The sequence below is a fragment of the Manis pentadactyla genome, chromosome 10 (assembly GCF_030020395.1).
Source record: "Manis pentadactyla isolate mManPen7 chromosome 10, mManPen7.hap1, whole genome shotgun sequence".
Lineage (NCBI taxonomy): Eukaryota > Metazoa > Chordata > Mammalia > Pholidota > Manidae > Manis > Manis pentadactyla.
In genome coordinates, this window is record NC_080028.1 from 105827351 (window position 1) to 105971529 (window position 144179).

The 144179-nt window shown below is 40.5% G+C and overlaps 2 protein-coding genes across 3 annotated transcripts; both read left to right on the forward strand.

Moving 5' to 3' along the window:
* Positions 1–2959: 2959 nt before the first annotated feature.
* Positions 2960–32632, forward strand: RPAP3 (RNA polymerase II associated protein 3). 2 transcript variants are annotated; one of them, XM_057487511.1, is made up of 17 exons: positions 2960–3014; positions 5344–5510; positions 6274–6414; positions 9698–9820; positions 10615–10742; positions 14299–14420; positions 15118–15188; positions 16180–16305; positions 17300–17427; positions 20972–21093; positions 23241–23311; positions 23428–23529; positions 27217–27449; positions 28397–28583; positions 29363–29460; positions 29926–30026; positions 32298–32632. In XM_057487511.1, the coding sequence occupies exons 2-17, from the start codon at positions 5358–5360 to the stop codon at positions 32381–32383; spliced, it is 1992 nt and encodes a 663-aa protein (XP_057343494.1). In that variant the 5' UTR covers positions 2960–3014; positions 5344–5357; the 3' UTR covers positions 32384–32632. The 2 variants fall into 2 exon arrangements, with proteins under 2 accessions (XP_057343494.1, XP_057343495.1); XM_057487512.1 differs by having other exon boundaries at positions 2997–3014; positions 5352–5510.
* A 5834-nt stretch (positions 32633–38466) lies between these two features.
* On the forward strand, positions 38467–79391 carry LOC130679396 (putative nuclear envelope pore membrane protein POM 121B). Its single transcript, XM_057488010.1, is given in 17 exon segments — positions 38467–38485; positions 38539–38626; positions 52684–52893; positions 53216–53356; positions 54657–54828; positions 56250–56341; positions 56959–57029; positions 57507–57631; positions 57758–57971; positions 58101–58286; positions 59740–60212; positions 60215–60913; positions 62284–62632; positions 64214–64336; positions 67853–68179; positions 69761–69883; positions 78946–79391. Coding segments are annotated over 17 exon segments (3858 nt in total).
* Positions 79392–144179: the final 64788 nt, after the last annotated feature.

Consider the following 144179-nt stretch of genomic DNA (forward strand, 5'->3'; position numbering starts at 1 on the left):
CAGACTGCCCAGAAGCCTTGCCAGTCTCTGTCACTTGCTGGCTATATGGGCAAATTTCTTAGTTATCCAGATCCATTTCCCCATTGGTAAAATGAGGATAATGTTTCCATTGTTGTAAGATAAGGAGTGTAAAATAATATGCTTATTTCTTATAATAATTCTTACCTGTCTCATTTATTATACAGATTTTATTTTGCACTAGGAGAGGCAGTTCACCTTTCCTTCTATTAACCTTCACTTTCACTTTCACCTACTGGTGCCTAGTACTTGTGCTCCTTGCAGACTTTTTCAAAGCTCTCCCAGCCAGTCAAGCAAAGGACAGAGACAGAAATGTTGGAGTTACCATGTCCCAGGGTCTGTACCTTAGCTATGCAGGAAGGTGGAGCAGGAACTAATATTTTTTTAAGATCTCACCATGTCCCAGGCTGTGCTAGGTAGGCTTTTTACATACATTTTCTCACACCAGTAGGTATTTTTATCTTCACCATTTTAATTTTACCTAGACAACTGAGGCTTAAATTAAGCCACATTCTCAGTAAGTAGTAAAATCAGGATTATAAAATTCCACCTTTCTCCTTGGGCTGTAGTAAGCCTGGACTTCTAGTAGTATCAAATCATTCATTATTTCATTATTCTCTCAAAGAATACTTATGAAGTCCTGTGATAGAGGTTACTGTTTGTCCCGCAATATCAGCTGTTCTTCTCTCTTTCCTTAATCATTGAATTCCCAGTTTTTAGATGAGCACATGACTGCCAAGGGTAAAATCTCTCAACCTTCCTTGCAGCCAGAAGTGGCCATGTGTCTAAGTCCCGGCCAAGGGCATGCAAGAGGAAGTGTTCTTAGAGGCCGGGGAGTACCACTATTCTCACTCTTGCCCCTTCCCATGGACTGGATTTCAGACAAGATAGCTGGAGGTTGAGCATCCTTCTGGAACCACAAGGGAAACCATGTGCTGACAATGATGGAGCAGTAGGTAGAAGGCACTTGGGTCGGACACTGGGATTATCATCCCAACCCTGGATTGCTTATAGTTAGCCCTCTTTTATTTAAGAAATACTATTCTCTCATGTTTAAGACACTCTATTAGGTTTTCTTTCACGCTAAACCAAACCTCATATAGTTTGTAACAGGAAGCCCCAAGGTTCATAAATATTCTTAATATAGTAACTTAGCTAATGTTGCTTTTCTTAAGATTCTTATTAACTGTTTGAATGTTTCCTTATTTAACTCTCTGAAAGATCTCAATAATTGTTTTGGACATTAACATCTTTCACAAAATTAACACCATTCATAAGCATTGCAGCATTTTACTCTTGCAATAAGAAGCATTCATATATATATATATATATATATAGCCACTGACCATGAGAATTTCAACATATACAACACATTGAGATGTTTCTTTGAAAATGACTATTCAGATATTAATAATAAATTCAACTGAGATGACAGGTTTATTCTTAGTAAAAATACATGAATAAAAGAAACATAAAATAAAGGCATAGTTTACCAATCTTGTTGAAAGCTATTTGAAGACAAGAGTCAACTGAAGTGGAGAGATCTAAAAATCTAGGTAAGAATTTAAGATGGCTCATGTCTGAGCTCACAGAAGGCTGCCATTATAGGCAGTTTTTTGTAGGACAAGAGGAGCTTAAGAATTAGGTGCTGATGGCCATCAAGCCACTTGACTAATTCCTCTTACTTTGATTCTGTATTCACTGAGCAACTGTCTGCTTATATGTGACCAGAGAGTAAGAGAAAGGAGAGAGGGTTTACCCAAGGGTCTATGAGGTTTTACTAGAGCAGCCAGCTGGCTCCCTTCTCTCTCATTTCAATTGACTCTGCCAGAATTATTTATTAATTTTAAAAGACAAAAATGAAAAAAAATTATCTCCCTAACACAAAAAACGTAAGAATCATTCCATCAGTAAATATTTTGATACACTTAAGGATTTGACTACTACGAATTTAAAATACAGAGATACCATGTAATTACTCAGTGGGAGATACATGCTAATGGTATGACCCTGTGAGGGAGGACCCTAGGGTGGTTTTTCATTGCTATTACCTGGATTAGTGATTCCAAGCCTCAGCTGCATAGCTATATTCTGTGGTTTAAAAAATCGTGATGCCTGGGTTGCACTAATTAAATTAGAAACTCTGGGGATAGGGCCTAGGAATCAGTTTTGTTTTTTAATGCTCCAGAGTGATTCCAAAGTTTCAAGCTTGAGAGTCACTGACCTGAATTTTTGGGCTAATGTTTGACGTTATAGAGCTGTTTCAAATTGAAAGATTTCTTTGTTTCTTTTTGTTTTAGTGGACTTTTAAATTATTTTTGTTTTACAATTTTAGAGTTGTCAAGAAAATGAAAGAAAGCTCACTCATCCAGGAAGCAGAAGCAAGGGATGTTAAAAGCTTCATATTCTTTGTAAACTAAGGTACATCTAAAGACAGACCTTAATACTGAACATGGCTACGGCACACTTAGAAAAGGGGAGTTTACTTGCAAAGGTGCAAGGGTGCCAGACTGAAGAACAGGTTTGCTAAAGACAAGTACTTAAAGGGGAAAAAACCCTGTGAAATCGCCAGTTACCAATTTACAGAGTCTATTCTACTCATGGGGGAGTAACAGGTACTTTCTCACGGGATTATCATACAAAGGTCGTGAGGCATGGATACTAGTAAGGCAAATAACTGGGATAAAACTGAGGGGAATCCAAGAAAATATTCAAGACATCATTGGTTTGAGACTCAGAACAAATCAGGGAGGCCCCAAGGTTTCCGAGTCGCTTGCCGGGATGCTCAGTCACACCGGAAGCATGCACGCCGCCAGACCGGCTTTAGCACACCTGCCGACTGTAGAAGCCGGCCCTCCCGGGGGAGCGGGCGCGCAGCACCTGACCTTCTGCGCACGCTCGGTGGAGTCTGGGGCGGGGCGACGGCGCGCGCGGTCTTGTGGGGAAGCCGGGAGGGCGGGGCGGCTGAGTCGGCGGCGCGCGAGCGGCCTGGGGAGGTGAGCCGGCCGGCGGTCTGCCGGGTCCCCGGCGGGAGAGCTGACGCTGCTGGGGCTCGAGTCCGGGTCCTGGCCCGGGCGGGGCGGGAGGGCCGGCGGCGGAGCCCGGGGGGCGGCAGCGGCAGCGCCGACGCTGGACGGGGCGCGGGGTCGGGCCGCAGGCCTGCGCCCCCCCGATGTGCGGTCCGCCGCCCGGGTGAGCGCGGTGCCTGAGGCGCTTAAGTTGCTGAGGGCTGCTCGGACTCCAGCGCCGCCGGGCCGCGGGAGCGGCAGGGGTGGAGGAAATGAGTTCCCACTCCCCACGGCATCCCGGGTGTATTCGTAGTTTTGCGTCCCTTGCAGAACAGTGTGCTAGTTTTGTTTTTTTACTGAGATAACACATACGTGATCAGACATGGGCTCTGACAAGCTTACGCCCAGTGTAAGTTCTGAGGCCAGGACAGGTGTCGAGAACTACGTGCATTGGCAACCGTCTCTTCTAAACAGCTCCCTTTCTGATTCCTTCTCTCTCTCTCTCCCATCCTACTGCCCTCCTCCCCTCGAGCTTTGAATCCGCTGCCATCCTTTTTGGGACCTTGCCCCAGCACTTGTCTCTTTACTGTGTCTTCTTTCACCTTGTTCCTCCCGGCTCTTCCACCAGGCTATACTTGTGAGCCATCTTAACTGTATTAAAGAAAAAATTATGCTAATCCCCATATACTCTAATTTATTCCGTTGTTTATTTCCATTCTTTAAAAAAAAAATCTCTTAAAAACTCAATTTTTATGTGACTAAATGGAATGCACTCTTTTTCCTCCTATATTATCATTTGGCAGTGCTAACCTCTCCCACCCTCTTGAACTCTTTCTTGTAAACTCTTCTGTGACTGTAGTCTCCAGGTTTTTCTCCCAGCTTTCTAGATGCTACTGCCTAGTCCTATGTTGGCATATTTTCCTTTAAATATTAGTGTTCTCTAGATTAGTAACCTAAATATTAGTTCCCTCAATATTAGTGTTCTGCAGCCCTCCCTACCTCAGTAGTCGCAGTGACTTACGTGCATATCCCATGACTGTAGCTTCCATCTTTATGCTGGAGACACCCATATTTTTATACCGAGCCCTTTGCATCTACTTACTGGGTATGTTCTGATGTCCCATAAGCACTCAAATTCATCATATCCCAAACTGAAATAATTTTCCTTCTCCATACCCTCAAATCCTGAAACTCTTTTCCTTTTAAAATTGTGATCCTGACTGAAAATAGCCGAACTTATCTTACCTTTTTGTAGTCAGAAATCTGAAACAGAGTCCTCTCCTCCCCACCTACTCAATGTAATCAGTCTATCAAGTCCCTTTTATCTCATTGCTGTAATACTTTCACATGTTTAGACCTCATGGCCTGGCATTTCAAGGTTTCATGCCCACCTCCTTAGTCTTCTCTTCTTCCTTCTTCCTTCTCACTTCATTCTTCCTTATCACTCCTCAGTCTGCCTGCCCACTCCTCCATTTTAAACACTTGGTTGGCCCCTTTAAAATTTGGCTAAAGTTGTAGTACTTCTGGGTCCTCTTTCCTTGACCGTGGCACTCTGCCATCTGATTTATGCCTGCCCTTTGTGCCTGAACACCGGTATATACCTCTAGCTCATTGATTCTCTTCCAGGGAATATTATGCTTCCCAGGGGACATTGACAATGTCTGGAGACACTTTTGATTGTTACAGTCTGGAGGAGAGGGTAAACTGTCACCTAGTTGGGAGAGACCAGGGACATTGCCAACCATCTTATAACGCATGGGGCCAGCTGTTCCCTCCCTGCCTCAAGGATTACTGGTCCACAATGTCAGCAGCCCCAAAGTTGAGAAGCAACTGCATAGCATAATATTTTGTTACTCAGTACTTTGATTGTTTTTTCTTCTCCACTAGACAAGGGACCTTGGCTTACTTGTTTTTGCATCCCTATACCTTGATATAGGGCCTGTTACAGAACAGAAATTCAGTAACTGTTGAAGGAAAAAGGGGTAAAGGAGGATCAACTTCTAAATTCTGGATATGAGCAGCCAGTCTGCTGCATAGGCTGCTTGCTGATTGCAGTGATTTCCTCATTGCCTTTCATTCGTATTGCATTGCAGGGGTGCCTACAGTGTCTCTTTATTTTTCATTTGTTTATTCAGCCCATGTTGATTGACTCATTTAAAAAAAATAATAAACTGATGTTTTTTTCTTCAGCGTCACTTTAGGCTCTCTTCTATCCATGTATCTTGGCCATTTATGAAGTGGTTAAAAAGTGATTAATTGGCTAGGTTTTAAAAAAGTAAACTAAATTTAATTCTTATCAGAAGTTCATTGGTTAAAACTCTGCAGGTCATCATGACTTCAACAAATAAAGCAATTGAATTACAACTACAAGTGAAACAAAATGCAGAAGAATTACAAGATTTTATGAGGGATTTAGAAAACTGGGAAAAAGATATTAAACAAAAGGATATGGAACTGAGAAGACAGAATGGTGTTCCTGAAGAGGTATATTTCTTAATTAAATTCCTACTTTAGCATCCAGAAAAACTATTTATTTTAAAATAAAGCATGACCTTTTAAAATGTTTTGTGAAACACTGAAACTGAAATGATTTGCTTCCTGCCAACATTTTGAAAATTCTGCTTTTTAAAGTCTTTGTAATAGTTATATTAACTATATTAAGCTATTTTAAAGTTTAGTGAATAAATACTGAAAGGACAGCTATGTGATAATTCCTGAGGTAAATGAATAGCATCATAAAATATGTCAGTGTGTATATGTTGTGTACACTGTGTATAATTTTATGTTTAGTGATATATTAACATATGGTAATACCATAAAAATGTAGATAGAATCTAGGTTCAAACAAACATTTTTTCAAAAGACTGTGCATTTAAGTATGGATAGCTTTTTCATGTGTGCATAGTGGTTTGGAAGCAGGTCAGTTTGCCATCATGCCATTGTGGATTCATTGTAAGACTGAAGAATGGGGTGTTTTTGAAGTTAGAATTCAGGATTAAAAATTAAATGTATAATTAAAATTTCTAGGTAATATTTTTCTTGTTACTGAACAATGTTCAACATTTGTCAAAGGATGAATTAAACTTTTCAGGCATGAATTATCGTAAGTGAAGATAGTAAGTTGGTGTTTTTTAACACTTGAAAATTAAATAAAAAAATTCTTTCTTGAAAATATAAGTGAGAATTTTAAACATTGCTAGTTATACAAAAGAGCAGTGCTTAAAACACTGTTATATTTTCTCCCTAGAATTTACCTCCTATTCGAAATGGGAATTTTAGGAAAAAGAAGAAGGGCAAAACTAAAGAGTCTTCTAAAAGAAACAAAGATGAAAGCACAAAAAGCAGGATAAAGTCTTATGATTATGAGGCATGGGCAAAATTTGATGTGGTAAGTTAATCTGGTTATGTGCTGCTTAGTATTGAAGTGAAATTTTCTTAGAGTTATCTAAGAGTCATGGATTAAACAAAAAATAATGGAGTTCTTACAACCTGCAAATTTCTCTTAAGGACTATTTTATGTGGAATAAAAATTTATTACATAGCTCTTCAATTAACTAACCTATTTTTGATCCGGTGGTCCTCTTTCAGTGAATAGTGGTTAAAACAGCCAGGATTCTTTTCTTTTTCCCTATTTTTTCTTTACTTCTTTCTTCTTTTGCAGAGTAGTACATGGAGGATGCAGTGTACTATTGACCCAGTTTCCCCCAGTGGCTACATCTCACTTAACTGTAGTAATAGTATCGAAACCAGGAAATTGACATTGGAACAATGCCTGTCTAGTTCTATGCCATTTTATCATATGTGTAGATTTGGGTAACCATCATTGCAATTAAGATTCAAAAATACTGCATCACCATAAAGATCTTCCTTGTGCTACCCATTTATAGTTTGCACCCACCACTGTTCTCCCCTCTCTAACTTCTCAAAAGCCAGAATTCTAAGAGAATTGTCTCAGAAAAAAATGGCTCTGCCAATAACATTTTTATGGGCAGAAGCACCTGTTGAATACTGGCTAAAAGGGAATGTCTAGTCTTGGGGGCAGAGACCATGTGACAATAAAAGCAGGCCTATCTTGATCCCAGGAAAGTGAGCTTCATCCTTCCATAACAGGGATAGGAAACGTGGTGCATGCAACTCATCTCCCACATGTGGCACATAGTGTGATGGAGAATTAACTACTCTGCTTCAGAACCTTCCACCCTGTGCTCCAAGCAGCCACTGTCAGGGTCAGCCTGTGAAACGTTCCTGTTGGTCAGCCTTATTCTAGACTTTGACAGACCTTAAGGGTTGATATGGAATGCACATTCCTTTTTAGTCTTCAATTTTTTCTGTAGTATTTGTTTCATACAAAAGAGTAAGTGGAGATACATGTTCTAAGGCATAATAATAAAATGAATATGTGAATCCACCATCTAACTTAAAGAGAATTTTTCCAGTCCTATTGCAGCTGCGAGTGTGCTGCTTTGCTACCCCATCTTCTTTTCTCCCTTCAATCCTAGGAAGTAAACACTATTCTAATTTTTGTATTTATTTTATTTGCACTTTTCTGTTTAACATTTTATTGAGATTATGATAAAGTCCAAAATCTTAGGTGTACAACTTCCTGAAATTTTACTCACATATACACCTGAGAAACCACCCTCCAAATCAAGATAGAGGACATTTCCGGCATCCCAGAAGCCTCCCTTTTCATGATTACTTCCCAAAGGAAGCTGCTGCTGTGATCTCTGCTACTGAGAATCAGTTTTGCCCATTTGGGGATTTCCTGTGAATGTGTTGTATGGTTCACGCTCTTGTTCTTGGCTGCTTTTGCTAGTGATGTCTGGGACTGATCTGTAGCAGATCATGTTGGTAGCAGCAGTTTGTTCCATTCTTTTGCTGATCAGAATTCCATTGTGTAAATATCACATTTTGTGTAGCCATTCTTCTACTGACATACATTTGGGTTGTTTGCAGTTTGGCACTTCTATGAATAAATCTGCTATGAACATTATATATGTCTTGATGAATATATATAAACAGCTGGAAGGGATTTGCCAGGTCATAGTTTATATGTACCTTTAGCTTTAGGACATACCGTCAAGTGGTTTTACAAATCAGTTGTATTTTTCTTAATGAAATCAAGGCTAAATTGACTCAAGAGAGGGCTGGCATTATTATTTAAACAGTTTGCCATCTGCTTCAGTATTGTCCTGATGTAAGAGAAGTATGATACTGGGTTTGAATATACTGTTGTCGGAAATGATACTTCCTGAACATAGGATTTGTTCTCTGCTTTGTATTTTATAGTCTAGTTGCATTTTTTTGTGACCTTACCCCTTGTATATATAGCCTTTTCCTTTTCATAAGTCGATATCTTTATAATGCCCTTTCCTGAGTGTGTGCCCATCTCAGGATTTCTTAGAGGGGTGCTTTCTACTCAGTCATTTACTCATTCAGCAGATGCTGGTCTAACTGCTTTGTGTGGCCAGTGCCATAATGTATGGTGTTGCTCGGCATGGCCATTTTAGTACCTGTACAAGATACACATTCCATTCTGGCTCACCTCTGAGCAGCTGCTGTAGTGTCTGATGCCTTAAGTGTTCTGCACATGTCAGCAGAGCAGGGTTGGACAGTCTCAGCTTTAATGTTGGTAAGCTCGTGGTATTTCTAGAATTTGCATGCTAAAGTACATAGCTAAATTTCATTCCATCTTTTAGTGTTCACTCAGTGAAACTAAGCATAGGTTTTTTTAAATTCATCAACAATTTTGGCATAATTTAAAATATGCTATTTGTTGAATGCAAAAAGGTTTTTGCTTAAATGATTAAAGTTTTAGTCTAAATGAGATTTAATGAACTCTTTAATGCTTACTGATTTAAAATCTCTTACTAAAAATAAAAAACATTATTTTATCAGATATGGTTAAAAATTGGGATTAAAAAAAATTCTGATGGGGTCCATGGCATTTATTACCATGAAAGGAATGTGTGAGTCAAAAGGGATGGGGAATTGCTGGACTAGCATATTACCTATTTTTGTTGGTAGAATCAGCTGTATTTTGGAATACACTAAGGGAGAGTATAACATAGTCATTGAGAGCTCTCTGGAGGAGGCTAACTGCCTGGGTTCAAATCCTGACTTGGCCACTTACTAGTGAGTGACTTTGAGTAAGTTAACTAACATCTGTGTTTCAGTTCCTTCAAGTGAAAAATATGGGTAGTTATTACTTGCCTCACAGGTTTTTGTGAGGATTAATTGTTCTGCAAGCAGTTTTGTTACCTTATTTTAAAAATAAGGAAGAAAAAGGTTTTTAGAAGAAACCCTTTCTATTGTTGGTTGCTTATTACATTAGATTGGGGTTATTTGCAAACTTCTCTTAGTCAAACCATAGTACCTCACTGTTACTGGCTTGTGATTAAGGGGTAGTTTGTAGACTCTGTTGACTTAGCTTATGGTATGAGTTTAAAGTCAGATTTTTTAAATGGCTTGGATCTTGGTTTTCTAAACACGAGTACTTTTCTCAGGATGTACACTTAACAATGAGAGGTTATTTGGATCACTTTTATAGACCTTTAGGTCTTTAGGTCATAACACTGAAATTCTGTTAAATGTACTTTGTGTTGTGTATGTTGTTATCTTTTTTTACTGGGCATGTAATTGTGAGCACTGTTTTCCCACTTACGTTTCAGGACAGTATTCTTGATGAGCTAGACAAGGAAGAGAGTACCCTTGATTCTGTGTCCCAGGAATCAGAGTCAGAAGAAGATGGGATTCATGTAGATTCACAAAAGGCTCTTGCTCTAAAAGAAAAGGTACTCTTTGGGTAGCTTTAAGTTCCTTCAGATAAGTACGGTATGTAGAAAATCACATAGATCTCATGATTTCTTCAACATAATTTAGGAGGTGTTCAGACTTTGAGAAGTTATTGGCTATATCCCTGTCAGGAGTCAATATAGCATGTTTGTAAGGAATATATGATCTGAAATCAGATTGACATGGTCATTTTAGTGTATCAAATTCTGTGATAAGTTCTTTAAATTGCCTCTATCTCAGTTTTCTCAGCTGTAAAATAAGATTATTATTATTATTACTAAAACTCAGTAGGTTGTTGGAGTATTATTGAATGAATTATGATATATAAAGTACTTGGACCATACAGAGTTCTTCCAGGGTTTTTAGTAGTAGACCAAAGTAACTTAAAATCAATGTGTGATTCTTGACATAAATATTAAATTACGCTCCTCCATTTCACAGGCCATCTTTGGTTACTTTCTGAAGCATTCAACAGCTCTCTGAGGAATGACTCATTACAAAATTAGCTATGTTGCTTTTCAAAAAGGTGGAATTCTTCAGATTAAACTTCATCTTGATGCTTTTGTTACATTTCTCTGGTTAATTGTCAATAAAAGCTGTATATTACTGAGTATTTTACCCATTTTTCTACCAGGACTCTTGGATTGTGCCCATAATAACTATATAGTGATTTTTAGCTCTTATAGAAAGATCTGATCTCACAATTACTGAATTAGAAAGAGATACATAATATTGAAAGAAAATGGTTATAGAATTTTTTGCCAGTTTATATCTGACTCATATACTTTTTCAGGGCAATAGATACTTCAAACAAGGAAAATACGATGAGGCAATTGAATGCTACACCAAAGGCATGAATGCTGATCCGTATAATCCTGTTTTGCCAACAAACAGAGCATCAGCATACTTTAGACTGAAAAAGTAAGGAATTTCCATAATGTGTGTGAATGTTTTGTGTGTATGGTGACTGATTTTATGAAAGTTTTCATAATAAGGTTTCTGTGAAAGATTGAAAATGTATTACATTTCTTTTCAACTGCAATCGTTTATTCACTATTTAACAGAGAAGCTTCATTATGGTAAACTTAAAATATGTACCAACATTTGTTTATCTCTAAGTCATGCTGACCCTTTAAATCCATAATGTTGAAGAACATAAATGTGTTTTGGTCTTATTATAAGCAGAAAACTGACCTATCATAAGATTTTTGAAAAGACAAATATCATCAAGGAAGACATTGATGTTTTTAACTTAAAATTATTTGGAAATACAAATTATATTGGTGTCTGAGATTTTAATATTTAAGTATAACATGTTTAAGTCTTTGAAAGTTATTAATATCCTGACAAATTAGGGGACTATTTACACTGTATAATGTATGTTATGAAGAATAATTTTTAATAAAACTACATGAATCCACCACCCAACATAAGAACTAGAACGTTACTATTATTTTTAGAGCTATCTTGATACTCCTTTCTGTATCTTGACCCTTGCTTCCCTCCTACTTAACTGTTATCTTGAGTTGTGTATCATTCTTTGATTAAAAAAAAAATTCATGGTGTTATGTACATATCCCTAAAATATATTGTGTAACTTGTTTATTTTTCAGTTTTAAAAGTATATCGTACTGAATGTATTCTATGTAACTTGCCTATTTCTCTGAATATTATATTTCTAAGATTTGTTCATGTTTTGCATATAGCTGTAATCTCATTTTCACTGTCATATGTAATTCCTTTTTGGTGATATTACCCTTATGTATCCATTCTGCTGTTGCTGGGGGATGGGTTAGTTCCTTTTTTCTTCTTACTTTCCTTCTCTCCTTTGCACACTCCTACCTCCCACCCTATTTTTTTCCTTATTTAAAACAGTGATACTATGAACATTTCTGTACATGGTTCTTTGTGCTGCGTCATAGGATGTACATATGTTCAGCTGTACATGGCGATGACCAGTTTTTACAGAGATAGTTGCACAAGTCTACATTCCCATTAGCAGTATGTAAGAAGCCTGTTAAATACCTTTATTGACAATGGTATAATTGAGCTTCTTTGTTGTTTTCAATCTAGTGGGTGTGAAATGGTAATTTACTGTTGTCTTAGTTTGCATTTCCACAATTTCTAATGAGGTTGAACACCTTATGTATGTATTTAACAATACTACATTTTTTTTTCCTGTGAAATGCCTATTTTTGTCTTTTGGCTATTTTTTTATATTGATTTTTTTTTTAATTGAAGTATAGTTGATATACAATATTAGTCTCAGGAGTACAACACAGTGATTCAACAATTACATACATTTTGCAGTGTTCACTACCATAAGTGTATTTATGGTCTGTCATCATATGAAATTACTACAATATTACTATATTCTCTTTGCTGTACACGTTTCATCCCTGTGACTTATTTATTTCATAATTGGGAGTTTGTACCTCTATGTCCTCTTCACCATTTCATTCATTACTTCATTCTCCTTCTCTGTGGCAACCACAAGTTTGTTCTCTGTATTTATGAGTTAATTTCTGTTTTGTTCTTTTTTTTAAAAATTCCACTTAATAAGTGAAATCATACTGTATTTGTCTTTGACTTACTTCATTTAGCATGATACCTTTTAGGTCCATCCATGTTGTCACAAATGGCAAAATTTCATTAATTTTTATGGCTGAGTAGTACTCCATTGTTTGAATGTACCACATCTTTTTTATCCATTCATTTGTTGTACACTTCATACCTTGGCTGTTGTAAATAATGCTGCAGTAAACATAGGGTGCATATATCTCTTTGAGTCAGTGTTTTTGTTTTCTTTGGAAAATTCCAAAGAAATTCCACCCAGAAGTGGAATTACTGGGTTGTTTGGATTTCTATTTCTAATTTTTTGAGGAACCACCATACTGTTTTCCATAGTGGCTGCACCTTTTATATTCCCACCAATAGTGCACAGAGGTTTCCCTTTCTCTATATCCTCACCAACACTTGTTATTTCTTATCTTTTTGATAATAGCCATTCCAACTGGGGTGATAGATATTTAGGGGCACCAAAATACACATTTTTTCAAAGAAGACATACAGATGACTAATGGACACATAAAAAAATTCTCAACACCACTAATGAGGGAAATGCAAATCAAAACCACAAGATTTCACCTGACATCAGTCAGAATGGCTATTACCAAAAAGACAAGAAGAAATAAGTGTTGATGAAGATGTGGAAAAAAGGGACCCTGTATTGATTTTTAAGAGTTCTTCATTCTGGACACTAACCCATTAGTGTTTATTTATAATTATCTTCTCCCAATTTGTAACTTCTTTTCTTATGGAGTCTTAATAAGCAGAATTCTTAATATATTTGAATTTATTGGGTTTTTTTAAAGGTTAACATTTTAAAAGATACAGTTTGTTAGAAAAATTACTTTCCCTCCCTAAATTCATAATGGTCTTCTATATTTTCTTATAAAAATTTTTTTTACTTGTCACATTTGAGAAGTCTTTTTATATGTGCTAAATGTAGAATTCCATTTTCATATCTTTCCATATGAGTATCCCAGTTGTTCCAGCTATGTTTATTGACTATCCATGCTTTCCCCATGGATTCCCATAGCATCTGCAGTGCTACCGTATCATGTGTTAAGTTTGCATGGATCTCTTTCTCATCTTCCTGTTTACATTGATCTGTTGCCTATCCCATACCCGTTCCACACCATCTTAATTACTAAAGCATTATAATAAGTCTTGATATTTGGCATAGGGATTCTCCTTCCATATTGTTTTTGAGGAATCTCAGGTATTCTTGTACTTCTACTTGTCAATGTAAACTTTAGAATTATCTTGTCAAATGCCTTGAAAAATTCTGTTGGCATTTTAATTACAGTTGCATTAGATTTATAGGTTAGTTTTGGGGAAAATTATATTGTTAGGTTTTTGTGCCTTATTATAGATCATGAATGTGAACTAAGTCGTCTTTAATGTCTTTAAAGATAGTCTTCACATTTTCTGCATATGGGTCATGTATATCTTTTGTTAGATTTATTTCTGTTTTTTGTTGCTGATCTCTAGTAAAGCAGCCACCTTGCTAAACTTTCACTATTTCTAATTATGTCCCTAGATTGTTGTTTTCACTTTTCCAGATAGACCATCGTATCATCTAAGGCTGTCAGTTTTGTTCTTTCAGGTTTTTTTAGTTGTATCTCTTTCTTGCGGAACTCTTTCTGCACTGTCTAGGATTGCCAGTACAGTACTGACAGAAAGCAGCGATTGTGGACATTCTGGTTCCTTGATTTAAAGGGAATGCTACTTACATCTCACCATCAAGAATTAATGCTTTCAGGAGGCTTAACTACATAAAAGGAGTGGGGAAACATCCCTTTCAATTGGGAAGTAAATCCCTTATTTGGGGAATTCAGAAACAGATTTTGAAGTTTGGTTTAATGAATTATTTTCATTAGCTCTACTTTATTTTAATTTTTTTAAATTACAGATTTGCTGTTGCTGAGTCTGATTGTAATTTAGCAATTGCCTTGGACAGAAGTTATGCAAAGGCTTATGGAAGACGAGGTGCTGCTCGATTTGTTTTGCAAAAATTAGAGGATGCCAGAAAAGGTATTAACATTTTCCAGGTCATCGTACCTAAAAAATTCTTTAACAGTTCAGTGTAATAGACAATATACAAAGAATACTAGATAATCACAGTTTTTGCCTTTCAGAGAACTTTCTATGTTTGAATAAAGCTCATTTTTGTAATTTAAGTGGTATCTTGATATTCTGGAAAAGAGTGCATTATTTGCCACTATCAGATTTTGGTTCAAATTCTCATTCCACCATTTGTTAGCTGTGTGACTGGGGAAAGGGTAGTTTCTGATTTTGAGTTTCTAATATGCAGAATAGGAAATAAAACATCCTGTTGGCTATTGTGAGGCTAGAGGTAATGCATGTAAAGCTCCTAAAATGTTTTTATTCATTTTTAAATTCTGAGCCTTTTATTCCATAAAATAGGTTTGTGATATATAAATTACAAATTCTGGTTAAAGCTGATAATCTAGTAGGCCCCTGCTGCTTCCTGGTTTTATGATGTACAATTTATGATAGCCAGTATTCTTCCTGGGGCTGGTGGAAGACGGCAATATGTCACAGGGGGAGAGTGGAGAAAGTCCAGTAGCCTAATGCTAGCATTTCTTAGTGACTCTTTTATTTTGCAGTAGGACAGTTGCCTGTGTGTCTCATGTGCATAATTATTGTTTCATACAGCTTTTCAAATACCAAATACTTCCAAATATTCTTTATTGTCTGTTTTCCTCAGATTATGAAAAAGTATTAGAACTGGAGCCAAATAACTTTGAAGCAATGAATGAACTCAGGAAAATCAATCAGGTAAATTGTGATTATTCAAATTAAGTGTATTATTACTTTTACTTGAGGAAGTAAAGGTTTTTTGCATAGATTTGTACTATGAAATAGTTAATATGGACATTTTTCTAATTTTAATTATTTGTGCTATGGAGTTTCACTAAACAAATTTTCAGGAGGTATAATGGTATTTAAAGGTTCTCAATGAATCATCTTGAAAAGTCATCTAAGATTTTTAGAACTACTGCTACTTTACTTTTTCCCAGATGTCAGAATTATTTTTCTTCATCCCGCTGATTTTTGTTTTTTGGCTTGTGCTTTGATTTCTGTCCTAAACTTTGATTTTCTTATTTTTAAAGTTACCTCATTTTTATAGTTCATATCTCAGCAAAAACAATACTGATTTTTCAACAGTGAGAAAATAGTTATTACTTAAATGTAAAATTTGCCATCAGAGGATACTAAACAGTTACATATCCTTTCATTTTCCTGTTGAATCAAAGTTATAATTATTTTGTCATCCAGTAACACTTTGAGAAACAAGTGACAACGGTTGGGGAAAGTCTTAAATGTTGCTATTATTTACTGTACATAAAGTCTATTGATAAACATATCAACTTTATTATAATTGTGAACTGTATTACATGGTTGTATGTTTTGTCCTAGGTCAATAAGCCTATGGATATTAAATTTGAGAAATACGGTGATGTAGTCTTAGCTACCTGTTTATTTCTGAAAATAGTTCCTAGAATGGTGCTTGCTCCCTATAGAAATTCAGTAAATATTTGTTGAGTAAATAAATAAAAAACTACTGTTAATGGATAATAATTAAATGCACATTAAATTTATTGGTTTTTTTTTTTTGCTATTAAGTAGAAAAACTTTAGAGTAAAAAAATTATTTTAATTATTTGAAATGTGCAAAAATTCTAATACATTTGACTAATTAGTATTTTAATGTCAAATATGTATGCATCTTACATTGTTTTATGTTAGTTGACTGCTATGTCTCCTAGGCTTTACCATCTAAAGAAAACTCCTATCCAAAGGAAGCTTTTGCAAAGATTACATCAGCTGAAGGAGAGAGAAGACAAATTGAAGAACAACAGAATAAGCAGCAGGCTGTTTCAGAGAAAGATCGGGTAATCCAGAGGAATTTCAGTTTACAAATGTTTTGTAACAAGTATCTCAAAATACTGTTTATGCTCACCGTTAATACTATTTATGCTTGTCTAATGTTACATTAAAATTATTCAGTAGGAATTGAAAATTAAATATATGAAAAGCCTCTGGAGCATACTAATTCAAAATTTCAGTAATGGAAGACTTAATATATAATTAAAAAATGCATTTAAGTTTAGGGAGCAAATGACTTTTGAATATTTTAACATTTACATATAGATATGTATTTAACATAGAAATAAATTACAATTCATTCTTATTTATATATTTTTTCTTTAATTCACACTGGACTATTTCTGATAGAAATTCCTTTAGAAATACTTAGTTGAGATTTAAAATTATGTTTATAGCCTTCATGGGCCCACAGTGGATTCCTAATAAATACTTAGGAATGATGATCGATTGTGATATATCTGACTTTGATTATAAATAAATGCTACATTGAAATCTAGTATACAGATTCCAGTATGGTTTAATTTATCCGATGTCTAGGCATATTAATGTTACCAAAAAGTGAGCTCTATACTTCTTAACTCTTTTAACAAACATTATTTAAATTATGAAATTGTTTTGTACAGCTTCTAATGTAACTAAAGAGTATAATATTTGAAACTATATTTGTTAAAATGTGCTTTGAAATTTAAGCTTTTTATTAAATATTAAGCTTTGTATTATAATGTTTAATTAGTAAAGTAATGGTAAATGTTGAAAGTGATATAGTAGTAAACATTTTTTCCTTTTTAGTGTTGAAAAGAGAATAATACTATTATAAAAAATAACCCAAGCTAAAGATTCTAAAACGTGTATCATGGGCTAGATGTTTAACAATTAAAATATACTTCATTACTTATATGATATTGATGAGTGTTCTTGTAGTGTTTCTGAACATTTTAATTCATCTAACTTTTTAACGTATTTTTTCATTCCCCTGCATACTTCTCTCCAAAATGATAGGGAAATGGATTTTTCAAAGAGGGGAAATATGAAAGAGCAATTGAATGCTATACTAAAGGGATAGCAGCAGATGGCACTAATGCTCTTCTTCCAGCGAACAGAGCCATGGCCTATCTGAAGATGCAGAAGTAAGTACTGGTTACAGTTAATGCTTTTCAGGATGAAAATGAAATTTTCTGTAAATTGGCCTAATTATTTAACAATAAATGGCAGTGTAATTTATTCTTGAGCATTAAAGTTAAAAAAGTGTAGTACATAGTCAGTAAATATTAGCTCCTGTTAATATTTTCCCACTTCTAATAGTCTGGCATTTGACAATTTAACACTTCTCTAATTGCTTCATGTATGTTATTCTGAATTAGTGATTTAGAAACTATTTTTAGCCTTAAAATATTTTGGGCAAAATCTTATCTGGGAGTGTTTTATATATATATATAAATATATATATTATATGCACACACACACACACACACACAAACACGCAAAAGGAACTGCTGTCATTGAAACTGCTGATTGACTGCTTATACAAATAACACTCGGTCCTGTGATACTCCCCAGCTGTTTACAGATATACTCACAGGCTCTAGGTTGGGCAATCAGCAGGATCATATCTGAGACAGAAACTGTGACTTACCCTTCTGTGTATCTGTTGCAATAATTCTTTACACACTAGTGATGGAACTAAAACAGAAAGAAAACCAATAAATATTATATAGAGAGTTTCTAAACGTTTTTGGTTCCATGGTTGCATGGTGAATCTTTCTCAGAAAAATATTTTTAAATTCATTGTACATTTGAGATTACAAAAAGGAAACCAGCTATAACTCAAATACAGTTACAAATGTATTAAAATTTTTGATATAATGGTGTATATATACTTTTTTAATTAAAATAAAACACTGCAAAAAGAAACTGCATTTAAAATTCAAGGAAGTTTAAAGTTGAAACTTTTTTTAAAGACACAGTATGAAAGTTTGAATAAGGACATTAGCAGTAGGTTGATCTTTGATACATCTTCTATTGACTGCTAACAAGTGTGGACAGGGCACACCCATAAGGCAATGCAGGTGAGCGTATTTTCAGTGTGGTGATGTGAGTTTGCTGGGGGCAGAGTTGCATGGTAGTTGGTCAGCTGTGCCATGGGAGCATCTATGGACAGGGATGCTGTGGTCCATGCGAACAAGCAGGTTAAATTACTACTGTAATTCTGAAATAATGGTGCGCATAAACAGTATTAATGGTGAGCATAAACAGTATTTTGAGATACTTGTAACAATCTTAATGTAATAGGAAAATAACCGATTTTTATTGGGGACAAAGTCAGAATTTCCTACTGTGGTTTATTGTCTGCAGTTACACTTGAAAGAAAAGCCAAAGGTCATTTAAAAGTTAATGAAAACAAGGTTTCTAGAAGTGGTCGTCTGTCTACCCCAGCCGGCGTCAGGGAGAGCCGCAAGAAGTCCGAGTGGTAGTAGCAGAGTGTCTGTGAGCTGGCAGGTACAGGCGGGGCTCGGCAGGCGGTTAGATCCGGAAGATCTGAAGGAGGAGTAAGGTGCCAGTAATGGGTCAGGAGTCTGGGGCAGGCCTCTGGTCCTTTGGTAGAGAACAAATCTGGGTTCCATTCTTAGATGGAGTAAAACACAGATACAAGGATAGAATGACAAGAAAAAGTTCCAATAGTAGTAGATATTAGATCTGGGAAACAGGGTCTTGAGGGTTGAATGAGAGAACGAGCTAGGGCAAGCGGCCCTAACAGAGTTGGCAGAGGGTCGGGCTACAGAGCCAGGCGAGCAGTGTGCTCTTTGCTCTACTAACAGTCTTTATTATTTGTATTTTTGAGTAGTTTGTCTTTTTTCTCCCACCATCTAAAAGGAGTTTATCGGTTGGATTTTTCTAACTGTAACTTTGCATACACAAAGGTCATTGAATGATTTTAAAGGATTTAACATGAGCCAATTGTCAAAAAATTCTTACACCTTGTGTGGAAACTTCAGATATTTAGAATAGTTACTGAGTTTTATTCAGATGTACAATGGAACATACTTTTTGATTATGTAATTAGAATGGTTTCCTAAACATTCATCTTCTAAATTTTCTTAGAATTAGCATGTTTGGAAGTTCTCTGATCTGCTTATTCAGCAAACATTTATTGAGTTAAACAGTGCCAGGTCTTCTGAATAGGCACTGTGACAGGTACATTAAGTGTACAAATATTAAAGGTACAGTTGTGTTAAAGAAACTTGAAATTTGGGGGAAGAGACAAAAAAGGAGATGAGTAATTATTAAAATATGTTGTGATGATGCTTTAAGGGACATATGCTGTGGAAGTACATACAGGGTGGGAAGAACACTGTTGCAGACTGAGTCTAGGTTGGAGAATTCATGGAAGGCATCTTGAAGGAGTTCAGACAACTGAGATCTGAAAGGGTAATTACATGTTCGTGAGGTGAACAACAGGCCCAATATCCCAATGCAGGTTCAAAGGCATAGGAGTGGAAAAGTGCATGGGAACTCCCAGAAAGGGCAGTGTCCATACTGGCTCTTAGGAGATAGTGGCAGAGATAAGGCTGGAAAGTCAGGCAAGCCCTTGATTTTGTGCTCTACACCTTATCTTGGAAACGAGTGGGGGCTATACAGGTATCTTGAATGAGAGAATGATATAATCAGCCAAGTATTGGTGGGGGCGTGGACACGCACACATATGCAACACACAGACATATTCTTTCTCTCGTTGAAAAGTGAATCAAAGAATTCAAAGATGTTTAAGTTCATTAGAAATTCATATTTTGTTCATATGAGATTTTGTTTTGAGGGTAGGATGGCATTCTAGGCCTTGGAAAGAATGTAATCATAGATTCTCTTTTTAAACAATATTTTTTTTGCAGCTTTTATGAAAGTAATATAATAAACCCTGTATATGAAATCATCTAGTTTTAACAAGCCATATCTTTTTTGTCATATTTGTTTCAGCTTTTTTCCCCTCTGAATTATTGTAAAGCAGATCACAGACATTGGCATTTCATCTAGTATTTCATATATATAGGCACAGTATCATTATCATGCCACATAAATTCACAATAGTTCATTAATGTCTTTCTAATACGGAGGAGGGTTTCAAGTTTTTTTGTTTTTTTTTAACTCTCAGCTCTTTGTTATCATGGTGCAGGACTCAGATTGAATTGATTGCTGGCTGCATGGTTGAATAGAATTTATGAAAAGTGTCAGAGGATATGCCAGCACATAATGTAATGAGTCCTGAGTTTTGTGTAGGTTGGTTTTCTTTAGGTGATGTATACTGTGGGTAAATACTTAAGAAGTTGTATTGGAAAATTGTGAGTTATAATTGTTAATTTAGTACCTATGTATATTGAATGTTAAAGGGAGGTAGATTGCCAGCAGTGGTATTCTTCTGTCCTCTCTACTCATATTTTACCATCATTAATTCCATCCTTCCAGCAGGCTCTTCCCGACTTGACTTTAATCTGTTACCTTTTCCCTCCTTACCAGATGATTCCAAGATTTGGTGAGAATGAAAAAAATAGTCTTTTCCCTCACACACAGAATTGGTAGTTGGTGATTGAAATGGTGTGCATCCTTTTTACATAAGAAACTCAGTTTATGTGTGTTATTCTATAAGCTGCATTTTCCAGTCAGTAATTTTATGTTTAATAGATATGAAGAAGCTGAAAAAGACTGCACACAAGCTGTTTTATTAGATGGCTCATATTCTAAAGCTTTTGCCAGAAGAGGAGCTGCAAGGACATTTTTGGGGAAGTTAAATGAGGCCAAACAAGGTATGATTATTTCTATAACAACTATCACTCACTCATCCTGATGAGATTCCCAAGTTACAGAAGCAGAGATTTGCATAGCTTTCCTGTGGTTTAAGGATGTAGAACTTAAGGAAGTATATTTTGTGTCACAGGTTAGGTCATGAGTAGGTTTAGAGATTTGGAGGAATGCAGCTTCTATAATAGACATGATTATCTTTTACTTTAATAGCGTACAGTACAATCTCGTTAATTGCCAATTGAAATTAATGAATAATTTTTATTGTAGGTGAGAAGGAAAGGGCAAGAATGAGAAGAGGAGGAAGGGGATCAGCAGCTAGGGGCTGGGGGATAATGTGAGACTGGTAGTAATGACCCTTTGTATTTTTGAGACTAGTTATTATCTTTTTTTTCCATGATCTGTTTTTTAAGTATTTATTCTGTTAGTCTTTTTGAAGAACCAGCTTGGTTCTGTTACATGTTTTTTCTGTTTCATTTCTTTCTGCTTTTCATTTCCTTTCTTTAGGTTTACTCTGCTGTTTTTCTAACTTTTTTACATCAATACTTAGATTAATTGATTTTCATATTTTCTCTTTTTTCTGGTATATGTATTTAACTTTGACAGTTTCTCTTTATGCCTGGCTTCATCTGCAGCCCGTGCATTTTTTAAATTGTAAAGTATACACAACATTTGCCATTCTAACCGTTTTTAAGTGTATAGTACAGTGATATTAAGTGCATTCACTTTGTTGTGCATTTATTATCACATTATTTGTTGTCGATCTCCAGAAATTTTTCATCATCCCATTTTGAAACTATACCCATTAAACTAATAATTCCCAGCTCCCCACTCCTTCAAGCCCCTGGTAATCACCATTCTACTTTCTTATCTATGAATTTGACTACATTAGGTGCCCCATATAAGTAGAGTCATCCAATATTTCTCCTTTTGTATCTGGCTTATTTCACTTAGCACAATGTTTTCAGATCCATCCATGTTGTAGCATATATAAGAATTTGGTTCTTTTTAGGGCTGAAGAGTATTCCATTATCCAAAATTCTCCTAGATTTGGTCTTAGATATGGTGTGTTACCCTGTTTGTGAATAGTGTGAGCTTTGGTGGGTTAGAGGACATCCTCTCTAGGCCTCAGTCGCATCATCTGTAAAGTGGGGTTATGCAGTGAAGGTTACATGGGAGTTTGTATAAACCAACTAGAATAGCACTCAATAAATCCTAACTTATTTTTGCTCGCCTGTTTCCTGGCATCTTGAGTAAGACTTCTTTAGGTAAACTTTTTTTTTATTTATTTTTATTTTTTATTGAAGGGTAGTTGACAACAGTATTGCATTACGTTAGTTTCAGGTGTACAACACAGTGATTCAACATTTATATACATGATAATTCTAGGTACCAGGTATCACCATACCAAGTTGTTACAATATTTTGACTATATTCCTTATGCTATACATTACATCCCGGTTACTTATTTATTTTACAATTGGAAGTGTGTTTAAATATATATATATATATATATATATATACATATATATATTTTTTTGTGAGGGCATCTCTCATATTTATTGATCAAATAGTTGTTAACCACAATAAATTTCTGTATAGGGGGGTCAATACTCAATGCACAATCATTAATCCACCCCAAGCCTAATTTTCGTCAGTCTCCAATCTTCTGATGCATAATGAACAAATTCTTACATAGAGTACAAATTCTTACATAGTGAATAAGTTACATGGTGAACAGTGCAAGGGCAGTCATCACAGAAGCTTTCGGTTTTGTTCATGCATTATGAACTATACACAGTCAGTTCAAATATGACTATTCATTTGATTTTTAAACTTGATTTATATGTGGATACCACATTTCTCTATTATTATTATTTTTAATAAAATGCTGAAGTGGTAGGTAGATACGAGATAAAGGTAGAAAACAGAGTTTAGTGTTGTAAGAGAGCAAATGTAGATGATCAGGTGTGTGCCTGTAGACTATGTGTTAATCCGAGCTAGACGAGGGCAATAAACATCCATGTATGCAGAAGATTTCTCTCAGAACATGAGGGGGGATTCTTTAGGTAAACTTACTAAATGTATCATGTCTTCAACTCCATAAAATATTTTCACTGATTCATTGTATTTTTTTAAAAATTTGCTTTAGATTTTGAAACTGTTTTACTTCTGGAACCTGGAAATAAGCAGGCAGTAACTGAACTTTCCAAAATTAAAAAGGTAATATATTCTTTTCACCAAAATATGGTCTTATTTTCTGAAACATAAACACATCTATCTGTTGCATAATAAAGTTGATAATATTTTGAAGTCATGGTTACAAATTTATTTTCAAGGAATTAATTGAGAAAGGACACTGGGATGATGTCTTTCTTGATTCTACACAAAGGCAAAACGTGGTAAAATCTATTGATAACCCACCTCATTTTGTATCAACTGTAAGTAAAGCACTTTTCTTTTACTTTTTCTTGCTCCTTAAATATCAGTGTTGTATTAATAAGAGTTGGAAACAGACTTGAATTAACAACTCTTAAATGTTGGAAGTTCTAAGGGCCATTTTTAGAATACTAAAAAAAAAATACTTCTTTGGATTACTGATACAATAAAATTGGGGGAAATGGGCTGTTTAGAGTTCTGGAATAACTTTTTGAAGTGACTTTTAATTTAGCGTTATAAATTTATATATTTCTATATATTTTCTGCTACTAAGGAAATGAAGTAGTTTTACATTCCATAATAATTAAATATTTTGACTTTCTATTACTATTCTTATTTGGGATTGGGATTTTATTGCAGTAGCCTTGCATCTTTTATGGGATTAGATCTAAAATCACCCAAGGCAAAAATCTGGTATGGGCAAACAGTATACATTGCACATTGCCCTTGGTATACAGTGCAGCTTTTCATGAAGTCCAGCAAAGGCAGTTTTTTCATGTGATATTAGAACACAAAGAATAGCTGGCATGAGTGTAGCATTTAATTTGTGCTGAATTTTTAATATTGATTCTCTTAAGATAAATATGTATACATATGTCTGATACAACAATGGTAATTTCTAACATTTATTTAGTGAAATACATATACATATATATCAGAAATATAACATACAGAAAAATATACAAGACAGATTAAGATTTAAAAGAATAATTATAAAGCAACACCCATGAAACCACCAACTAGGTCAAAAATTAAAAGATGTCAGCCCCCAAAAATCTCCTTGTGTGCCCCTCACTGATCATGATCCTCTCCAGGCCCCCTGGAAGTAACTGTTAGGCATGGTTGATACTTTGAGAGAAATAACTTTATAGGGAAGTCAAAGCAGGTATTTTCATCCTTCTCAAAGGAAGAAAATAAGCCAAAGAAAGGTAGTGTTTTGTCAAATTCACATTTCATGTTTGTAGCAGATAAAGGAATCTTTAGTTTCATACTTTTCAGTGTTCTTATTGTGACTTTGTTCTTGGATTTACTGAGGTAATACTTGTTTCATGTGCCAGGCATAAATCTAGTTGCTTTCATAGTTCTATTTATTTTCATGCATTATGTTCATTTGCTATTGTTCTGTTCTTTTTAATAAAGGTGATTAAATGTTTAAATGTAATTTAAACTTTCATTTCCTTGTAAGACTTCACAAAAATTAATTCACAAGTTTAAAAAAAGCCTTTGTCAGACTTTGCTTCCCCTAATTATAAAAACATTGCCCACTGGTAAATCAAATATCTGCGTATGTAATGTCCCATGCGCAGTATGCCCTAAGCAGTTTTTGTAAATTTGTTGGACTCTCTTTTCTTCACTTTTGAAATCAATTTATGCTTATAGTTGTGCAAATGCAACATGTATTTAAATCTTTTGTGGCAAGAACTCAAAACAAATCACTTCCATAAGATGAGAGATCTGGGGTAAAACATTCTATAAATGATCCAACATAAACAAAATTAGTATTCTATTGGAAAAGGGAAAGAAATGCTGTTTATTTTATAATAGGTCTTCATAACAAAAATGTGGGATTAAAAAAAAAATGGAAGATGCAGTTTTGTATAATGTTTTTAAGACTTGATTTGAGCCCCACTTTATAAACTTTGAAATCTTGGGCAGTCACCTAACCCCTGCGTGATCCTTACTTTTTCTCCTTGAGAATAACTCACAGGTTAGTTTAAATCAAAGGAAATAATGTCTGTTTCTAAGGTAGTCTCAAGTGAAATGCATGCTAATTTCCTTTTCAGTCACGTATTTGTGAGACCACTTGGTCACTGGGGAAAGTGGTCAGGAAAGAAATGAAGGCCCAGGAAGCGGAGAGGTCCTAGGATGACCTTATGGCCGTGAGAGTCGAGGTCGGCCACACTGCCCTGCGAGGGCTGGCGGCTTGGGAGTGTTTCTGGCAGCCCTTCTCCAGGCCGAGTAGGGGAGCAGTGTGTAGATTAGCTGGGGCCTGGGGTTCTCAGGTGGTGGGAAGTGAGATTTTTCTGATGTAGTACTCTCTGCCAAAATACTTTATTTTGTTTTATTTTCATTTTTGTTTGCCCATATCAAAACTTCATCTCTCTACTTGGTCCTTCCCCTTCTCTTTCTCCTTTTCTGCTTATTCCTATATTTCTCTTATTTTTCTTGAAATGACCATAATATAGCATGCATAATATGCATCTAAATTTTAATTTTAAAAGTGAACCTTCCATATATTTTTAGATCTCTGTAGTGGTGTTTTGTGTTTTGCTTCTGTTACCAGGATACTGTCATCCCTTCCTCCCTCCCAGTCCTCATCAGTAGCCCTCAGCAGCTCTCAGTTACCCACTGGCTTACACTTTACAGAGGCCACCTATTAGGAAATGCATTAGTTAGGATTATATTTACATGTCTGTTGTCAGTGAAGGGATTTGGTTTTAAATGGGGCATTGATTTAATTCAATAATTATTGCTTGTCAGAAGTTAATAGTCCATTTTTTAACACTAATATGTGTCCATTCTTGGTCAATATCTTGATAGAAAAACTGTTTCTGATGATAATTCTCAGCAAAGTGAAGGCCTTAGTTTAATATGATTATCCTTTAAAATAGAGGTAACAGGGTCTTTTAACAAATTTACTAATAGCTTTTTTAATTATGTGCATTCATCTAGTAACACTGGGGCTGTTACCATCAGGTCTTGCCTTAGCTATGTTAATATACTGTCTGGTTTTAACATTGAGCTCAACATGCATGTCAAAAGTGTTTATATTTACAACTCTGATTTAAAATTCAACTATATAGTTGAAACAAACATCAGTATACTGAAGAATGTTTTTTATTAGAAGTATATTGTAAATAAAGCAGTTGAAAATGTTTGACTCTTGTAATGATTGCAGTAAGCAGTGAATGCTAGTTATTTTAGTAAATTGAAAACCATTATAGCCAAGTCTTACTAACTGTAAATATTACTTGTCAGACCTTCAGTCCTGGGTTAATTTTGTCAGGCTGCTCTGCGTTTAGGTGATTTGCTTAGGTTCCCACGTCAGTCGGTTTCATACAGAATGCTGGTGACTGCCTGGCCTTGCTCTGCTTGCCTTCAGGTAGCCTGCCCAGCACTGCTGTTGGCTCGGTTGTGTGTTCTTGGCTTTGTTGCCTTTAGGATAAAGTGCACACATCTTGACATGGCACGCAAGTCTCCTTATAAGCTGTCTTCAAGCAGACTTTTAGGCTTTGTCTCCACCGTTCCTCCCCTTGCACCATCCCATTGGACGCCTCACCTGTCCGTCAGCCATGCCACATGGCCCTTCTGCATTGTCATTCCTGTGTACTTTTTCTATGAAGGCTCCCCCTGCCAGTGTTTTATCTTCCTTCCCTGTGCTCTCTTAGTGTTTTGTGCTTTCACTTTTTATAGTTATATCCCATTGCCCTGTAATTATTTATATATACATCTACTTTCCCATACTTAGACCTCCAGGCAGTAGGTATGATTCCTAAGTCTGTCTAGCCATCAAATAGAATTTCTTTATAATTATTAGTCTATGAAATGGACTGACATTAAAAGTTAAGTGCATTCTCTAAATAGGTAGCAGATACTAGCTGTAAAAACACTGCACCCTTTTAAGCATATGACTCTAAAACAGAAAACCTTTATATGTTGATTTTAAAAATTGCTTTTAATTATTTTAGAAACCTCTTAAGAAGGTTCTTATTGAAGAAACTGGTAATTTGATACAGACTGTTGATCTGCCAGAGAGCACTGCTGCTCCAGAGAGTAATCCTGTTGATAAGACAGGTACGATAGCAGCTACAGGCACCACAAGCAAGCAGAATGCAAGCCAGGATGACCATCTGCCCACAAATGATATGCCAAAAGCAAAACTATTGAAAATAGAAGAAATCGGTGATACTTCACCACTGCCGTGAGTAGATACTCATTTGGTACTCATCTAGAATGGTAATAATCCCACTGGAAAATTGTTATTACTGATTAGACTTGTGCTTTGTACTTAACACCATTATTTTTGTATTGCTCAAGTTCATGGTCTAGTTTTTTTTTGGATTTAACTGTAAGAGAGGTTTTGCTTAAGGTGTGATTCCTTTACCATTGCTGGGAATTTAGAGGTGATGAGAAGGTATCTTGAACAAACTGATTTTGTGCATTTTCCTTTCTAGACCTTCAGTATTTATATTTCACTTTTTAATTCAGCAAAAATCTTTAATTTTTTGAAAGGAAGCTTCATAAAAAATGCAGAATTTAGGCATCATTATTCTGGCCATTAATATTTAAGGTTATTTGTGAGCTCTTTAAATTTTGTCTCCTTAAATATGAGAATATGAAGGATATAAACTAGTTCCACTTTGGTGTGTTCATAAATTTTTGCATTGCCACTCAGTCCAATTAAAAGTTTTTTTAACTTTGAATTTTTGTAGTAGTATTGTGATATTATAGATTATGGGAAAATATGAAATAGGAAGATTTTTTTTTAAGGAGGAACCATTTCTTCCATGTTGGAATGTCTTCCTTGAAACTGTGATAGTTCCTGTCTAAAAAGCTGAGGTTTGAGTGTATATGATGCAGAATTGTAGAAGTAAAATAGAAGTGGTGTGCTTCATAAGGTGGCCAGGCCAAGAGCCCAACAGATGAGAATAGTCATTACATAGCCAGAACGTGAAATTCGCAAAGACAATCTGTTTTGCCAAAAACATACATATATTATCAGCTGAAAGAATTTACTACTTACGGAATATGAAACAATATTAATTTAAGTTAGACATTTAAAAATCTCTATTGACGATTCACTATATAAGCTTTGACTACTTGTGATTCTTTTCTAATTGTTTGACTGGTGCTTCTGAAATATTTCAGACCTCACGACAACTTGAAGCAGGATGTATGTCAATTTTTCAGTGAGAAGATTTCCATAGGCTTGAACCAAGTACCTGCTCAGTTTATTACAACTGTTCTTCCTCCAGTTCCTGCAAACTCATTCCAGCTTGAATCTGATTTCAGACAACTAAAAAATTCTCCAGATGTGTTGTACCAGTATTTGAAGGTAAGAAAGAGGAAGCTAGTAGTTCTATTTGTAAGTAAAAGGTCAAAGAATTTCTCTTTTCACTGTATGATAATAGTGCTATATTTTCTTTTTGTATAATGTAGATAATCCTCTTATCCCATACCTGATACATATGTTACCCTGGCCAGACCATTTTAAATATTGGCAACCAGGAAGCCTTTGGAAATAGGTTCTATGTTAAACTCTATTGTCTAAAAATAATTTAATTTCCTATATCATAACTTAAACTTAATTCTTCATCCTTCAAGATGGGGAAAGAAGCTAAAAATACTATGAGTGCCTTTTTTGTGCCAAGCATTGCTTACAGTATTTAGGCAATCATATTCCTGAAAATGAGCTTTTGTTTGCTCTAAGAAAAATAATCAATCTTAGGAAATTTACCAAATAATGGATTTTAGCATTGTCTTTTTCAAGTGTAACTAGAGTTACAATCCCTTGTAGTGATGGAATATAATACAGTTACTTCCAAATACATTATCTTCTGTAATTCTGTTTTTCAAACCCTCCAGTTAATTTTTACTGCTGTGTGAGAGCACTCTCGTTTCCTATCTCTTAGGGTGGTGTGTCTCTCTCTGTTCATGAGATTTGCTCTGAAAGAGTTCCTCTTTCATTCATAACTACATTTCATTGTTACTGTTACTATTCATTAAGTACTAATGCATAGTAATTATTTACTATATTCACTTAAGCAATTATTTTATAAATAATTTGTGATATGTGAATGTTGCCATAATTTTTCTCTTTTTGTTTTTCCCAAGCAAATTGAACCACCCTTGTATTCTAAGTTGTTTCAGAAAAATCTAGATCCAGATGTATTCAACCAAATCATTAAAATTCTGCATGACTTTTACATTGAGTAAGTTGAATTTTTTTAGCTGTAACTGCAATTGTAACCCTATGCTTTGTCTAGTGATTTGGGAAATTCATTCTCTCTGATATTATATTTGCTATCTTCTATTTAGCAAGATTAGGCAATACATTTCAGAGATGTTGTAAAGAGATGACAAGTGCAAGCAGTAAAAAGGGAAATGAGTAGGTAGGAGGAAAAAGGACTTCAAAAACTTCATGACAGAAGGGCAGGTATGGAAGCGACAAATGTTTTAATAAATTAATAGTTTGTGCTAAACCTCACATTTAAGAATATTGTAATTTCAGTTGACTTGATAAATCTCTTCATTTGGGCACTTAAAATACAGACAGTATCCAGAGAAAAAAGGTAAATGAGGACCGTACTCATATATGTGATTAGAAATACCGTGCTACGAAAAAACAATTAAATGAGCTACTTTTACTTGATCATTTCATACTTGGATTCTTTCAGAAGAGAAGAGCCATCACTCATGTTTGAAATCTTACAAAGACTTTCTGAACTAAAAAGGTTTGATATGGCAGTGATGTTTATGTCTGACCCTGAGAAAAAAAGTAAGTTTCTTGAAGAAAGTTTTTCCATATCTTTATTCTGGCTTGTTCCTTTACTCAACAAATGATAGGCAATGTTTATTGATGTTTACTATGTACAAGGTACATACAATGAAATTTAAGTTAATCACAATTAAATTGAATTACAATGAAGTAAACTAATTTTTAAAATTCTGACAATATTATGAGATGTATGTATGATTATCATTCTTTTACAAAAGGAGGAAACTGAGTCACAGAGAGTTAAGGATCTTGACCAAGGTCCTGTACTTGGTAGCCACACCCTAGATTTAAACTCAGGCAGTCTGGCTTCGTAGGCTGAGTTGTTCTATTTGAAAATGCTGTAATAGCATAATGACTGATTCCTGCTGTTGAGGAACATGTAAAGGGGCTGCCTACCCCAGGAACCTCTCACTGGGCCTGGGAAATGGGAAAAGCTTTAGACTGAAGGAATGATGTGCGCAGAGGTTCTGAGGCAGGAAAGAGCAAATTAAGTTTAGAAAATTAGAAGCAGTGCAGCATGGCAAGATTAGAGAGTTTGGGGAAAATTGGCAGGTAGTGAATTATATCCTGAAGAATTATTTCCCTTATTTATTTCTGCATCTCAGTCTTTGGCACAAAGTGCCAGTTTTGGGAAGCCTTAATTTAAGTAAAATCAAAGTATGCAGATACTTCAGTTACTTAGAGTTTTGAGCGTTAGTTTTAGGAAAAAGAAAAATCACTAGAATACAGGAGTACCAGTTTTTTAGTTTTAAAAATAGCAAAAACTAAGTACCATTTTCAGATGCCCCCTGAACTAAATACTTCAGGCTCCTTGTTTTTTCTTTATGTTTCTAGCAGTCACGTTCAATGAGTCTGAATTACTAAGAAGAATACTCCTTACATTGTACTTGGAGAAGAGAACATGTAGTCTTACATGATATTTTTTTAATAGGGCTTAAACCAAAAGAAGTTTCTGCTTTATCTTTCATCAAAAACAGTTCCCTGAAAGTCCTTAAAAAATATTACTCTTATTACTATTCTGACTCCTACCACTTCTTTTTAATTATGTGGTCCTCTTTTATTCATTTTTCACTCTGCCCCACCACACTGAGTCTATTTTTTCAATATACTAAACTGGCAAATTAATTTTGGCCTCAGGGGCTTTGCGTATGGCTGACCCCTCAGCCTGGAATATCTTCCCACATATCTTCACTTTGCCTGCTTCCTCACTCGATTCTGTTTACATCTAACAGTCCTACCTCACAGACATCTTTCCGCAGACGTACTCAGTAACTGCCTGCCTTCCCTCCGTCATCCGTTTCTGTCTTCTTATATTGCTTTGTTTTTCTTCATGACACATAACTAGTTGACTGCGTCATGTATTTGGTTATTATTTCTCTCTCCCTAATAGAATGAAAGCTCCAGGCGAACAGGAACTTTGTATCTTTGCTCTCTAGGCTTCACAGTACAGAACAGTGCTTAATACATAATAATCTCTCAGTATAAATGCATTGAAGCAGTGAACTTTTTGCCTGTATAATGTACTCTAAGCATGTGAGTTTGTTCTTCAGACTGGCCCACAGCCCTGTCATTAAATGTGGGGAGCACTAGAATAGTTCCAGGCATGTGACTAAGCATTCAGCAAATATTAGCTGTTGTTACCTTTTATTGTTATCATTATCATTAACAACTGTTAGCTGGTTTTAATGTTGAGAAACATACGAACTATTTCACAGTATTCTCCAAAGTGTCATTCAGTGGTATGAAGGGTAATTTTAGATCACTCATAGGCAAATCTTTCTTTAACTTTTAATAGCTATATATTTTATTTTATTATATCTTATAAAAATACATAACTAGCCCATTATCATGATTTCATAGATATTTTTGCTAATTTTCAGTTTACAATAGTGGTAGAAAATTTTCTTTACAGGAATGATTTAAGGTTGAAAACAGTTAATTGAAATATTAAGTAAATAGAAGTACTTGGTACGCAGGGCAAAAATACAGGATAAATTTAATCTTCAAGATTAATGTCATTGAGAATGAGGGGAAGTTTTGTACTGCTGAAGCAAAATAGTGTGGTTAGAAACGTCTTTGTATTGCTGTGTGATTTTCTGTCCTCAGGTTGCCTTTTTAAAATATCTGAATAAAATTCATAAATAATTCTAATGATTATTACTTTGAAATTTCATAAATTTTTATTTGACAAATCAGATTATTCCCTTTAGTTTTTGTTTCACTAAGTATAAAAAAATGGGGAGTAAAATGAATTTTTCTTTTCTTTTTCAGTTGTGCATGTATTATTCAATCACTTAGACAAATCAGGATTGAAGGGTGATTCTGCTGAAGAACTCAGAAAACGATATGATGGTTGATTTCCATGTCCAGTAATTCCATTCCAGTAATTTTACTGAAATTATAGTCTTTGACTTTTGTATGTAAATTTTTTGTACTGAAAATAAAGTGTTTTGCTTTTTAAGAAAAGGAAGTACAGGAAAGGACTGTCCTTAGATGAGTGTCAATTAACTGTAAAGTGAATTGAGATTTAACTAAAGAGAAATATATGTAAGTAAACTATTTATAAGTCATGTTCTGAAAATAAAAATGAGGTATCCATGTAAAAATCAGCATTTTATAAGTCATTTTAAATACTGAATTTAAATACATTCTTCAGTGCTCCATAAGCATAACATTGTTTTTATATTCATGAGTTTTTATAACTACATGATAAGGTTCCTTTGTTAGCATATGAATACAATTATATAAAGGGAGTTAAGTAAACAGATTATTCTTTATAAAATCTTTTAATATTATGCCAATTCACTAACATAAAATTACTTAGTTGCAGGATATATATATATATGTATTTTTCTTGAGGTATAGTTGATACACAATCTTATATTAGTTTCAAGTATACAACACAGTGGTACAACAGTTATGCACATTATTAAATCCTCACCCCCGCTATTGCAGTTACTATCTGTCAACATAGGAAGACGTTACAGAACCACTGAATATATTCTCCATGCTGTACTACCATCCCCATGACAAATTTATATTTGTGATTGAGATTTCTTATGCCCCTTTATCCCCCTCACCTTCCTCACCTTTATCCCCCCACCCACCGCACCCCTCCTCCATTGTAACCACTAGTCACTTCTCAGTATCTGTGAGTTTACTGCTATTTTGTTCATTTTGTTTTGTTTTTAGATTCCACAAATGTGTGAACTCATTTGGCACTTGTCTTTCTCTGCCTGGCTTATTTCAATGAGCATAATACCCTCTAGGTCCATCCGTACTGTCACAAATGGCAGGATTTCTTTCTTTTTAATGGCTGAATAATATTCCATTGTGTAAATGTACCACACCTTGTTTATCTGTTCATCTATTGATGGGTACTTGGGTTGCTTCCATGTCTTGGCTCTTGTAAATAATGCAGTGATAAGCATAGGGGTGCATATTATCTTTTCAAATCAGGGATTTTGTCTTTTTTGGGTAAATTCCTAATAGTGGAATTACTGGGTCATACGGTATTTCTATTTTTTTTTTTCTGATGAACCTCCATACTGCTTTCCACAGTGGTGACACCAATTTACATTCCCACCAAGTGTAGGAGGATTCCCTTTTTTCTGCATCTTCTCCCACACTTTTTAGTTCTTGTGTTTTTGAGAGTAGTCATCCTGACTGGTGTGAGGTGATATCTCATTGTGGTGCTGATTTGCATTTTCCTGATTATAAGCGATGTGGAGCATCTTTTCATGTGCCTGCTGGCCATCTGCATTTCTTCTTTGGAAAAATGTCTGTTCAGGTCCTCTGCCCATTTTTTAGTCAGGTCATTGGTGTTGAGGTGTATGAGCTGTTTATATATATGTTGGATGTTAACCCCTCATTACATAAATCATTTGCAAATATATTCTCCCATACTGTAGGATGCCTTTTTGTTCTGCTGATGGTGTCTTTTGCTATACAGAAGCTTTTGAGTTTGATGTAGTCCCACTTGTTCATTTTTTATTTTGTTTACCTCGCCTGAGTGGATGTGTCCAGGAAAATATTGCTCATGCTTATGTTCAAGAGATATTTGCGTATATTCTAAAAATTTTATGGTTTCATGTCTCACATTCAGGTCTTTGATCCATTTTGATTTCTTTTGTGTATGGGGTTAGACAGTAATCCACTTTCACCTTTTGCATGTAGCTTTCCAGTTTTCCCACCACCAGTTGCTGAAGAGGCTTTTCCCCATTGTATATGCGTGGCTCCTTTATCGTATATTAGTTGGTCATATATCTGTGGGTTTTTATGTGGATTCTGTTGTGTCCCATTGATCTATGTGTCTGTCCTTGTGCCAGTACCAGATTGTTTTGATTTCTGTGGCTTTGTAGTAGAGCTTGAAGTTAGGGAGTGTAATCCTCCCAGCTTTGTTCTTCTCAGAATTGCTTTGGCTAATTGGGGTCTGTTGTAGTTCCATATAAATTTTAGGATTATTTGCTGTAGTTCAGTGGTACTTTGATATGGATTGCATTGCATCTGTAAATTGCTTTGGGCAGGATGGCCATTTTGAGAATATTTATTCTTCCTATGCATGAGCACAGGATAGATTTCCATTTACTCTTGTCTTCTTTAATTTCTCTCATATGTGTCTTAACCGATTGTACCATTCTTGCATGCCTGGAATAAGTCCCACCTGGTCATAGTGGATGATCCTTTTGATGTATTTTTGAATTCGGTTTGCTAATATTTTGTTGAAGATTTTTGCATCCATGTTGATTAGGGATATTAGTCTATAAGCTTCTTTTCTTGTAGTGTCTGTCTGGTTTTGGTAATAGGGTGATGTCTCATAGAATGAGTTTGGAAGTATACCCTGTTAAACTTTTTGGGATATCTTAAGAAGGATGGGTGTTAGCTCTTCTTTAAATATTTGGTAGAATTCAGCTGTGAGGCCATTTGGTCCTGGCACTTTGTTGGGAGATTTTTGAGTACCAATTCAGTTTCATTATTGGTAATTGGTCTGTTCAGATTTTCTGCTTCTTCCTGGGTCAGTCTTGGAAGGTGTACTTCTCTAGTTATTTCCAGTTTATTGACATATAATTTTTCATAGAATTGTCTAATAATCTTTTGAATTTCTGTCGTGTCAGTTGTAACTATTCCTTTTTTGTTTCTGATTCTGTGTCCTCTTTTTTTTCTCAGTAAGTCTGGCTAGGGGTTTGTGTTTTATCTTCTTAAGGAACCAGATGTTGGTTTCATTAATTTTTTTCTATTATTTCATTCTTCTCTAATTTATTTCTGCTTTGATCTTTATTATGTCACTCTGTCTACTAACTTTGGGATTCATTTGTTCTTTTTCTAATGTATTTGTGGGTTTAGATTGTTTATTTGGGATTGTTCTTCTTGTTTCTTGAGCTAGATTTGTATTACTATGTACTTGCTTTTTAGAACTGCCTTTGCTGCATCCCACAGATTTTGAACTGTCATATTTTTGTTTCCATTTATCTCCATGTATTGCTTGGTTTCTTCTTTGATTTATTGATTATTTAGGAGGATGTTGTTTAGCCTGCATGTGTTTGCAGGTTTTTTGCTTTCTTTGTGTAATTGATTTTTAGTTTCATAACATTGTGCTCTAAAAAGATGCTTGGTACAATTTCAGTCTTTTTGAATTTATTGAGGCTCTCTTTGTGGCCTAGTATGTGATCTATTCTGGAAAACGGTACATGTACACTTGAGGAAAATGTATCCTGTTGCTTTTGGGTGGAGAGTTCTGTAGATATCTGTTAGGTCCATCTGATCCAATGTGTTGTTCAGTGTGTCTATTTCCTTATGTGTTTTCTGTCTGGTAGCTCTGTCTCTTGATCTGAGTGGTGCATTAAAGTCCCCTAATTGGTAGAGTTGCAGTCTATTTTTCTGTAAAGCAATGTGTAGATTCAATGCAATCCTTTTCAAAATACCAACAGCATTCTTCAAGAACTAGAACAAATAGTTCTAAAATTCAAATGGAACCACAAAGACCCCAAATAGCCAAATCAATCCTGAGAAGGAAGAACAAAGCTGGGAGGATTACACTCCCTAAATTCAAGCTCTACTACAAAACCACAGTAATCAAGACAATTTGGTACTGGCATAAGAACAGACCCATAGATCAAGGGAACACAATAGAAAGCCCAGATATAAATCCACACATATATGGTCAATTAATATATGATAAAGGAGACATGAATATATAATGCAGAAAAGACAGCCTCTTCAACAAATGGTGTAGGGAAAACTGGACAACTACGTTAAGAGAATGAAACTGGATTACCGTCTAACTCTATATACAAAAGTAAACTCAAAATGGATAAAAGACCTGAATGTAAGTCATGAAACCATAAAACTCTTAGAAGAAAATATAGGCGAAAACCTCTTGAATATAAACATAAGCAACTTTTTCCAGAACATATCTTCTTGGTCAAGGGAAACAAAAAATGAACCAGTGGTACTACATCAAACTAAAAAGCTGCTGTGCAGCAATGGACACCATCAGTAAAACAAAAAGGAATCCTACACATGGGAGAATATGTTTGTAAATGACATATCCGACAAGGGGTTAACATCCAAAATATATAAAGAACTCACATGCCTCAACACCCAAAAAGCAAATAACCCAATTAAAAAATTGGCAAAGGATCTGAACAGACACTTCCCCAAAGAAGAAATTCATATGGCCAACAGTCACATGAAAAGATGCTCCACATGGCTAATCATCAGGTAAATGTAAATTAAAACCACAATCAGACATCGCCTCATACCAGTTGGAATGGCCAACATACAAAAGACAAGAAACAACTTATGCTGGTGAAGATGCAGAGAAAAGGGAACTATTGGGACTGTAAATCAGTTTAACCATTGTGGAAAGCATTCTGGAGGTTCCTCAGAAAACTAAAAGTAGAAATACCATTTGACCCAGGAATTCCACTCTTAGGAATTTACCCAAAGAAAATAAGAAAACAGATTAAAAAAGACATATGCACCCCTATGTTTATCGCAGCACTATTTACAATAGCCAAGATATGGAAGCGACCTCAGTGTCCATCAGTAGATGAATGGATAAAGAAGAGGTCATTCATACACACAATGGAATATTATTCAGCCATCAGAAGAAAACAAATCATACCATTTGCAACAACATGGATGGAGCTAGAGGGTAAGCAAAACTGAAGGAACAAAACAGCAGCAGACTCACGGACTCCAAGAAGGGAGTAGCAGTTACCAAAGAGAAGGCTCATGTGAAACCTTCATAAGATTGTATATCAATGATACCTTAATAAAACAAAAAAAAAGGACTCCTAAAATATTGGAATAGTAAAGGAAAATTTTATGTTGTTTTTGCATTTTGTTAGTGCTTTGATTTTCATTAGTTGCTGTAGGTATCTGTGGAGCAGTCAGGTTGACTATCCTTGAAGACTTTCTCTAGGTCTTAGAAATCACATTTCATAGAGAAGTTTGTATGAAAAATGAGGGTGGGAATAAGGTATTGTATACATTTGTCTGCAATTTGTCATATCACATTACACATAAAATCATTGTAGACCCACCTGGTCAGGAGATGTGGTCTTACATGTATCCATAATATCCCATAAAGGAGCTCATGACACATGATATGATCTAATTCCACTGTCATTTCAGCAGTGTTGGAGGAACATCTTTGCTGTAATCTAATAGACTGTGTTAGTTTGCCACATCTGCCTAAGGACCACAGATGGCCCTGATGCCTACTGGCCTGGTCCCGGGCTCTGTCTTTGCAGATCTCTGAAGACCTGTTCCATGGGTCCAATTACTCCATACCCAGGTGCACGTGGCAGGTGTCCCAGGACAGCAACACCATCCATTGCTGGGTCGAGGTGAGGGCAGGAGCACAGAGGTCTCCAAGTCTCAGGCCCCGAGATGACTGGGTGGGCCCAGGTCCCAGGCTGGAGGATTCCCTACAGCCCACACAGGAATGTGGCTCCATAGATCCCCCTGCCCCATTTAAGGAGCCATCCACGCCTCACATGGTTTAGAGGGGATGTCACTTCCCTTGGGGCAGCTCATGCTACTGACCTATGTGATCCTGAGAAGCCATTTGAAATTCATATCCCTCTTTCCCAATATCCACAGTGGAGAAATTTAATGATGACTACTGGAAATGATTAAATTCAGGCTATTTATACATGAAGGTGCTATTATTCTTTGGCTAACCAAGAGCCTCGAAGGTACCAATGGTTTGTCATTCCCCCCAAAATCGAATTTACTTTTAGAGCCTTGAAGGTTTTCCTGTGTGGGCTCCTGTTCCTCCTCTGGCACAAGTTCCTGAGGTTCTGGGAGTCTGGGAGTTTCTGAGATATAGACCCTATCCTCATGGTGGCTTTTGGTAATATCACTGACTCTATCTCCCTCCTGTCCACTGAGTGTAAAGGAGTCAACACCATCTCTGGATAAATCCTGCATGATGTGCAACCTCCAGGCAGGTACGCTGAGCACTTTTGTAGAGTCCCTGGGTCCCTGGTACGATTCTTCTCAGACAAAAACACCTTTTACATCACCACCTTCCTGTATGGCTACCAGGCCTTCACCTCCACCCACCAGGTCCTGGAGAAGACGTTCCATAGGCTAGTGCTTGCTCCTCACAGCACTGTGGGGAGTCTCTTGCCTGCTACCTGCATGTCTGCAGAATGTCCTACACCTCTCTGAGCTTCATTTCCCTTTAATGAAAAGGTGGTACTTCAATGAAAACTAGGAGGTAATAGAATAAACCTCATTGGGTTGTAGGAAATCGTGGGATAAAACATGGCAGGTGCTTGCCTGGGGCTGGTTGTGAAGAAAGAGCTGCTGCATGTGCTGTGTGTTTTTGTGGTTACTGTTTCTCCCTCCCCAATATGAAGAAGCTCTTTGCCTCACCGCTCACTGGTGTGGCCTTTCTTGAGTTTGGAAAAACACATGGAAAGCATACTCTTTTTCCTTTTGCATAGGAGTTCTGGGATGCCATCCAGCTGCTCCTGGTCCTTGTCCTTAGTGTGGCCAGATCAGGGATCTTTGGAGGCAGAGGGGCCCCAGCCCCACTCATACATCTAGGAATGATCTGATTGGGGCTTGTTCATTCAACACTTCATATCAAACACACACTACATTGAGGCACTTTTCTAGACAATGAATGAAGTGGACGTGATCCCCAGATCTCAATTCTAGTCTGTGAGTCAGAGACACTCTAGAGGCATAGTACGCAGTCATGTCCACAGCCCATTAGATGTGACACCCTCATGTCCTCCTCTAGATATGGAGGCAACTTCCTCTATTCTGACCAAGGTGACAGACCATAGGAGCAAGTTAACATGTGAGTAGACTTTGGGTCCAGAAGGAGGGCCTCTTGTCTCCAGAGAATAGGGTGGGAAAAGTGTGGGGACTGTGGCTTGGGGTGGGGGCTTGCTGAATGCTGATCTCACAATCTCACATGTTTGGTTCCCATGGGAAGGTGGAGGGCAGGGGGCTTCCTGTGCAGGAGGAAATGAGTCACAGAGCACAACGGATGGGGACCCAGGCTGCTGGGAGTCAGGGGACACTGGGCTGAATTGGAAATTGGCCCTTGAGACACCCCCCTTGCCCACAGTACCAGCTCTCTCTGACTACCCTTTCTACATCCCCCTCTCCTGACTACCAGCATGTTATGGACCCTAACAGGAGGTGTGGTGAGCAGCCTGTGTACAAATCTATCTCAAACCTCAGTCCTGAGGGTAGGGAAGGCTGCACTCAATTTCTTCAGGAGCAGAGTATAGTGGGAATGGGAGACTCACAGGCTGCGTTAGAACAGCTTGGTGTCCAGGCCTCACCTGCAAGGACAGCCACAGAGCTGGGAGTGGACTGGGCCTGTCCTCTGGGGCCGACCCAGAGCAGGGTGCTGTGGGAGTGCAATGTGGAATAAAAGGCCAGGCCCCTGACTCTGCCCACATACAGCTCCCCACAGTACAGTCTCTCCCATCTTGGGACACCTGGGCACACCACTACTTGCAACATGCCTGGAAGCCTCTGCATTGTCTGTTTCAAGCAGATGGTGTCCTACCTGCAGTTCAGCTTAACATGCCATGACTCCCTTATTCTGATGCAGCTCAAACATCTAGAGCTATGGAGGCAAAGCCAGAGGGCAAGGGGGACTACAGTCTTGGAAGATTCTCTGAGGTGGGGTTCAGGGTGGGTATTCCTTTAAAGTCTATGGAAAGCCACATAGAAAGTGAGTTCTGGGGTGAACCTTTCCCTTTATCTTGCTCCAGCCCCAGGGTGCCTTCCAGTGACAGAGCCAGAATGAGGGCTAGTGGGGGAGATGGTAAATGAAATAGAAACAGAGAACAGGAAAACAAAGAAGCTAAGGAGCAGAGAGAAAAAAAGGGTCTTCAGGAATGAAAGAATGATAAGAGAGCTATGTGACCAATCCAAATGAAACAATATTTGCATAATAGGGGTACCAGAAGGAGAAGAGAAAGACAAAGGGATAGAATGTCTCTTTGAGAAAATAATTGTTGAAAACGTCCCCAATCTGGGGAAGGAAACAGACACTCAGGTCATGAAAGCACAAAGATCCCCTAACAAAAGGAACCCTAGGAAGACAACACAAAGATATTGTAATTAAAATGGCAAAGATCAAGGAGAAGGAGAATGTGTTGAAAGAAGCAGAGAGAGAAAAAAGATTACTCATGAAGAAAATCCCATCAGGTTATCAGCAGCCTTCTCAACTGAGACTCTTCAGGCCAGCAGGGAATGGCGTGATATATTTAATGTACTGAAAAAGAAGGACCTCCAACCAAGAATCCTCTACGCAGAGGGATTATCATTTAAATTTGAAGCAGGAATTAAACAACTTGCAGATAAACAAAAGTTGAAGGAATTCACCACCACTAAGCCATTCTTACATGATATGTTAGAGAGATTTCTGGAGATGGAAATGACCAAAAGGTTTTATATTTTGCCTACAGGAGACTCATTTCAGACCCAAAGACATACACAGACTGAAAGCAAAGGGATGGAAAAAGATATTCTATGCAAATAATTGGGAGAAGGAAGCAGGTGTTGCAATACTTGTAACAGATAAAATATATTTCAAAACAAAGAAAGTAACAATAGACAAGGACATTTCATAATGACAAAGGGGTCAGTCCAACAAGAGGATATAACCATTATAAATATCTGTGCACCCAACATAGGAGCACTTACATATGTGAAACAAATACTAACAGAATTAAAGGAGGAAATAGACTTGCAATGCATTCATTCTAGGAGACTTAAGCACACAACTCACATCAGAGGAACCCAGACAGAAAATAAGTAAGGAGACAGAGACACTGAGCAATACATTAAATCAAATGTACTTAACAGATATCTACAGAACACTCTATCCAAAAGCAGTAGGATACATATTTTTCTCACATGTACATAGAATGTTATTCAGAATATATCATATACTAGGCCACGAGAACCTAAATAAATTTTAAAAGATTGAAATTATATCAAGCAGCTTCTGAGACCACAATGGCATGAAACTAGAAATAAATTCCACAAAGAAAACAAAAACACAAACACATGGAGACTAAACAACATGCTTTTATTTATTTATTATTATTATTTAAAATTTTTATTAAAGTATTATTAATATACACTCTTATGAAGGTTTCACATGAAAAAACAATGTGGTTATTACATTTACCCATATTATCAAGTCCCCCATACCCCAATGCAGTCACTGTCCATCAGTGTAGTAAGATACCACAAATTCACTATTTGCCTTCTCTGTGCTACACTATTTCCCCGTGACCCCCCACACCATGTGTACTAAACATAATAACCCTCAATAACCTTCTCCCTCCCTCCCCACCCACCTTCCCACACCCCTCCCCTTTGGTAACCACTAGTTCATTCTTGGAGTCTCTGAGTCTGCTGCTATGTTGTTCCTTCAGTTTTGCTTTGTTGTTATACTCCACAAATGAGGGAAATCATTTGGCACTTGTCTTTCTCTGCCTGGTTTATTTCACTGAGCATAATATCCTCCAGCTCCATCCATGTTGTTGCAAATGGTAGGATTGTTTCTTTCTTATGGCTGAATAGTATTCCGTTGTGTATATGTACCACCTCTTCTTTATCCATTCATCTACTGATGGACAGGTTGCTTCCATATCTTGGCTATTGTAAAAAGTGCTGTGATAAACATAGGGGTGCATATGTCTTTTTGAATCTGAGAAGTTGTATTCTTTGGGTAAATTCCAAGGAGTGGGATTCCTGGGTCAAATGGTATTTCTATTTTTAGTTTTTTGAGGAACCTCCATATTGCTTTCCACAATGGTTGAACTAGCTTACATTCCCACCAGAATAAACAACAAGCTTTTAAATAATCAATGGATCAGTGAACAAATTAAAACAGAAATCAAGCAATACATGGAGAAAAATGAAAACAAAAACACATCAGCTCAAAATCTGTGAGACATGGCAAAGGTGGTTCTAAGAGGAAAGTACAGAGCAGTACAGGCCTACCTCAATAAACAAGAACAATCCCAAATAAACAGTCTAAAATCACAATTAATGAAACTAGAAAAAGAAGAACAATTGAAAACCAAAGTTAATAGAAGGAGGTACATAATAAAATCAGAGCAGAAATAAACAAAATAGAGAGAAATAAAACAAAAGAAAAAAAAATCAATGAAACCAGGTGCTGGTTCTTTGAGAAAATAAATAAATGAGATAAACCCCTAACCAGACTTATCAAGAAAAAAGAGAATCTACACATATAAACAGAAGCAGAAATGAAGGAATAATCACAATGGGTACCATAGAAATAAAAATAATTATTATAGAATACTATGAAAAATTATATGCCAATAAATTGGACAACTTTGAAGAAATGGACAACTTCCTAGAAAAATGCAACTTTCCAAGACTGACTCAGGAAGAAACAGAAAATCTGAACAGACTAATTACCAGCAAAGAAATCAAGTGGGTAATAAAAAAACTCCTCCAAAACAAAACTCCAGGCCCAGATGGCTTACAGATGAATTCTACCAAATATTTAAAGAAAAGCTAAGGCTCATTCTTCTTAAAGCATTCCAAAGAGTGGAAGAGGAGGGAAAGTTTCCAAACTCATTCTACGAGGCCAGCATCACTCTAATACCAAAACCAGAAAAGACATGACAAAGAAAATTATAGACCAATATCCCTCATGAACATGGATGCAAAAATCCTAAACAAAATATTAGCAAACCAAAATCAAAAATACATAAAAAGTATCATCCATCATGACCAAGGGGGACTTATTCCAGAGATGCAACAATGGTACAATATTCATAAATCAATAAATATCACACACCACATGAACCAAAAGAAAGATAAAAATTCATCATCTCCATAGATGCTGAAAAAGTATTTGACAAAATTCAACATCCATTCATGATAAAAACTAAACAAAATGAGTACAGACGGTATGTACCTCAACATAATAAAGGCCATATATGACAAATCCACAGCCAACATCATACTTAATCGCAAAAAGCTGAAAGCTTTTCCCTTAAGATCAGGATCAAGACAAGGATGCCCACTCTCCCCACTTTCACTGAACATAGTATTGGAGGTCCTAGCCAAAGCAATCAGACAATACAAAGAGATAAAAGGCATAGAAATTGGTAAGGAAGAAGTTAAACGATCAGTATTTGCAGATGACATGATATAAATAAAAAACCCTAAAGAATCCACCAGAAAACTACTAGATCTAATTAACTGAATTCAGCAAAGTTGCAGGATATAAATTAATACACAAAAATCGGTTGCATTGCTATATACTAACAATTAACTAGCAAAAAGGGAAATCGGGAAAACAACTCCATTTACAATTGCATCAAAAATAATAAAATACCTAGGAATAAATCTACCCAAGGAGGTGAAAGATCTTTACTCTGAAAACTACAAGACACTCATGAGAGAAATTAAAGAGGACACTGATAAATGGAAATCTATCTCATGCTCATAGACAGAAAGAATTAATATTATCAAAATGACAATCTTGCCTTAAGCAATTTACAGATTCAACACAATCCCTTTGAAAATACCGACAACATTCTTTAACGAACTAGAATAGTTCTAAAATTCATATGGAACTACAAAATACCCTGAATAGCCAAAGCAATCCTGAGAAGGAAGAATAAAGCTGGGGGTATTACATGCCTCACTTCAACCTCTACACAAAGCCACAATAATCAAAACAATTTGGTACTAACACAAGAACAGACTGATAGGTCAATGGAGCAGAATAGAGAGCCCAGATAAAAGCCCTTGCATATATGGTCAATTAATATATGATAAAGGAGCCATGGATATACAATGGGGGAAATGACAGCCTCTTCAACAGCTGGTGTTGGCAAAACTGGACAGTTACATGTAAGAGATTGAAACTGGATCATTATCTAACTCCATACACAAAAGTAAACTCAAAATGGATCAAAGAGTTGAATGTAACTCATGAAACCATAAAACTCTTAGAAGAAAACATTGGCAAAAATCTCTTGAATATAAACATGAGCAACTTTTTCCTGAACACATATCCTGAAACAAAAAAAAAAATGAACAAGTGGGACTAAATGAAATTTAAAAGCTTCTGTACTGCAAAGGATACCATCAGCAGAAGAAAAAGGCATCCTATAGTATGGGAGAACATATTCAAAAATAGCTCATCTGATAAGGGGTTTACATAGAAAATATATAAAGACTTCACATGCATCAACACCCAATAAAAAATAACCCAATCAAAAACTTGGTGGAAGACCTGAACAGACACTTCTCCAGAGAAGAAATATAGATGGCCAACAGGCACATGAAAAGATTCTCCATTTGACTAATCATCAGGGAAATGCAAATTAAAACCACAATGAGGTATCACCTCACACTAGTTGGGATGGCCACTACCCAAAAGACAAGAAATAACAAATGCTGACTAGAATGCAGGGAAATAGGAGCCCTCCTACATTGTTGGTGGGACTGCAAATTGATGCAACTGCTGTGGAAAGCAGATGGAGTTTCCTCAAAAAACTAAAAATAGAAATACCATTTGACCCAGTATTTCTAGTCCTAAGAATTTACCCAAATGAAACAAAATCTCTGATTTGAAAAAATATATGGACACCTATGTTCATTTCAGCATTATTTATAATAGCCAAGATAGGAAAGCAACCCAAGTGCCCATAAATCAATGAGTGGATAAAGAAGAGGTGGTACATATACAATGGAATACTACTCAAAAACAAAAAGAAAAGAAATTCTGCCATTGGCAACAACATGGATGGATCTAGAGGGGATTATGCTCAGTGAAATAAGCCAGGCAGAGAAAGCCAAATACCATATGATTTCACTTATTTGTGGAATATAAAAACAAAGCAGGAGGTGCTCAAGATGGCGGCATGAGTAGGGTGACGGAAATCTCCTCCCAAAGCCATATATATTTTTGAAAATACAGCAAATACAACTATTCCTAAAAGAGAGACCAGAAGATACAGTACAACAGCCAGGCTACATCTACATCTGTGAGAACTCAGCATCTCATGAAAAGGGTAAGATACAAAGCTGTGACCCGGCATGAGCCGAGAACTCCCCACACCCCAGGTCACTGGTGGGAGGAAAAGAATCAGGGTGGGTAGGGAGTGGAAGCACAGGACTGCTAAATAATCAGCCTTAGTAATCTGCACTGGGAGCACAGACACACATTGTATGGTGTGCTCAATATTAGGGAAACGAAAAAAGTAAAAATCTGAGATGGAGACTGCCAGCAGGTCCCCACAGCCAGCTCTCTTGGGACAAAAGAAAAGCCAGTGCTTTAAAAGTCTTAAACGGACAAGGGTTTAACAGGTGGACAAAATCGTCTCGGCGCGCTCAGCCCAGAAGGCTGGGAATCTTGAGGAACTTCAGGCACCCTAACCCCCTGGGTGGCAAAGCAGCTTCGAAGCCTCTCATGGTGACAAGCAGCCTGCCATTCATTCCCCCCTTCACTGGCGCTGCAAGCAAACCGGCTGACCCGCCACTGCTGCGGAGCAGCCCCACCCACAGCAACCACACAGAGTCTTCTCCCAGCCTGCAGCGAACTGGCACAGACCCAGAGGCTGCTGCCAGTGTGCAGCTGCCCGGCACAGGCAGAGGAAGCTGGCGCAAGGTCCGGCAGGTACGAAGGGTAGCCACTCTCACAGGAGAACACACCTGGCGCATCTGCAAGCCCCTGCAGTGCCCTAGGCTATCCTGAGAGCAGCCCTGCCCACAGCAGCTCAGAGATTAACCCAGAGACTACTCCCTGTGTGTGGCTAACCGGCACAGGCAGCAGAGAAGGGCAAGGTGACCAGCAAGCAGGAAGGGACTTTGTTCTCCCAGCTGACACACGTGCCACCTGCCGATGATCACTTCTATCACCATGAAAAGGCAGAAGAATCTGGTCTAGTGAAAAATCACTCAAATAACCCCAGAGAGAGGGCCTGGTGAGATAGATATAACCAATATTCCCGAAAAAGAATTCAAAACAAAAGTCATAACCATGCTGATGGAGCTGCAGAGCAATATGCAAGAGCTAAGGGATGGAGTCTGGAGTGAGATAACAGAAATGAAACAATCAATAGAAGGACTTAAGAGCAGACTGGATGAGGTGCAAGAGACTGTTAATGGAATAGAAATCAGAGAACAGATATATAGAGAAGCTGAGGCCGAGAGAGATAAAAGGATCTCTAAGAATGATGAAAGAATATTAAGAGAACTATGTGACCAATCCAAACGGAACAATATTTGCATTATAGGGGTATCAGAAGAAGAAGAGAGAAAAAGGGATAGAAAGTATCTCTGAAGAAATAATTGCTGAAAACTTCCCGAATCTGGGAAAGGAAATAGGCTCTCAGGCCATAAAAGTGCACAGATCTCCCAACACAAGGGACCCAAGGAAGACAACACCAAGACATACAATAATTAAAATGGCAAAGATCAAGGATAAGGACAGACTATTAAAAGCAGCCAGAGAGAGAAAAAAGATCACCTACAAAGGAAAATCCATCAGGCTGTTATCAGATTTGTCAGCAGAACCTTACAGGCCAGAAGAGAATGGCATGATATATTTAATGCAATGAAACACAAGGGCCTTGAACCAACAATACTGCATCCAGCAAGATTATCATTTAAATTTGAAGGAGGGATTAAACAATTTTCAGATAAGCAAAAGTTGAGGGAATTTGCCTCCCACAAACCACCTCTACAGGGTATTTTAACGGGACTGCTCTAGGTGGAAGCACTCCTAAGGCTAAATAGATGTCACCAGAGAAAATAAAATCACAGCCAAGAAAGCAGACCAACCAAATACTAACTAAAGGCAAAAAGTAAAGTCAACTATCCACAAAAGCAGCCAAAAGAAACACAAAAGAGTACAGAATAAAACACCTAACATACAGAGTTGAGGAGGAAGAATAAGAAGGGAGAGAAATAAAGAATCATCAGACTGTGTTTATAATAGCATAATAAGTGAGTTAAAGTTAGACAGTTAGATAGTGAAGAAGTTACCCTTGAACCTCTGGTAACCACAAATCCAAACATGCAATGGCAGTAAGTACATATCTATCGATAATCACCCTAAATGTAAATGGACTGAATATACCAATCAAAAGATACACAGTAAAGAATGGATAAAAAAGCAAGACCTGTCTATATGTTGCTTACAAGAGACTCACCTCAAACCCAAAGACATACACACACTTAAAGTGAAGGGATGGAAAAAGATATTTTATGCAAATAATAGGGAGAAATAAGCAGGTGTTGCAGTACCTGTATCAGACAAAACATACTTCAAAAGAAAGAAACAAGAGATAAAGAAGAACATTACATAATGATAAAGGGCTCAGTCCAACAAGAGGATATAACCATTATAAATATATATGCACCCAATGCAGGAGCACCAACATAAGTGAAACAAATACTAACAGAATTAAAGGAGGAAATAGAATGCAATGCATTCATTTTAGGAAACTTCAACACACCACTCACTCCAAAGGACAGATCCACCAGACAGAAAATAAGTAAGGACACAGAGGCACTGAACAACACACTAAAACAGATGGACTTAACAGACAACTACAGAACTCTTTACCCAAAAGCAGCAGGATACACATTCTTCTCAAGTGCACATGGAACATTTTCCTGAATAGACCACATACTAGGCCACAAAAAGAGCCTCAGTAAATTCAAAAAGATTGAAATTCTACCAACCAACTTCTCAGATCACAAAGGTACAGAACTAGAAATAAATTGTACAAAGAAAACAAAAGGATCACAAACACATGGAGGCTTAACAACATAGGTCAATATGACTAAATAACAAAAGCAATTAATCTAAAAATTAGTTAAGAAAAATATTTAATGAAAAGGTATAAAAGAAGATATTATATACAATAAATGAAGAAGAGAGGGAGTAAAAAATGTAGTGATATTAGAATGTGTTTGAATTTACGTGACCATCAGCTTGTTATAGATCGTTATATTCATAGGATGTCATACAAGAACCCTCTGGTAACCGCACACCAAAAACTTATAATAGATACACAAAAAGGAAAGGGGAGGGAGAGATCCTAACCACAGCACTAAAGAATGTCCCCAAAGACACAAGAGAAGAGAGCAAGAGAAGAAGAAAGGATCAGAGAAGAGCAACCAAAACAACCAGGAAACATTGAACAAAATGGCAATAAGTACATACACATCAATAACTATTTTAAGTGTAAATGGTCTAAGAGCTCCAATTAAAAGACATAGCATGACTGAATGGATAATTAAAAAAAACAAGACTCTCTATTTGCTGCCTATAAGGTACTCATTTCAGACTTAAGGACACACACAGACTGCAACTGAAGGGATGAACCAGATATACTATGCAAATAGCAATTAAAAGAAAGCTGAAGTTGCAATACTTACATCAGAAAGAAAGACTGAAATAAAGACAGTAACAAGAGACAAAGAAAGACATTACATAATGATAAGGGATCAGTCAAACAAGAGGGTATAGCAGTCATAAATGTGCACCCAACATAGGAGCACCTAAATTTATAAAACAAATACTAACAGGCCTAAAGGGAGAAATAGACAGCAACATAATCATATTATGTGATTATAACACCACACTTACATCAATGGACAGATCATCCAGGCAGAATATTAATAAGGAAACACAGGGCTTGAACAACCCATCAGACAAGTTGGACCCAATAGATAGATACAGGAAATTCCACCCAAAGAAGCAGGATGCACATTTTTCACAAGTGTGCATGGAACATTCTCCAGAATAAATCTCCAGCATCAATATATTCAAATAGGTTGAAATCGTATCAAGTATCATTTCAGATCACAGTGGTATTAAGTAAGAAATCAATTACATGAAAGAAACAACATAAAAAACCCACAAAGGAGGCAACACAACAAGCTTCTGGGTGACCAGTGGGCCCACAAACAAATCAGAGGAAATGAAGCAATATGTGGAAACAAGTGAAACAGAAACATAGCGCTTCAAAGTAAGTGGGATGCAGCAAAAGCTTCTAAGAGGGAAATACATGGCAATACAGGCCTACCTCAAGAAATAAAAACAATCCCAAATAAATAGTCTAAACTTACAACTAAAGAAACTAGTAAAAGAAGAACAAATGAAACCCAAAGTTTGTAGGAAGGATAAATAAAAGATCAGAGCAGAAATAAATAAAATAGATAATAATAAGTTAATAGAAAAAAACCAATGAAACTAAGAGCTGGTTCTTTGAGAACATAAGCAAAATAGACAAATCCTTAGCCAGATTTATCAAGAAAAAAAGAGAGGACAGAAATAAACAAAATCAGAAATGAAAACGAAGTTACAATGACAGCACAGAAATACAAATAATTATTAGAGAATTCCATGGAAAATTATAAGCCAACCTAGAAGAAGTAGACAAATTCCTAGAAAAGTACAACCTACTAAGACTGACCCGGAAACAGAAAATCTGAACCGACAAATTATCATAACAATATTGAATTGGTAATCAAAAGACTCCCAACAAACAAAAGCCCCACGCAAGATGGCTTCACATCTGAATTCTACCAAACATTTAAGGAAGAGCTAATAATACCCATCCTTCTTAAAGTATTCCAAACAGTAAAAGAGGAGAGAATACTTACAAACTCACTCTATGAGGCCAGTATCACTCTAATACCAAAACCATGCAAAACACTACAAAAAACTTTTATAAACCAATACCCCTGATGAACATAGATACAAAAATCCTCAACAAAATATAGCAAACTGAATTCAAAAATACATCAGAAGGACCATACATTATGACCAAGCAGGATTTATTTCAGGGATTCCAGGGTGGTAAAATATTTGTAAAATCAGTATGATACAGCACATTAAAAAAGGAAAGCTAAAAACCATATGATCATGTCAATAGATGCTGAAAAAGCATTTGATAAAAGCCAACATCAATTCATGATCTACAAAGTGAATATTGAGAGTCCTAGCCAGAGCAATGAGACAAGAAAAAGAGAGAAGAGTCATCTAAATTGGTAAGGAAGAAGTAAACTGTTGCTATTTGAAGATGACATGATACTATATATAGAAAGCCCTAAAGATTCCACCAGAAAACTATTAGTATTAATAACGACTCAGCAAAGTTGCAGGATACAAAATCAATACACAGAAATCTGTGGCATTCCTATATGCTAACAATCAACTAGCAGAAAGAGTAATCAGGAAAATGCTTTTCTTTTCCTTTTTCTTTTTTGCTGTCTCGCCAACGGGTCTAGTGCTGAGAACCTGGTGCTCGCGGCGGCCGCGCAGGCCGAGCTGGCTGGGGGTCACCGCGGCCTGGGGGGGCCCTGAGCTGCGAGCCCCAAGCTGCCTGCCATTCGCGCGCCGTCTCCCGGCAACTTGTGAGCGCGCGCCGCCAGCGCACAATGCCCGCCAGCGCACAATGCCCGCCAGCGCACAATGCCCGCCCGCCTCTAGTTCAGGCGCACTAGCGAAGGCAGGCAGTCTGGCAGAGAGAGCCGCGGAAGCCGCTCGCCCGCCGGACAGAGCTCGCTCGTCGCTCCCAATGGGAGGATTTCTGAGCAAGCTCCGCCCCCCGCAGCCCGCCCCCGATCCGGAGGCCAGGCGCCGCGCGCGCCCGGCCTTCCTCGCAAGCCCCGCCCCGCCGGCTCCCTCGGCCCGCCCCGATCCCATTCAGCCCTCAGTCCCCACTCGTTTCCTCGGGTCCCCTCGGAGGCCTTCCCACCGGTAAGACACGCTGACCCTCCCCAGACCGAGGACTTGACTTTGACAGTTTTTTTTTTCTGAAGTCCTAAGTGGGTTCTGTGCCCTTTCACCTCTTCAAACACCTTGGTGCGCGTCCACCGTGTCCTGCCTCCCTTTTGCCTTTGCTAAGAGATGCGCTGCCAGAACTCTTCCCTTCTTTCAATTCTTTTTTTTGGGGGTCATTTTTCTATTCCTTTTATTTTTACTTTTTAATTATTTTTGGTATCATTAGTGTTCAATTGTATGAGAAATATTGTGGTTACTAGACTCCCCCCATTATCAAGTCCCCCCCTCATACCCCATTACAGTCACTGTCCATCAGCGTAGGGAGATGCTATAGAGTCACTACTTGTCTTCTCTGCGTGCTATACTGCCCTCCGCGTGCCCACCCCCCCTACATCATGTATGCTGATCCTAATGCCCCTTGTTCCCCTTTTCCTTCCCTTCCCAGCCACCCTCCCCAGTCCCTTTCCCTTTGGTATCTGTTAGTCCATTCTCGGTTTCGTGAGTCTGCTGCTGTTTGGGGCCTTCAGTTTTTTCTTTGTTCCTATGCTCCACAGATGAGTGAAATCATTTGATACTTGTCTTTCTCTGCCTGGCTCATTTCACTGAGCATAATACCCTCTAGCCCCATCCACGTTGTTGCGAATCCTTCTTTCAGTTCTAATAGCTCTGAACTTTAATACAGTATGGGTTTAGCAGAATACTTGGTAAATCACTTAAAATATCCCTGCTTCACTTGAGAATACCATCTGTCTGTAAAGTATAGTAGTATAATAGGTTTTGTTACTTTTTTATCTTTGGACCAATGCATTGTATCAGCCGAGCTCAAAGAAGAAACCTCCTGGATGGATATAACTTGGCTGATAAAGATGATTGGATTAAAAAGACTTGTGTTCTCCTTTAGTCCCAGTAGCTGAGTGATAACAACAGAATTCAAAACTTTGGTGACAACCCTAGATCCTTGATAAGTACATTTATTTGAAAATGTGAGCATTCAGGTTTTTAAAATGTTTGACTTTGTGTGTATATTTCTGAAGACTTAGCATAAGAGATTGAAGGATTCTTGTAAACTTTGTCCCTGCATGTCCTTATGCACACTTTTCTTCCACTGTAGTTTTACTTGTATGAGCAGTTTTTCAATTTCCCCCTCAAAGTTGTTGAATCCATTGCAGGGACAGCTGTTAAGTACCTGCCACTTTCTGCCCTTAGGTGGAATGGGGAAAGTTGCCATAAAAATGCTGTGTTTTGTGTTACTTAGAGGCTTAAGCTCTCTGGAAAATAACTGAACCCACATGGTTCTTAAGGAATTTAAATTTTCTGTTATTTTTCTAAGCTGCTTTGATTCCATAATGTGTCTCCCATTCTCCACAGGGACTGTGGGACTTCATCACACCCGTTTGGCATAACACCTCGAAGACGATACCCAATCCAGCAGGCCCCGTATTCCCGTGTGCTTCCCACGCTGCGCTGGAATGGCGGTCACGGGAAGCGTGTGCTGTCTCCTGGTAATTCCAGAGTGGTGTGCAGGCCTTGGACAGTGAGGATTGCTCCTCCCGGGAGCAACCTGGCTCGTTTGCCAATGTGAGCATTGCTAGAGGAAAAAACTCCCAGTGTGTCCACTTTATTCTCTTGCAGTTGTTCATCTGACAGAGTAACTGTAACTCAGAGGAAAGGAAAAAGCTCCTTATGTGAAGTAGAAATTTCAAGTTCTAGTTATTGAGCAGTTTTTTATTTTCTGAGTTTTTCCCAAGACTGTACCTTTAACAGCTAAGGGCCATTTGTGTGAGTGTATAAATTACCCTTTTGCTTGTTGGATAGCTTCTGATTTCCAGCGCCTGAAGTTCATGCTATGGAGCATGATAATGAGAATATCTTAAAGCTAGAATCCTGTTTTCTGTTACAGAGCAGCGCAGTTCCCTAAGGCCCCAGACCCGTGGTCAAAGGAGGCTGTTCTGCTTGCCCTCGAATGTTGGAAGAGGAAGAAAAGGACAGTGGAGGAGGAGGAAGACCAAACATCTGCTGCTGGTCAGGAGGATAAAAGAAGGTAACACGCCCTGCAGAGTACTCAACGTGCCTCCCACACGGGCTCCTGGGATTTATTGAAAGAGAGATCACTCCCCAAAAGAATCAGAGGCCACCTCCTGTGTGTGAACAGCAGGTCGCCTTCTTCGGCTTTCATGGAAGAGCTTGGTAACAAGAGCTTTAATGCTATGCCTTTAATTAGGCACAGGTTACATGCATTTTGTAATATGCCTTTTCCATAAGTACTAGAGAAAAGCCATCAGTGGTGGTCCTGAATGCCTTAGTCCTGTTGTCCACAGAGTGCTGTTGGTTGGCTGTGCTGCCCTGCAAGAGGAGGCAGACACCAACGGAAATTCACTGCAAGAGAGTGAAGCAACTCAAGATGTCATGGGGTGGTGGTGGGTGAGGGGGTTCTAAAGGTACATAAGCACTAGCCCAGAGGAGGAAAACCTCAGGGGCATAAGGAAATGAGGGAGGGAAGGATAATGGCCTGCGAAAATCTGAAGTACTATCACATGAAAGGAGGACAATTGGCTTGGCTTGGCTCCAGGTGGGATCCATAGGTGAAGTAAGTGAAAGAGGAAGTATGATTGCATCTAGTGTACGGATAAACTGGTCTGTGGTTGACATTCATCAGCCAGGAGACAGTGAGCCGTCTGTGCTGTCACAACGGTTGGATGACTATTTCACAGGAAAGATGTTTAGGGAATTTGTTTCAGTTTGAATCTTAGAAAAAGTGGTTGGTTCCTCCTAAATTTTTTTTAACACTTTTACTGAGGTATAATTGACAAAAATAAACTGTGCCTCTTTGAAGTGTACAATTTGATCAATTTTGACATGTATCCTTATCAGAATTATTGTTCTATAAATTTTCCTCTTTGAAATCAGAGAGGAACATTTTGAGTAACTTGCCACAATAAATATTTTGTCTAAATTTCACACCCACGAAACCATCCCCACAGTCAAGTTAATGAACATCACCATCACTGCCAGAAGTTTCCCTGTGCCCTTTGGTGAAGCCTTCAAACCTCCCTCTCATCCTGCCCCTGTTGCCAGGCATCCATTGGTTCCCATTCTGTCACTATAGATTTGTGTGCATTTCCTAGAGTATACGTAAGTAGAATCATACGTTTAATTTTTAAAATACTGAGGTTTCCCTTTCTGACTTTGTGAGACATGTTTAGCTGAATTAACAGTAAAATTAACAACATTATCCTTTTCCATTACGTTAGAATGATTTTGTGACCGTGGATGAAGCCTTAAAACAATGTTGGTGTCTTTCAGTAGCACATCTATGTTTTCCCATTTTATTTCCCTGTTAGGTGTGGGCCTCTGAAGAGCAGCCTCAGTTCCCAGAGCTCAGATGGTGAGTTGCACGAGAGACCCTCCACCTCTGCTGTGAGCTGCTTGAAGGGCACGTGCACATGTGGCATCCATATGTCCAGCCGCAATGCCATTTCCAGTTCCTACAGCTCCACCAGAGGCATCTCTCAGGTACACGCACCTGGTGGTGTGGAAAAAGTGGGTTCTTTGCATTTATTAGTTGATTATGCAGTGTTTACTAGCCACCTTCTGTCAGATGCTGAGATCTCCTCTAAGCTAACAGCCGTTACCAACCCTTGAATGATCGCTATGGACCAGTGGAACAAACTAGAAAGCCCAGAATGCCTATGTGGAAAGCTGATACAAGACAGAGCCATTATTATAGATAAATGGACAGAGGATGAATAATTCAAAATATGGTACTAATTTGATTAAAAAGGTAGATTGAATCTGAATTGTATTGAGTCATAAATTCATCCTGTAGGCACTGGGAATTTAATGAAAGTTTTAAAAATATGTGGTTATAATTCTTTTTAGAAAGGATGTAGTGTAGACTGGAGAACAGATCAAGTTTTGCTACCAGAATGACTTGGGTCCAAATCTTGACTTTGGCACTTAGTAGCTATAGACTCTTGGGCAGGTAAATGACTTAAACTCTGTTTTTCTCATCTCTAAAGGATTGTTGTAAAGATTAAAGGGAATGTTTGAAAAGCACCCATTACAGTGCTTGTCAGTAAGCAGGCACCCAATATACAGGAGCTAGAAAAAAAGTAACGCATGCATGAAGGAGGTTTTTGAGAGGAGAAAGAATTTGACATAAGTTTTCATCTGTACAGAAGGATCTTAGAGTAATATAAATGACACATTAATGATAAATGACAAATATAGGAGATGAAGGCCCTGGCCGAGCAGTTATGGCAATGCAGAGGATAACAGTACGAAGTTCTACCTGGATCTATTCTGCACTAGGCCCTCTGCTGAGCACTGTACACACATTTCCTCAATCAGTGATCACAACAGACCTGACATACAGTCACTGCCCCTTCTCACAATTTTACGTCAAATGTCATACATACACAAAAGGAAGGAAAAATATCATGATGAACCTCCATGTAGCTCCAGCAGTTAACAGTGTTTGGTCAGTCCTGATCCATCAACACCCCCACCTCAAATTGGTTTTCCTCTTGTGTTTTAAAGTACAAACATGTTGTTTCACCTGTAGGTACTTCAGTGTATTTTTAAAACTTTTTGAACATTAATGACCACAATGCCTCTATTCCTCTGAATAATAACGACTTAGTGTTAGTTATTATCGCTCCAATTTGCCCTTCTTACCCTCCCTGTCTTATTAGTTACTTTGAATCAGCTGCTCTTTCTGATGCAACTTTTCCATCTTTGGCCAATGACGGCCCTTTTAAATATTGGCAATGGACTCACTTTTCAGAAGCCCCACTTCACAAAGAAATATTTTTTTAGTCACTTGAAAAGGAGAGTTTATATACAGTGTTGGATTAGAGCCACAGAATTATGTTGAAGGTCAGATCCTATTTTAGTCCTTAGGGTCAGTCACGTGACTTGTGTTTGGCTTTTAGCTCTGGAAGAGGCGGCGTCCCAGTGCCTCACCCTTCTCCAGCCCAGCCTCATCCCGCTCGCAGACACCAGAGAGGCCAGAAAAGAAAACAAGGTAATCGGTGATTTGCTGTGTGGATTAATGAGAGGGTGGGAAAGGAGGGAAATTTACTTGGCTCTTAGGCTTTCTGAGACTCCGATTTGGAGAATCAAAATGGTTCACATCTAAAGGGCAGAGACGGTGCCACCCTGAATTGCTCTCGTCTTTTGCAGTCATCACACAGTGACCACACCAGCCTCTGCTCCACCTCATGCTGCAGTGTGAGGGACTGCGGCATAAGGGGAAGGGCTTGCATGGGACAGAGTGAACAGAGTGACTGATGGGAGTGGGCAGCAGGCTTCACGTTCTAGACCCCAGCTGACCCCCTAGGTGCCTGACTAGAATGCCGCTTTCTGAGATATAGAGGTGTGCTAGGACTCTCAGAAACTTGGCAGGTTGTATGTAAGGTTCTGAAGATTGTTTTCTGCTTGTTTTAAGACAAAGGCGTCTCTGTGGCTACTGTGAACTGCCTCCCTTCGTTTATTTAGGAATTTTCTTTGCTTCTTTTTGTTGCCTTGACACACTGAGATCTTAGTCATGGTTGTTCTAGACTTTGGTCAGTTGGTAGTTAGGAGGGTGTAAGAAGTTATCCAGTACTTTTCTAAACTTAATTGTGCCTCTTCTCCCTACAGAGAAGAGGACGTTTCTCAGGAAGCTGGCTCTTCTGCTCTGCCGGTAGACAAGGAGTCCCAGGGAGAACAGGGTACGTTGATGAACGCATGGCATGTGTTGGCGGTAGTGTGTGTGGTGGGCGCATGGAACACGACCCACTGGACACACGTACTGACCCTTGATTTGTGTGGTGTCTGGTAGTTACACAGAGAGACGTTCCTGTCCTTCAGGCTTTATGGTCTGGTAAGGGAGAAAGGTGCCCCAGACTCATACAGCATAACCCAGGCCACCTGCGGGGTTCGGGGTAAGGTAAGCCTAGGTGGGGAATCTGAGCAGTCCAGGCAATTTCTGTCCAGTAAGCAACCATGTGCATGCATTTGGAGCAATGACCACTTCACGTCGTCTTGACTGTTAGAAATAATCTTGCCAACACCATCCAAGAGCCCAAACCATGGAAGATAGTATTTCAGAGACACCTAGTGAAAGTTCAGTATTAAAAACTAGGCTGGATAGACAAATCTCTCCATTTCTGGAAGAGAGGAGAAAGAAAGTCAGTCTGTTACTTTAGTTGCAGATACGACCACATGCAGGGAGCAGAACTCCTGCGATTCTGCAGCGACACCCAGCACCTCCCGGCCACGCAGACGGAAGTTTCAACTGGTGCCTTCCAGGAAAGGGATCCCGCTGATCTTGGTATGGTCTGGCGACCGCCGCTGGCCACCCCAGCCTGGCTCCCCTGTGTCTCAGGAATTGAAGGGTCAGGACAGGTTTCTTTCACTGCCTTCTGACTGTCTTGGCTTTTCCTTTTTCCCTTGGTAGCCTCCAGCTCCCAAGCTCGCTGGCCCGATCACGGTCGAAGAGTATTACCAGGAGGGGCAAGATCGGTTACGGTGGCTGATGAGCGTCTTCGAGGATAAGGCTGGTAAGGAATATGTGTTAATTTCACACTCCAGAGATGGTTCCCGTTGGTTTTCTTTTGGTCTTTCTCCTCTGAGAAATCCACCTCTTGGGTTCTCAGTGGACTCTGAGCACAGTGAGCACTGAGATTGAGAGGAAGCATTTCCACATGAGTTCCCCCGAGTCCCTGAGCCTCCCCGTGCTCTGTGACGCCCCTGGAAATAATTCTCCTGCCAGGGAGGACAGTCCTTTCTTTTTTCCTTAGAAACGGCCTCGAGCTCCATCACGGAGAGCCCCCCTGCCACTCCACCGGCTTCTACTCTCGCTGTGCCTGCTGCTTGGACTGCTGCTTCCTCGGCCTCCCCGCCAGCCCCACTGACTAACCCGCAGTTTCTCAAGAACAACATCTTCCTGAAGAACCTGAACCCCCTGGGCCTACCATCTTTCCCAGGTGAGCGGGAGAGCTTTCTGTGGAGCACACAGGGCCATCAGCCTCTGCTTAGGCTAACGTGAAAGCAGCATGCCAGTCAGTCGCTAAAATGGTTGAACCTGCTCTGGCTTAGCACAGCTGAGCTGGTGCAGGCCTGACGGCTTCAGAACTGTCTCATCAGGAGCAGATTGTAGGGAAGGGCCTGCGGCCCTTAAAGCTGGAGAAGGCAGCCTCCTTTTGGTAGTCAGATGGCTGTTGCTTTGCAGCCCCATTCCTTAGCTGTTCTGAGCCACGCTTGGGTTCAGATGATTAGATTTTCCTTGGTGTCTGTCTATACATTTAACCCTTGCTAGGCCAAGTTTTATCCCCTGCTGACTGTCTGATGATCTGTGTAGGGTAGAAATAAGGAGCACTTCCTTGATTTTGAGGAATGATTATGTTAAGAACAGGTGGTATCGATTAGTAATATTTGTTGACTCCTGAATCCCTGGCCCAGCAAGGCTTCTAGAGCACCAAATACCATCACGTTTGAGGTACCATAGTTTACATTTCCTGTTCTTCTTCCTAGAATCTGCAGTGGCAAGGTTGGGGGGGAGGCATTGTGTATTTTCCTCTGTTCTTGTCCCCATCGTGACAAAGAATTGAAGGGCAGAGACACAGTAGTGAAGCAGAGTAAAAGTTTTATTTAAAGTTACTTCGTGAGAAAGAAGTGCAGGTGACCTCAGTGAGGGAGGAGCGCCCTGAAAGGTTGGAGAGAAAGAGTTTAAGAGTAAAAGGTCACACACTTAGAAAGTGTGGGTGACTTCAGAGAGCGGAGCACCCTGAAAGGTTGGGAAGAGTTGAAGTTATGCACTTAGGAAGTGCAGGCGACCTCAGAAAGAGGAGCGCAGCACCCTGAAAGGTTGTAAAGAGGGAGTTTAGAGTTAAAAGGTTACGCAGTGAAAGATTGGGGTTCCCCCTTTTAAGGATTTTTCAGGAATGTGACAGAGGGCTCGGGTGTGGGCTTGTTAAGTGGTCTCAGGTATCTTTGATGAGACATTAAGTTACTCATCAGTCCTCTAGGTAATTCTGCAAAATTAGCTTATCAAGACTGTCTGCCTTTCCTCCAAGGTGGACAGAGTTATTTGTTTGCTAAAGGGTATGTTAAGAATCTTCTGAAACTTCCTGGTTTTTTTTCAAAATACAATTTTGGCTTTAAGGTGGCATCTTCCTGTCTTTACTTTGCTGTTTACAGTGGGCCTTTTAGCAGGCTAGAGTAAATCTTACAAGGATCTAATGGACACAATGAAGACATCGGCTGTGCTCAGATACTTTTATCTGGGGAACACTCAAACCTTCAAGGCCAAGTTTCTCTTGACCTTCTGAGCTTTAACGGATTAACTCACTAACTCTGAGTCTTTTCTGGATTTCTAGTTTTAACTGGTTAACCTTTCTAGGGGGCTTTACTGACCCTGTTCTCTTTCCTCCCCGCTCATATGTATTTTCCTGCCTGACAGCCACCCCCAATGCCCGTTCGCCCCTGACGACACCAGGTCTTCTGGGCCCTCTTGGCTCTTCACAGCCAGGGTCCCTCCCCAGCCCTCGTCAGACTCCAGGTCCACAGAAACTTTCTCGGGGCTGACCCCTGCCTCTCCCGCAATACCAGCCTGTGATGCCACCAAGTCACCTCTGGCCTCTCAGGCTGAGACATCTGCCAAACCCCAGGCCCCGCCTGCCCCAGGCCCCACCCTGAAGCCCAGTGTTCCATTTAGAACACCGAGCAGCCCACCTGCTAACCCTTCTGCCTCGGCAGCTCTTGCTGTGTCTTCAGCACATCCCATGTTCAAGCCCATCTTTGTGGCTCCACCTAGAAGTGGGAATGAGGGTCCTGTGCCATTCAGCCGTTCCCATGTCGCAACGGTGGCATCTTCCAGCTCTGTCCCCACCCCGACTACCAGCAGCCTCCCCTCACTTTCAGTCCTGTTTTTAGCAGCACAGGGCTACCTACATCTTTGCCCTTGTCAACTCCTTTCTCCTTCAGTCAGAATACTTCAGGCACTAGCACGAATGCCCCTCTGTTTCCTGGCCAGGCCAGTGTCAGTGTCCCCTCAGCAGCGGCTTGGGGGACCACCACCGGCACAGCCGCGGACTCCACCCAGAAGCCTGTCTTTGGCTTTGGTGCGAGCAGTGTGACCAGCACTGCGAGCAGCATGACCAGCTCCACTGCTTCCACTGCCCAGCCTGTTCTCTTTGGTGCCCCTCTTGCCCCTGGGGCCAGCTCTACCCCAGCCATGGGCTCCATACTCCAGTTTGGCAAGGCGCTGGCCACACCTGCTCCAACAACAGCCATGACATTCGGCCAGTCCCTGCCTGGTGCCGTCCAGACAGCTGCTGGCAGCAGCACCGCCAGTTTTGGTGGCTTTGGTGGCACCCTCACGACCTTCACACCCGTCGCTCCGAGCCAGCCTGCACTGACATTCAGCAGCACTGCCACCCCAGCCTTCAACATTCCCTTTGGTTCTGGCACCAGGCCCCCCATTCCTTCCTATCCTGGAGTCACCCCACAGCCCATGTTCGGGGCCACTGACAGACAGCAGATGGGGGCCGCCAAGCCAGCCCTGGCCCCCAGCTTCGGCAGCTCCGTTCCTTTTGGAAGATCAGCAGCTCTGGCCCCACCGTAGCCAGGCTTTGGCAGTGCTGTGTGGTCAGGATTTTGTGGGTTGAAACCCGCAGCCTCTCTTTGGCACCCCATCCTGCACCAAGGAGCTATGTTTACTAGACCCTCCCTTCACCAAGTTCCCCCCACATACCCCATTAGTCACTGTCCATCAGTGTAGTAAGATGCTGCAAAATCACTACTTGTGTTCTCTGTGATGCACAGGCCTCCCCATGCCCAACCCTCCATTATACATGTTAATTGTAAGGCCCGCTCTCTTCTCCCCCCCTTATCCCTCCCTTCCCACCCATCCTCCCCAGTCCCTTTCCCTTTGGTAACTGTTAGTCCCTTGTTGGGTTCTGTGATTCTGCTGCAGTTTTGTTCCTTCAGTTTTTCCTTAGTTCTTATACTCCACATATGAGTGAAATCATCTGGTACTTGTCTTACTCTGCCTCGCTTATTTCACTGAGCATAACACCCTCTAGCTCCATCCATGTTGTTGCAAATGGTAGGATTTGTTTTCTTCTATGGCTGAATAATATTCCATTGTGTATATGTACCACATCTTCTTTATCCATTCATCTACTGATGGACACTTAGGTTGCTTCCGTTTCTTGGCTATTGTAAATAGTGCAGCAATAAACGCAGGGGTGCATCTGTCTTTTTCAAACTGGGCTGCTGTATTCTTAGGATAAATTCCTAGAAGAGGAATTACTGTGTCAAATGGTATTTCTATTTTGAGCTTTTTGAGGAACCTCCATATTCATTTCCACAATGGCTAAACTAATTTACATTTCCACCAACAGTGTAGGATGGTTTCCCTTTCTCCACAACCTCACCGACATACGTTGTTTGTCTTTTGGATGGTGGTGATCCTTACTGGTGTGAGGTGATATCTCATTGTGGTTTTAATTTGCATTTCTCTGATGACAAGTGATGTGGAGCATATTTTCACGTGTCTATTGGCCGCCTGAGTTCCTTCTTTGGAGAAGTGTCTGTTCCGCTCCTCTGCCCATTTTTTTAGTTGGATTATTTGCTTTTTGTTTGTTGAGGTGTGTGAGCTCTTTATATATTTTGGATGTCAAGCCTTTATCGGGTCTGTCATTCATGAATATATTCTCCCATACAGTAGGATGCCTATTTGTTCTATTGATGGTGTCCTTTGCTGTACAAAAGCTTTTCAGCTTGGTATAGTCCCATTTTTTTCATTTTTGCTTTTGTTTCCCTTGCCTGGGGAGATATGTTCATGAAGAAGTTGCTCATGTTTATGTCCAAGAGATTATTGCCTATGTTTTTTTCTCAGAGTTTTTTGTTTTCATGGCTTACATTCAGGTCTTTGATCCATTTTGAATTTACTTTTGTGTATGGGGTTAGACAATGATCCATGTTTCCTCCTTTTTTGCAGCCACCACCTCGGGCTTTGGAGCTACAACTCAGACCAACAGCAGCGGGACCAGTAGCTCAGTGTTTGGCAGCATCCCGTCATCGCCCTTCATGTCCGGGTTGTTAGCAGGCCCCGCTGGCAGTGGGGGCTTTGGGATGAGCGTGCCTGCCCCCCACAGCATTTCCACCACTGGGGTGTTCGGCTTTGGCGCAGGACAGAGTGGGAGCACCGGCAGCACGGCTCCTTTCTTGGGAGGCTTGAGTCAGAACTCCCTGGCTGCAGCTGGCCAGAGCACACCCTTTCCCTTCCACATGGCTGGCACACCTCAGAACATGTCTGTGTTTGCAGGTGAGATTTGGAATGGGCTCGGTCTGCAGTGCCAGGTGCTGTTTTAAGTGGCGACACGGTCTCTGCTCTCAGAGCTGTACGCTGTGGTGAAGAGACAGATATTATCACAGATGTTATCTGTAAGCAGTGTCAGGTAGCCATGTAACTCATGACCGGAGGAGCTATTTAGGTAGACAGCAGCCGCCTTTCTGAGGCAATAGGAAACCGAGGCCATAGCCGTAGTTCCAGAGTTGGGAGCAGGGACAGCGGCTGGTGGTGAGGGCGTTGCAGGCACAGGGGCAAAGGCACAAAGGTGGACAGGAGCCTAATGTTTTCATGAGCAGACAAAAGCCAGGTGCGGCTAGAGGTTTAAAAAGGAAAGTGGGATAAAATGACACTAAGAGATAGGCAGAAAGAAATTCATTGATGGCCTTTTAAAATGTTTTTGTTAAAGTACTAAGGGAAGTCACCATAGAATTTCAGGCAGAAGGAAGTGATTTTATTTGCCATGTGGAAGATGCATGATAAGGAGTTTGGGCCCAGGTAGCTTCCGTTTTCTTCACTGTATATAAGAGCTCCTTGGAGCACATTAGGGGGTGATGTGTACCAAGGAGGGCCTCTCTCAGTAGTCATTTTGGAGATGGGGAGAAAACGACATGGGAGAGCCGTGCCGGGCAGTTGTGAAGTCTGGGAAATTGTGGTTAGGAATTTGAAGCAAGGCCGGTCAGCACAGTTGTGTGTGTCTGCCCAGCAACAGTCAGGCTTGAGGTGTGGATCTAAAATAAGTGGATAGAGAGTGAACCCAACCTGGTTAAATGGTACAGGGAGCAGGAGGTGCAGGGGACTGACTACAGGCCCTGATGAGGCAGAGGATCTGGAGTGGGTGTGATTGGCACGGTAGCAGGGAGAGCACTGTGCTCACATCTGAGATCTTGGGCAGGATCACTTCCTGATTGCAATAAGGTGTGACCCCCAGAGGCCAGGTGGGGGGGAAGATTACATGCAAGGTCAGCACCTTGGCAGGCACCCACCGCACCTCAGGCCTAGACAGATACAGATACATGTGAGAGGATCTTCCCATAGAGCCACTGTGGAGGATAGCCCAGCACTGGGCAGGAGGCGTCATGAGGGCAAGCGTGTGCAAGAGATCAAGTTCGAGTGGGCCTGTGGGAGGATGGGGGCTGACTGTGGTGTGGGGCTACAATGAATTAGAGGAGAAGGAGCAGGCAAACAGGGAAGAGACATAACATTAGTCATGAGAGAAGGGAGGTCTACTCAGTGTCCCCCTCAGCTGTGCTGTGGTGGCCAAGGGAGTGCAAAGGTTCTCCTCCTCAGGTGGCCAAAGGGCAGGTAAGGGGCTTGTGCTCTGCTGCAGCTGGTGGTGGTGGTGGGTGAGCTCCGGCTCACGTGGAGCACAGGGGTTAGGACCCAGTCACCCCACGTGCTTCCTTACTGAGGGGTGAGCCGGACAGTGGTGCGGGCTAAGGGATCCTGTGGGGATGCATTTGCAAGCAGACCTCCCCCCAGTTCATTACTGCCTGCTTTGACACCTTCTTCTTGTGGGCCTAGTTGTCACAGTTCTTTGCGGTCTCTCCATTCCAGGCACATCCACACCCACCTTTGGTCAGAACACCCCTGCCCCTGTATTGGGTACATCAGGCAGCAGCCTCTCCTCTGGGGCATCCTCAGCACCTGCCCAGGGCTTTGCTGGACCTGGAACCTCTGGTAAGTTGCAAGTCTCTCTAGTCAGGGTGACCTGCGTATTCCTTGAAGATGGGGTGGGGTTGTTGGGGGAGTGTTGTGTATTTTCCTTGGCCCTTGGCCCCACTGCAAAAAAGAATTGAAAGGCAGAGACACAGTAGTGAAGCAGAGTAAAAGTTTTATTTAAAGTTACTTCGTGAGAAAGAAGTGCAGGTGACCTCAGTGAGGGAGGAGCGCCCTGAAAGGTTGGAGAGAAAGAGTTTAAGAGTAAAAGGTCACACACTTAGAAAGTGTGGGTGACTTCAGAGAGCGGAGCACCCTGAAAGGTTGGGAAGAGTTGAAGTTATGCACTTAGGAAGTGCAGGCGACCTCAGAAAGAGGAGCGCAGCACCCTGAAAGGTTGTAAAGAGGGAGTTTAGAGTTAAAAGGTTACGCAGTGAAAGATTGGGGTTCCCCCTTTTAAGGATTTTTCAGGAATGTGACAGAGGGCTCGGGTGTGGGCTTGTTAAGTGGTCTCAGGTATCTTTGATGAGACATTAAGTTACTCATCAGTCCTCTAGGTAATTCTGCAAAATTAGCTTATCAAGACTGTCTGCCTTTCCTCCAAGGTGGACAGAGTTATTTGTTTGCTAAAGGGTATGTTAAGAATCTTCTGAAACTTCCTGGTTTTTTTTCAAAATACAATTTTGGCTTTAAGGTGGCATCTTCCTGTCTTTACTTTGCTGTTTACAGTGGGCCTTTTAGCAGGCTAGAGTAAATCTTACAAGGATCTAATGGACACAATGAAGACATCGGCTGTGCTCAGATACTTTTATCTGGGGAACACTCAAACCTTCAAGGCCAAGTTTCTCTTGACCTTCTGAGCTTTAACGGATTAACTCACTAACTCTGAGTCTTTTCTGGATTTCTAGTTTTAACTGGTTAACCTTTCTAGGGGGCTTTACTGACCCTGTTCTCTTTCCTCCCCGCTCATATGTATTTTCCTGCCTGACAGCCACCCCCAATGCCCGTTCGCCCCTGACGACACCAGGTCTTCTGGGCCCTCTTGGCTCTTCACAGCCAGGGTCCCTCCCCAGCCCTCGTCAGACTCCAGGTCCACAGAAACTTTCTCGGGGCTGACCCCTGCCTCTCCCGCAATACCAGCCTGTGATGCCACCAAGTCACCTCTGGCCTCTCAGGCTGAGACATCTGCCAAACCCCAGGCCCCGCCTGCCCCAGGCCCCACCCTGAAGCCCAGTGTTCCATTTAGAACACCGAGCAGCCCACCTGCTAACCCTTCTGCCTCGGCAGCTCTTGCTGTGTCTTCAGCACATCCCATGTTCAAGCCCATCTTTGTGGCTCCACCTAGAAGTGGGAATGAGGGTCCTGTGCCATTCAGCCGTTCCCATGTCGCAACGGTGGCATCTTCCAGCTCTGTCCCCACCCCGACTACCAGCAGCCTCCCCTCACTTTCAGTCCTGTTTTTAGCAGCACAGGGCTACCTACATCTTTGCCCTTGTCAACTCCTTTCTCCTTCAGTCAGAATACTTCAGGCACTAGCACGAATGCCCCTCTGTTTCCTGGCCAGGCCAGTGTCAGTGTCCCCTCAGCAGCGGCTTGGGGGACCACCACCGGCACAGCCGCGGACTCCACCCAGAAGCCTGTCTTTGGCTTTGGTGCGAGCAGTGTGACCAGCACTGCGAGCAGCATGACCAGCTCCACTGCTTCCACTGCCCAGCCTGTTCTCTTTGGTGCCCCTCTTGCCCCTGGGGCCAGCTCTACCCCAGCCATGGGCTCCATACTCCAGTTTGGCAAGGCGCTGGCCACACCTGCTCCAACAACAGCCATGACATTCGGCCAGTCCCTGCCTGGTGCCATCCAGACAGCTGCTGGCAGCAGCACCGCCAGTTTTGGTGGCTTTGGTGGCACCCTCACGACCTTCACACCCGTCGCTCCGAGCCAGCCTGCACTGACATTCAGCAGCACTGCCACCCCAGCCTTCAACATTCCCTTTGGTTCTGGCACCAGGCCCCCCATTCCTTCCTATCCTGGAGTCACCCCACAGCCCATGTTCGGGGCCACTGACAGACAGCAGATGGGGGCCGCCAAGCCAGCCCTGGCCCCCAGCTTCGGCAGCTCCGTTCCTTTTGGAAGATCAGCAGCTCTGGCCCCACCGTAGCCAGGCTTTGGCAGTGCTGTGTGGTCAGGATTTTGTGGGTTGAAACCCGCAGCCTCTCTTTGGCACCCCATCCTGCACCAAGGAGCTATGTTTACTAGACCCTCCCTTCACCAAGTTCCCCCCACATACCCCATTAGTCACTGTCCATCAGTGTAGTAAGATGCTGCAAAATCACTACTTGTGTTCTCTGTGATGCACAGGCCTCCCCATGCCCAACCCTCCATTATACATGTTAATTGTAAGGCCCGCTCTCTTCTCCCCCCCTTATCCCTCCCTTCCCACCCATCCTCCCCAGTCCCTTTCCCTTTGGTAACTGTTAGTCCCTTGTTGGGTTCTGTGATTCTGCTGCAGTTTTGTTCCTTCAGTTTTTCCTTAGTTCTTATACTCCACATATGAGTGAAATCATCTGGTACTTGTCTTACTCTGCCTCGCTTATTTCACTGAGCATAACACCCTCTAGCTCCATCCATGTTGTTGCAAATGGTAGGATTTGTTTTCTTCTATGGCTGAATAATATTCCATTGTGTATATGTACCACATCTTCTTTATCCATTCATCTACTGATGGACACTTAGGTTGCTTCCGTTTCTTGGCTATTGTAAATAGTGCAGCAATAAACGCAGGGGTGCATCTGTCTTTTTCAAACTGGGCTGCTGTATTCTTAGGATAAATTCCTAGAAGAGGAATTACTGTGTCAAATGGTATTTCTATTTTGAGCTTTTTGAGGAACCTCCATATTCATTTCCACAATGGCTAAACTAATTTACATTTCCACCAACAGTGTAGGATGGTTTCCCTTTCTCCACAACCTCACCGACATACGTTGTTGTTTGTCTTTTGGATGGTGGTGATCCTTACTGGTGTGAGGTGATATCTCATTGTGGTTTTAATTTGCATTTCTCTGATGACAAGTGATGTGGAGCATATTTTCACGTGTCTATTGGCCGCCTGAGTTCCTTCTTTGGAGAAGTGTCTGTTCCGCTCCTCTGCCCATTTTTTAGTTGGATTATTTGCTTTTTGTTTGTTGAGGTGTGTGAGCTCTTTATATATTTTGGATGGCAAGCCTTTATCGGGTCTGTCATTCATGAATATATTCTCCCATACAGTAGGATGCCTATTTGTTCTATTGATGGTGTCCTTTGCTGTACAAAAGCTTTTCAGCTTGGTATAGTCCCATTTTTTTCATTTTTGCTTTTGTTTCCCTTGCCTGGGGAGATATGTTCATGAAGAAGTTGCTCATGTTTATGTCCAAGAGATTATTGCCTATGTTTTTTTCTCAGAGTTTTTTGTTTTCATGGCTTACATTCAGGTCTTTGATCCATTTTGAATTTACTTTTGTGTATGGGGTTAGACAATGATCCATGTTTCCTCCTTTTTTGCAGCCACCACCTCGGGCTTTGGAGCTACAACTCAGACCAACAGCAGCGGGACCAGTAGCTCAGTGTTTGGCAGCATCCCGTCATCGCCCTTCATGTCCGGGTTGTTAGCAGGTCCCGCTGGCAGTGGGGGCTTTGGGATGAGCGTGCCTGCCCCCCACAGCATTTCCACCACTGGGGTGTTCGGCTTTGGCGCAGGACAGAGTGGGAGCACCGGCAGCACGGCTCCTTTCTTGGGAGGCTTGAGTCAGAACTCCCTGGCTGCAGCTGGCCAGAGCACACCCTTTCCCTTCCACGTGGCTGGCACACCTCAGAACATGTCTGTGTTTGCAGGTGAGATTTGGAATGGGCTCGGTCTGCAGTGCCAGGCGCTGTTTTAAGTGGCGACACGGTCTCTGCTCTCAGAGCTGTACGCTGTGGTGAAGAGACAGATATTATCACAGATGTTATCTGTAAGCAGTGTCAGGTAGCCATGTAACTCATGACCGGAGGAGCTATTTAGGTAGACAGCAGCCGCCTTTCTGAGGCAATAGGAAACCGAGGCCATAGCCGTAGTTCCAGAGTTGGGAGCAGGGACAGCGGCTGGTGGTGAGGGCGTTGCAGGCACAGGGGCAAAGGCACAAAGGTGGACAGGAGCCTAATGTTTTCATGAGCAGACAAAAGCCAGGTGCGGCTAGAGGTTTAAAAAGGAAAGTGGGATAAAATGACACTAAGAGATAGGCAGAAAGAAATTCATTGATGGCCTTTTAAAATGTTTTTGTTAAAGTACTAAGGGAAGTCACCATAGAATTTCAGGCAGAAGGAAGTGATTTTATTTGCCATGTGGAAGATGCATGATAAGGAGTTTGGGCCCAGGTAGCTTCCGTTTTCTTCACTGTATATAAGAGCTCCTTGGAGCACATTAGGGGGTGATGTGTACCAAGGAGGGCCTCTCTCAGTAGTCATTTTGGAGATGGGGAGAAAACGACATGGGAGAGCCGTGCCGGGCAGTTGTGAAGTCTGGGAAATTGTGGTTAGGAATTTGAAGCAAGGCCGGTCAGCACAGTTGTGTGTGTCTGCCCAGCAACAGTCAGGCTTGAGGTGTGGATCTAAAATAAGTGGATAGAGAGTGAACCCAACCTGGTTAAATGGTACAGGGAGCAGGAGGTGCAGGGGACTGACTACAGGCCCTGATGAGGCAGAGGATCTGGAGTGGGTGTGATTGGCACGGTAGCAGGGAGAGCACTGTGCTCACATCTGAGATCTTGGGCAGGATCACTTCCTGATTGCAATAAGGTGTGACCCCCAGAGGCCAGGTGGGGGGGAAGATTACATGCAAGGTCAGCACCTTGGCAGGCACCCACCGCACCTCAGGCCTAGACAGATACAGATACATGTGAGAGGATCTTCCCATAGAGCCACTGTGGAGGATAGCCCAGCACTGGGCAGGAGGCGTCATGAGGGCAAGCGTGTGCAAGAGATCAAGTTCGAGTGGGCCTGTGGGAGGATGGGGGCTGACTGTGGTGTGGGGCTACAATGAATTAGAGGAGAGGGAGCAGGCAAACAGGGAAGAGACATAACATTAGCCATGAGAGAAGGGAGGTCTACTCAGTGTCCCCCTCAGCTGTGCTGTGGTGGCCAAGGGAGTGCAAAGGTTCTCCTCCTCAGGTGGCCAAAGGGCAGGTAAGGGGCTTGTGCTCTGCTGCAGCTGGTGGTGGTGGGGGGTGAGCTCCGGCTCACGTGGAGCACAGGGGTTAGGACCCAGTCACCCCACGTGCTTCCTTACTGAGGGGTGAGCCGGACAGTGGTGCGGGCTAAGGGATCCTGTGGGGATGCATTTGCAAGCAGACCTCCCCCCAGTTCATTACTGCCTGCTTTGACACCTTCTTCTTGTGGGCCTAGCTGTCACAGTTCTTTGCGGTCTCTCCATTCCAGGCACATCCACACCCACCTTTGGTCAGAACACCCCTGCCCCTGTATTGGGTACATCAGGCAGCAGCCTCTCCTCTGGGGCATCCTCAGCGCCTGCCCAGGGCTTTGCTGGACCTGGAACCTCTGGTAAGTTGCAAGTCTCTCTAGTCAGGGTGACCTGCGTATTCCTTGAAGATGGGTTGGGGTTGTTGGGGGAGTGTTGTGTATTTTCCTTGGCCGTTGGCCCCACTGCAAAAAAGAATTGAAAGGCAGAGACACAGTAGTGAAGCAGAGGAAAAGTTTTATTTAAAATTACTTACAGAAAAAGTGCAGTCAACCTCAGAGAGAAGCACCCTGAAATGTTGAAAAGAGACAGTTTAAAGTGAAAAGTTTACACACTTAGAAGGTGCACGTGACCTCAGGGAGAGGAGCGCCCCGAGAGTTTGGGGGTTCCCTCTTTTAAGGATTCTTCAGTAATGTGACTAAGGTCTGGGGCTGCAGACCTGTTAGGTGGTCTTTGAATAATACTTAGAACTAACTTAACACAAGGAACTTCCTGCTGTGATTTCTCCCTGGGAGCCCAGCCTTCCTGGTCTGGGAGCATATCAAACAAGACTGCCTGCCTGGCACCCAAGGTGGGCTGAGTTATTGTCTGTTTGCTAGAGAGTAAGTTAAGAATCTTCTTAACATCCTGGGTATTAAAATGCAATCTTATTTTTAAGATGGAATCCTTCCTGCCTGTGACTATGTTGTTTTTGCTGGGCTTGCTTGCCATTATTAATTGCCCAGATTGCAAACTACTTGATTAGTGCCAAAGGAGAAAAAAAAAAGCATGTAGGTAAAGTTAAAAAAATAATCTGTGCCTGCATGATTAACACAGTAAAGCCATGGGCTATGCTGAGGTACCCTCCTTTCTCTGGGGAATATTCAAACATTCCAGGCCAAGTTGGTCCTGGCTTTTTGAGCTTTATCTGATTCACTTTGGATCATTTTTAGTGGACTTTTTCCTGGCCTTATTCTCTTTCCATCCCACTCATATCTATTTTCCTGCCTAACAGGGTGCAGTGCCTCAAAGAAGAGGCCAAGAGAGAAGTGACCTCACTGGCAGTCAGGTGCCACTGAGGAGCAGGGAGGGAGTGGAGGCCTGGGACTGCTGAATGCCTAACTCTGGAGATCTGATATGGGGGCACAAACATACATTTCATGGTACTCTCGTGATTAGGGGGTTGGAGAGCTAAGACAGGCAGAACACCTGGAGAGATTGAGATTCCAGCTGCTTGTGGAAAGTAGGGATCCATATCTGGCTACTCTGGGACAAAAGAAAGCCGGGAAATCTGAGAGACTTCCAAACAGCAAGAGGGCTGATAAAGGGCCAAGGATTGCACAGAGCTTATTGCTCAGGAGAAAGGAGAGGCAGACAAAATTGTCCATGTGCACTCTGCCCAGCAGGTTGGGAGCTTTCATGATCTTCAGGAACTCCAGCTCCCTGGGTGGCTACACAGCTCCAAGGACCACCTCCGTGATAAGCAGCCTACTGCACCTTTCTCCCAGCCAGCCCCACCTGGCTTGCAAACCGTCAAAGCCCACCCCTTGCATTTGGCCATGCAGAGGGAAGCCCTGTCTACAGCAACTACAAATGCAAAGCATAGAGCCTTATACCTGTGTGTTCGGCTCACTAGTTCTGGCAGTGGAAACAGCACCGCAGCCGGGAAGCAGGAAACAGCTCTTTCCTCCCCCCAAGCACCAATACCACTCCCCTACGACCCCCAACATTGCTTCAGGGACTGAGAAGCTCCAGATAGTAGAGCTTCTGGACACTAGAGGGCGCCATATACAAATATGAAATGCCAAAGGAACCTGGTTCAGAGTAAAATTATGAATAGGAATACAACCCCTGAGAAAGATTCAAATGAAATCGGCTTCATGAATCTGCCTGAAAGGGATTTCAAAATAAAAATCATTAACATCCTCATGGAAGTACAGAAAAATATTCAAGAACTCAGGGAGGAATTCTGGTTGGAGATCTAATCATTATTGAACACAGTATCAGAAATGAAACATACAATGGAAAGTTTTAAAATCAGATTAGATATGGTGGAGGAGATGATAAATGAAATACAAATGAGAGAAGAGGAATACAAAGAAGCTGAGGCACAGAGAAAAAAGGATCTCTAAGAATGAAAGAATATTGAGAGAACTGTGTGACCAATTTAAATGGAACAATATTTGCATTATAGGGGTACCAGAAGAAGAACAGAGAGAAAAATGGATAGAAAGTATCTTTGAGGAGGTAATTGTTGAAAAATTCCTCGGTCTGGGGGAGGAGATAGTCTCTCAGGCCATGGAGGTGCACAGATCTCCCAACACAAGAGACCCAAGGATGACAACACAAGACATATAGGAATTAAAATGGCAAAGATTAAGGATAAGGACAGACTATTAAAAGCAGCCAGAGAGAGAAATAAGATGACTTATAAAGGAAATCCCATCAGGCTATCATCAGACTTCTCAGCAGAAACTTTACAGGCCAGAAAGGAGTGGCATGATGTATTTAATGCAATGAAGCAGAAGGGCCTGGAACCAAGAACACTTTATCCAGCTGGGTTATCATTTAAATTTAAAGGAGGGATTAAACAATTTCCAGATAAGCAACAGCTGAGGGAATTTACCTCCCACAAACTGCCTCTACCATTTATTTTGGAGGGACTGCTATAGATGGAAGGATTCGTAAGCTGTAATAGCTGTTATCAGAGGTGGTAAAACCACAGTAAAGAAAGTAGAACAGCTAATGACTAGGCAAGAACTATCTCCAAAGTCAATCAAGGGATAGACAAAGAGTACAGAATATGACCACCTAATATATAAAGAATGGAGGAGGAAGAAAAAGGAGGAGAAAAAAAAGAACCTTTAGACTGTGTTTGTAATAGCATATTAAGTGAGTTAAGTTAGACTCTTAGATAGTAAGGAAGTTACCCTTGAACCTCTGGTAACCACGAATCTAAAGCCTGCAATGGCAATAAGTACATACCTAGGGACTATCTCCCTAAATGTAAATGGTCTGAATGCACCCATCAAAAGACATAGAGTCACTGAATGGATGAAAAGCAAGACCCATCTATATGCTGCCTACAAGAGACTCACTTTAAACCCAAAGATATACACAGACTAAAAGTGAAGGGATGGAAAAAGATATTTAATGCAGCTAATAGAGAGAAAAAAGCAGGAGTTGCAGTACTTGTATCACACAAAGTAGACTTCAAAACAAAGAAAGTCACAAGAGACAAAGAAGGACATTATGTAATGATAAAGGGATCAATCCAACAAGATAATATAACCAGTATAAATATCTATGCACTCAACACAGGAGAACCTACATATGTGAAACGAATAGTAACAGAATTAAAAGGGGAAATAGAATGCAATGCATTCATTCTATGAGACTTCAACACTCCACTCACTCTGAAGGACAGATCAACCAGACAGAAAATAAGGTAAGGCAAAAGAAGCACTGAACAACACATTGGAACAGATGGACCTAACAGACATGTATAGAACTCTACACCCAAAAGCAGCAGAATACACATTCTTCTCAAGTGCACATGGAACATTTTCTAGAATGGACCATATCCTAGGCCATAAAAAGAGCCTCGCTAAATTCAAAAAGATTGAAATTGTACTAACCAGTTTGTTTGACCAGAAAGGTATGAAACTAGAAATAAATTAGGCAAAGAAAATGAAAAATCCCACAAACACATGGAGGCTTCACAACATGCTCCTAAATAACCAATGGATCAATAACCAAATAAAAACAGAGATCAAGCAATATAGGGAGACAAAGGATGACAATGATTCAACACTGCAAAATCTGTGGGACGCAGCCAAGGCTGTGCTAAGAGGAAAGTATATTGCAATACAGGCCTACCTCAGGAAAGAAGAATCCCATATGAACAGTCTAAACTCACAATTAATGAAACTAAAAAAAGAAGAACAAATGAAGCTTAAAGTCAGTAGAAGGAGGTATATAATAAAGATTAGAGCAGAAGTAAATAAAATTGAGAAGAATAAAACAAAAGAAAGAATTGATGAAAGCAGGAGCTGGTTATTTTAAAGGAAAAATCACTATGGACACCACAGAAATACAAAGCATTATTAGAGAATACTATGAAAAATTATATACTAACAAACTGGATAAGCTAGAGGAAATGGACAGCTTTCTAGAAAAATACAACCTTCCAAGGCTGACCCAGAAAGAAACAGAAAATCTGAACAGACCAATTACCAGCAATGAAATTGAATCTGTAGTCAAAAACTTACCTAAGACAAAACCCCTGTACCAGATGGCTTTACCGCTGAATGTTATCAAACATTTAGTGAAGACCTAATACCCAACCTCCTTAGTTTTCCAAAAAGTAGAAGAGGAGGGAATACTCCCAAACTCATTCTACAAGTCCAACATCACTGTTAATACCAATACCAGGCAAAGCCACCACAAAAAAAGAAAATTACAGACCAATATCTCTGATGAACATAGATGCAAAAATACTCAACAAAATATTAGCAAACTGAATTCAAAAACACATCAAAAAGATCATCAGGATCAAGTGGGATTCATCCCAGGGATGCAAGGATGGTACAACATTCGAAAACTTCCATCAACATCATCCACTACATCAACAAACAGGACAAAAACCACATGATCATCTCCACAGATGCTGAAAAAGCATTTGACAAAATTCAATGTCCACTCATGATAAAAACTCAACAAAAATGGGTATAGAGGGCAAGTACCTCAACATAATAAAGGCCATATATGACAAACCCACAGCCAACATTATACTTAACAGCAAGAAGCTGAAAGCTTTTCCTTTAAGATAGGGAACAAGACAAGCACACCCACTCTCCCCACTTTTATTCAACATAGTTCTGGAGGTCCTAGCCACGGCAATCAGACAATACAAAGGAATAAAAGGTATCCAGATTACTTCAAGTTCTACTACAAAACTACAGTAATCAAGACAATTTGTTACTGGCACAAGAACAGACCCACAGACCAGTGGAACAGAATAGAGAGTCCAGATATTAACCCAAACATATGATCAATTAATATATGATAAAGGAGCCATGGGCATACAATGGGGAAATGACAGCCTCTACAACAGCTGGTGTTGGCAAAATTGGACAGCTACATGTGAGAGAATGAAACTGGATCATTGTCTAACCCCATACACAAAAGTAAGTTCAAAATGGGTCAGAGACCTGAATGTAAGTCTTGAAACCATAAAACACTCTTAGGAAAAAAACATAGGCAAAAATCTCTTGGATATAAACATGATCAACATCTTCATGAACATATCTCCCTGGGCAAGGGAAACAAAAGCAAAAATGAACAAGTGGAACTATATCAAGCTGTAAAGCTTCTGTACAGCAAAGGACACCATCAATAGAACAAATAGGTATCCTACAGTATGGGAGAATATACTCATGAATGACAGATCCGATAAGGGGTTGACATCCAAAATGTATAAGGAGTTCACGCACCTAAACAAACAAAAAGCAAATAATCCAATTAAAAAATGGGCACAGGATCTGAAAAGACAGGTCTCCAAAGAAGAAATTCAGATGGCCAACGGAAACATTAAAAGATGCTGCACATCCCTACTCATAAGAGAAATGCAAATTAAAAACACAATGAGATATCACCTCACACCACTAAGGATGGCCACCATCCAAAAGACAAACAACAACAAATGCTGGCAAGGTTGTGGAGAAAGAGGAACCCTCCTACAGTGCTGGTGGGAATGTAAATTAGTTCAACCATTGTGGAAAGCAGTATGGAGGTTCCTCAGAAAACTCAAAATAGATATACCATTTGACCCAGGAATTCCACTCCTAGGAATTGACCCTAAGAATGCAGCAGCCCAGTTTGAGAAAGACATATGCAACCCTATGTTTATCGCAGCACTATTTACAATAGCCAAGAAATGGAAGCAATCTAAGTGTCCATGAGTAGATGAATGGATAAAGAAGATGTGGTACATATACACAATAGACTAGTATTCAGCCATAAGAATAAAACAAATCTACCATTTGCAACAACATGGATGGAGCTAGAGGGTATTATGCTCAGTGAAATAAACCAGGTGGAGAAAGACAAGTACCAAATGATTTCACTCATCTGTGGAGCATAAGAACCAAGAAAAAGCTGAAGGAACAAAACAGCAGATTCACAGAACCCAGTAATGGACTGACAGCTACCAAGGGAAAGAGACTGGGGAGGATGGACTGTGAGTGTAATGCCATATGTGGGGGGGACTTGATAATGGGGAGTGTCTACTGACCATAATGTTGTTCAGGTGATTGTATATTAACCATACCAAAAAAAATAACAATAAAGTTTAGAAAGAGAAAGAACTTCAGCTGTTTCATGGGCACCGGGCTTGCCTTTGGGGTGATGGAAATGTTCTGGAGCCAGAAAGGGGTGATGGTCACACAATCCTACGAAGCACTAAATATCACTAATGGTAAAATTTACCTGTCTTTTACCGCAATAGTTTTTAAGAAAGAACATACAGATGAGAAAAAATGTTAACATCAATACCCACAATTATTTCCGTATTTTTACTCCATTTCTGCCCTTGGACATAATTCATATTTGTGAAACACAAACCAGAAAATACCACCCTTCAAGAGGAAATAAACTATCTCATGATGGTAGGTAAACAATGGAGAATCCAGGATGACACTCCCCTCCAGAATTCTAGTCACTTGCTAAGCTCTAGAGCATTCTCTCTCTCTGCCCCTACAGAATTTTTTTCTTTCCCAAAGGCAGTTTATACATGATGGATACCTGACCCTTGAAATTCATTCCTAGTACTGAAATACAACCATGTTTGTTAGCTAAGTTCTTTACAGTAACAGGATAAAAGGGTAGAAAATAGCAGTTCCACCGTCTACTTGACAAGTTTACTTGTTTACTAGTTTTTGCCCAAATAATCCAGTGTAACAATCCCTCTCTACAAATATGGTCTTTTATAGCTAAACACAATACAGCTAGTCTAATCTTTAATCCATAGTCATAGTCACAAAAAAATTAAGATTGAGACCAGCAAATCTATTCTCTTAGTTCATGAAAGGTATTAAGGATTTTACCTGCTCTAAGTACCTCATAGAAGTTGAACCATATGTTATTTATCTTTTTGTGACTAGCTTATTTCACTTAGCATAATGCCTTCAAGGTTCATCCTTGTTGCCGTGTATCAGAATTTCTTTCCCCTTTAAGCTGAATAATCCCACTGTAATGTGTACATGACATTTTGTTCATCCACTCATCCATCAATGGACATGACAGGTTGCTTCCATGTCTTAGCTACTGCGAATAATGCTGCTGTGAGCAAAGGTTCCTGAAGCTCGGTATTCAATGATTTGGTGTATATATGCAGAAGTGGAAATGCTGGGTCATAGGATTTTATTCTTTGTTTGAGGAAATACCATTACATATTCCTTAGCAGCTGCACAATTTTACATTCCCACTGAGAGTGCACAAGCATTCCAATTTCTCCACATCCCTGACAACATTTGTTATTTTCTGTTTTTTGATCATAGCTATCCTGATGGCTGTGAGGTGGTATTTTACTGTGGTCCTGATCTGCATTTCCCCAATGACGAGTGATGTTGAATGTCTTTTCTTGTGCTTATTGGCCGTTTGTACATCCTCTTTGGAGAAATCAAGCCCTTTGCTCATTTTCCAGTCAGGTTATTTTTTTGTTTTGTTTTTGAGTTGCAGGACTTTTTGACGTATTTTGGATATTAACCTCTTATCAGATTTATGGTATGTAATTGTATTTTGCCAATCCATAGGTTGCCTACCCATTAGCTGTTTTTAATATAAAATAGTCTGCATCTGTGTCTTTTAAAATAGTTAACTTTATTTTCCACTGAGAGTCAAGATGACTAAAGTGCAGTGCGTTTTTAAGGTTTGCCGAGCAACTCTGGGATATGTTACATGGACCTGCCCAGTAATTAGCATAAGGTGATCACTTCCACAGAGAATCTGTAACTCATATATTAAGGCCCCTCACCTAGAGCAATAGCCTGGCACTAAGTTCACCAGCACACAGTGAATTGTACTTTTCATTCTGTTGTAGTATATACTTATATACAATTTACTTTTTAAATCCATTTTACATTGTACACTTCAGCGGCATCTATTCCATTCACAATGTTGTACAACTATACCTGGTACCCAGCTCCCAAACATCACCACCCCACAACCCTACGTCCATTAAGCAGTTCCTTCCCATTCTTCTCCCCCAGCCCCTGGCAACCACCAGTCTACCTTCTATCTCCATGAGCAAATTCTACTTCTGTGACTGCTCTACAGACAAAATTGAGCAAGGATTTCACCTGACCGTTATTTTCCTTCAGTTGTCACTGATCTTCAAGTAGCAGAGATAACTGCCTCAGAAAGTAAGAGACTATGATAGGAGACTCCATCCTCCAATGTATAAGGCATCAAGAAACCTAAAAAGTATAATCTGCAAGTTGCTAATTACACCTAAGCCTTACATTGACAATGGATACCTTTTTAAATTCACTGTGCCTGGAATGAGCATGGTAAGAGATTCTCTGAAGTCTAACAAATTCTATTCTGTATTAAATGCTATACTTAATTGTTAAAATCCAGGATTACATTTTATTAATCTCAAGTTTTTAATGGAAATCCCTAAGCTCTTGAAAAGTTCTGGCTCCTTGCTAATATTTTGAAGAGAAAATCTAAATGAGAAAGAGTATTATTTACTCTTACCTTGTTTGGCATCATCACAAGCTGGTGGTCTTTACAAATAGATCCTGATTCCAGCTTTCCCAGGACCACAGTACCCATATCCTGTTTAATTTAAAATGAAAAATCAAGTTTCAGACTTTTGTTATATAAAAACACAATGTGAAATCTTGCAGAGCTTATACACAATGAGTATCTTGGCTCAATTGGTAAAATGTTTAGGATTAATCTTAAACACAGAATAGGTAGCAAAGATTCCATATTTGTATCATAAGCATATGTAAAATTATAATTCTAATAAGTAGTTATGCATAAGATTTTAAAAGAAAAGGTGCAAGAGACAGCACAAAATTTATCTGATCTGATTTGCTCAAATTCAGATTCTCTCAGTCTCTCTTCCGGGGCCGTCTCCTTCTCATCCAGATCTCAGCTCAAAAGTCGTGTCCTCCGAGTCGCCCTGCGGGGCTGCCCGCCTCCTTGTCCCCACGCTTTGGCCCACGACTCGGTTTCCCCTCTCGGCCTCCGGCGCCCTGGAGCGATGTGGTCTCCTTCCTCGAGGCCCGGCTCGCGGTGTCCGACGGCTGTGGGAGCCCGCCCGGCGGGGAGGCGCCCTGTGTGGCCGGCCGCCTCCTGACGCTGCGGGGGCTCCCACGGGGGGGGGGGGCCACCGGCCAGGGCCCCGCGGCTTCGCTGAACGCCCAGAACCGCAGCCCCGGGGCCCCCACGGTGCCCGGGTGTACGTTCCGGGGCGGGGGCCGGAGCTGGGCGGCCGGCGGGGCGGGGCGGGGCGGGGCGCGCTGTCTCCAGGCCTGTCTGGAGCTCCGCGGCGGCAGTGGCGGCAGTGGCGGCGCGCGGCGCAGGCACAGGCCAGGGTAGCGGCACCATGAACGGTGAGTGGCGGCGACGCCGCCGTGACCCGCCTCCGGCTTCGGGGTCCCCGCGTCCCGCTGCCCGCAGACCCCCGTTGCAAAGCTCCCGGTTCCCTGATGCCAGGCACGCCCATTTCCTGGCCCCGGACACCCGCAGTTCTCAGGCGTCTCTCTAGTCCCTGACTCTTGTCCATCACTTACAACCCGCTCCTAGACATCTGCCCCCCGTTTTCCTGCCTCTGCCCGTGCTCCGACCTCCCTGCCCGGTTACCAGGCCCCCAGACCTCAGACCTCCAGGGTCTCAGTCCCTCTTAACTGCTCAGCCTACTGAGACCCAGTTCCTGCCCCCCTGCTCCCCAGTCATTCCCACCACCAAGGCCTCTTGTCCCCATTCGCTCCACACAGACGGAGTGTCATCCCTGGAGACTTAGACCTCCTGGCTCTCAGTCCCCAGAGGTCTCTGAGCTGTCCAGCCGCTTCGTCTCCCCTGTCCCTTCTATTCTCTTGTCTCCTGTCCCCCAGCGCTTTGCTGTTCCAGTCACCAGTTGTTCCCAGTCAGCCTGAGTTTCCCTTTCTGGTCCTTGCTTCTTACGTTTTGGTTATTTTTTCATTCTCCAGCTCCTTCCAGTTCTTTTCCTAGCTTATTTGAGGTCTCCCTTGTCCATGCCTGCAAACCTTCCCTCCTTGTCCAATGCTGAGCCCATCTGGGGACCATCCTTTGGTTTTCCCAGTCCGCCCCTCTCCCTCCCATCAGTGAAGGATGTAGTTTTGGTGGGGAGGTTGGGAGGGTCAGGGAAGTGCGTGTGGACAGCTTGTCCTCAGTGTATTTGAAGTTTAGTCCCTGGACTTGATGGTATTCTCAGTCCTTTCCTCTGAAGAGATCTCGGTGGTGTGGTGCTAAGTCATTCCTGGGTGTTGCATGTGGAGGTAGGAGTGACTCAGGGAAGCCTCTCGGGTTGCCCAACTGGGATCTGGATTTACTTAAGAGCACCCACCTACCCTCACCATCTGTTTTCCCCTCTCTGTGGGATTGCCTCTGAAGAGTCCTTGTGTCCAGCCCCCTTGGCCCTAGCCTTTAACCCAGGAGTTTCTGGAGGTTAGAGGGATCCGTCTCTCTTCATTTTTCACTTTTGGGTTATCTCTGTGGATCACTTTTTTACAATTGTGTGCCTTTTGTTTTGCTAGTCAAGAGCAAGATTTGTGAAATTGATGGTCCTAACGAGGAAGCTGCCAAGGGGGTTTCCCGAGAGGTACTCCAGCTTCTGTTGCCAGAGTGAATGATTTTTGGCCTAATTAAAGTTTTTGGTCCTTGAGCATTATTGATACCACAACAAAGATGTGATAAGGTGGTTACCACCCGAGAGCTCATACAGCTTGGTTTAAGTGCAGGCCCTGGAGCCAGACAGCCTGAGTTCACAGCCTGCCTATGACCCATAAAGCTGTGGATTTAGAGCAAGTTACTTGACTTGAAAGTGACTTTCTGGAAGTCCCAGCAAAATGGGGATAAATAATAGTACCTGTCACCTAGGCTTGTTGCAATGACTGAATAACTACAGGTAAAGTGATTGGTACTGTGCCTCTCACGTGGTTTGTAGTCAGGAACTTAGAGTTATTGTTTCCCTAAGGACCCATGTGGGGTTCAGGTGGCGTGGCTTTCTAGCCTAGCTCTGGAACAAGGGCTGAGGCTAGGCGCTCCCTGAAAATCTCTTCCTTTTAATATGACAGGGAGTCTCTATCTCAAGCTCAGAGTGCTGGGCCATTCTCTCTTCTGCCTTCTTATCAGTAACAAGTGAAATTGACAAGGCAAGGGAAATTGATCATATATTCTTCAAGGAGCAAATTTCAATCAAAGTTTAAAATGTTTTAAAATTTAATAGAAAAATATCATTAGGTCTAAGGCCAAACAAATTAGAAAGGAAATCAACAAATGGCTATTTCAGGACAAGGCTTTAAGGATGAAAGCCTTCTTTTGCAAAGATTCTAATTAAGGCAGAACAAGTGGCTGAGGATGGAAGGGGGAATGACCTAGGTATTTTCAATCATTTTCTCTTTTTTCCTGTTTAATTGAGAAATAATTGACATACATCATAAGTTTAAGGCAAACGGCATGATAACTTGAATTGCATATGTTGTGAAATGATTACCACACTGGATTTAACTAACATCTATTTTCTCACATACATACAATACAAAGAAATGATAGAAGAGTAAAGGAAGATTTTCTCCTTGTGTTGAGAACTCAGAATTTATTCTCTTGGCAGCTTTCCTATATATCATACAGTGGTGTTAGCAATAGGCATCATTTTGTTCATTATATTTCTAGTACTTATTTATCCTGAACGTGCAGTTTGTACCTTTTGACCAGTTTGTAGTTCTAATTCCCCCTCCTTGTTTCTTGAAGATACAGTTGAAATGGGTTTTTTCTACCTGCGGGATTGATAATTGGCACACGGTAAAGTACTGTGGCATAGAAATATCCCCTCTCTTTTGTCCTTTTTTAATAGAAAAATTTGAAAATCACAAAAGTGGAGGGAATAGTCTAGTGAACAATTACCAACTCATGACCACTTCATCTGTATACCTGTCTACCTATTGCCCCTCTCTCCAGTTTATGTTGAAGCAAATCTCAAGACACTGTAACATTTCATCTGTGATTATTTTGATAAGTATCTCCAAAGTGTAGGGACACCATTTAAAAAATGTGACTCATTTCCAGTATCATACCTATAAGAAATTAGTAATAATTCATTAATATCATCATATTGTTGACATTTCCAGTTCCTTATAATTTTATAGTATATTTTTAGACTTGGGACCTAAATGAGGTTTAAGCAGTGCATATTCGCTTGTCTTTGAAGTTTTTTAGATCTCGTTGTGTTTTTTAGTTGGTTATATTTTTAGTGTTTAATTCAGAGTTGTGCAAACATTACCGTAATCAATTTTAGAACATTTTCATTACTCCAAAAAGAATCCCATACCCATTTGCACCCATTCCTCATTCTCCCTCCCCTCAGTCACAGGCAACCACAATTTTACTTTCTCTCAGTATGGATTTGGCTATTCTGGATATTTCATATAAGTTAATCATACAATATGTGGCCTTTTGTGTCTGGCTCTTTTACTAAGTATCATGTTTCCAAGGCTCATAATTTGGCCTGTATCTTTCTTCGGTCCTTTTTGTGGCTGAATGCTGTTTTGTTGTATGGATATTAAATATTTTGTTTATGCATTCTTCAGTTGATGGACAGTTGACTTATTTCCACCTTTTGGCCACTGTGAATAATACTGCTGTGAACATTCATGTGCACGTTTTCATTTCTCTTGCATAGATACCTGAGAGTAGAATTGCTGGGTCCATTTGAGGAACTGTCAGACTGTTTCCCAAGGAGGCTGCTGCATGTTCCATTCCTACCAGCCCTGTGCAAAGGTTCTGATTTATTCACATCCTTGTCAACAGTCATTTTGGTAATAGCCATTCTAGTGAGTGCGAAGTAATATCTCTTTGAGGCTTTGATTTGCATTTCTCTAATGATTAATGATGTTGAGCATCTTTCCATATGCTTATTGGCCATTTGTATGTTTCTTTGGAGAAATGTCTACTCAGACCCTTTGTCCCTTTTTTAATTGAGTTTTTCTTATTGTTGAGCTATAAATTCTATATAATTTCAGGATACAAGTACCTTATCAGATAAATTGTTTACAAAAATTTTCTTCCATTCTGTTTTCTCACTGTCTTGATGGTGTTCTTTTTTTAAACTATATGTCTCCTTTCATCTCTTTCTTTTTTCCTCTTGGAATTTTTGTTGAAGGAAGCCACTTATCCAATAAGATTTCTTTGTGGGATTTTGCTGACTACACCCTTTTGGGGAGGTTTGACGTGTTTCTCAGTTTCTTGTATATCCTATACACTGAAAGTTAGAGTCTGCTATATATTTAGTTGAAAATGTTTGAGCAGAGCCAGAAGTTAGATGGGTTAAAGGCCAAATACATTAAGTGCAAATAACCAGGAAGTGGAATGTCCAGGTAGTTCATACACAAGACAAATGAGCATCATGAGGCCAGAAACAGCTAAGATGACCGTTAAGGGAAGAGGAGTGGATAAATATATGTGGCAGGGTCACATGACAGAAAACCTCCAAGATGTTAAAAGGAATAAAAGGCATTTATAAACATCACCATGGCTATATCACAACAGTAACATTCTCTAAAAAAATACTGGGGTGCAGAATTATACCTAAAATGTATATACCTTGGTGCATATTAAAACATGCATATGAAACAATGTTTATAAATTCATGTAAATATGTAGATGTAAACAAATTGGCAGCAGCAAGGACACCTGCCACATGTGGTGACTGTATTAGGGGGATAGTGGCCAAGTTTTATTTTTGTTATCTTAAAGAATCAAGAATGCTTGATTACCAGTGTCTGCAAGATAAGGAATTCTGATTTTCAGACAATGATTTTGCTCTTACTGGAAAAGTAGACCTTGTAAGGCTAGAAAGTCCTTGTGATTCTTAACACTGTCTTTGTAAGGTCCTCAGCACTCACTTCCATTAGTAATTATTCTGTCAAGAATCCTTCTTAAGTTAGAAAGACACTGAAATCCCCATTTCAAGGATGGGGAAACCAGGCCCTGAGAAGTCAGATAATTTGTGGAAAAGACAAGCTCTAAGGGTCTGATACACCAGAGTTTGGGGCTCAGTGGGTAATTTGCTGCTGTTTCTTGCTTGATGTTTATGTACATTTTGGCAGGTCTTTTCTTATTTTTCTGGAATGTTGAAGGTCATGCTTTTCTCTTTGGCACTGACTGGGTCATCTCCAGCAGTGGTCTGTAGTTGGCACAAAGAAGTGGCTGCAAGAAGTGAATGGAAAAAAGAGTATTTGTGGTTTTTCATTCAAAGCAGAAAAAGTGATGGTATCAACTTTTCTCCCCCTAATGAAGGCACTGGGTTGATCTACTGTGGCAGACTGTACGAAGTAAGTGTTCCACTGTCAGCAAATATTTGACCACCTCCTGCACAAGCAAGTGGCAATGGACTAAACCTCATTGACACTGACTCCCCTGCTTCTCTGTTGTGTGGCTCCGCCTGGGTTAGCAATGGGAGTCAAGTTCTTAGAGCTCTTAAAATGTACAACTAAAATATAAAATTTTATGAACTGTCCAAATTCTGGCAATGTGAGCATCATTCCAGATAAAGCACCTTCCATTCTGCCACCATCTTGTCCATACATAGGCCATGCATTCTCAGTGGGGGTGATACCAACCCCTTGGGGCCAAAAATTGGTTCTCAAGGGAGACAAAAATTTTACTGTTAGGCACAAAGCACAGATATACATGTACTGCATAAACAGATGTAAAATATATCTGTGGTATTAAAATTTCATGGAGGGGGTAATTTTAAGAAAAAAATGTCTAAAAAGGATCCTAAGGGGGAAGTAATGAAAGAAAGGTCAATAAACACTGATACAGGCTTAAGTAATTTTATCATTATTACATACATTGTCATTTTACTTTTACCGTTAACATTTCAGGATAAAACTTTGCCACATTGCCATGTGGTCTTCATATTGACCACTTTTTAAAAAATTGAAGTATCACTGATAGACAATCTCACATTGGGTGTAAATGTACAACACAGTGGTTCAACAGTTACCCATATTATTAAATCGTTACAACCTCTAGTGTGGTTACTATCACTGTAGAAAGATGTTACAGAATCATTGACTATATTCTCCATGTTGTACAGCCATCCCTGTGACTAGCTTACATTGTGATGGTGAATTATTGTGCCCCTTTACCCCTCTCACCCTCCCCCCTGCACCCACCCCAGCCACTCCCCCTTGGTAACCACTACTCACTTCTCAGTGTCTATGAGCATATTGACCCCTTTTATGGACTTCATAATCCGTCACTAGTCCATTATTTTGCATGGAGCAGAATTTGTAAAGTCTTTGACGCTACTCATAGAAACAGCTTATTTTCCTCCCTTCAGTTTTTTTCTGTTTGTCGTTCTTACTATAAATAATGATGCAGTTAACAGTTTTGTTTGAGGGAGTTTTCCTTCCTTGAAATTGATAGTGTGTAAGCTCACGTCTTTAGGATGATTTCCCTGAAGGAGCATTAACATGTGTTGGTCCTTCTTAGTTGCCCTGTCTTTCAAAGTTGTAGTGACTTAAAATACTTCCGGGAAGAATGAGGACTCTCGTGGCAGCAGAGCCTGGCCAGAGACTCAGGGTTCAACAGTGAGCAGACACTTATTGGCTGACAGTTTGGTGCACCTTCTATCACTTAGCAGAGGGCTGTAGTGTTGGTCTCTGTCAAAGTGAATGAAACAAACCTACCAAAAAATGTCTTGTCGGGGTCATGGGTGTGTTAGCCAAGATTCTTTCCAATTGCGTGTGGCAGAAGCTGATTTCAGCACAACGGGAACTTAAAGTGTCTTGTAGTGGAAAAGCCTAGAGATAAGGCTGTCTTTCGGGTCAGTCGTATTCAAGTGCTAGAGTATCGGGACTACCTTTCTGTCCCACTCACAACTCTTCTTTCCTTTCTTAGCTTCATGAGGGTGCCTCGTCCATGGAGGCGAGGTGGTTCCTACCGGCTCCTGGTCACATCCTGCAGTGTAGCGATGCCCGAAGGAAGAGCGGGCTTCAGAAGTCCTCGGGCTGACTCACCATCCTGGAACCCATCACTGTGACTCTGGTTGACCAGGCCTGGGTCATATGCCCAGCCCAGAGCCCGAGGGCAGTGTCTGACCTACTTGTTGTCCGGGTAGAGGCTGGACTAAAGGTGAAGGGCTGTTGTGATTTTGAATGGGGTGGTCAGGGAAGACCTCGCAGAGAAGGTGGTACCTGAGCAGAGACCTGAGGGAGGGGAGAGTGACTCCTGGGTTTTGCTCCTGAGCAGCTGGAAGGGGTAAGAATGACCTTTTACTGAGGTGGGAAGGCAGTGGAGGAGCAGGTTTGGGTGTGGGGTGAAGAAGTTTGAAGCCTCCTGGGAGAGTGAGGACTGTCCAGGGCAGCACCCCTCGGGGCCTGTGCTCCTGGGCTCCCTAAAAGGAGGGAACCTTGAGTGCTCACTTCTCATTATTCCTTGCCTGAGTCTGCACATCTTGTAATCTGCTCTTTCCTCCCCCATCATAAAAAAGAAAAAAACAATGAGAACCCACAATGACATTAAAGCCTATTGTGAAAACATAGAATATACCTATAAATATTGCCTCTTTAGCACATTAAACATTTGGACTTTTAGGTGTTCCCCTTCTGTCCTTGTTGAAAGCATATGCATTTCATATAATTGCATGAGTTTCATATATATGCGTTTCATATAATTGCATGAGTCTACTCTGAACTAGTGTTTCCACTTATAGTCGAGCACCTATCCATGTTCCTTCTCATCACAGTTATTGAAAAAGGCTGAGTGACATTCCACCAAATGGACGTACTGCAGTTATTTAACCATTCTTCCATTGTTTTTTGTTTTTCTAAAGCAGGGATTGGGAAACTGGGCTGGCCACCTGTTTTGTGAATAAAGTTTTATTGGAACACAGACCCATCTATTCCCTGACTATTTTTTTTATTAAGGTCTGATTGATATACACTCTTATGAAGGTTTCACATGAAAAAACAATGTGGTTACTACATTTACCCATAGTATCAAGTCCCCACCCATACTCCAATGCAGTCACTGTCCATCAGTGCAACAAGATGCTACAGATCCACTATGTGCCTTCTCTGGGCTACACTGTTCTCCCTGTGATCCCCCACACCATGTGTACTACACATAATACCCCTCAATCCCTTTCTCCCTCCCTCCCCATCTGCCCTCCCACAACCCTCCCCTTTGGTAACCACTAGTTCATTCTTGGAGTCTCTGAGTCCGCTGCTATTTTGTTCCTTCAGTTGTGGTTCATTGTTATACTGCACACATGAGGGAAATCATTTGGTATTTGTCTTTCTCTGCCTGGCTTATTTCAGTGAGCATAATGTCCTTCAGCTCCATCCATGTTGCTGCGAATGGTAGAATTTGTTTCTTTCTTGTGGCCGAATAGTATTCCATTGTGTATATGTACCACATCTTCTTTATCCATTCATCTACTGATGGACATTTAGGTTGGTTCCATATCTTGGCTATTGTAAAAAGTGCTGCGATAAACATAGGGGTGCATATGTCTTTTTGAATCTGAGAAGTTGTATTCTTTGGGTAAATTCCAAGGAGTGGGATTCCGGGGTCAAATGGTATTTCTATTTTTAGTTTATTGAGGAACCTCCATATTGCTTTCCACAATGGTTGAACTAGCTTACATTCCCACCAGAGGTGTAGGAGGGTTCCCCTTTCTCCGCATCCTCGCCAGCATTTGTTGTTCTTAGTCTTTTCAATGCTGGCCATCCTTACTCTTGTGAGGTGATATCTCATTGTGGTTTTAATTTGCGCTTCCCTAATGATTACTGATGTGGAGCATCTTTTCATGGGTCTGTTGGCCATCTGAATTTCTTCTTTGGAGAAATGTTTCTTCATATCCTCTGCCTAATTTTTGATTGGGTTATTTGCTTTTTGGGTGTTGAGATGTGTAAGCTCTTTATATATTTTGGATGTTAACCCCTCGTTGGTTATGTCACTTACAAATATATTCTCCCATACTGTAGGATGCCTTTTTGTTCTGTTGATGATGCCCTTTCCATACAAAAACTTTTTAGTTGGATGTAGTCCCATGAGTTCATTTTTGTTTTTGTTTCCCTTTCTCAAGGAGATGCATTCAGGAAGAAGTTGGTCATGCTTATATTCAGGAGGTGTTTGCCTGTGTTGTCTTCTAAGAGTTTTGTGGTTTCATGACTTACATTCAAATCTTCAATCCATTTTGAGTTTACTTTTGTGTATGGTGTTAAACAATAATCCAGTTTCATTCTCTTGCATGTAACTGTCCAGTTTTGCCAACACCAGCTGTTGAAGAGGCTGTCATTTCCCCATTGTATGTCCATTGCTCCTTTATCATATATTAATTGATCATATATGGTTTGGTTTATATCAGGGCTCTCCATTCTGTTCCATTGGTCTAAGGGGCTGTTCTTGTGCCAGTACCAAATTGTCTTGATTACCATGGCTTTGTAGTAGAGCTTAGAGTTGGGGAGCATAATTCCCCCTGCCTTATTCTTCCTTCTCAGGATTGCTTTGGCTATTCGGGGTCTTTTGTGGTTCCATATGAATTTTAGGACAATTTTCTCTAGTTTGTTGAAGAATGCTGGTGGTATTTTGATAGGAATTGCATTGAATCTATAAATTGCTTTAGGCAGGATGGCCATTTTGACAATATTAATTCTTCCTATCCATGAGCATGGGATGTGTTTCCATTTATTGGTATCTTCGTTAATTTCTCTTAAGAGTGTCCTGTAGTTTTCAGAGTATAGGTCTTTCACTTCCTTGTTTAGGTTTGTTCCTAGGTATTTTATTGTTTTTGATGCAGTTGTGAATGGAATTGTTTTTGTGATTTCTCTCTCTGATAGTTCATTGTTAGTGTATAGGAATATCACAGATCTCTGTGTATTAATTTTGTATTCTGCAACTTTGCTGAATTCAGATATTAGATCTAGTAGTTTTGGAGTGGATTCTTTAGTGTTTTTTTTATGTACAATGGCATGTTATCTGCAAACAGGGACAGTTTAACATTCTCCTGGCCAATCTGGATGCCTTTTATTTCTTTGCATTGTCTGATCACTGTGGCTAGGACCTCCAGTACTGTGTTGAATAGAAGTGGGGAGAGTGGGCATCCTTGTCTTCTTCCTGATCTTAAAGTAAAAGCTTTTAGCTTCTCGGGGTTAAGTATAATGTTCGCTGTGTGTTTGTCATATATGGCCTTTATTATGTTGAGGTACTTGCCCTCGATTCCCATTTTGTTGAGAGTTTTTATCATGAATGGATATTCAATTTTTTCAAATGCTTTTTCAGCATCCATGGAGATGATCATGTGGTTTTTGTCCTTCTTTTTGTTGATGTGGTGGATGATGTTGATGGATTTTTGAATGTTGTACTATCCTTGCATCCCTGGAATAAATCCTACTTGATCATGATGGATGGTCTTTTTGATGTATTTTTAAATTTGGTTTGCTAATATTTTGTTGAGTATTTTTGCATCTATGTTCATCAGGGATATTGGTCTGTAATTTCCTTTTTTTGTGGTTTCTTTGCCTGGTCTTGGTATTAGAGTGATGCTGGCCTCATAGAATGGGTTTGGAAGTATTCCCTCTTCTATTTTTTGGAAAACTTTGAGAAGAATGGTTATTAGGTCTTCACTAAATGTTTGATAAAATTCAGTGGTGAAGCCAACTTGTCCAAGGGTTTTGTTCATAGGGAGTTTTTGATTACCAGTTCAATTTTGTTGCTGATAATTGGTCTGTTCAGATTTTCTGTTTCTTCCTTGGTTAGCCTTGGAAGGTTGTATTTTTCTGGAAAGTTGTCCATTTGTTCCAGGTTATCCAGTTTGTTAGCATATAATTTTTCACAGTATTCTCTAATAATTCTTTGTATTTCTGTGGTGTCAGTCGTGATTTTTCCTTTCTCATTTGTGATTCTGTTTATGTTTGTAGAACCTGTTATTTTCTTGATAAGTCTTGCTAGGGGTTTATCTATTTTGTATATTTTCTCAATGAACCAGCTCTTGCTTTCATTGATTCTTTCTATTGTTTTATTCTTCTCGATTTTATTTATTTATGCTCTAATCTTTATTATTTCCCTCCTTCTACTGTCTTTGGGCTTCATTTGTTCTTCTTTTCCTAGTTGCATTAATTGTGAGTTTAGATTGCTTATATGGGTTTGTTCTTCTTTCTTGAGGTAGGCCTGTATTGCAATATACTTTCCTCTTAGCACAGCCTTGGCTGTGTCCCACAGACTTTGCGGTGTTGAATTATTGTTGTCATTTGTCTCCATATATTGCTTGATCTCTGTTTTTATTTGGTCATTTATCTATTGGTTATTTAGGAGCATGTTGTGAAGTCTCCATGTGTTTGTGGGATTTTTCATTTTCTTTTGGTTATTTATTTCTAGTTTCATACCTTTGTGGTCTGAGAAACTGGTTGGTAGAATTTCAATCTTTTTGAATTCACTGAGGCTCTTTCTGTGTCCTAGTGTATGATCTATTCTTGAAAATGTTCCATGTGTACTTGAGAAGAATGTGTATTCTCCTGCTTTTGGGTGTAGAGTTCTGTAGATATCTGTTAGGTCCATGTATTTTATTGTGTTTTTCAATGCCTCTGTCTCCTTTCTTATCATCTGTCTGGTTGATCGGTCCTTCAGAGTGAGAGGAGTGTTGAAGTCTCCTAGAATGAATGCATTGTGTTGTATTTCCCCTTTTAATTCTGTTAGTATTTATTTCACATATATAGGTGCTCCTGTGTTGGGAGCATAGATATTTATAACGGTTATGTCTTCTTGTTTGATTGACCCCTTTATCATTATGTAATGTCTTTTTTTGTCTCTTGTGATTTTCTTTGTTTTGAAGTCTATTTTGATACAACTACTGCAACTCCTGTTTTTTTCTCTCTATTAGTTGCATGAAATATCTTTTCCATCCCTTCACTTTTAGTCTGTGTATATCTTTGGGTTTAAAGTGAGTCTCTTGTAGGCAGCATATAGATGGGTCTTGTTTTTTCATCCACTCAGTGACTCTATGTCTTTTGATGGGTACATTCCATCCATTTACATTTAGGGTCATTATTGATAGGTATGTAATTATTGGCATCACAGACTTTAGATTCGTGGTTACCAAACCTTGAAGGTTAACTTTCTTACTATCTAAGAGTCTAACTTAACTCACTTAATATGCTATTACAGATACAATCTAAGGGTACTTTTTTCTCTCCTCCTTTTTCTTCCTCCTCTGTTCTTTATATATTAGGTATCATATTCTGTACTCTTTGTCTATCCCTTGATTGACTTTGGGGATAATTCATTTAATTTTGCATTTTGTTAGTAAATGAAATAAAAGAAAGATGGTTCTACTCTCTTTACTGTGGTTTTTTGCCTCTGGTTCACAGCTATTAAACCTTAGGAACACTTCCATCTATAGCAGTCCCTCCAAAATAGTCTTTAGAGACAGTTTGTGAGAGGTTCATTCTCTCAGCTTTTGCTTATCTTTAATTGTTTTATCCCTCCTTCAAATTTGAATGATAATCTTGCTGGATAAAGTAATCTTGGTTCAAGGCCCTTCTGCTTCATTGCATTAAATATATCATGCCACTCCCTTCTGGCCTGTAAGGTTTCTGCTGAGAAGTCTGATGTTAGCCTGATTGGATTTCCTTTGTCATCTTATTTCTCTCTCTGGCTACTTTTAATAGTCTGCCCTAATCCTTGATCTTTGCTATTTTAATTACTATATGTCTTGGTGTTGTCCTCCTTGGGCCCTTCTGTTGGGAGTTCTGTGTACTTCCGTGGTCTGAGTGATTATTTCCACCCCCAGTTTGGGGAAGTTTTCAGCAATTGTTTCTTCAAAGACATTTTCTATCCATTTTTCTCTCTCTTCTTCTTCTGGTACCCCTATAATGCGGATATTGTTCCTTTTGAATTGGTCACACAGTTCTCTTAATATTGTTTCATTCCTGGAGATCCTTTTATCTCGCTCTGCACCAGCTTCTATGCGTTCCTGTTCTCTGGTTTCTATTCCATCAATGGCCTCTTGCATCTCATCCATTCTGCTTTTAAATCCTTCCAGAGATTGTTTTATTTCTGTAGTCTCCCTCCCTACTTTGTCTGTTAGCTCTTGTATTTTCCTCTGCAGCTCCATCAGCATGGTTATGACCTTTATTTTGAATTATTTTTCAGTAAGATTGTTTAGGTCTGTCTCTCCAAGCTCCTCCTCAGAGGTTGTCTCTGTGATTTTGGTCTCGATCAAATTCTTCTGCCTTTTCATGGTGATAGAGGTAGTTGTGGGGAGCTGTTGCATGTGTCTGCTAGGAGAACATCCCTTCTTGCTAGTTTGTGGCATTCCTCTCCTGGGAGAACAGCAACCCCCAGTGGCTTGTGCTGGACAGCTGCACGCAGATGGGGTCTCTGATTCTTGCCCGGCCTCTGTAGAGTTAAGCTCCATGGTTGCTGTGGGTATGGCCGCTCTCAGGATGCTGCTCCGCTATGGCAGGACTGCATCAGAGGGGGAACAGGTGGGAGGCTGTGCTGCCACCCAGTGGGTTAGGGTGCCTGGAGTTCCCCAGGATTCCCAGCTGCTGGGCTAAGTATCCTGGGATGCTTCCATCCAGCTGTGGGGTCTCTGTCCCTTTAAGACTTTCAATGGGCCACTTGCTTTTCTTTTGTCCCAGGGGCACAGGCTGCGGGGACCCGCTCACAGATTTTACTGTTCCTTTTCCCTAGTATGCAGCACACTATGTACCATGTGTCTGCACTCCGGTGTGGGTGGCTAGGCCTGGGTGTTTAGCAGTCCTGGGCTCCCTCTCCCTCCCCGCTCCAACTCCTCTTCTCCCACCAGGGAGCTGGGGTGAGGGGTGCCTTTGGGTCCAGCTGGTTCGGGGCTTGTATCTTACCCCCTTCGTGAGGCCCTGGGTTCTCGCAGGTGTAGATGTAGCCTGGCTGTTGTCCTGTATCCTCTGGTCTCTCTTTTAGGGATAGTTGTATTTGTTGTATTTTCAAAAATATATATGGTTTTTGGAGGAGATTTCTGCTGCTCTAGTCATGCCGCCATCTTGGCTCCTCCTCCATATGTTAATTTTATGTTTGAGTTTCTGGGGATGCCCTCCTCCAAGTAGTGTTTTCAAAGTGGCTGTGGACCATTTTTATTTATTTCATTATATGGCAGAATAATGCAGTTTATGGATCAACCCCATTTTGTCCATCCATTCACACCCTGATGGACCTTTGAGTTGTTTCTACGTTTTTGCTGTGGTGAGCAGTGCTGCCAAGAACTCATGAGCCAGGTTCTGTTTGAACAGCATTTTTATTTCTTTGGGGCATTTCTCTAGGAATGGGTGTATACCCACAATTAGGTAATTGTATTTTATATTCATCAGGAAAAGCCAAGCTGTTGTATGTAGGCTGCTCGTTTTACATTTCCACAAGCAAAGTTTAGGGGCCCCAATTCCTCTATGACCTTAGCCACATATGATTTTCAGTTTCCTGAGCGTGGCCATTGCCATGTGTGCAGGGGGCATCACTGTGGTTTAATTTGCATTTCCATGGTGACTAATGCTGTGTGATGCCTCTTCATGTGCTTGTTGAATGTTTGTATGTCTTACCTCGAGTCTTTGGTCCACTTTAAAAATTGGGATGTTGTCTTGTTGCCCTGTATGAGCTTGTGGTGTTTTCTGGATAACAGGCTCTTGTCAGATGTTCTGTGTGTAGATATTTTCTTCCATTCTGTTGGGTTTTTTTTCCACATTCTGGTTGGTGACTTTTGATACAGAGAAGTTTTTAATTTGGGGTAACTATAATTTATGCTTTCTTCTGTTGCTTGTCCTTTGGTGTCAGATCTGAAAAACCGTGGCTAAATCCAAGGTAATGAATGTATATCCTCATGTGTTCTTCTAGAGTCTATAATTTTACCTGTTACATTTAAGCCCTTTATCTAATTTAAGTTAATATTTGTATATGGCATGTGTTAAGATCTCAGTTTCATTTCTCTGCATGTGGACAGCCAGTTGCCCAGCGCCATTCACTGAAAAGACACATTCTTTCCCCAAGTTAATGTTGTTCACCCTTGTCAGAAATCAATTGACCATTTGTGGTAATTTCTGGGCTTTCCATTCAGGTTTGTTCATCTGCATATACATTATACCTTTGAACAACATGGGGGTTAGTGGTGCTGATACCCCACAGAGTCAGAATCCACATAGAACATCTGACTACCCCACAACTTAAGTATTATCCTAAAACTGATTTCCTATTTTGACTGGAAGCCTTACCAATAATATAAATATTTGATTAACTTATATTTTGTACATTATATATTTGTTTGCTGTATTCTTAAAGTGAGCTAGAGGAAATCAAATATTTCAAATTCTTGTCAGAACATTTTTCAATATATTTGTGGGAAAAAAATCTGTTTAAGTGCACCTGCGCCATTCACACCCCCTGCTGTCCAAGGGTCAACTGTGTGTCTTTAAGCCAGTGTCACAGTGCTTTATTTACTGTTACTCTGTACTAAGACTTTATTTTGGGAAGCCTGAGCCTCCCGCTTTTCTTTTTCAAGATTGTTTCCAAGGGCTCATTGGGGTCCCTTGCAATTCCATATGTGTCGGGATCAGCTGGCGCATTTCTTCCCAAAAGGCTTTGGGAATTCTCATGGAAACTCATTGAGTCTGTAGGTGGCATTCGTGCCATTGCCATTTTAGCGATAGTAAGTCTCCCATCACCATGGGTGGACCTCATATTTATTTAGCCTTTCTTTAGTTTTTAATTTGTCAATGTTTTATAATCTTTCAATGTACAAGATTTATACCTTGATTAAGTCTAATCCTAAGTATTTTATTAACATTGATATTATTTAATATGGAATTAAAAAAAATTCCTTCTAAGATTATTCATTGCTGATATACACAAATAAAACAGGTTTGTGTCCCGGTGTGTTTTCTTTTAACTTCACTCAGTTTACTAGCTTAACTTTGGGAATTTAAGGGTTCAGAGATGTGGGATTTAATAATTTAGAGATTTAGGATTAGAATATTAATTACTAGAATTTAAGAGATAGAGGTTTGCAAAACCAGTGAGGAGCAGTTTTTCTCAGGGATGTGGTTAAAATCAGGGTATAGGAATGAGAGGAAGGGTCACAGTTAGGATATGGGTTAGGGTGAGGATGAGGGTTAGGGGTTAGGGATTGGCATAGGGGTTGGGGTTGGGGTTTTAGGTCACAGGAACACAGGTACAGTTTGATGGGAGGACAAATGGGCTTCTAGAGGATGTGGAAGCCATGAGCCCCACACAGACTAAATTACTCCTTGTCTCTCCTTGCTCCCACCCGCTTGGGGCTTTTTCTGCTTATCTGGATGTGTCTGGAACTTGGGAGGCATGCTCGGGCCAACTTTATGTAGCACATAAAATTGTGGCATGTACCCTGCTGGTGACTTCATCTGTGTCCATGTAGCCCTCCCTTCTCAGGAAATCTGTAGAGCTTTCCCCTTGTGTTGATGAGGGTTCTGATGTGCAGAGATTACTTCATCTGCCTAGGGTCTCAGAGGCTAGTAAATCATGGAGCAGGATAAACACTCCAGGGCTAGGGGCTGGGGGGAGGCTGACTCTGGGGCCCACCCACTCAGCCTCTGAGTGTCATCTGAATTGGGAGCCAACTGTATACAAATGGTGACTGATAAGGGGATGTCTACTTGGTTTCCATCCAAACTGGAACTTTGAGGGGAGTGCCATTAATAATTATGCTGGGCAAACCAGAACAGTTTGGAGCAAATACGGACCTATGATCACTTCACTGATGGACTCCGTGGAGTGGGTGAACTTACCAAAGCAAAGGAAGCTGAGGAGAAGAAGAAAGGAGCTGATTAGTGGGTTTTGAGAAAGACCAGCATGTGGGGAATTGCCAGAGAAAGAGAAACTCACAAAGGGTGCTGGGGAGGTGAGGGGCAGGAGACAAGACTGCTGGTCTTGGGCACAGCTTTTCTGAGGAGTGATCGAGGCACCCAGCCCCCCATAGCTGGGAAGGCTGTGGAGGGACAGGACCAGGGAGAGGCCACTGAGAGGGACAGCAGGGAGGCATTGGTGACTTCCAGGCAGACATGTCTCCAGCTTAGTGGAGTTCAGTGCAAGCTGAGCACCCAGACACAGCCAGGGCATGCAGTTCCTTAAGAGGTGGCCTTGAGGGGGAGGCAAAAAGACTGGCTTGGACTTGGAGTCAAGGATGTTGCCTTCTTTTTTTAAAGAAAAAAACTAAGTGTTCTCTCTATGTCTGATAAATTTCTGAGGTAAATCCATCTGGCCCGGGGTTTTGTTCTTGGGTAGTTTTTTGATACCACTTCAATTTCATTGCTGGTAATTGGTCTGTTTAGATTTTCTGTTTCTTTCTGGGTCAGTCTTGGAAGGTTGTATTTTTCTAGGAAGTTGTCTATTTCTTCTAGGTTTTCCAGCTTGTTAGCATGTAGGTTTTCACAGTATTCTCTAATAATTCTTTGTATTTCTGTGGGGTCCGTTGTGACTTTTCCTTTCTTGTTTCTGATTCTGTTGATGTGTGTTGATTCTCTTTTTCTCTTAATAAGTCTCGCTAGAGGCTTATCTATTTTGTTTATTCTCTCGAAGAACCAGCTCTTGGTTTCATTGATTTTTCCTATTGTTTTATTCTTCTCGATTTTATTTATTTCTTCTCTGATCTTTATTATGTCCCTCCTTCTGCTGACCTTAGGCCTCATTTATTCTTCTTTTTCCAATTTTGATAATTGTGACAGTAGACTATTCATTTGGGATTGTTCTTCCTTCTTTAAATATGCCTGGATTGCTATATACTTTCCTCTTAAGACTGCTTTCACTGTGTCCCACAGTAGTTGGGGTTTTGTGTTGTTGTTGTCATTTGTTTCCATATATTGCTGGATCTCCATTTTAATTTGGTCGTTGATCCATTGATTATTTAGGAGCATGTTGTTGAGCCTCCATGTGTTTGTGAGCCTTTTTGCTTTCTTTGTACAATTTATTTTTAGTTTTATACCTTTGTGGTCTGAAAAGTTGGTTGGTAGGATTTCAATCTTTTGGAATTTACTGAGGCTCTTTTTGTGGCCTAGTATGTGGTCTATTCTGGAGAATGTTCCATGTGCACTTGAGAAGAATGTGTATCCTGTTGCTTTTGGATGTAGGGTTCTATAGATGTCTATTAGGTACATCTGTTCTAGTGTGTTGTTCAGTGCCTCTGTGTCCTTACTTATTTTCTGTCTGGTGGATCTGTCCTTTGGAGTGAATGGTGTGTTGAAGTCTCCCAAAATGAATGCATTGCATTCTATGTCCTCCTTTAATTCTGTTAGTATTTGTTTCACATATGTTGGTGCTCCTGTATTGGTTGCATATATATTTATAATGGTTATATCCTCATGTTGGATTGAGCCCATTATCATTATGTAATGTCCTTCTTTATCTCTTGTTACTTTCTTTGTTTTGAAGCCTATTTTGTCTGATACTAGTATTGCAACACCTGCTTTTTTCTCGCTGTTGTTTGCATGAAATATCTTTTTCCATCCTGTGACTTTTAATCTGTGCATGTCTTTGGGTTTCAGATGAGTCTCTTATAAGCAGCATATAGATGGGTCTTGCTTTTTTATCCATTCTATTACTCTGTGTCTTTTGATTGGTGCATTCAGTCAATTTACATTTAGGGTGATTATTGAAAGATATGTACTTATTGCCATTGCAGGCAAAGGTTCAAGGTTAGCTTCTTTGCTATCTTACTGTCTAATTTAACTCACTTATTGAGCTTATAAACATTGTCTGATGATTCTTTGTTTCTCTCCCTTCTTATTCCTCCTCCTCCATTCTTCATATGTTGGTGTTTTTTTCTGCTCTCTTTCTAGGAGTGGTCCCATCTAGAGCAGTCCCTCTAAAATACCCTGTAGAGGTGGTTTGTGGGAGGCAAATTCCCTCAACTTTTGCTTGTTTGGGAATTGTCTAATCCCTCCTTCATATTTAAATGATAATCATGCTGGATACAGTATTCTTGGTTCAAGGCCCTTCTGTTTCATTGCATTAAATATATCATGCCATTCTCTTCTGGCCTGTAAGGTTTCTGTTGAGAAGTCTGATGATAGCCTGATGGGTTTTCCTTTGTAGGTGACCTTTTTTTCTCTCTGACTGCCTTTACTAGTCTGTCCTTGTCTTTGATCTTTGCCATTTTAATTATTGTGTGTCTTGGTGTTGCCCTTCTTGTGTCCCTTCTCATGGGAGTTCTGTGTGTTTCTGTGGTCTGAGAGGCCATCTCCTCCCCTTGTTTGGAGATGTTTTCAGCAATTATTTCTTCAAAGACACTTTCTATCCCTTTTTCTCTCTCTTCTTCTTCTGGTACTCCTATGATGGGAATATTGTTGCTTTTGGATTGGTCACACAGTTCTCTTAATATTCTTTCATTCCTGGAGATCCTTTTATCTCTCTCTGCATCAGCTTCTCTGTGTTCCTGTTCTCTGTTTTCTAGTCCATTAATGGTCTCTTGCATCTCATCCATTCTGCTTTGAAGTCCTTCCAGAGATTGTTTTATTTCTGCATTCTCCCTCCTTAGTGCTTGCATATTTCTCTGCAAGTCCATCAGCATGGTTATGACTTTTGTTTTGAATTCTTTCTCAGGAAGATTGGTTAAATCTATTTCCCCAGATTCCTTCTCAGGAGAGGATGTCAAAGGTGTCTGGGTTAGCCTGGTCTGGATAAATTTTTTTTGCCTTTTCATGTTGATAGATGCAGTGGTATGCTATTGACTCGTCTGTCAGCTGGGAGGGCCAATACCTTTTCTACTTGCTCCTGGCCTTTCTTTTCTGGGACAATGGCGACCCCTAGCAGCTTGTGTTGGGCAATTGCGCGTAGGCTGGGTCTGTTTCTTGCCCAGCCGCTATGGCCAGCCTCAGGCGGCTGCTCTGCTATGGTGGAATGCCCGAGTGGGAACAGACGGGGGGGAGGCGGTTTATCACCATGAGGGTTCTCAGAGCTGCTGTCCAGGGGGTTAGTGCACCTGGAGTTCCCAGGATTCCCAGCTGCTGGGCTAAGTGTCCCCGGATGTTTCCATCCCCCTGTGGGGTCCCTGTCCCTTTAAGACTTTCAAAAAGCACTTGCTTTTCTTTGTCCCAGGGGTTCCGACTGCGGGGACCTGCTCACAGGTCTTACTGTCCTGTTTCCCTAGTATCCAGCACCCCATGCCTGGGTGTGGATGGCTAGGGCTGGCTATTTAGCAGTCCTGGGCTCCCTCTCCCTCCCCGCTCTGACTTCTCTCCTCCCACTGGGAGCTGAGGTGGGGGGCGCTTGGGTCCTGCTGAGCCGGGGCTTGTATCTTACCCCCTTCGCCAGGCGCTGGGTTCTCGTGGGTGTGTATGTGATCTGGCTGTTGTCCTGTATCTTCTCGTCTCTCTTTTAGGGATAGTTGTATTTGTTGTATTTTCAAAAATACATATGTTTTTGGGAGGAGATTCCCACTGTCCTACTCATGCCGCCATCTTTGCTCTGCCCTTCATTTCCCCCCTCTATTAGAGCTGAACCATGTAATTTTGCTCATCAGATTTGCAAATGGAGTTTAGTCTATCCTGTTAAGCCTGGTTAAGTGTTGTCACCATGGGTGGTGACATGCCTTCTGTCATGCTGGCGGAAGCCGCCTGCTGAGGGAAGGTGCAGGGAGGGCCTGGAATTCAGTGGCTAGAGCATCGAGGGGACAAGATGGCAGGATCCAGAGCCCCAGCTCAGCACATGGCACTTCCTTGGTTCCTGGGCACTTAGACATCAGCTCCCTGCAGCCACAGGAGTGTCCCCACTGCCCTGCTTTACAGATTACAAAGCACGTCCACAAACATTACCTTATTTAATTTAATAAGTTCAATAAACCTCTGAGATATGTTTTATTGTTCCAATTTTTATGCTGGAAAACAGTTCAACTAAGTGGGAAATATCTAACACAGATGAGTTTTTCCAGTAGGAAAGCCAATGTAGTTTTGCCAGGCCAGAGCTCACGTCACCTGCATGGAAGATGTGGTGGAAATAGATCTCACATGCCTCAGAGATTCATGTGTCCCTCCCCCTGTTTCCCACAGCCTGCTGCTTCTCTCACCTCACCAGCCACCACATCCCCCTCACTCCTTCTGTACAAGCCACCTGGTTTCTTGCCGTCCCTTGAGCACAGCACCACATTCTGGTCTCGGAACCTCTGCACTTGCTGGAAGGAACCCCTGCTCCCCGGAGAGTGACTTGGCTCATTCGCTCCCTGACCTTAGCTCTCTGCTCCAAGTCCCATCACTGAGCCCTGTAGAAAAGAGGGGTCCTCATTATCCAGGCATAGACTGACGATACTAGAACTAACACTCAGTCTGCTGTTTATTTTCACCATCACCGGGAAGTATAAGCAATATCAGTGATGGAACACTCTTCTGAGAAAAACAAAGCAACCTTTGTTGGTCTAAGTTTGGAATAACTGCAACAATCATTTCTGAGTTTTAAAAACCTATATGTATACTTTAATGAGCACATTTTCATTACTTGTCCTTTAACAAACACAGTGTTCTCCCTAGAAGTGCTTGGACATGGTGCTCTACACAGTTGACTCAGAGAACTCTAAGCTGTCCAGCTGGTGCCTGGTGCAGGTGGACAGGGCTGTGCGTGTTTGTGGGTGAATGTGTGGGAGTTCAGAGTCAGAGCTCTGGGTCCAGGTGGCAATCCCAACCCTTGGGGTGTAGACATATTCCTAGATAAGGATCAACTATGGGCAATGAAAAATTGACAAATCTAGGTGAACTCCATTGAACATGACTATGCAAAAAAGACCTATTGGTGAAGCCATTAACAAATTGGCAGAAGTTATGGCTTAAAAACAGACACCATAAATTTATTAATTCCTCTGACAGACCATTATTTCTTCTTTTTTAAAAAAAATTCATGAATGTATTGAAAAGTTTTTAATCCATGTTTTTCTTTATCTTTTAGTTATTTACCTTTATTTTATTTCTTGTTTTATTTTTTTACTGGCATGGTTATAAATATGAAGTTCAACAAACAAAAATTATTATTAAAACGTGTTCTGTATTAGTTCTCTATTGCTGAATAACAATATTATCACAAGCTTAGTTGTCCAAAGAAACACACATTTATTATCTCATAGTGCCTGTAGGTCAGGAACGAGGGCATGGGTGGGCTCAACCAATTCAGGGTCTCTGAAGGCTGCAGTCAAGGTGTGAGCTGAGGTCAGACTGGGAAGGAGCCAAGTCCATGTGCCTGTTGGCGAGGTTCAGTTCCTCGTGGGGGCGGCGCAGAGGCTGCCAGCAGCATCTTGCCATGTGGGCCTTCCCAGCACTGTCCTTGCCTCTCAAAGCCAATGAAAGGGAGAGCAATATGGGTTCAATCTTAGTGTAACATAATGACATCCCACCACCTTTGCCCTATAATTTGGTGAACAGGGTTATATCCACACGGTTCCCAGTAGGAGATGGGCAAAATGGGGCACCCTAAGAGTCTGTCTACCACATATTTAATTTCATGATTATTGAATATAACTTTCCACATAATAATTTTGCCATATAAAGGATGAGGACATTAAAAAATGATCTGCTCAGGATGTCAAATCCACTAGTCCACCACAGTCCTTTGCCATACTTAATTTTCTTAACAGCACTTACTTGATTCATTGTATGTTTTCATTGTTTCATAAAACATTTAATACTATTTAGATATATCACATAACAAATAATGAAGGTATACTTGGCATATTCTCATATAGTTTTGTATTGTTGTGCATATATATGCACATTATACATTTATACATTATATATTTATTTGTTCATTGTCTCCCCTGTATAATCTGGAGAGCAGAACTTTTTCTGTTGTGTTCAGCCTCCTAGACGCTGGTTGGTACAAAGTAGGGACTCCATGCATAAGTATTTGATGGATGTATATGTTTGAGGCTCAGAAGCATTAAGTTAGGAAAACGGGTAGTAATCTCTCCAGGTGTTTTTAATCTCATAGATTCTCCAACTAATTTTTTTGCACTGGGTTCATAATATACATGGTTTAAAATGAGACAACACTACAGGGCTTTGATGGAGCAGAGCAGGCCCCACGTGCTTCCAGCGGCTCCCTCTGCCTTTTGGCTCTCCCCCCCTAAGCTTTACCTCATTTCTAAATGATGTGTGTGTATTTCAAACATAATTGCACTTTGTCACTGTAATGCTAAAATAGCTGCATAAAAAGTAAGATTTTAGCCAGTGGTCCAATACTTTTTGTTTTGCTAAAACCAAAAGACAGTTCACTTTAATGAGTCTATCTTCTAAATGTTCTGCTTTCTAAACTTCGTGTTCTGTGGCAAGAGTCCCACATCCCACACCTCTCAGGGAGAGTGGGTGAAACTGAAATCTGGAACTCCCTTTTTGGGTAATAGCAGGGTTAAAGAACAAGCCTGGAGGCTTACTTTGAGTGATAATGTACTCGTGTGCGTGAACCCTGCAGGTACCAAGACAGGAAACTGCAGGGAGACAGTTTAGAACCAAAAAAAAGGGCAGCTCTCCTCGGAGAATGCTGCTGCCCTGACCATAATCCCAGATGTCAGTAAGCAAAGAAACAAAAACCCCACAGAACACTGGTTGACAGCACGGGTTAGGGATTCGATCATGGCAAGCAAGCAGGATTTGAATTTTATGAGACCTGAAAGACAGACGCTCTGTGACCTGGACGAGTGGAAGAGAGTTGGAGGCGCCTCCTGGTGACAAGGAGACCTTGCCTAAGTCTTACCAACTGCGAATCCGCGTGTCGGCTGTACGGAGTGGAGATGATGGGGTTGCAGCAAACAGCGGGGAGTCCTGCCATGTATTATTACTGGATGTTCAGGTTGAAAATAGACCCACAAACTATGGACCCATTACTCACAGGGTTCCCAGAGGCCCTAAATTGATGGGCATTTCCAAGGCATTTCACCTTTATAGTGTATAGATTGTGCTCTCTAATACTTAATTAACAGCTTGTTTTTGAAAGCGAAGCTTTCAGCATAATCCCATGTGTCTTTCATGCTCACATCTACCTCACGGATGCTGTTGGCGGAGTTTCTTTACATATGAGGCACTGTGAAGGGAAGACATGTCACGAGTGAAGTGTTCTCCTATGGAGGAGGGACGTGACGGAGAACTGGGGAAGCCATAGTCCTAGATTTAAATCCTAGTTCCACCTGATTCGCTGTGTGATTCGGGGCACAACACATAGCATTTCTCAGCCTTAGTTCCCTCACCTGTGAAATGGGAAGTGTAGCGGTGTCCACATCATAGCGCTGGTACAAGGAATAAAAGGTGTGGTGCGTGATGTCCAGTGAGTGGTTAATATTATTTTCAGTCTACTTATAACTGGATTTTATTGCTCTTCATAGTTTATAAACGTTGTCAAAGAAAGGATGTGTCTTATTTATTTTTGTGCCCTTCTCACCCATCCCAGACAGAGGAAAGTAGGTGGCACATAGTAGGTCTTTAGTACATGTTTGATGTTGGATTAAATAACATGCTTCATTTATTATCTAATAAATTCTTGATTAGGGTGGAAGGATAGTTTGTAGAGAAAAACTGATATCATATTTACCTGCTCAAAGTAATAACACCTTATAAAAATCTAGTATGCATATACAGAAAGAAAGCCATAAAAATGTTCATGGTAGTGGGATTGTCAACTTTCCAGATTTTCTGCCCTTGACATATATAGCTCTTTAATTAGAAAAGATAGCTACTCTTTTAAAAAGGTATACTTGATGAGAGAATAGAAGTAACAGTGAAAGAAAAGGGAATGAGATACATATTGTTAAGTACAATTTCCCAATAGATTTTGTTACCCATTACGCCTTCCAAAAAACACAGTGACCTAATAAAATTCAGTTTGAAAGTTCTCAATAAATGAAGATATTCTGAAAAATCTTCCAAGAAGGAATGGGGACACAGTCTCTGACCTATATCCAATGATCATCTGAGCAGGAACAGCACCCCTCATGAAGTAAACAGCATTGCAGCCGCTTCCATCGTGCTGACTGTACGAAGATGACCATACTCAGAATGGAAATTCCAGGAACCTGCATTCTAATTAACATGGAAACGAAATCCAGAAAATAAATATGTATCCAAAGTTTATGCAGACCCAGGGTACAATGGAGACAGATGCAGGTTGTTCTAATCTGGTGGCCTTAAGAACATGAGTGTTTGTTGGGGAATATTGCATGGAAAGTTGACATTCGATCCAATCAGGAAGGGCAAAGTAAAAAAGCTGAAAGCAATTTCTTTTGTCCAATTAAATTAGGCATCCAAATGATAGGCTACTCTTTGACCTTCCTGGAAAGGGTCAGGATGGCTTCTAATGGTCATTAAACAAAGAGCCAGCCTACTCTTGCAATTGTTTAATTAGTAGGACTTAAGGAAATATATTGCAGGCCAAAAATCAGCCAAGAAAGAATTTGCAAGAATTTCTCTAATGTATTCTTATTGATTCTATTTGCCAATTTTTAATATGGAGAAACAGAAGCAATTGTAAGAACACAAAACTAAAATGAATGTGGGGTCTATTAAACAAAATTAAGAGGTCACTTTCTGCATCTTTGCTAATTTATGTTACAGCTGCTAAAGAAAGGAGGTTCTTAAAAAATAGCTCCTTTGGGCTCTTCTCCAAGGTCCCACTTGGAATAGCTGAGGACCATCCTTGGCATTTATAAAGATACATGATTTCTTAATTAGATGGGTGATTTATAGGACCAGAGTTTAATTCTGCCCTAGATTATAATTCCTAGATACTATGGTCACTATTGTTTATAGCAAAGGACATGCTTCTATTTCATCCATGCTACAAGGTTATAGTAGTTAATTAAAGTCTCTTTTCTTTATCATTAAATTCTAAGCTGCTATGATAAAGATTGATTATAAACACTGAATTAGTAGAACAGATTTACATCATTTTTGCTCCTATATTCTCAATCAGATACAGATTGAACATTTATTAAGTATTTATTACATGCTGATCTCAATCCTGGGGATTTCATGAGACCAGCTATTACCTGGCCTTATAGTTAGAGGAGGTTTGAAGACATATTGTGCGTTATGTGATTTGACTCAGAATCATGGGTCCTTTGAAGTGTCAGTGAATTATTATCTTGGTGTGTAACTTAAGTAATAAATCTTTAGAGTCATACTGTAACATTATCATTATTTTTATATATAGAAGTAATGTGTATATATTCATACATGATTTTAAAAATTGAAAAGAATAGAATGACATAAATGAAAAGTAAAAGTTGCTCATCCTTCTCCTCCCTTAGTCCTAGTTTCTTCCTGCTGAAATATGGCACACTGTAGAAATGACCACAGTGCTGTGTAGCTCTTCTTACCAAGAGACAGGATATCCCTTTGAATCTGGGATGGCATTGAGATTTATTTAAATTAATAGAATATGGTGGAAACAGCACTGTATGAGTTCCAAACCTAGGGTTCAAAAGACCTTGCATCATGTAATTGTAGATTAATGATAACAAAACAAAACAAAAAAGAGACCTTGCAGCTCCCTACTCTGAAAACTATAAGACATTAATGAAAGAAATAAAGAAGACATGAATAAATGGAAATATATCCCATGTTCACAGATTGGAAGAATCAATGTTGTTAAAATGTCGGTACTACAAACGCCGTCTATAGATTCAATGCAATCCTTCTTAAGATTCCAATGTCATTTTTACAAAAATAGAAAAAAACACTCCTAAAATTTGTATGGAACCACAAAAGACCCTGAATAGTCAAAGAAATCCTGAGGAAGAAGAACAAAGCAGGAGGCATCACACTTCCTGATTTCAAGTGTACTACAAAGCTATGGTAATTGAAACAGTATGGTACTGGCATAAAGATAGACAAATAGATGAATGGAACAGAACTGAGAGCCCTGAAATATATGGTGAACTAGTATTTGCCAAGGGAGCCAAGAATACTGAATGGAGAAAGGACTGTCCCTTCAATAAATGGTGCTGGGATAAATGGATATTCACATGTCAAAGAGTAAAACAGGATGTATATGATACATAACTCACAAAAATTAATTTGAAGTGGATTAAAGACTTAAATGTAATATAAGAAGCCATGAAACTCTTAGAGGAAAACACAGGAAAAGAGCTCCTTGACATGGGTCTTGGTAATGAATTTTTGGATATGACACTTAAAGTACAAGTAACACAATCAAAAATAAACAAGTGAGACTACATCAAATTGAAATGCTTCTTCACAGCAAGAGAAACCATCAACAAAGTGAAATGACAACCTACAGAATGGGAGATTATATTTTTTAACCATATATCTGATAAGGGATTGATATTTGAAATACATAAAGAACTCACACAACTCAATAGCAAAATACTAAATAATCCAATTTAAAAATGGGCAAAGGAACTGAATAGACATTTTTCCACAAAAGAAATGTGAAAGGCTAACAGGTATATGCAAAGATGCTCAACATCACTAGTCATCAGGGAGATGCAAATTAAAACCACAGTGAGATGTCATCTTGCACCTGTTAGAATGGCCATCAACAAAAAGACAAGCTAACAAATGCTGGAGTAGATGTGGAGAAAAGGGAATCCTTGTATTGTTGGTGGAATTGAATTGGTACAGCCACTATGAAAACAGTATGGAGGTTCCTCAAAACATTAAAAATAGAAGAACCATATGATCCAGCCATTCTACTTCTGGGAATATATCCAAAGGAAACAAAACACTAACTTGGAAAGATACCTGGACTCCCATGTTTATAGCAGCATTATTTACAATAGCCAAGACATGGAAACAGATGATGTGTCCATTGATGGGAAGTTATGGTGTATATATATAATAGAATATTACTCAGCCACAAAAAAACAAGGAAATCCTACCCTTTGCAGCAACATGGATAGACCTTGAAGGCATTATGCTATGTGAAATAAGACAGAGAAAGTCAAATACTGTATGATCTCATTTATTATTATATGTAGAATGTAATTTTTTAAAGCCAAATTTATAGAAAGAGAAATTAGATTTGCGATTACCAGAGTTAGAGGATGCAGAAAGGAGGAATTGGAGAAAGATGGTCAGTTATAAGAAAAATAAGTACTACAGTTGTGGTGCACAGCCTAGTAAAACTGATAGGAGAGTGGGTCCTAAGAGCTGGCATCACATGGCGAAATGGTTTTCCTTCTCTTTTTATTGTACGTATATGAGATGATGGATGTTAACTAAACCTGTTGTGACCATTTCACAATATATATGAATCAAGCATCATGCTCTACGCCTTATACGTACATAGTGATGTATGTCAATTATTTCTCAATAATACTGGAGGAAAAAAAAGGAAGACTTTCAGCTCCTATATTTTGCTCTGGGAACAATGAGGTCACCAGGTGACTGCCCAGAAGCATCTATGTAAGAAAGCACGTAGAGATGAGCCATCTCAGCTGAGGACCTCCAGCCCACGAACCCCAAACCCACCTGGCCAGACCTACCTAGATGGACCCAGTCCAAACTGCCAACCTGTAGATTCATGGACTGAAAAAGTGGCTGTTATTTTAAGCCAGTACATTTTGTGGAGATTTGTTAAACCCAAAAGCCGAGTGGTGCAAGAAGTGAGCATGTGGTTGGCTTCTGGCATCTGTGAGCTGTAAGGACACAGCACACCTGGAAATCCATGGAGTAATGATATTATGAAGGGGAATTTAAAGTAGGGGCCTACTGGTTTAGGTGGTGGTATGTGATCCTCACAAGGTTAGATACAAGGGAAATGGGTGAAGAGAGATAACAAAAGTAAGCAAGGGGTTCTGATTTTGTACAAATGTGAATCCCAGACTGCACCCTTCAGTACCTCTGTGGCACGGTGCCTACCCACCCATATGCTGGCTGCTTGCAAGCAGATTCCTGCTGCCTCACCGCCTCTGCCCAGTAGTCATGCTGTGGGGTGGGCCTGAGGTTTAGGAGCAGAGAGCACATCCACATCTCGGTGCGACAAGAGCAGGTTGGGGCGAGACCCTGCAGACACCGGGTTACTGAGGTCACCTGGCCTGGCATGAGCCTGGTGTGGAGGACACTCACTGCTGCCCAGTGGGAACAGCAACTGAAGAGTTGTCTGTCCCAACAAGGGCCACTGTGCACTTAGTCTGTCACAGCGTCAGACCTGGAAGTGGGTTTGGGAAGGAGAGACAGTTTGGAGCATTCCATAGAACTCTCTAGGGATATTTCAGGGAGAAGAGCTTAGAGGCCTCTGAGGGAGGGCCTGCAGGAGAAAGGGTTTGACCACAACTGTGTCAAGTGGAGGAAATATTTCTGAGAGTGGTGAGATTTACAAGGCTACAAACAATGCTGTTCTTATAACCAGCCCTTTGCAGTCAATCCTTTTTTTTGGTATCATTAATCTACAATTACATGAACAACATTATGGTTACTAGACTCCCCTCATCATCAAGTCCCTCCCACATACCCCATTACAGTCACTGTCCATCAGCGTAGTAGGATGTTATAGAATCACTACTTGTCTTCTCTGTGTTGTACAGCCCTCCCCATGCCCCCCTACATTATGGGTGCTAATTGTAATGCTCCCTTTCCCCCCTTATCCTTCCCTTGCCACCCACCCTCCCCAGTCCCTTTCCCTTTGGTAACTGTTAGTCCATTCTTGGGTTCTGTGATTCTGCTGCTGTTTTGTTCCTTCAGGTTTTTTCTTTGTTCTTATACTCTACAGATGAGTGAAATCATTTGGTACTTATCTTTCTCTGAGTGGTTTATTTCACTGAGCATAGTACCCTCTAGCTACATCCATGTTGTTGCAAATGGTAGGATTTGTTTTCTTCTTATGGGTGAATAATATTCCATTGCATATATGTACCACCTCTTCTTTATCCATTCATCTACTGATAGACACTTAAGTCTATCTGTTGATATACACATTTCTTGGCTATTGTAAATAATGCTGTGATAAATATAGGAGTGGATCTGTCTTTTTTGAACTGGGCTCCTGCATTCTTAGGGTAAATTCCTAGGAGTGGGATTCCTGGGTCAAATGGTAGTTCTATTTTTAATTTTTTGAAGAAACTCCATACTGCTTTCCACAATGGTTGAACTAATTTACATTCTAACCAGCAGTGTAGGAGGGTCCCACTTTCTCCACAACATCGCCAACATTTGTTGTTGTTTGTCTTTTGGATGGTGGCCATCCTTACTGGTGTGAGGTGATATCTCATTGTGGTTTTAATTTGCATTTCTCTAATGACTAGTGATGTTGGAGCATCTTTTCATGTGCCTGTCAGCCATCTGAATTTCTTCTTTGGAGAAGCATCTGTTCACATCCTCTGCCCATTTTTAAATTGGATTATTTGCTTTTTGTTTGTTGATGTGTGTGAGCTCTTTATATATTTTGGATGTCAACCCCTTATGGTATCTGTCACTTATGAATATATTCTCCCATACTGTAGGATATCTTTTTGTTCTATTCATGGTGTCCATTGCTGTACAGAAGCTTTTCAGCTTGATATAGACCTGCTTGTTCATTTTTGCTTTTGTTTCCCTTGCCGAGGGAGACATATTTATGAAGAAGTCGCTCATGTTTATGTCCAAGAGATTTTTGCCTATGTTTTTTTCTATGAGCTTATGATTTTATGACTTATATTCAGGTTTTTGATCCATTTCAAATTTACTTTTGTGACTGGGATTAGACAATGATCCAGTTACATTCTCTTAAATGTAACTGTCCAGTTTTGCCAACACCAGCTGTTGGAGAGGCTGTCATTTCCCCATTGCATATCCATGGCTCCTTTATCGTATATTAATTGACCATATATGTTTGGGTTAATATCTGGAGTCTCTGTTCTGTTTCACTGGTCTGTGGGTCTGTTCTTGTGCCAGCACCAAATTGTCTTGATTACTGTGGCTTTGTAGTAGAGCTTGAAGTTGGGAAGCGAGATCCCCCCTGCTTTATTTATTCTTCCTTCTCAGGATTTCTTTTGTCTATTTGGGGTTTTTTTTTGTTTCCATATGAATTTTAAAACTACTTGTTCCAGTTCGTTGAATAATGCTGTTGGTATTTTTATAGGAGTTGCATTGAATTTGTAGATTGCTTTAGGCAGGATGGCCATTTTGACAATATTAATCCTTCCTAGAGAAGAGTGTGGGATGAGTTTCCATTTGTTAGTGTCCTCTTTAATTTCTCTTAAGAGTGTCTTATAGTTTTCAGGGTATAGGTCTTTCACTTCCTTCGTTAGGTTTATTCCTAGATATTTTATTCTGTTTGATGCAATTGTGAATGGAATTGTTTTCCTGATTTCTCTTTCTGCTAGTTCATCGTTAGTGTATAGGAAAGCAACAGATTTCTATGTATTAATTTTGTTTCCTGCAACTTTGCTGAATTCCGATATTAGTTCTAGTAGTTTCGGAGTGGAGTCTTTAGGGTTTTTTAGGTACAATATCATGTCATCTGCAAATAGTGACAGTTTGACTTCTTCTTTACCAATCTGGATGCCTTGTATTTGTTTGTGTTGTCTGATTGCCGTGGCTAGGACCTCCAGTACAATATTGAATAACAGTGGGGAGAATGGGCATCCTTGTCTTGTCCCTGATCTTAGGTGAAAAACTTTCAGCTTCTTGCTGTTAAGTATGATGTTGGCTTTGGGTTTTTCATATATGGCCTTTATTATGTTGAGGTACTTGCCCTCTGTACCCATTTTGTTGAGAGGTTTTATCATCAATGGATGTTGAATTTTGTCGAATGCTTTTTCAGCATTTATGGAGATGATCATGTGGTTTTTGTCCTACTTTTTGTTGATGTGGTGGATGATGTTGATGGATTTTTGAATGTTGTACCATCCTGGCATCCCTGGGATGAATCCCACTTGATCATGGTGTATGATTCTCTTGATGTATTTTTGAATTCAGTTTGCTAATATTTTGTTGAGTATTTTTGCATCTATGTTCATTAGTGATATTGGTCTGTAACTTTCTTTTTTTGTAGTATCTTTGCTTGGTTTTGGTATTAGAGTGATGCTGACTTCATAGAATGAGTTTGGAAGTATTCCCTCCTCTTCTATTTTTTGGAAAACTTTAAGGAGAATGGGTATTATGTCTTCTCTATATGTGTGATAAAATTCAGCCATGAGTCCATCTGGCATGGGTTTTATTCTTGTGTAGTTTTTTGAATACTGATTCAATTTAATTGCTGGTAATTGTTCTGTTTAGATTTTCTGTTTCTTTCTTGGTCAATATTGGAAGGTTGTATTTTTCTAGGAAGTTGTCCATTTCTTCTAGGTTTTCCAGCTTGTTAGCATATAGATTTTCATAGTATTCTCTAATAATTCTTTGTATTTCTGTGGTGTCTGGTCATGATTATTTTGTTCTCATTTCTGATTCTGTTGATGTGTGTAGATTCTCTTTTTCTCTTAATAAGTCTGGCTAGCAGCTTATCTATTTTGTTAATTTTCTCAAAGAACCAGCTCTTGGTTTCACTGATATTTTCTATTGTTTTATTCTTCTCAATTTTATTTATTTCTTCTCTGATCTTTATTATGTCCCTCCTTCCACTGACTTTGGGTCTCATTTGTTCTTTTTCCAGTTTTAATAATTGTTCGTTAGACTATTCATTTGGGATTGTTCTTCCTTCTTTAAATAGGCCTGGATTGCTATATACTTTCCTCTTAGAATGCCTTCGCTGTATTCCACAGAAGTTGGGCTTTGTGCTGTTGTCATTTGTCTCCATATATTGCTTTACCTCTTTTAATTTGATTGCTGATCCATTGATTATTTAGGTGGATGTTGTTAAGCCTCCATGTGTTTGTGAGCCTTTTTGTTTTCTTTGTACAATTTATTTCTAGTTTTATACCTTTGTGGTCTGAGAAGTTGATTGGTAGAATTTCAGTCTTTTGAATTTACTGAGGCTCTTTTTGTGGCCTAGTATGTGGTCTCTTATGGAAAATGTTCCATGTGCACTTGAGAAGAATGTGTATCCTGCTGCTTTTGAGTGTAAAGTTCTGTAGATGTCTGTTAGGTCCATCTGTTCTAGTGTGTTGTTCAGTGCCTCTGTGTCCTTACTTATTTTCTGTCTGATGGATCTGTCCTTTGGAGTGAGTGGTGTGTTGAATTCTCCTAAAATGAGTGCATTGCATTCTATTTCCTCCTTTAATTCTGTTAGTATTTGTTTCACATATGTTGGTGTCCTGTGTTGGGTGCATAGGTATTTATAATGGTTGTATCCTCTTGTTGGACTGACCCCTTTATCATTATGTAATGTCCTTCTTCATCTCTTGTTACTCTCTTTGTTTTGAAGTCTGTTTTGTCTGATACAAGTACTGCCATACCTGCTTTTTTCTCCCAATTGCTTACATGAAATATCTTTTTCCATCCTTTCACTTTTAATCTGTGTATATCTTTGGGTTTGGGGTGACTCTCTGGTAAGCAGTGTATATATGGGTCTTGCTTTTTTATCCATTCTATTACTCTGTGTCTTTTGATTGGTGCATTCAGTCAATTTACATTTAGGGTGATTATCAAGAGATATGTACTTATTGCTATTGGAGGGTTTGGATTCCTGGTTACCAAAGGTTCAAGGGTAGCTTCTTTACTATCTAGCTGTCTAACTGAACTCTGTTATTAAGCTATTATAAACACAGTCTGATGAATCTTTATTTCTCTGCCTTCTTATTCTTCCTCCATTCTTTATATATTAGGTGTTTTATTCTATACTTTTTTGTGTTTCCTTTGACTGCTTTTGTGGATAGTTGATTTTATTTTTTGCCTTTAGTTAGTATTTGGTTGATTTCCTTTCTTTGGTGTGATTTTATTTTCTCTGGTGACATCTATTTAGCCTTAGGAGTGCTTCCATCTAGAGCTGTCCCTTTAAAATATCCTGTAGAGGTTGTTTGTGGGAGGCAAATTCCCCTCAACTTTTGCTTATCTGGAAATTGTTTAATCCCTCCTTCAAATTTAAGTGATAGTCATGCTGGATACAGTATTCTTGGTTCAAGGCCCTTCTGTTTCATTGCATTAAATATATCATGCCATTCTCTTCTGGCCTGTAAGGTTTCTTTTGAGAAGTCTGATGTAGCTTGATGGGTTTTCCTTTGTAGGTGATCTATTTTCTCTCTCTGGCTGCCTTTAATACTCTGTCCTTGTCTTTGATCTTTGCCATTTTAGTTATTATATGTCTTGGTGTTGTCCTCCTTGGTTCCCATGTGTTGGGAGATCGGTGGGCTTCCATGGTCTGAGAGACTGTTTCCTTTCCCTGCTTGGGGTAGTTTTCAGCAATTATTTCTTCAAAGACACTTTCTATCCCTTTTTCTCTCTTTTCTTCTTCTGGTATCCCTATAATGTGAATATTGTTCTGTTTGGATTGGTCACATAGTTCTCTTAATATTCTTTAATTCCTAGACATACTTTTATCTCTCTCTGCCTCTGCTTCTCTGTATTCCTGTTCTCTGATTTCTATTCCATTAACAGTCTCTTGCACCTCATCCAGTCTGCTCTTAAGACCTTCTATCGATTATTTCATTTCTGTTATCTCCCTCTGGACTTCATCCCTTAGCTCTTGCATATTTCTCTGCAGGTCATCAGCATGGTTATGACTTTTATTTTGAATTCTTTTTCAGGAATATTGGTTATATCTATCTCACCAGGCCCTCTCTCTGGGGTTGTCTGAGTGATTTTGACTGGACCAGATTCTTCTGCCTTTTCATGGTGATAAAAGTGGTTGCAGGCAGGTGGCACATGTGTCAGTTGGGAGAAAAAGACCTTGCTGGTTGCCTTGCCCTTCTCCGCTCCCTATGCCATGTACGCACACACTGGGAACAGCCTCTGGGATAATCTCCTGAGCTGCCATGGGCAGAGTGTCCCTTGGGATAGCCTAGGGCCCTGCAAGTGGTCGCAGAAACGCCGGGTGTGTTCTCCTGTGAGAACGGCACCCCTTCTTGACTTCTGTACCTTGCTGTGGCTTCTGCTGCCTGTGCCATTTACCCTCAAACCAGGAGCAGTCTCTGGGTTAATCCCCTGAGCCTGCCCTGGGCAGGGTGGCCCTCGGGATAGCCTAGTGCACTGCGGGGTGTGGCTGACGCATGGGTGTGTTTTCCTGTGAGAATGGCCTCCTTTCATGCCTTCCATACCTTGTTCTGGCTTCCTCTGTCTGTGCTGGGCAGCTGTGCACTGGCGGCAGCCTCTGGGTGTGTCGTGGTTAGCTGCATGCTGGGAGGAGACTGTGTGGTTTCTGTGGGCAGGGCTGCTCTCCAGCTGCTCTGCAGCTGTGGCGGGTCAGCTGGTTTGCTTGAAGCACTGACTGGGGGGAGGAATGAATGGCAGGCTACTTATCATTGTGGGGCACTTTGTGGCTGCTTTATCCCCCAGGGGATTAGGGCACCTGAAGTTCCTCATGATTCTCAGCATGCTGGGCTGAGTGTGCCAGTATGATTTTGTCCAGCTGTTCAGTCCTTGTCCCTTTAAAGATTTTAAAAAGTGCCCACTTATCTTTTGTCCCAGGGATGCTGGCTGTGGGGACCTGCTCCTGGTCTCCATCTCAGATTTTACTTGTCTATTTCTCTAATATCCATTTCACCATGCAGTGTGTGTCTGTGCTCCCGGTGCAGATTACTGGGGCTGATTATTTAGTAGTCCTGTGCTTCCACTCCCTCCCCACTCTGATTCTTTTCCTCCCACCCATGAGCTGGGGTTGTGGGAGTGCTTGGGTCCTGCCAGGTCATGGCTTTGTATCTTACCCTTTTCATGAGATGCTGTGTTCTCGCAGATGTAGATGTAGCCTGGTTGTTGTACTGTATTTTCTGGTCTCTCTTTTAAGAATAGTTGTATTTGTTGTATTTTCAAAAATATATGTGGTTTTGGGAGGAGATTTCTGCTGCCCTACTGATGCTGCCATCTTGAGCCCCTCTAGCCATGCATTCTTAATCTCCCTGTCAAGTTTGTTCTTCTAGAATGGAAAATACAACTCCAGATGTTGCTCAAAGATTTCAACCTCTGTCTCTAACAAGCAGCAAAGAAACTAGCTGATCAAGTCTCTCAGATTCATCAGAGGCTTTCAGAATCATAAGGAGTTCAGTTCCAGTTTTAGAATTGGACATCCTGGCTACTACCCTTTGCTAAACTCCTGCTAATGCTTTTACTAGCCCCACTGTCTGAGCCATGATTACTAAACTAAATTTATTTCTTCCAGACTAAGTCCATCAAGATTAAAGTCCAGTTTTCCTGAAAATTCAAGCCCTTACCAACTGACAAGTTGGCCAAATTTCTGAGGCCAGTGCCTTATCAGAATATGCCACATCTATTCATCAGTCCCAACAGGCTTTAAGAGAATTTGGGCTCACCCAGGCCACAGTCTCTGACCTATCAGAGAACCAGCATCTCTACAGCCCAGGGAACCAAGTCCTCATCAAAGTCTGGAAAGATGTGTTGTCCCAATCTCAACTGCAGCGTATTTGGAAAGGACCTTACCCTGTCCTATGTCTACCCCCTCAGCTGTCAAGTTCCATGAAGTCACCAGCTGTGGAAAAATCCAGCAGTGCAGAGTCATGAGACCCAAGGGCCTAGCTACACCTGTGAGCCTGTAGAGGAACTGAAATACCTCTTTCCAGTGACAGCCATCTAAGATAAGTGCACCATAACTCCAGTTCCATAACTCTTTCTAGGCATCATTGTGAGAGTGGGACTTATTATTCATGTCCTGTGCTATTGTAAAACCCCTTTCCTTTAGCCAGCAGTATTTCTGCCCATTGGGTTTAAATCTTAAAAAGAAATGGCCTTAAACATGCCATCACTACTATTATTAACCCTCACCTTACTAGTTCCTCTCCTAGCAGCCATACACCCTCTAACACCAGTAATTAACAAAATTTCTAAAGTAACTAACCAAACCAATTGCTGGATCTGCCCGGGGGGAATGAATGGCAGGCTACTTATCACCATGGGGTCATCTTGAAGATGGTATAAATTTTCTCAGCATTCCAGTGTCCCTAGAAACTGTTGCTAATACCACAGCACTATATTGGGTTTTTTTTTTTGAGAGGGCATCTCTCATATTTATTGTTAAAATGGTTGTTAACAGCAATACAACTCTGTATAGGAGACTCAATGCACAGTCATTAATCAACCCCAAGCCTATATCTCAACAGTCTCCAATCTTCTGAAGCATAACAAACAAGTTATTACATGGTGAACAAGTTCTTACATAGTGAATAAGTTCTTACATGGTGAACAGTGCAAGGGCAGTCATATCACAGAAACTTTTGGTTTTGATCACGCATCATGAACTATAAACAATCAAGTCAGATATGATTATTCATTTGATTTTTATACTTGATTTATATGTGAATCCCACATTTCTCCCTTATTATTATTATTTTAATAAAATGCTGAAGTGGTAGGTAGATGCAAGATAAAGGTAGAAAACATAATTTAGTGCTGTAAGAGGGCAAATGTAGATGATCAGCTCTGTGCCTATAGACTAAGTATTAATCCAAGCTAGGCAAGGGCAACAAAACATCCACGGATGCAGAAGATTTCTCTCAAAACAGGGGGGGTGAGGTTCTAAGCCTCCCCTCTGTTGGTCCCCAATTTCTCTCCTGATGGCCCCCCTGCGACTGTGCCTGTCTTAGGTTGTTCCTCCCTTGAGGAATCTTACCCGTCTCTGGCTAACCAGTCATCTTCTGGGGCCATGCAGGGAAATGTAAAGTTGGTAAGTGAGAGAGAAGCTATATTGTTTGAAAAGGTTAGCTTTTACTTCTTTGCAGATTTATGCCCTGTGGCTTCTATGCCCAGCATTTGTCTTGAGGTATCTTTACCACTTGGAAGAATTATGATACTCAGTAATTTTCAATATGAGGCACGAATTCTACTAAAGGGTTGTAATTAGGAAGGAAGAAGAAAAGCTATAGAAGTAGCAGATGGAAGAAAACATGGGAAGATTGATTATTTCTTTGACATATCTTCTTGTAGAGTAACATAAGCATGTATAGGTTTTAAACTACTAATTAAATTGCGCGCATACATTAACATAATAGGAATACAGCTACATAACAAAAGCAGACCTACAATTACCAGCCATATCCAGTGAAACCAAAAAAACCAGTTAGGTACCCTAGGCATTTGTGAAAACTCATCAATGATATGATGGATATTGTCTAACTGAATTTGAATAGTTTAGAAAAATATATTGGGGTTTTTCTTACACAACTTATACTACCATCAAAAATGATGGAGATGGTGGAGGCCCCCAACCTCTCAATCCAGAGTGGGTCACCCCCACACCAGCTAAACAAGTAAGTAAAGCCCATCACCTAGCTGGAAGAGCCAGTCTATGCATTTCCAATTCCTGGGGCACCAGTTCCCTCTTGAGAATCTTCATATATTCCTACTGTAATGCAGCTTTTATATATAATTACACTTTTCATAAATGGGAACCACAATCCCTAATGAGAAAAATTCAATATCTGTAGCCTTAACCACAAGGTCACCAGAGAGCCACCCTTCCAAGGCAACACTTTCAGCCTCTGGTTGTGGTGGGGCAACAATAAGTACAATGCCGCCAAGCATTATGCAGACAAGTCCTGGGGCATAATCAACAATCCATTGGGACAATAATCTCTTGTCATTGGAATTTGAACAGGGACAGTCCTTAATATCTCCAGTGTCACCAATCTCCAGCCTTATCCTCCCTTTAACCTCATGCAACTTATTTTCAGAAGCCTTCACTGCCAGATTCCTCATGCCCACAGTAACTCCTCCGATGACCACACCTCCATCTTCATTGGACCACTTGGACACCCCTACAGCCAGCCAACAGACAGCAAGCAACTAAAACCCCATATGGGCCCTGTTCCTGTCCAAATCTCCACCATCCCAACAGTCAGCAGGCAGAGGGACCCAAATAATCACACTGTCCCTTACAAGCAGGAAGAAGCCAGACTGGTCATCACCCCTCCCCCAATGATTTGAGTCCCAGTTGCTTGAGGGGGGAATGTTAGGCAGGGAAATAGATATCAGCAGGGTGGGAAGAGAATAAGGCCAGGAAAGCCCACTAAGAAGACCCAGAATTAATAAGTTAAAGCTTAAAAGCCAGGGGCAACTTGGTCTGGAATGTTTGAATGTTCCCCAGATAAAGGAGGGTACCTCAGCACAGTCCATGTCTTTATTGTGTTAATCATGCAGGCCCAGTGTGGAGGGCTGGAAGCGATATCACCCCAGTAGTGATGTCACCCTGGAAGTGACATCACCGGATCCAGTCACCAGGAAGTGATATCACCAGAATTGAGATCACTGGAAGCAGAAGTGACAACACCAGATATGAGATCAGTCCTTAAGTGTCATCATTATGAGCCTGTATCTATAAGCTGTGCTCAGAAATAAAACTCCATCACTTGTCCATCACTAGTGCTCAGTGGACCTCCTGATCCCAACTTTGGTTTCCATGTCTTTCTTATATCTTTCTCTTTGTTTCCCTTAATTGCTCATCCACTCCTCTCAGCTTCAGCTGCTTTGTGGAGCTGGTGTCCACAGGTGGTGCCCAAACAGGGACCTGAGAATGGAGAGACAAGGACTGAAAAACTCAGGTCCTCCAGAGCTCGCCTCTGTAAGGCGGCCAGCTATTTGAGTGAGGAGACTCCCATAGGAGAACAGACGTACATCGATAAGGTACGGACTTAGTAAAGTCCAGGGGTTGATATAGGAGAATTAGAATAAGGAGTATAACTTGGGACAGTAAGGGTCAAAGGAGTGTCAGGTAGACCATAAAAATATTGCATATATGCTTAAAACTATAAATATGGGACAGTCTGGATCAAAGGACTGAGCACTCTTTGTACATATGCTTAAAGCTATGCTTAACTCCCGTGGCAGTAATATTGGCAGCCGGCAGCTAAAATATTTTCTTGCTTTTGAGTAGACTTGGAGAAGGGTGGGACTGCAGCTTAAAGAGTGCTTCACCCTTCATGGACCTCAGAACTTTCCCATGGAAACATTTTCCCTGTGAAATTTAATGAAAGAAAGATTGGACCTCTCCCCTAAAACCTCCTGTTTGCTAGATAAACCTCTTGAAGGGAACGTTGTGGCTGAAAAACTTAAACAGACAGTAACTGGTTATGAGGCACTTGTACATTCCACAGCCGCAGGGAGTGATGAATCTTTGCCTCCGAACATGAGCAAAAACTGACCGAGGAGAAACAGCGATACTTTCAGAAAGAATCTGGGTCATCAGGGTGGGAGGATAATGATGATGCAGATCCACCTATGGACTCTGAGTCAGTGCTAGCTGAACTTGGGAAGCATAGAATAACCTCTCCTTATTTCTGACTCCTGCTTTTTGCAGATCTACCATATTCTTTCTAGTAATTTGCAACCTGGGCAATTGATCTAACATGCAGGCACAGCAGTAAACTACATAGTAAAAGGCAGGATGAATTCCATCTTTACCTTACTCTTTAGCAAACAGACCATAGATCAGCCCATAATTACATCATCATTTTGCAATTGGATATTATTAACTAGAAAATATTTGTATCAGTTTCTGTCTGTGTATATACACTTTTATGTTGACTGTAGTCATTGCATCTCAATCTGTATGTTTGCATGTCTAAATATGTAAATAAAAATTGTTTTTCTACCTCTGGATGGTATTAATAAAAATTGATTTAAAAACAAGTGCTTGTAAAAATACAGCATTCTAAAACTTCCAGAAATTGTAATAGCAGATTTAAGCATTAATGCTACTTTAATTTTAACTAAAATGGACATATCCTTAGAATTATCAGCTGTCTGTTTATTTAAAGTCATTTAAGTTGATGTTACCTGTTAAATCTTTCAAGAAGATGCTTAAAGAGAGGCTTGACTTTGATGTTTGATAAAAGTTTTGTGAAATAAGTAAACAAGTGTAGCAATGAACATCTTAATAATAATAGTGTGTTAATGTATAACAGTGGGTATGTCTGCAAACAGCCTGAGAATTTTTGTGGTAACCTAAATTCTTAAAGTTTTGCTGTTATATAGACATATTTTGTGCTCAGTGAGAAATTGTGCTCATTTCCAGAAGTGATAAAATGTGTTCAGAAATGTATCAATCTAAAGGAATGCTGGTGTAACAGTTTACAATGGCCTACTTTTCAGTGTTCACTGAAGGTTATGGTACCTAGTGATTTTAAGTTCTAATTAAAATTACTTAATATAATAAGGAAAACATTTCTGCATGCTAAAGAATGTGTGTTTTAATAAGAGGAGATATAAGGAATAAAAATGCATTATATTCAGAGTAAAAGAAGGTAACTTTATTCTAAGTACAGCTGTTTAATGACTTCTTTAAAAAGGTAAAATTTTAATATTAAAAAGACTATAAGCTAAGTGTTGTTAACAACTGTGTAATCTGTATTTGCCTTTAACCATTTTTATTGTCATTCTGGTTAAATAATAAGTATAATTCTATTTAGGCAAGAGCCTTAAAGACTTTCTTTCAACAACTTCCCAATACCAAATTCAAAAGAGTGCTTGTAAATCTGGGGAAAGGAAATCCCAGGGCAAAATACCTCTAAAATCCAAAATCAATCAAAGGGAGAAATAAAGCTTAAAACACATTTATTGCTTACAACCTGCAGTCTGGGGCCATCTATCTCTCCTGCTCTGGCAGAAGCAAGCAAGCCCGCCCCTCCCTTTAAACTCTCAGGTTCAGATACGCCCTTGGTTGCCCAGGTAATTACCCATTGACATGGAGATGAACTTCTCTCCACCCCTGAGGATATGCAAATGCACTAAAGCCAGGCAAGATACTCTGGAAATGTTATAATTTTACCCACAGGCCACCCCTCCAAGAATCTCGCTTTACAATCTACTTGTTCCTCTTCTTCTGCAATGGTCCCTGGGCGAGAAAACCAGCATTGTGACCAGACTAATGACGTAACAATAGCAACAGCAATAAAATACGACAATCCTCAAGCTGGAGGATTCAGCTAGGTTCATAGCCTTATGCAGATTAAGTACATAGCTCGTCCATTCCATAAGCAGGCAGTAGCTGAGGGTTCAGAGCAATCATCATGTGGCAGCTGCAGCCAGGGGATGCATTGAGGCCACAAGGACTGTAGGAGAAAATAACCTTGAGGGTGATAAGATACATGTTTTAATGACACCAACATAGGCAAGTTTTGTCCATCAGATAGGATACATGCAAGATAGTGGTCTTGTGATAAAACAGTGGCAGTGACCGGGAGTCAAGATGGCAGCATGAGTAGAGCAGTGGAAATCTCCTCCCAAAACCATATATATTTTTGAAAATACAGCAAATACAACTATCCCTAAAAGAGGGACCAGAAGATACAGGACAACAGCCAGGCTACATCCACACTGGTGAGAACCCAGCGCCTCGCAAAGGGGGTAAGATACAAGACCTGGCCCAGTACGACCTGAGCACCCCTCACCTGAGCTCTCAGCAGGAGGAGAGGAGTTGGAGCGGGGAGAGAGAGGGGCACAGGACTGCTAAACACTCAGCCCTAGCCATCTGCACCAGAGTGCAGACACACAGTGCGTGCGTGGGGTGCTGGAAACTAGGGAAACAGGACAGTAAGACCTTTGAGCGGGTCCCTGCAGCCAGTGCCCCTGGGACAAAGAAAAGTGAGTGCTTTTTGAAAGTCTTAAAGGGACAGGGAGCCCATAGCTGAATGGAAACGTCCCAGGACACTTAGCCCAGCAGCTGGGAATCCGGGGGAACTCCAGGCACCCTAACCCCCTGGGTGGCAGTGCAGCTCGGAGGCCCCTCACAGAGATAAACAGCCTCCTGGCCATTTCCCCTCCGAAGCGGCTCCGCCATAGTGGAGAAGCAGCCTGAGGCAGTAGGGCAGAGCTTCTTTCACAGCAGGGCAAGAATTAGAAACCCCATCTGTGTGCAGCTGCCCAGCACAAGCCACTAGGGGTCGCTGTTCTCCCAGGAGAGGAAGACCACAAACCAGTAAGAAGGGATGTTCTCCCAGCCAACACACATGCCAGCTCCCCACAAATACTGCTATCACCATGAAAAGGAAAAAGAATTTGATACAGACCAGATTAACCCAGACATCCTCCCCTGACAAGGAATCTGGGGAAATAGACCTAACCAATCTCCCTGAAAAAGAATTCAAAATAAGGGTCATAACCATGCTGATGGAGCTGCAGAGAAATATGCAAGAGCTATGGGATGACATCTGAAAGGAGACGACAGAAATGAAACGATCTCTGGAAGAATTTTTAAGCAGAATGGATGAGATGCAAGAGGCCATTGATGGAATAGAAACCAGAGAACAGGAACGCATAGAAGCTGACAGAGAGAGAGACAAAAGGATCTCCAGGAATGAGTCAAAATTAAGAAAACTGTGTGACCAATCCAAATGGAACAATATTCGCATTATAGAGGTACCAGAAGAAGAGAGATAAAAAGGGATAGAAAGTGTATTTGAAGAAATAATTGCTGAAAACTTCCCCAAACTGGGGGAGGAAATAATCATTCAGACCATGGAAGTATACAGAACTCCCAACAGAAGGGACCCATGGAGGACAACACCAAGACACATAATAATTAAAATGGCAAAGATCAAGGACAAGGACAGAGTTTAGAAGGCAGCTAGAGAGAGGAAAAAGGTCACCTACAAAGGAAAACCCATCAGGCTGTCATCAGACTTCTCAACAGAAACCTTTCAGGCCAGAACAGAATGGCATGATATATTTAATGCAATGAAACAGAAGGACCTCGAGCCAAGAATACTGTATCCAGCCGATTATCACTTAAATTTGAAGGAGGGATTAAACAATTACCAGATAAGCAAAAGTTGAGGGGAATTTGCCTCCCACAAACAACCTCTACAGGATATTTTAAAGGGACAGCTCTAGATGGAAGCACTCCTAAGGCTAACAAGATGTCACCAGAAAAAATAAAATCACACCAAAGAAAGAAGATCAACCAAATACTAACTAAAGGCAAAAAATAAAATCAACTACCCAGAAAAGCAGTTAAAGGAAATACAAAAGAGCACAGAATAAAACACCCAACATATAAAGAATGGAGGAGGAGGAATAGTAAGGGAGAGAAAGAAAGAATCACCAGACAGTGTTTATAGTAGCTCAATAAGCAAGTTAAGTTAGACAGTAAGATATTAAATAAGTTAACCTTGAACCTTTGGTACGCTGAATCTAAAGCCTGCAATAAGTACATATCTTCCAATAATCATCCTAAATGTAAATGGACTGAATGAACCAATCAAGAGACACAGAGTAATAGAATGGATAAAAAAGCAAGACCCATCTATATTCTGCTTACAAGAGACTCACCTCAAACCCAAAGACATGCACAGACTAAAAGTCACAGGATGGAAAAAGAAATTTCATGCAAACAACAGGGAGAAAAAAGCGGGTATGGCAGTACTAGTATCAGACAAAATAGACTTCAAAACAAAGAAAGTAACAAGAGATAAAGAAGGACATTAATAATGATAAAGGGCTCAGTCCAACAAGAGGATATAACCATTACAAATATATATGCACCCAACACAGAAGCACCAGCATATGTGAAACAAACACTAACAGAACTGAAGGAGGAAATAGAATGCAATGCATTCATTTTAGGAGACTTCAACACACCACTCACTCCAAAGGACAGATCTCTCAGACAGAAAATAAGTAAGGACACAGAGGCACTGAACAACACACTAGAACAGATGGACCTAATAGACATCTATAGAACTCTACATCCAAAAGCAACAGGATACATATTCTTCTCAAGTGCACATGGAACATTCTCCAGAAGAGACCACATACTTGGCCACAAAAAGAGCCTCAGTAAATTAAAAAAGATTGAAATCCTACCAACCAACTTTTCAGACCACAAAGGTATAAAACTAGAAATAAATTGTACAAAGAAAACAAAAAGGCTCACAAACACCTGGAGGCTTAACAACATGCTCCTAAATAATCAATGGATCATGACCAAATTAAAATGTAGGTCCAGCAATATATGAAAACAAATGACAACAACAACAACACAAAGCCCCAACTTCTGTGGGACACAGCAAAAGCAGTCTTAAGAGGAAAGTATATAGCAATCCAGGCCTATTTAAAGAAGGAAGAACAATCCCAAATGAATAGTCTAACGTCACAATTTTCAAAATTGGAAAAAGAAGAACAAATGAGGCCTAAAGTCAGCAGAAGGAGGGACATAATAAAGATCAGAGAAGAAATAAATACAATTGAGAAGAATAAAACAATAGAAAAAATCAATAAACCAATAGCTGATTCTTTGAGAAAATAAACAAAATAGATAAGCCTCTAGCCAGACTTATTAAGAGAAAAAGAGAATCAATACACATCAACAGAATCAGAAACGAGAATGAAAAAATCACAACAGACCCCATAGAAATACAAAGAATTATTAGAGAATTCTATGAAAACCTATATGCTAACAAGCTGGAAAACAGAAGAAATGGACAACTTCTTAGAAAAACACAACCTTCCAAGACTGACCAAGGAAGAAACCCAAAATCTAAACAAACCATTTACCAGCAAAGAAATTGAAGTGGTTATCAAAAAACTACCCAAGAACAAAACCCCTGGGCCAGATGGATTTACCTCGGAATTTTATCAGACCTACAGAGAAGACATAATACCCATTCTCCTTAAAGTTTTCCAAAAAATAGAAGAGGAGGGAATACTCCCAAACTCATTCTATGAAGCCAACATTACCCTAATACCAAAACCAGGCAAAGACCCCACCAAAAAAGAAAAATTACAGACCAGTATCCCTGATGAACATAGATGCAAAAATACTCAACAGAATATTAGCAAACCAAATTCAAAAATACATCAAAGGGATCATACACCATGACCAAGTGGGATTCATCCCAGGGATGCAAGGATGGTACAACATTTGAAAATCCATCAACATCATCCACCACACCAACAAAAAGAAGGACAAAAACCACATGATAACCTCCATAGATGCTGAAAAAGCATTTGACAAAATTCATCATCCATTCATGATAAAAACTCTCAGCAAAATGGGTGTACAAGGCAAGTACCGCAACATAATAATAATAATAATATATATATATATATATATATATATATATATATATATATATATATATATATGATAAGCCCACAGTCAACATCATACTGAACAGTGAGAAGCTGAAAGCTTTTCCTTTGAGATCGGGTACAAGACAGGGATGTCCACTCTCCCCACTGTTATTCAACATAGTACTGGAGGTCCTAGCCATGGCAATTAGACAAAACAAAGAAATACAACCAATTAAAATTGGTAAAGAAGAAGTTAAACTGTCACTGTTTGCTGATGACATGATAATGTACATAAAAAACCCTAAAGACTCCACTCCAAAACTACTAGAACTGATATCGGAATACAGCAAAGTTGCAGGATACAAAATTAACACACAGAAATCTGTGGCTTTCCTATACATTAACAATGAACTAACAGAAAGAGAAATCAGGGAAACAATTCCATTCACAATTGCCTCAAAAAGAATAAAATACCTAGGAATAAACCTAACCAAGGAAGTGAAAGACCTATACCCTGACAACTATAAGACATTCTTAAGAGAAATTAAAGAGGACGCTAACAAATGGAAACTCATCCCATGTTCCTGGCTAGGAAGAATTAATATCGTCAAAATGGCCATCCTGCCCAAAGCAATATACAGATTCGATGCAATCCCTATTAAAATTACCAACAGCATTCTTCAACGAACTGGAACAAATAGTTCAAAAATTCATATGGAACTGTCAATGACCCTGAATAGCCAACGCAATCCTGAGAAGGAAGAATAAAGTGGGGGGGGATCTCGCTCCCCAACTTCAAGCTCTACTACAAAGCCACAGTAATCAAGACAATTTGGTACTGGCACAAGAACAGAGCCACAGACCAGTGGAACAGAATAGAGACTCCAGACATTAACCCAAACATATATGGCCAATTAATATTTGATAAAGGAGCCATGGACATACAATGGGGAAATGACAGTCTCTTCAACAGATGGTGCTGGCAAAACTGGACAGCTACATGTAAGAGAATGAAACTGGATCACTGTCTGACCCCATACACAAAAGTAAATTAGAAATGGATCAAAAACCTGAATGTAAGTCATGAAACCATAAAAGTCCTAGAAAAAAACATAGGCAAAAATCTCTTGGACATAAACATGAGTGACTTCTTCATGAACATATCTCCCTGGGCAAGGGAAACAAAAGCAAAAATGAACAAGTGGGACTATATCAAGCTGAATAGCTTCTGTACAGCAAAGGACACCATCAAAAGAACAAAAAAGTACCCTACAGTATGGGAGAATATATTCATAAACGACAGATCCGATAAAGGGTTGACATCCAAAATATATGAAGAGCTCACGCACCTCAACAAACAAAAAGCACATAATACAATTAAAAAATGTGCAGAGGGGCTGAACAGACATTTCACCAAAGAAGAAATTCAGATGGCCAACAGACACATGAAAAGATGCTCCACATCACTAGTCATCAGAGAAATGCAAATTAAAACCACAATGAAATATCACCTCACACCACTATGGATAGCTACCATCCAAAAGACAAACAAAAACAAATGTTGGCGAGGTTGTGGATAAAGGGGAACCCTCCTACAGTGCTGGTGGGAATGTAAATTAGTTCAACCATTGTGGAAAGCAGTATGGGGATTCCTCAAAATGCTCAAAATAGAAATACCATTTGACCCAGGAATTCTATTTCTAGGAATTTACCCTAAGAATGCAGTAGCTAAGTTTGAAAGAGACAGATGCACCCCTATGTTTATCACAACACTTTTTACAATAGCCATGATATGGAAGCAACCTAAGTGTCCATCAGTAGATGAATGGACAGAGAAGAGGTGGTACATATACACAATGGAATATTATTCAGCCATAAGAAGAAAACAAATCCTGCCATTTGCAACAACATGGATGGAGCTAGAGGGTATTATGCTCAGTGAAATAAGCCAAGTGGAGAAAGACAAGTACCAAAGGATTTCATTCATATGTGGAGTATAAGAATAAATTAAAACTGAAGGAATAAAACAGCAGCAGAATCAGAGAACCCAAGAATGGACTAAAAGTTACCAAAGGGAAAAGGACTGAGGAGGATGGGTGGGAAGGGAGAGATAAGGAGGGGTGAAAAGCAAGCGGGTATTATGATTAGCATGTCTAATTAGCATGTAGGGGGTGGCATGGGGAGGGCTGTGCAACACAGGGAAGACAAGTAGTGATTCTACGCTGATGGATAGTGACTGTAATGGGGTGTTGGGTGGGGGTAGTTGGTGAAAGGGGAGCCTAGTAAACATAATGTTCTTCATGTAAATGTAGATCAGTGATAACAAAATAAAAATAAATAAATAAATAAATAAATAAAAACAGTGGCAGGAATGGGATCTCATCCTGGTCTATTATATACCAGAGTTTCACTGCCCTCCCCGTTGGAGTTACCGATTGGTCGGTATATAGGACTATAGGAAGTACATGCACTGGCCATAAAGATAAATGAAAACTTCCCTGCAAGATGCTCTTACCTCCTGGACGTTTTGGGTACAATAACACAACGTTTGGGGGCCATTCAGCTGTTACTCCAGGAATACACACGAGGCCAGCTTCCAGGCCTTTCTCCCAAGGTGCCAGAAGGGCCAACCATCGCTGGTTCATGTGTCAAAATGTCCAGGGCCGAGTCCATTGAACAGTGTCTCCAGGGCTTAATGCAGCAGGGGCTGGGGGAGGATGTGGCTCTGCTGGCCATGTCCTGGCTTCAATAGCTCTTCTTTGGTTTGGATGTACAATTGTACAGGAGAGGCAGCAAGGTGGGTGAGCATATCCACAGGGCTCAAAGCTCCTTTACGTGGCTTCTCATTCAAATGCCACAGCACTGGCCATAGGTGAACTGACCAACCCCATAGACTATTGGTGTCCAACTTCAGGCCAGATTTCAACAAACTGTTGTACCTCTCTATAATGCCTGCCCCGGTAGGATTATATGGTACATGAAATATCCACTTTATTCCTAATTGCTGCACCCATTCCTGTAATGCATGTCCAGGGTGCCTTGATCTCTCTCAGTCACCTACGGCCGGCCATAGGCTACAAAGAGACACTCCAGGCTCCCCTTGGTGGTTTGCTGATCTGCACAAAGTGCAGGAAAAGCAACCAATAGCCCAGTACCCTTGTCCACACAAGTCATGGCACATCGATATCCTTCTGATATGGGCAAGGCCCAATATAGTCTACTTGCCACCTGACAAGGGGTATTGGCCCCCTTACTATTGTCCCATGTTGCCATGGGACTATGTGTGAGTCCCTCTTGAAGCACACAAGGCACTCTTTCTGGGTTCTGCTGACTTCTTCAAATGTCAGTGGCAAGCCCCACCAACAGGCTACAGCCCACAGCATCTTTTTGCCCCATATGCAACAAACACTGGTGTAGCCATTGGGCCACGTCAGAGGCAGGCTTTCCTTCTAGCCAGTGCACCTGGGCCAGCGTGTCTGCTTCATCATTCCCTGGGGATGCCAAAGGCAAATGCTAATCACATGATATACAGTAACAGTCTTAGTCTGACAAGAGGCCCATAGGTCTTGCCACAACTGTTGCCTCTGAATGGGCCGGTGCACAACCATGCAGTTGGCATGATACCATGTCAGGGGCCACAGGGTCAAGCCCCAACAGACGGTCTAGCTGTCAGTGAAGACAACTATGGGGGAGGGCTCCTGGTGATCACGAGCCATTGACTGCTCTTCTCCTCTCCATCCTCCATCCATATTGGCTCAGTGTTAGGATGTAAAGTCACAGCCCTCCACTTTGAGGGCTGCCCGTGACTGGAGCCATCTGTGTACCAATGATCTTCAGGTATAGGGGCTTTTCCCTTCTGATAAGTAGACTCAGCTACCAATGGCTCAAAAGCAAGTTCTTCTTGCTTTCCACTGTTATAGGTCACTGGACCCAAAAGTGTTGGATTTCTCCACTTAAGGGGCTGGTAGAAAGGACCCTGCATTGCTGTAAATATGATCCCAATTAATCAGTGTAGGTGTCTGTGGCCTTTGGGTCCAGTCTGGGACCCATCCCACAAGGAGATAGGTGGTTATTACCTTGGTCGGAGTTGTTCCGGCAATGGACTCCTTAGCCAGCAAAGCATGGTACACAGCAGCGAGTTGCTTCTCTATCAAGGTGTATCAGACCTCTGCTCCTTTCCATTGGTGTGACCAGAATCCAATAGGTTGGTGTGTCCATTCAAGCCACTGCCAAAGACCCCATCCATAACCACCTTCAGTTACATGAACATCTAGCTCACAGGGCCTTGATGAGGCCATTACAGTCAAGGCCTGTATGGCCTTGACTGTCTGCTTGGCATCAGTAAAAGCAGGTGCACAAGTTTCATCCCTGCCTACCTGATCCCCTTTCATACCAACCAGTATAAGGGCTTCAGAATTTGTGCCAAGTGTGGCATAAACACTCTCCAGGATCCCAAAAGACCCAGAAATTTGTAATACTGCCACAGTGGTAGGGGTGGGGAAAGCCTGGACCTTGTCTATGACTACTTCAGGAACAACTTTAATTTTATCCGACCAGACAAACCCCAAGAATTTCACAGACAAACCAGGTCCCTGAACCTTGGTGCTACTCACAGCCCGTCCCTTTTCCTGTAAATGTTGCAACAGTCTAGGAACTGCCCCTTCTAAATCTGAAAGAGAATCAGATGTGAGCATAATATCATCAATGTAGCCATACAACCGCACTGTTTGCAGTTTCTTCCATGTGGCCAAGTCCTGGGCTACAAGTCCATGACAGATGGTGGGACTGTGGAGTTATCCCTGTGGAAGGACAGTGAATGTCCACTGCCGGCCTTCCCACGTGAAGGCAAACTTTCTGACTTTCCTGTGCTATGTGAATTGAGAAGAAAGCATTAGCAAGGTCTACTACATAATGATACGTTCCCAGCTTGTGGCTGAAGGTGTCCAGAGTGTCTGCTATAGAGGCGACAGCAGCATGCAATGGGGGTGTGCTTTTTTCAATTCCCTGTAGCCCACAGTCATACACCAAGAGCCGTCTGGCTTTCTCACCGGCCACACTGGGGAATTAAAAGTACTATGAGTGGGCTTTATGATGCCCACCTTCTCCAACTCCTGTAGAGTTTCTCCAATTTCCTTGTGCCCCAGCAAAATACTGCTTAGTATTTGTCACCTGCTGAGGTACAGGCAGAGCTACAGGTTGGTGCTTAGCATGTCCCCTCAGAACTGCCTTTACCACACGTACCCTCAGTCTGAACTCACCTGCAGTGGTCTGTAACCACAGGCCCTGCAGGATATCTACCCAAAAATATATTCAGAAATGGGAGAAATGGGCATGGTATACTCCTTTGGGGGTAAACACTCCATCCGCAATGAGATTTGGGCTTTCTTCACTGTGGTTGCCCTACCCCCATAGCCATCTATCACAGAAGCAGGACTGAGAAAATGCTCAGGGTTGCCATGAATCAGAGAACACCAGCTCCTTTGTCCCCCAGCACCAGGACACATTCACATTGTATATTCACAGGGGACCAATGAATTGCTAATTCTACATGTGGCCTCTGGTCACCACCATGTCTCCCAAGGTGGGGACTTTGATCCCCCACCCTCAGTCAAACCGCGATGCCTAATGTTCCTCCTGTGGAGGTGAGGGCTCAGGCGAATCCTGAGTACTGTCCCCCAGGAAGTTTTGCAGTGACACAGGCCAGGCATGAGGCCTTGACTCTGGTTTCCGTGTCCCTGGCCTCAGCGGCTGGAACTGCTGCTCTGGCTTTAATTGGTGAAACTGTTCTAAGGCTGCCCATCAAATTTTTCTTTCACTAACCCAGATTTTATCAAATCAACCCACATCTGGTCCTCGAGACTTTCATGGGTCTTTTGCACCTCCCCTTTCAGTCGTGGCCCGTACTTCCCTCCGTGCCCTTATTGTTTCAACCTCCTCCACATCTGCTAAAGTACGAGTAGCCTCCCTTATGGGTCACCCTAGGTGGGGGCAAGAATACTCACTAGGGACCCAAAGAGAGATGTGGGAGCTGTATGTATGTAGCACCAGTTTCTCATTCCTTCAGTGAACACCTCCTCATCAGGGCCCTGGGGGTCCATATTATAGAGGATATTTTTCATACCCAATTCACACAGTACCTGTTGGAGCTCTGCATATGTTTTCTAACCACTGGGAAAATATGGTAAATCACCCTGATTGGATCAAACTGCCCTGATGGCGGCTGTCAGCCATTCCAGGAGTGTCTGATTCCCTGAGGCATGATGGGTATTTTGCAACTGCTGCCAAAGGGAAGGATGAGTCATCAGGGAAGCCACTATACTCATCTCAATACCCGACATAACAATGTTTTCCACCCCATATCTCAGAGATGTGAAAGCCATGTAGGCAGAGATTCCGATAGCTTCTGCCTATACCTGATGCTCATGTCCACCAGCTCATCCTGGGTACTGGGATGGAGCAAAGGATGCTCCACAACCTGGGGAGGGGATGGCTTCTCCCCCTGAGGAGCCTGAGGTTGTTTCAATTTTATTTTCTTAATTACGGCTGGGCTGGTCTTAAAACAGGAGAGGATGGTACCTCCGGTGGTGGCCTGGGTAGGAGATCTGCCAACGGCCCACATCCTCCTCTTCTCCCTCAGGCTTCTTCTCCACCAACAGCTCCACCTCCACCATTTCTGGGGCTGAAGGCCCCACTCTGTCCTCCCCCACAGGCTCCTACAACGCGAATTTTCCTGCCACCTCCCCCCTCGCCACTGCTAAGGAATCTTCTAGGAGCCTAAACTGCCTTTTCAGTAACTCTCTTCTTTAACAGCATCCCATAGGTTATTGCCCAGCTCCCCCAAGCGATGCTGAATTGTGTCTCTCTTCTGCCTAAGTCACTCTCTCTCCTCGCTAAACCTCTCGGTAATCCTCTCTTTCTCCTGTATAACATTTTCCACTATCTGGATGAAAAGAAACCCTACAATGCCAGCCGCTACACGACCCTCTAAGGTCTCTAAGCCGTCTTCCAACTCACGGAGGGCTAATTCTGCAGCTTCTGGTGTTTCCAGCCTTCCCCTGTTCTGGGAAGGCCCCACCCCTCTAGGAGGTACTTTACTCTAGACCAGTTCCCCACCAGGGGCTCCCAAATTGGAAGCCCCACAGCTGGGGAGATAATAACAGGTGAAGCTACACCCTCTGCTGCTGCATCCACTGGGGCCTCCCCACCATGCACAGGGGGCTTCCAGGCATTTCCCCACCAATTCTAGGGGCAGCCCTCCCAAAGGTCACACCCATTATGACAGATTTTGGGTTCAGAGGAATCCTGCCAACTATGCAGATATAAGTCTGGGGAAAGGAAATCCCAGGGCAAAATACCTCTAAAAACCAAAAGCAGTCAAAGGGAGAAATAAAGTTTAAAACCTGTTTATTGCTTACAAACTGCAGTCCGGGGCTGTCTCTCTGTCCTGCTCCAGCAGAAGCAAGCAAGCAAGCACCTCCCCTTAACCTCTCAGGTTCAGATAAGGCATCAGTTGCCCAGGTAATTACCCATTGACACAGAGATGAACTTCTCTCCAACCCTGAGGATATGCAAATGCACTTAACCCAGGTGAGATATTCTAGAAATATTACAATTTTACCCACAGTGCTTTTACCTCTAGTTAACTCATATTTTACAGAGGGCCCCTGGAACATGTCAGATACATTTTTTTCTCCTCATGGGAGAAAATATATGGCTAATTCAGTTTATCTATCTGATATATAATTACTTGCTTAATTACTTGGAAGGCACTGTCAAAGAAATAATGCTAAACAATATTGAATGTTTTATGTTACAGAAATATCCAAATATCCTTGTATCAACTGTCTTATAGTAAACTCTCATCAGATCTTTAACCATTGTCATTTGTAAGTCTTTTGTTTTTATAGTTTAGTACTCCTAAACTAGACATCCAACATCACAACAAATTCAGAGAGCCCACCCTCTGACATGGGAACAGCTCAAAAGGCTGACTCAGGAGGGAGAGGATACGGTCAGACAACAGAATGTGACTCTAACACCTAATAAGCTGTTCCTAGCGATGCTAGCCATCATCACCATCCAATCAGCTGGTGAGCCCTCCAGAAAAGAATCCACGCAGACCGATTAAACCCACATTACCTATGTCTTCAATTAAAGAAAGAAGGGGGAGAGCTCCAAGACCCTGAGGTTTTTATAATCTTTTAGAGATTTTCCAATCTTTTCACCTTTCTTCCTGTTTGCTGGTTCTGTTATCTCTCTTTCTTTCTCGAACAAAGCCCTTTCTAGAACCTCTCTACCCTGTTGTTCCAAGGGAGCATTTTACATTGTAAAAAAGTAACCTGGGTTCCCCAAAATACACTACCTGAGCTAGGGCCCTGCCAGCTGTTGAGGGACTCTGAAGGCAGGTGCTGGGCACGGTGGCCATGGAAGCATAAACTACTAAGGAGACAAAAAGCTGACCTTCTTGAAAAACATTGCTTTTCTCTCACTCACATGCCTCAAATTACCCTGATTGACCCCGGAAGATGGCTGGTTAGCCATACACAGGTACAATTCCTCAAGAGAGGAACATCCTAAGACAGGCACAGTCAGAGGGGCCATCAGGAGAGAATTTGGGGGCCAACAGAGGTGAGGCACAGATCCTCACACCCCCGACCTTGCAGAGGCCTAAACCTTCATGATCTCTGAGAGAGGTCTCCTCTTACAGCTGCTTTGCTGCCCACGCTCAGCTCAGATTGAGAGCCAGGCTGTGGTCATAATCCCACATTTCTCTTGCACTATGGGAAATTAAAGAAAAAGCTATCTTTTATCTTTCTATGGGAATTTAAGGAAAGGCATATGTTATAAATGGAAAATTTAAGGAAAGAGTGTGTTAGAAAACTTTGTATAATCTCTATTATAGCTATCACCTACATTTTTCAATAAAGAAAAAAGGGGAAGATGTGGAAGGCCGGAAGCAATATCACCCCAGTAGTGATGTCACCCCAGAAGTGACATCGCCAGATCTGGTCACCAGGAAGTGATATCACTGGAAGTGAGATCACTGGAAGCAGAAGTGACACCAGATATGAGATCAGCCCCTAAGTGACATCATTATGAGCCTGTGTATATAAGCTGTGCTCAGAAATAAAACTGTCACTTGTCTGCCACCAGCATTCAGTGGACCTCCTGATCCCAAGTTTGGTTTCCGTGTCTTTTTTACATCTTTCTCTGTGTTTCCCTTAATCTCCTCATCCACTCCTCTCAGTTTCAGCTGTTTGTGGAGCTAGTCTCCACAGCCTAGTTTATTTTCTCACTTTACCTGTATGCTGTTTCTTTTCTCCTTCAGCCCTAATCAAGTAGAGTACAACCTAGGCAACTAATTTAGCATGTGGGCCCAACTGTAAACAACATAGTAAAAGGTAGGAAGGATTCCTCCTTTAAGATAAGATTGCATTTTAATATGCAGGAAGTTAAGAAGATTCTTAACTTACTCTTTAGCAAACAGATAATAACTCAGCCCACCTTGGGGGTTGGGCAGGCAGTCTTGTTTGATGTGCTCCCAGACCAAGATACCAGTAGCCCAGGGAGAAATCTGAGAAGGAAGTTCCTTGTGTTCAGTCTAAGTATTCAGAGACCACTTAACAAGTCTACACCCCCAGCCCGTGGTCACATTACTGAAAAATCCTTAAAAGGGGAAACCCCCAACCTTTCAGGGCACTCCTCTCTCTGAGATCTCCCACACTTCCTAAGTGTATTAACTTTTAATCTTAAACTTTCTCTCTCCAACCTTCCAGAGTGTCTCTCCTTGCTCGGGTGGCCTGTACTTTGTCTCTCTTTAAGTAACTTTAAATAAAACTTTTACTCTGCTTCACTACTGTGTCTCTGCCCTTCAATTCTTTGTTGGCACAGGGAAAGGACTGAGGAAAATATACAATGTTCTCTCAAGAGTAATATTTAGTTCTGTTCTTCTCACACAGCCCACTTTCTGACAGACTTCTTGATTTTCTTTTTGCCTGTTGTGTTCAGTAATTTGAATATAATATGACTAGGTTTGAGGACTAGGTATTTATTCTTAATAATTATTCAGCTTGGTATTCTGTGAAATTTTCAGATTGATTCCATATGTATCACCAATTCTGGAAAATTGTCTGCCATTGATTTTGTATATATTTCTCAAAAAATTTCTGTGTTCATCTAGTTAGGAGTTGAGCTTTGTTTGAAGCTTGTGGTTGGCTATGGTGTCTGTCCTTCAGTCAGCCACGGATCTGAGATTGCTGTAGTGATACTTGCATTTACTGTGTGGGCTATCTCACCAGACTGCTTTTCTGGATATCTGTCCCCACTTGGCTGGGCCCTCCTGTTTGGCTTTGGCACTTTTCTTTGCACTGCTCCTGGAGGGAAGCTGTCTTTTGTAGCTCTTCGTGTTTGATTCTGCTGTCATGACTCTCAGTGTTTGCTGGCATTGACTGGAGTGGGATGCAGGTGATGTCATCATTAAGCCTGCATTTTAGGAAGGTAATGGGAACCTGGGTTTCCAGTGTTTGGCCTTCCTGAGAGTTTCTCTCTCTCATCCACAGTAATGCTGGATCTAGCTTGCATTTCTACCCCTGCTCCTCTGTGACAACTTCATGGATTTCCATCAATGCCAGTGGCCATGATTTTGTGGCTTTGCTCCCTGAAGTTTGTGGCATTTATTTCTTAGTGCAGACATGGGATATAGGTCTTGCCAGAGCTGCAGAGATGACTGACATTTCTATCAGAGAAGGAGCCCTCAGGCTACACTTTTGTTGCCCTGCCCTGAAGATTTGATTTTCATCCTAGGGGTTTAAAGGTATGAGTCTGGGGAGAGTTTCAGCATTGGCTGCTGTTCCTTCCCCAGCTCACCTCCCACACATTGGGGAGAGCTGGCTCAGGATAGCTTCCTCGTGGGCTTCCTGGAGGAAATGTGAAATAGAGTTCAAATACCCTTCTGTTTGCAAATAGCCTTCTAATGGCTTCACATTCTCCTGGTAGCCAGGCTTAGCATTTAGTATTTTGTTAAAAGTATCTGGCAGAGTGCTCAATCAATTACAGGTCTATATGGTATTAGGGTTTTTTCTGCCATGGAAAAGCAAACATATATATTCTGTTATTTCTTGCTGATACCTGCCACAACCTAAAATTAGGGTTAATTGTTTTGAAACCTCAGCTCTTTCATTGGTTTATGAAAAATCATTAATTTGTAGCTTGTCAGTTTTTTATCTTGTTATGAGTGGGAACTATTTTCTTCTATATTTCTACATCTCTGAGCTAAAAAAGAGCTCCCTGATTATTTTTTAATTGTTCTGATCCATCTGAAAGGATATCTCCCTGGGTCACCTAGTTAAAAATATCTCTCTTCATTCGGTAATTTGTAGAGAAACAAAATTATAGATTATTTGTTAAGTGGCCCCATATATCTGATCCCATTGTTTTGTGGTAGATTTATCTATCACCCTGTACTTGTAAATTATCAGATCACCCTCTTCTTGTGGTTGTATAAGTACATGACACAATGACAAAATTCATTAAACTGTACACTTAAAAAGGGTGTACTTTATACTATGTAATCTTATTTAATATAATTAGAATATTTAAAAAGGGGAAATGCATTTTAATCATATTATCAAGTGTTTGGCTTATAACAAAAAAGTAAGGAATAATCTATTATGTTATAAACTTTCTTTTATAATGTATGTGTTAGGCAGGAAAATAGATATGAACAGTGTGGAATGAGAGGAAGGGCAGGAAAGCCCACTTAAAAAGACCCAGAGTTAATGAGTTAATCCGTTAAAGCTCAAAAAGCCAGGAGCAACTTGGCCTGGAATGTTTGAATATTCCCCAGACAAAGGAGGGTACCTCAGCATATTCCATTTTTTTATTATGTTAATCATGCAGGCCCAGCTTATTTATTTAACCTGCCTATACACTGCTTTTTCTTCTTCAACCCTAATCAAGTAATTTGCAATGTAGGCAACTAATTTAGCATGCAGGGCCAACTGTAAACCACATAGTAAAAGGCAGGAAGGATTCCATCTTAAGACAAGATTGCATTTTAATACCCAGGAAGTTAAGAAGATTCTTAATTTACTCTTTAGCAAACAGGCAATAAGTCAGCCCACCTTGGAAGCTGGGCAGGTGCTCTTGTTTGATATGCTCCCAGACCAGGAAGCTGCTATTCTTGGAGGGACCACAGCAGTAAATTTCTTGTGTTAAGTTTAATCTTAAATATTCAGAGACCACTTAACATGTCTGCACACACAGTCCTTTGTCATTCCTGAAAAAATCCTTAAAATGGGGAACCCGCAAACTTTCAGTGGGCTCCTCTCTCTGAGGTCAACCCACTTTCTGAGTGAATAATTTTAACTTTTCCCAACCTTTGAGGGCTCCTTTCTCTCTGAGGTCACCTCTCTGAGGTGCATTTTTTCTCTAAGTAACTTTAAATAAAGCTTTTACTCTGCTTCACTACTGTGTCTCTGCCCTTCAATTCTTTGTTGCAGCAGGGACAAGATCCAAGGAAAATACTCAACACCTGTAAGTCTGGGGAAAGGAAATCCTAGACAAAATACCTCTAAAACCAAAATAAGTCAGAGGCAGAAATAAAGTTTAAAACCCATTTATTGCTTACAAACTGCAGTCTGGGGGCTGTCTCTCTCTTTCTCCTACTCAGGCAGAAGAAAAACCAGCACTCCCCTAAACTCTCAGTATCAGATAAGACCTCCTTTGCCCAGGTAGATTGATATGGAGATGAACCTCTCTCCACACCTGAAGAACACCTATTGATATGCAATGCACTAAAGCCACACCTCTCTCCACCCCTGAATGCCTGTTGATATGCAGATTCACTAAAGTAAGGTGAGATATTCTGGAAATATTGTAATTTATGCCCCCAAACCAGGAAGCTGCTATCCTGGGAGGGACCTGAGCAGTAAATTTCTTGTGTTAACAATTTTAAATATTCAGAGACCACTTAACAAGTCCGCACCCCCAGCCCTTTGTCATTCCTGAAAAATCCTTAAAAGGTGGAACCCCAAAACTTTCAGTGGACTCCTCTGTCTGAGGTCAGCTGCACTTATTCTCAAAGTAACTTTATTAATTTATTTATTTTTAAAATTTTTTATTAAGGTATGATTGATATACACTCTTATGAAGGTTTCACATGAAAAAACAACGTGGTTACCACATTTACCCATATTATCAAGTCCCCACCCATGAGCCAATGCAGTCATTGTCCATCAGTGTAGATGCAACAGATCCACTAGGTGCCTTCTCTGTGCTACACTGTTCTCCCCATGATATCCCACACCATGTGTACTAAACATAATACCCCTCAATCCCCTTCTCCCTCTCTCCCCATCCACCCTCCCACACCCTTCACACTAGTCCCTTCTTGGAGTCTCTGAGTCTGCTGCCATTTTGTTCCTTCAGTTTTGCTTCATTGTTATACGCTACAAATGAGGGAAATCATTTGGCATTTGTCTTTCTCTGCCTGGCTTATTTAATGGAGCATAATGTCCTCCAGCTCCATCCATGTTGTTGCAAATGGTAGGATTTGTTTCTTTCTTATGGCTGAATAGATTCCATTGTGTGTATGTACCACTTCTTCTTTATCTACTCATCTACTGATGGACACTTAGGTTGCTTCCATATCTTGGCTATTGTAAAAAGTGCTGTGATAAACATAGGGGTGCATGTGTCTTTTTGAATCTGAGAAGTTGCATTCTTTGTGTAAATTCTAAGTAGTGGGATTCTGAGATCAAATGGTATTTCTATTTTTAGTCTTTTGAGGAGCCTCCATATTGCTTTCCACAATGGTTGAACTAGCTTACATTCCCACCAGCAGTGTAGGAGGGTTCCCCTTTCTCCGCATCCTCACCAGCATTTGTTGTTCTTAGTCTTTTCGATGCTGGCCATCCTTACTGGTGTGAGGTGGTATCTCATTGTGGTTTTAATTTGCATTTCCCTGATGATTAGTGATGTGGAGTATCTTTTCATGTGTCTGTTGGCCATCTGAATTTCTTCTTTGGAGAACTGTCTGCTCATCTCTGTTCATTTGTTAATCAGGTTATTTGATTTTTGGGTGTTGAGGCGTGTAAACTCTATATATTTTGGATGTAAACCCCTTGTTGGATATGTCATTTACAAATATATTCTCCCACACTGTAGGATGCCTTTTTGTTTTGTTGATGATGTCCTTTGCAGAACAAAAACTTTTTAGTTTGATGTAGTCCCATGGGTTCATTTTTGGTTTTGTTTCCCTTTCTTGAGGAGATGGGTTCAGGAAGAAGTTGCTCATGTTTATATTCAGGAGATGTTTGCCTATGTTGTCTTCAAAGAGTTTTATGGTTTCATGACTTACATTCAAGTCTTTAATCCATTTTGAGTTTACTTTTGTGTATGGGGTTAAACAATAATCCAGTTTCATTCTCCTGCATGTAGCTGTCCAGTTTTGCCAACACCAGCTGTTGTATATCCACAGCTCCTTTATTATGTATTAATTGACCATATATGGTTGGGTTTATATCAGGGCTCTCTAGTGTGTTCCATTGGTCTATGGGTCAGTTCTTGTGCCAGTACAAAATTGTCTTGATTACTGTGGCTTTGTAGTAGAGCTTAAAGTTGGGGAACATAATTCCCCCTGCTTATTCTTCCTTCTCAGGATTGCTTTGGCTATGCGAGGTCTTTTGTGGTTCCCTATGAATTTTAGAATGATTTTCTCTAGTTCGTTTAAGAATGCTGTTGGTATTTTGATAGGGATTGCATTGAATCTATGGATTGCTTTAGGCAGGATGACCCTTTTGATAATATTAATTCTTCCTATCAATGAGAATGGGATGTGATTCCATTTATTGGTATCTTCTTTAATTTCTCTTAAGAGTGTCTTGTAGTTTTCAGGGTATAGGTCTTTCACTTCCTTGGTTAGGTTTATTCCTAGGTATTTTATTCTTTTTGATGCAGTTGTGAATGGAATTGTTTTCCTGATTTCTCTTTCTATTAGTTCATTGTTAGTGTATAGGAATGCCACAGATTTCTGCATATTAATTTTGTATCCTGCAACTTTGCTGAGTTCAGACAATAGATCTAGTAGTTTTGGAGTGGATTCTTTAGGGTTTTTTATGTACAATATCATGTCATCTGCAAACAGGGACAGTTTAACTTCTTCCTTGTCCATCTAGATGCCTTTTATTTTTAGTGTTGTCTGATTGCTGTGGCTAGGACCTCCAGTACTGTGTTGAATAACAGTGGGGAGAATGGGCATCCTTGTCTTGTCCCTGATCTTAGGTGAAAAACTTTCAGCTTCTTGCTGTTAAGTATGATGTTGGCTGTGGGTTTGTCATACATAGCCTTTATTATGTTGAGATACTTGCCCTCTCTACCCATTTTGTTGAGAGTTTTTATCGTGAATGGATGTTCAATTTTGTCTAATGCTTTTTCAGCATCTATGGAGATGATTATGTGTTTTTTTCCCTTTTTGTTGATGTGGCAATTTATGTTGATGGATTTGCAAATGTTGTCCCATCCTTGCATCCCTGGCATAAATCCTATTTGATCATGATGGATGATCTTTTTGATGTATTTTTGAATTCAGTTTGCTACTATTTGTTAAGTATTTTTGCATCTATGTTCATCAGGGATGTTGGTCTGTAATTTTCTTTTCTTTGTGGTGTCTTTGCCTGGTTTTGGTATTAGAGTGGTGCTGGCCTCATAGAATGACTTTGGAAGTATTTTCTCTTTCTCTACTCTTTGGAAAACTTTAAGGAGGATGTGTATTAGGTCTTCACTAAATGTTTGATAAATTCAGTGGTGAAGCCATCTGGTCCAGGGGTTTTGTTCTTAGGTAGTTTTTTGATTACCAGTTCAATTTCATTGCTGGTAAATGGTCTGTTCAGATTTTCTGTTTCTTCCTTGGTCAGCCTTGGATGGTTGTATTTTTCTAGAAAGTTGTCAATTTCTTCTAGATTATCCAGTTTGTTAGCATAAAATTTTTCGTAGTATTCTCTCATAATTCTTTGTATTTCTGTGGTGTCCATAGTGATTTTCCCTTTATCATTTATGATTCTGTTTATGTGAGTAGACTCTCTTTTTTTCCTGATATGTCTGGCTAGGGTTTTATCTATTTTGTTTATTTTCTTGAAGAACCAGTTTTTGCTTTCATTGATTCTTTCTATTTTTTTATTCTTCTCAATTTTATTTATTTCTGCTCTAATCTTTATTATGTCCCTCCGTCTACTGACTTTGGGCCTCATTTGTTGTTCTTTTTCTAGTTTCATTAATTGTGAGTTTAGACTTCTTATATGCTATTGTTCTTCTTTCTTGAGTTAGGCCTGTATTGCAATATACTTTCCTCTTTGCACAGCCTTGGCTGCATCCCACAGATTTTGTGGTGTTGAATTATTGTTGTCATTTGTCTTCATATATTGCTTGATCTCTGTTTTTATTTGGTCACTGATCCATTAGTTATTTAGGAGCATGTTGTGAAGTCTCCATGTGTTTGTGGGATTTTTCATTTTCTTTGCATAATTCATTTCTAGTTTCATACTTTTGTGGTCTGAGAAACTGGTTGGTACAATTTCAATCTTTTTGAATTTACTGAGGCTCTTTTTGTGGCCTAGTATATGATCTATTCTTGAAAATGTTCCATGTGCACTTGAGAAGAATGTCTATTCTGTTGCTTTTGGGTGTAGAGTTCTGTAGATATCTGTTAGGTCCATCTGTTCTAATGTGTTGTTCAGTGCCTCTGTCTCCTTACTTATTTTCTGTCTGGTTGATCTGTCCTTCAGAGTGAGTGGAGTGTTGAAGTCTCCTAGAATGAATGCATTGTGTTGTATTTCCCCTTTTAATTCTGTTAGTATTTGTTTCACATGTGTGGGTGCTTCTGTGTTGGGAGCATAGATATTTATAATGGTTATATCTTCTTGTTGGATTGACTCCTTTATCATTATGAAATGTCCTTCTTTGTCTCTTGTGACTTTCTTTGTTTTGAAGTCTATTTTGTCTGATACAAGTACTGCAACTCCTGCTTTTTTCTCTCTGTTAGTTGCATGAAATATCTTTTTCCATCCCTTCACTTTTAGTCTGTGTATGTCTTTGGGTTTAAAGTGGGTCTCTTGTAGGCAGCATATAGATGGGTCTTGTTTTTTTTATCCATTCAGTGACTCTATGTCTTTTGATTGGTGCATTCAGTCCATTTACATTTAGGCTGATTATCAATAGTATGAACTTATTGCCATTGCAGGCTTTAGATTCATGGTTACCAAAGGTTCAAGATTAACTCCCTTACTATCTAAGAGTCTAACTTAACTCACTTAATATGCTGTTACAAAAACAATCTAAGAGTTCTTTTCTTTTTCTCTTTCTTTTTCTTCCTCCTCCATTCTTTATATATTAGGTATCATTTTCTGTATTCTTTGTCTACCCCTTGATTGACTTTGGGGATTGTTAATTTAATTTTGCATTTGCTTCATAATTAGCTGTTCTACTTTCTTTACTGTGGTTTCATTACCTCTAGTGACAGCTATTAAACCTTTGGAACACTTCCATCCACAGCAGTGCCTCCAAAATCAACAGTGGAGATGGTTTGTGTGAGGTAAATTCTCTCAGCTTTTGCTTATCTGGAAATTGTTTAATCCCTCCTTCAAATTTAAATGATAATCTTGCCGGATAAAGTAATCTTGGTTCCAGGCCCTTCTGCTTCATTGCATTAAATACGTCATGCCACTCCCTTCTGTCCTGTAAGGTTTCTGCTGAGAAGTCTGATGTTAGTCTGATGGGCTTTCCTTTGTATGTGATCTTATTTCTCTCTCTGGCTGCTTTTAACAGTCTGTCCTTATCCTTGATCTTTGCCAGTTTTATTACTATATGACTTGGTGTTGCCTTCCTTGGGTCCCTTGTGTTGGGAGATCTGTGGATTTCCATGGCCTGAGATACTATCTCCTTCCCCATATTGGGGAAGTTTTCAGCAATTACCTCCTCAAAGACATTTTCTGTCCCTTTCTCTCTCTCTTCTTCTTCTGGTATCCCTATAATGTGAATATTGTTCCATTTGGATTGGTCACACAGTTCTCTCAATGTTCTTTCATTCTTAGAGATCCTTTTTTCTCTCTGTGCCTCAGCTTCTTTGTATTCCTCTTCTCTAGTTTGTATTTCACTTATCGTCTCCTCCACCATATCCAATCTGCTTTTAATACCCTCCATTGTGCTCTTCAACGATTGGATCTCTGACTGGGATTCATTCCTGGGTTCTTGGATATCTTTCCATACCTCCATTAGCATGATGATGATTTTTATTTTGAACTCCCTTTCAGGAAGAGTCATAAAGGCCATGTCATTTAAATCTTTCTCCAGAGTTATATTAATTTTACTCTGGATCAGGTTCCTTTGGCATTTCATATTTCTATATGGCGCCCTCTAGTGTCCAGAAGCTCTACTCTCTGGAGCTGTTCATCCCCTGAAGCAATATCGGGGATTGCAGGGGAGACTTATTGGTGCCTGGGGGGAGGAAAGAGCTGTTTCTTGCTTCCCGGCTGCTATGCCTGTCTCCACTGCCTGAACCAGTGGGCTCAGCACACAGGTATAAGCTTTTGTCCCAGAGCAGCCATATATGGATCCCTGCTTTCCACAAGTGGTTGGGATCTCAGTCTCTCCAGGAATTCTGCCTGTATTAGCTTTCCAACCCCTTAATCACATGAGTATCATGAAAGCACCCTGAAATGTAGGTTTGTGCTCCCAGAGCAGATCTCTGGAGCTATGTATAAAGCAATCCCAGGCCTTCCACTCCCTCCCCACTCTGTTTCTCTTCCTCCCACTGGTGAGCTGGGGTTGGGGAGGGGCTTGGGTTCTGTCAGGCCACAGCTTTGGTACGTTACTCTCTTCCGTGAGGTCTGCTCTTTTCTCCAGGTGTATGAAGTGTGGCACAGTCCTCTTTCCTGTTGCTCTCAGGATTAGTTGCAGCAACTATATTTTTGAATTGTATGTGGTTTTAGGAGGAAGCCTTTGTCTCACCTCTCATGCCACCATCTTTAATCCTCCATGTCCTCTCTCTAAGTAACTTTAAATAAAACTTTTACTCTGATTGACTACTGTGTCAGTCAATCAAGAGTCAGTAGTCAATCAGAGTCCTTTTCTC

Coding starts and splice junctions, on each gene's coding strand:
- RPAP3 (XM_057487511.1), top strand. CDS start 5,358: ATGACTTCAACAAATAAAGCAATTGAATTACAACTACAAGTGAAACAA. Junction 10,743..14,298: donor GCATACTTTAGACTGAAAAA/GTAAGGAATTTC, acceptor TTTAAATTACAG/ATTTGCTGTTGCTGAGTCTG. Junction 16,306..17,299: donor CTGTTTCAGAGAAAGATCGG/GTAATCCAGAGG, acceptor CCAAAATGATAG/GGAAATGGATTTTTCAAAGA.